Below are 141,198 nucleotides of genomic sequence, written 5' to 3'. Positions count from 1 at the left end.
TTACATGCATTAGTAGAAAAAAGATAGTTCTAAAATCAATAATCTAAACCTCCATAAAACTAGAAAAAGTGTTTTCAACTTAAAGCTAGCAGAATAATTAATAAAAAATAAAGCATAAGTCAATAAAATTGAAAATAATCAATGCAGGAAAACAACACAACAGAAAGCTTGGTTTTTTGAAAAAGTGAATATAATTGACAAGTCACGGGATCCCTGGGTGGCGCAGCGGTTTGGCGCCTGCCTTGAGCCCAGGGCGCGATCCTGGAGACCCCGGATCGAATCCCACGTCGGGCTCCCGGTGCATGGAGCCTGCTTCTCCCTCTGCCTGTGTCTCTGCCTCTCTCTCTCTCTGTGACTATCATGAATAAATAAAAAATTAAAAAAAAAAATAATTGACAAGTCACTATTATCTGGGCTAAGCAAGAAAAAAAAGAGAAAATAAGAATTATCACTATTAGAAAAGAGAGATCATCACTACTGATCCCACAGTCCTCAAAAGGGTAATAAAGGTATAGTATGAACAACTCTATGTTCACAAATCTGATAAATGAGTTGAAATGGACCAATTCCTTGAATGACACAAATTCCTAAAACTTACACAAGGAGGAATAGGTCCTCTGAATAGAGCTAGTATCTATTAAAGATACTGATTTAGTAATTAATAACCTTACAAAAAAAGATACTATCAAACTCAAGTGATTTCCTGATGAATTCTGTCAAGAACCTAAGGAAGAATATACGACACTGTACACTTATCAAGATCCACAGATTTTTATAGCACAATAAATAAACCTTAATGGATGCATATTAAAAATATATATTTAGGAGTGTGAAAGAAATGCATACTGGGATAAGAGCAACCACCTGTATTACAAATGTAGAATGAATCTCACTGAAGTTAAGGGGGATGAAAAACGTCCTTCAGTGAGATTGGGAGTGGGGAGGAAAGGTGCTGACCTAAGTAATATTGGAATGAGTGAACTCTGTAAGGTGAGAGGCAAAAGAACTGTACTTTAGCTTATAAAGTGATCTCCCGGGGGGTTATGGGTTAACAATTCGGATGCTTCCGTTCAAGTGTACTGAAATACAACAATTAAATGACTGAATGGCAGAAGGTAGCAGTCAGATTTCACATTTTTGGAGTAAAGATAAGCATGGGGAAGAAACAAGAATGATCCATGGGAGTAGATTAGATTTAGACACATCACTATGGACTTATGTTAATTTATTACATACAGATTGTTACATATAGGAATATTTAGAGATATGTCCACATGCACATAAAATAGTTGGTTATCTGAGAAATAAATGACACCCTTATAGTAAAGAACATGTCCAGTGTTTAGATATTGGTTTTGATACTATTCTATACCAATAATAGGAACAAGAACTCCTTGGAGAAATGGCTAATTCCAAGACCAGGGAAGGAAGTATGTAAGATGAGCCTGGAGTTTCTTACAGTGCTAACACATAAGGAAGTGTGTTAAAACTTCCACTTTGGAAGTGGAAAAAAACCCACTTTGATGAGTGCATGTCAAAGGTACACAAGAGCCAAGTGAAAGAGCTCCCAATGACCAACACCATAAAAATCTGGCAAATAAAATAGAATCATGTTGAATTATAATCCAGAGTACAAAATAAGTACTGTTGCACTGATACATTTAAAAATAAATTACTGAATAAAAAAATAAGTGAAGAAGAAGAGATAAATTTCCCATGCAGAAAAGTTCCCAATAACCTACATAGATACTCCACCCTCAAGGAGGGGGAACATAATCCCATGCTTTAGGTATGGTCTGCACATAGAGATTCCCTTACAAAGAGTACAATATGGAATGAGGGAAAATAAAGATTAACTTTACATTGGAGAGGTCTCAGCAAAGGTGATCAAGGCCAACATCAACAGTCATAAATCATGCTGATAGTACATATACTTGGTGAAGTTACAGTTTGTTTCTGTGATCTTCCTTCCAATAACCCATAACACCAGTTTTACCATAAGAAAAACATCAAACAAATGCTAATAGTGAGGCAATCTACAAAACACCTGACGCATGTTCTCAAAACTGTCAAGGACATCAAAATCAGGGAAAGCCTGAGAAACTAAGGAGACATGTCTTAAGGAGACATGACAACTAAATGTTGTATGCTATTCTAGATGAGATGCTGTAACAGAAAGGGGACATTGGATTAAAAACAAAAGAAATCGGGGATCCCTGGGTGGCTCAGTGATTCGGTGCCTGCCTTCAGCCCAGGGCGTGATCCTGGAGTCCTGGGATCAAGTCCCACATCAGGTTCCTTGCATGGAGCCTGCTTCTCCCTCTGCCTGTGTCTCTGCCTCTCTCTCTCTCTCTATCATGAATAAATAAAATCTTTAAAAACAAAAAAGGAAATCTAAGTGAACTATGGATATTATTTAATAATAATGTGTCAGTATTTGTTCATTAGTTGTTAATAAATATCCTAATCTAAGATGTTAATACTAGAGAAGGCTGAGGATGGGATAAGAACTCTCCTCCCAAATTTTCTGTAAATCTAAAACTATTCTAAAAGATCAAAACTTACTAAAAAGAAAAAAAAGTTAAAACAAAACTAAAGGAATGAAATACTGACATGTGCTATAACCTGGATGAACCTTGAAAATGTGAAATAAACCAGGCACAGCAAGCTACTTAACATATGATTTCATTTGCATAAAACATCAAGAATAGGCACATCTGTAGAGATAGAAAATAGATCAGTGATTACTAAGATTTGGTATGAGGAGAACATTAGCTACTAATGGGAGTCATTGCGAAAGGTTATGGGGGCTCTTTGTAAAGATTTAAATGTTCCAGAATTACATAATGATGATCGATGCAGAATTTTGTAAACGTATTAAAAACCACTAGATTTTACACTTTAAGAAGATAAACCTTACTATATGTGAATTATGCTTTAAGAAAGCTATTAAAAAAATTCACTGCAAAGATTTGTTTCCAAAATAGGTTTGATTCTGGGTCCAGATTGTACTCTTGGTACTGCCAAAAATCTAATGACCAATAAAACTACCTGAAAACTATGAACCAGGAAAAAAAAAATTGTCACTAATCCTTATCAGATAATTAAATATATGAAAGTGTGTCTATACATAAAATAGTGCAATTATATGCTATATTTTATTATTAAGAAAACTGAGGCCAAGAGAAGTAAAATAACCTGTTTAATAATAATGAGACCATCAATTCTAGACCACGACTTTCTAGTAACCACAATTTCTCCTTGACCATGGTATTCATGTCTCCTAATTTTGCTTCTTGTCCTTTCCTTGAAAGAATACTTTGAAAAAAAAAAAAAAAAAACTTTGGCAAAACTCTTCCCTTGCTTGTATGTGCAGTCTATAATGTGGTGCAAGGTTGTCACTTGCCAGTTTGCCTGCTTTAACTAACTAAGCTGCCTCTATTTGTGTGGCCTGCTCCAATTCTTTAAAGTGCAATGTGTTTCCTTTGGATATTATTAATATTATTTACACACTTGCTTAGCATATTGCTGTCAAATAAAATAGTGCTAATAAAAATAGGAATTTGATTATGTGTGAAACAAGAAAATGAGATCTGACAACGACTTATTGTCACATTTTATTTGGCAAAGATATAGAAAGTTAACAACTAAATTTACCTACTTTACAACTTTGCATGGTAATATATACCCTGATGTGTTTTAATAGAGGTGAAACCCATCACTCTACATTCTGGGTTTTTAAGTTAAAAAAATTCTTGTTCATCTCTTACAAAATTGATGATAATCACCACTACTTTAGTAATATACCCTTAATATTTTTTTAAAAAGATTTTATCCATTCAATCATGAGAGACACACACACAGAGAGAGGCAGAGACACACAGGCAGAAGGAGAAACAGGCTCCACGCAGGGAGCCCAATGTGGGACCCGATCCCAGGACCCAGGATCAGGCCCTGGGCGGAAGGTGGCGCTAAACCCTTGAGCCACTGGGGCGGCCCTACCCTTAATATTTGAATTCATACTGATTGATTAATCTATAGAGATACTATAATACAGCATGTGTGGGGTTGGGGAGTTTATAAAATAAGAAAATTACTTTCCAATAATTCAAAAAATAAATTACTTAAGTGTACAGATATTTTACTAGGAACTGAGTATAATATATTCAGTTAAGTGATTCAGCAATTTAAAGTGAAGAAAATATCCCGCACAAAAACCCAAAATATCTTAATGTAACTGCCTTTAAACTATTAAAACAGATTACATTGTATAAACCCGGTTAAAATTTAAATCCAGTGTAAAACAACAAAAAATGAAGTCTTAAAACGATATATAGTAAAATCAATATTGCTCTTTCAGAGTGGAAGTATTCTCTTGGAAATGCTCAGTAAACCATTAAGGTATCAGGACAAAAAATTTCGAGTAAAACTCCTGTAAATTTCAAGAGTTTAATTACTCAAATGCTACTCTTCATTCCGGAATCTTTCCAACCAATTTGGGAAGTAAGCTAAAGGAGAAAAATATCTCTATATCAATGACTATTCAAAATGTCTATGTTAAATCACACCACCAACACACAATATATATATATATATATATATATATATATATATATATAATAAAGCTATTTCCACCTAAAAACAATTGCATCAGGCCAGATAGCTTACAGTTACTCCAGTGGAGGCTTGGCTACTAGTAGGATCCAACTGCCTTTTTAGACTTGTGTCAGTATAAGCAAAATTATTGCAATTAAAAGAAAGGAAATAAATGAATGATTAAACTTGAGGAGAGTTTTTAAAAACAGTTTTGAGGTTTCTGAATCTGCAGTCAGGGGATATCAGACTTACAAACATGAGAGATTGCAGAAACTATCTTCTATCATGCATTATAGATAAGAACCTAATTTCAAAGTTTTATTTCATTTGTAGTAACTGTTTTTCAATGTGTCCATCTCTAACTAAACTTGTAAATAGCTTTTGTAGATAGATAAAATTATGCGCTCAATTAGAAATCTCTGATCATTATTTATTCTTCATTTATTGAAATAATAAATACAGTAGTGAAAGTTTGAATAGATGACTATGATGAGTTAAACTAGGTATTGTTACAGTTATGGGTAATGGTTATGGGTGTTTAAATACTGTCTCTGCAAAATCAGCAGGTATAAGTTTATGGGCTAGTCAACTTCTATATGCTTCACCAGTCTTACCTGGCAAATGGGGATGATGGTGGTGATGATGCATATAACAGTCATAATAACTTTGTTATTAAGCTTGTTATGAAGATCAAAAAATACTTGCAAGTTGCTTATCACAGTGACAAATTGAATAGGATAAATTTAGCCCCTCTGCCAGACTCATAGCAAGTATTTTAATAATTTAACAAGATATGCATTGTTGCAGGTTGTATTAATTAATAAGAATCAGCCCACAGAATGAAACACACCAGCAATTCATTTACTAAGATGTGTAGCTACTTGAAAATAAGTCTATAAAAATTTTACAAACTTTATTTTTTTTTAAATATTACAAACTTTATATGAAAAAACTGAAACGATTTGTGATGGCACGATAGGAGACTATTCAATTTATTTCTAGGCAGTGATAAATGAAAAACCAGTTGCAAATGATAAGAAGCATAGTGTTACAGGAACATTTGTATGCGTCCCTCTATAGCAATGCAAAATTCAAGAAGGACGTTTGCCTGAGAATTATACCCACACCTTCAAGTCTTTGAGATCAACTCAGTTACTATGGGCCATGAGGGATCTCAGATTCATTTAATTCAGGCTCAAGACCATTTTTTTTTTTTAGATTTTTTGTATTTATTCATGAGAGATACAGAGAGAGAAGTAGGCTCCATGCAGGGAGCCCGATGTGGCACTCAATCCACATAGGCCGAGGCAGAAGTAGGCTCCCCACAGGGATGGAGGACTCAATCCCAGGATTCCAGGATCATGCCCTGAGCCAAAGGCAGATGCTCAACCACTGAGCCACCCAGGTGCCCCTGCTTTGTGTTTTAGAAAAAGAAAAAGGCTGGGATAAGGGAAGAAAGGACACAAAAGATTTTGGTTCTGTTACAGCCTGACCAATATCTTTTGTAGAATATTTACATATGAACAGATGAAAGTGGAGTTATTCCAATTAAGAAATTTAGGGCCTTGGCTACTTTGCTTCAAGACAACACATAGTGGTGACATAAGTCACTGCCACAGAATACTATTTCCCTGATAAAAATATTTGTAAACCACTGGATAGAGTCTAGGATTCTCTTCAGTTCTAATATTTCATGATTTCAAAATTTTTTTATTTGAAAAGAATCTTAGAGATCATCTAGATTTATTGTAAGACACATATTTTAAATAGAAAGATTAGAATTATCAGTGTTTTATAAACTAATGGAAGATTACATTCATTTGGGAACTCTTTAAATAAATTACACAAACAACACTCTCCTAGTTGTGAAGCAGTGAGTACGGTTTGAGGTACCAGAACCTGAATGTTTTTAAACCTATTAAGGGAGTCTAAAAATCACCAAAATGTGAGGACCAAAAAAAGAAAAAGTGAAAAAAAAAAAACCCCTCCCTCCATTTTCAGTACTAAAAGACACTAGAGCATAAAGGACTATCTGCTTGACTCTTTTAGAGATAGTTTTAGAAAAAGCAACTGTGTGGGAAAAAACATTTTTGTTGGCTGAAGGAAAAAGAAAATAATAAAATAAAATGTGCAGAAAACATCAGATAGACTATATACCCCTCTTTATTTTTTTACTCAATTATTGCCATGGTATAATATGGTAATTCAATGATCATCTTTATAAATTATGAGATTTAGAGTCAGAATATCCACAGCAAAATTTGGCTCCACTATTTGTTTGTTTATAATTAAACAAATAATATTGAACAATTAGTCTCTTAACCTTTACTTCTAAGATGGGAATGGTAATAGACTCATGAAAGTGCTTTGTAAAATGTTAAACAAAAAATGAATATTTCTAAATAACAAAAAAAAAAGACCTGAAATAAATTACTTAGGCTAAGTAATATTTTAGATTCAATTTAATTTCATTTTTTGTGCTATACAATGAGCTTCTCACATTGGAAAGCTGAAGTTTAGTGAAGTTCAATGAGTTGCCACAGTCAAAAATCTAATAAATGGTAGTTAGAATTTGAACACAGGTTTCTATATTTCCAGAGTCCAGGCTTTATAATCTATTGTACTTTATTATTTAGTAGTGTTTTAAAGAATATACAAGAAATAGATTTCTCCCCAATTTCATATAACTTGCATTTGCCTCAGTGTATCAACAAACAGAATATAAACAAGTGCTAAACCATTCTGAAAGCCTTCACAGCATATATTTACCTGCATAAAAGACTATCCAGAGAAACCTTAATAAACACTGGGAAAAGGAAAGATTCACACCCTAATATATATTCATGATCTATACCTTGATTTCATGTTGTTTACTGTGACAATAATGACTGAAAACTCTACACATGGTATAGATTTGCAAGCTTTCTAAAACTGACAACTAATAATATTTTTTAAGACTATTTCTATTCATGTAGTTTTAATACTTATTGTTTGGTCACATTAGCCCCTAAAAGATGTCATTAATTATTACACACTTAATTATTCACACTCTTTTTTTCCCCTATTATTGGGCTCTCCTTTCAGTTGTTATGGATCCCTTGAATACCATGCACGTAATGGGCATACAAAATTGATATGTTCTGTTACCTGATGCTCATGTTATATACTATATGAGCTTTCAGGATCTGTCTCTCATTCTTCACTATAAGGTATATGATTAATTTGCTTAAATTGTTTGTGCAAACAACGTGAAACTGCTTTATACTGAAAATCTGCTTGATTTTATGGAAAATATATAATAATATATAACTGATATTAGATGTCAATTGATTTTTATTACTTTGCAATTATATGTATTTATATATAAATATTTATAAATCTATAGTGTAAATATTTGTAAACATATATATTTATATAGGTATGGACCATTTTATTAGATTCTTAAAGGTTTATAATTTTTATATTTGTGTAATGTATATTCCTTTTATTTTCATGCTGTGTCTCTTTTCTTTAGATTTTATTTATTTGAGAGAGTGAGTAGAGAAGAGCACAAGCAGGCAGTGGTAGAGGCACAGGGAAAAGGAGGCTCCCTCAGACATAGGGGACATAGGGCTGATCATCCTCAGACATAGGGGACATGGGGCTGATCATGACCTGAGCCAAAGGCAGACACTTAGCTGAATATGTGCCCCATGATGTGTCTTTTCTGCATTAAATTATATATTGTTATCTTACTATTTTTTATTATAACTTTTTCATTTACTTATTTCAAATTTTCTGTCAATTTTGTTTTTGGTATAGCACTCTTAAAATGACAAAACTACTTAATTTAAATCCAATTTTGGTTTTTTACTGTGGGCTTAGTAAATTTAATTGTTTAAAATATCATTACTAATAATACACTTTTAAGTGATCTTACCTTGTTTTACATTAACCAAGTGCTTTTTTCCTCTATCATTTCATATACTTTGTAAAGTTTAAAAATTTTTCAACATTTTTTTTGGCTTTATTTAGGTAATTGACATATAACTTTGTGTAAGTTTAATATGTACAATGTGATGGGGTATTATTCAACCATAAAAAAATAAGGCAATCCTGCTATTTGCATCTTCATTTCCTTTTTATCCTTTTTTGGTCTGAAAGCTATAAATTACTTACATGTTTCTTATTACATTGAATTGATTTGAAACCATATATAACTACAACTTTCCAATGTCGTGAAAAGTTTTTAGTAAATTTTAATTATCAATCATACAATTCTCTTCAGCCCTTGATCCCTGTAATTGCTCTCTGGAATATTACATCAACTATTTTTAAAACACTACTTACTTGTGATTATGTATGTATGTATGTATGTATGTATTTCAAAAATATTGCGAAGGTACTTATTGTCTAACCACGTGGTTTCCTAGTCCCCGTTTTCACCTCTCATTCATTCTCACTTCTCTTTTTACTGAAATATTTACTGCAGTAGTTCTCTTAGGAAAAAAGATTGGGACAGAAATTCTGCCCCATAATGTTTCTTACTCAGGCTATTTTGCTCATTTATATTGCTTTGTGGGCTTCACTAGTCATAGATTTCATTTATTCTAAGATACACTTCACATCTTAACTTTTCTTATCACATCTTTTCTTAGATTGAGATGAGTTTTACAGTTGATGAAATCTTACCATTGGGTCATAGTTTAATACCACAGTGTCTTAGTGGTAACTTAGAAAAATTGTTTATCTGGTTTAGGTTCCACAAGATATGGTATTGCATTTATTGAGGGCTTTATCCCAGGCATTACTTTTAGCTTTAAGTAATCTTTTTAAATTACTCCCAAATTCAAATAACTGGTAAATAAAGCAACGTTGGGATTCAAAACCTGTCTGATTCTAGAGCCAACTTTTTTAACAACTATAAAACATCTGTTGTTTGTGAGCCTGTTTTCCAACTTGATAGAATCTCTTACTCCTTAGTTTTCCAAACTCCCCTATGATAAACATCCCTTGGCAAAAATAATGCCAATTCAAACTCCTGCCTTTAAGGGTTACTGAAACAAAACCTTCAGAAGAAGGGCAGATATGCTGTGCTTTATCAAATGTTTCCAAGTGATTTGAATCTTCAGGCAAGAAAAAAAAATGTCATGACTCAATTATTCCGGGCTAGTTCCTTTTTTAGGCTTTAACTCCCGACCAATAAGCAAAGTACCAGCTACTGTGGACCATTGCTATTTACCTTGGGAGGAGATGAGTTTTTAATACCAGTTAACTGCCTCCCTGAAATCAAAACCAAAACCTACTTTGATCCTTCACTGTCAGGGAGGGATATTCCCATTTCTGTATCTTTGGAGTCATCAGGCCACCTCATAACTTTTTTAATTTTTATTTATTTTTTATTATATTTTATGATAGTCACAGAGAGAGAGAGAGAGAGAGAGGCAGAGACACAGGCAGAGGGATAAGTAGGCTCCATGCACCGGGAGCCCGACGTGGGACTCGATCCCGGGTCTCCAGGATCGCGCCCTGGGCCAAAGGCAGGTGCCAAACCGCTGCGCCACCCAGGGATCCCCAGAACACCTCATAACTTATGTGTCACTTGGATCCCTAGTGAGAACTACTGATTTACTAACATGGATGATAGAATGCTGACTTTAAGCCACTTTGGGTTTTTGGTCTTTGAACTTGAAGGTCATCTGTTTATAAAATGTCATACAGTTCTAAAAACTATTTGATAAACATTGATCTCCTTCAAATACTTTTTTTTTTCCTTCCTTTTCCCTACCCCTCCTCTCTCTCTTCTTTTTTGTGTGTATCCTGTGGCTCAAAGAGGAAAAGTGGCTTTTATATTTTATAAGTTAGTGTCAGACCTGGCAATAATACTCATGGAAGGACTCTCAAGTAGATTATTGCATTTTTTTCTGTACAATGGAATCTTTGCTATTTTAGTATATTACTTAAATGAATACATAATAGTTTCCACATTCAATTCTAAGCAGTGTATTGGGCTAAATGTATTAATATGAAAGACTGTGTCCGGTGGAACTCAGTTGAACTTTTAGGTTCATATCAAATTAATTTGAATGAAATCAAGTTTAGACTTTGATATGACCTTGATGTCAAGCAAGATTCTTTCAATTTGGCTGGAAAATTGTGCTTTCAAGAATCAAATTCATTTTTAGCTTTATTTCATTTCCCTCTTTCAACTCTATTTCCCTTAAGTCAAAATGAATCAAACCCAGCAGTGTCTTTATTATTTTAATTGGATGATATCAATTGACAGATTGTGTTTCAAAATTCTAGTTCCAATCTATTATATCTGAACACTGGAGAACTCCTTGGACAAAATCATCTAACAGAAAAGATTATTATTTATTTAAAAGAATGAAAAGGAGTACAGGTTTTAGTAGGTTTAGAAAAAATAAATACAATTTGAAAATTAGTAATAAAGGGGCACTTGGCTGGCTCACTCAGTAGAACATATGACTTGATCTCATGGTTGTGAGTTCGATTCCCATATTGGATATAGAGCTTACTAAAAATAAAAAAAATAAAAATAATAATAATAATAATAATAAAAGAATATTCAGGGCAGCCCTGGTGGCTTAGCAGTTTACTGCTGCCTGTCCCTAGGGCATGATCCTGGAGACCCGGGATTGAGTCTTAATGTCGGGCTCCCTGCGTGAAGCCTGCTTCTCCTTCTGCCTGTTTCTCTCTCTCTCTCTCTCTCTCTGTCTCAAATAAATAGATACAGAAAGAAATAAAAATATTCAAAAATTAGTTATTAAGAGTCAAGGGTAAAAATCTGCCCTGGTATCTCAAAAGATCTCAGCTAACCTATATGTAAAATTAAGTAGTCAATATGATCTTCCTTTTAATATTCTTTATAAAGAAAAAAATTAGGAAAATGGGCCTTCAAATATAAAAGTGAATTAAAACATGTACTTTTCCTTCTACATAATGATCAACCAAATAAAATGTTAATTACATTCTAAGTTTGTGAAGAAATTTGAGGTTGTAAGATCCAGTTTTTTTTTATCAGATCTGGGGATCTGAATGATGGTAAGGGTGAAGGATTCAAGACTGTTATATCCTTAGTTTGTATACATTGTTTTGCTCATTTTAAAATCTCAAATTATATTTTCAATGTCAGTCTCTAGTAAAAACTTTAATATTCAATTTTCTTATATTTTTCCTAACTTTTCTTAAATATGCAAAATTTGGCTGAAATTGCCTTGTAAATTTTTTTTTTAAGAATTTATTTACCTCTTTTTTAAAGATTTTACTTATTTATTTATGAGAGACACAGAGAGAGAGGCACAGATACAGGGAGAAACAGGCTCCATGCAGAGCCTGACGTGGGACTCGATCCCAGGTCTCCAGGATCACACCCTAGGCTGAAGGCAGTGCTAAACCGCTGAGCCACACGGGCTGCCCGCCTTGTAAATTTTTAATAAACTTTGCACATACCTCTCTAATTCTTTGTGTTTTCTTTTCCTTTTGATTCAATACTCTTTACCTACACTGCTATTTACCTACATTTTACTTAGAAATCCCAGAAAATGACAACTTTGAAACATGCAGAGATAAATTTGGGTCTTTATATAGTGTACTGACACAACTCCTAGCCAAGACAGTAAAACTGATCATATCTTCAGTTTAACATTCATGCCTGAATTTTTCATTGTTTTAAATATTTTGACTGCTTTGTATTTGAGAACATTACCTTTATTAATTTTAATTTTTATTATCTCTATTTGATTTTTCAGACAGATTCTTGGCTATGGCCCATTACTTTTCCCAAATTTGATACTGTTAACTGTTATTTCACAGCATATCAAACCTTATTGTTTGATAGCCATAATCTTCTATATTTACTGTCAAATCATATCTAGGTATTATTTCCATGGATCTACTGATCTGCACTAATGTCCTTTTTAGTAATAGTGACAATGCTTTTGTGGGCTCTTTAACCATGCTTGGTAGCAGGACTACATTTACACTTTTTTGGAGTCATAGATTCTTCTTCTTCTTCCTCTTTTAGAAATTTCTCAACTAACTCTAAAATATTCTTCAATGGCACATTCAGATGAGGTTAGGAAAACTACAAAGTTAGAGGCCACAGTGACCTAAATAAACTACACTCACTTTGGACGCCAACTGCAAGTTTTGGGTTGGGGAAGAACTGGACCTAACCATCTTCAGGTTTGATAATTTGCTAGAATGACTCACAGAACTCAGTGAAGACTATTATTATTCATGCTTATGATTTAGCACAAGAAAAGGACATATACTAAAATCAGCCAAAAGAAGAAAAACATAAGGAGAGTCTGGGAAACTACCAAATGCAGGGCTTCTATTGTCCTTTTCCACCATTTATGTATGACAGTATGCATGGAGTATCATCAGCCTGGGAAGCTTACCTGACCCTTGGTATTCAGAGTTTTTATGGGGCCCTATTATATAGACATGATTGACTGTTCATACAGTTGATCTCAGGCTCCAACTTGACTTACTCTAGATTGACTCAAAACCCTGACCCTAAATCATAATCTTAATTTTTCTGGAATAGCCAGCTCCCACCCAAAATCACATTGTTTGGCTAGGCCTATTTGGCTAGGCCAAAGATCCAAGACAAATGAAGATTACCTCCCAGGAGATGAGAATAAAGACTAGATCTCTCTGTGCAAAGTTAAATTCTTTACTACACAGGCTTTCCTGTGTAGTTCTATAAAATAGAACAAGTCTATTTTATAGCAAAACAATTATATTTTTCTGGGCATCTACATTTAGTATATAGTGAATATAACAGACACAGCTATAGTAGGATTAATATGCCCATAGTTTGGATGAACCAGTGTTGGGTAGGAATAGATTTAAAGATAATAAACCAAAAAAAAAAAATAATAAAGATAATAAACCTGTACTATAAGCCACTACACACATTTTCATATTTTTGTTTCCTGATCTACCACTGTTCATACTTTATGATTGATTACCTCTTACAGAACTATTTAGCATGATAATTATTAGCTAAATCTTGTTCTTCTTTAGGCCAGACATTTTCCATCAGCGTTGCATCATCATGAGTCTTTACTCAATTTCCCCATACATATGACCATCAATATCAGTACTGTAATTTTACCAACAATGCCAGTATTAGGCCAATATGAATATAGCAGTAGATATAACTTGAAAAATGAGTCAAAAGATATGCACATGCTAAAATCACACTTAGTCATTAACAATTAGTCTAGTCCATCATTATATTCTTTGACTAAAGTATCTTCCAGAGTAATGCCAGTCAAGTTTGCAGGCTTCCATTTTGCCTGGGCAGGTCCCAAAAAGCATAAGTGGCCTCAGTGAATATATGGTTTCATCCTTTCAAAAAACTAGTATAACTGAGGTCACAAATGGCATCTAGCTCTGAACCTCCTTTGAGGCATCAGTGTAACACCGGATTGTTCTCAGTGTATACCCCATTTATTTATTTTTACTCACAGTTACATTTCCTCTTTCTTTCCAGTTACATTCAAAATTTTCCACCTTTGGAAGGTGGATTAGGTTCAGCTACTGTGCTGGTTCAAACTGCCAGGAGCACTATTAGTCTAGCAAGTGCCTTCCCCTCAATCTACTCCTATTCATATAGGGTAGCATTACATAGAAGGCAGTATTGCTTGGATTTCCATAGTGGGCTATACTCATCACAAGACAGTAGAGCTGCATTCACTGCATGCCGTAACTTTGCCAGATGGAATGAGGGTAAAACTCACTTCCTCAGGCCCTTATTGATTCTAACAAAATTTAAAGATCTATTTACAGTTTCTTGCTTAGAAATTATCCAAGCTCTGGCACACACAGAGCTTGGGTCCTGGGACCACTGCATCACATAGGAAAAAAGAGAGCTGAAGTGATCTTTGGCGGCAGTGGTGGGGGATAGTATTGTCATACCAGCATCCTACCCTATCTCCTCATCCCCAGCTCTCCCAAAGTAGAGGAAACTATCTGGCGAGGATCCTCCTTGGCTCCCTCTCATATTGAGTGTAAGCATGTATTTGTCAAAGTATATAAACCACCCTTCATACTTTCGTCTCCCCTAGTTTTAGACAACAAATGTTTTAAATGCTCATTCAACTGCACTCATTAGTGTAAGGATAAAAAGGGGTTCCTTGCTCTGAGAAAATGTGATTCAGCTGTCTAAACTGGTAAGCTATCTTTTATAATATAGTGAGCATCTATCCCTGGGTTAGTAAAGCCCCATCCTGAGTATACCTGTCAGGTCTCATTTATAGTCTCTTTGGTACTACCAGCATGAGTTCAACCAGCCAGATATGTCTGGATCTTCCCCTTCCCTCAGCATTATTTGCCCATAGCTATCTCCAGTTTCTGTCTCGCCTGCTGATTGACAGAACAGATCTTATTGGTATTTTGTTCCCCCCAAAATGCAAGAGGAATATATCTAAATTCAGGTAATCTCTGTATTGTTACATCCTTGTGAACCCAAGTGCCCACCTCATGTGAGCACATCAAGATATCCACTCACCCGTTCTAATCAACTTCCAGTCCTGGATGTGATTCTTCATGTCATGTCCTACTTAAAGTCCTATTTTAATACAAACCTTAAATTTTCATAGTGATTTTCATAAGGCTGTCCCCCATATGAGCACCCCTTCGATAAGCCTGTTTTCTACTGCCCTTCTGCCTGACCATATGGCTAGACCAGTCAGCCACTGTCCATGAGTCAGTTAAAAACCTAAATATAGAGGCAAACCACATGCAATTCAGCTCACTTTACTGATTCTTCTTTACCTTCCCACTGACAAAAGCAACTCACTGGAGAGTTTTTACTGCCATTTATATGCAGGTGTCCACATCAGTCACTAAATCTTATTCCTAGGTGAATTTTACATTTATGCAAATGCCTAATTCTCTAAGAAGTAATATAACTTTATTTCCTGGAAAAGTGGTTAACATATTTAACAAGTCTGATGTACATAAAGGAGTACACTTTTCGCAGTCTTGAAAGCACACTTCCCAGGCATATGCTTTCTTTCTTATCCTCTGGGCAACAGGTACAGAGTCTTATTTGCACTCATGTTTTACTTTTCTTAGTATTTAAATATCATTATGTGTCATTCTCACTTTAAGCCTGTGAGGGTAACAGAGAATGTATCATTACATATACTTTGTAAATAGGAAAATAATACTCAGAGAAGACAGTTGATATGCTCGAATTAGCTAACAAATGGCATGTAAATCATCAAAACTTAAGTTCATTGTCTTGTTTTAATTTATGATATACCCATTTCTTTTATATATATATATTTTTAAATTTATTTATTCATGAGAGATACAGAGAGAGAGGCAGAGACACAGGCAGAGAGAGAGGCAGAGAAAGAGAGAAGCAGGCTCCACACAGGGAACCCAACGCAGGACTCGATACGGAGTCTCCAGGATCACACCCTGGGCCGAAGGCAGGCGCCAAACCGCTGAACCACCCAGGTGTCCCTGATATACCTATTTCTAAACCAAGACCTGCTTTATAAAAGGTTCTAGAGTTTTCCTAAACCTTCATTCTGTCTGTAATTCCACAATGGCATATTTCCTACAGATAATGTGCTAACTGTATAGAAACCAGGAAAGAGAATTAAATACAATATGGACCCTTGTGAAGCTTGGCACAAGTAATTGAGGTAATTCCTCATATAATATAAGATAAGGAGAAACCTATCTCTACTTGTAGAATTGAATTACCAGAATAATATATAAGAATATTTGAGCATTTTCTGATGGGTAATTGGGGGAGGGGTATGCTTATAAGATTGTAAATTGAAGAACACCAAAATAATACCTGTTGTCTCTTCCATATTATAATGGCAGAATGAACTGCAAAGATAGTGTAAGAAAAACTCCAACATTTAAAGAATGTTTTAACCCCAATATATTTTAAGAACTACCAAATCAGAATAGACAATTGAACAAAAAAAAATTTATCATCATTGTTATCAGAAAATATAAAACACTTGCCTTATTGGCATAGTATTTTTTGATGCCTGAGTATCATAAATAAATTCAAGTACCATCTCAAAGGAATTAGTAATAATTTTTTTCATGTTATATAAAAATGATTTTAAAAATCTGTGATGAAGTATCAGTATTGCACTGTACTTTACATTTTCTTGTTTAAATAAGGAATTCCTAGAATCTAGACACTTGGATTTTTAAGTCAATTCTTTTGATAGTTAACTGCTGATAGCCAATTTTTAAGTATTAAACACCACACCCAACAACCCCATGCAGCTAAATAAAATGTGCCTCTTTGCCGTATCTGGTGAGCTCTAATATGTGACCTCTATTCTGAATACAGTTTATTTAACAATGTGTAAAATACTAGATTTGTCCTCTCACCATAAATAATTGTAACAGGCTGTAAAAAAACAGTGTCTGTATGAATTAAAATTTACTAAATAGACAATGAAATTTGAAAATATAACTCATTAGCAGGAAAATAAGCAGTCCATAGAAACTGATTCTGAGATAATAGAATGCTGGAATTACCATAAAATAACTCTAATATAGCTATTTTAAACACTATCAGGGACTCAGAAGAAATATGATATTAACAAATGAGCAGATGAAGAATTTAAGTAGAGCAGTGGAAACTATAAAAGAAATTTAATTAGAAATTCTAGAAGCAAAAAGTAAATTCTCTATAATTAAATATTACTGGATAAGTTTAACAGAAGTATAGAAAGAGCAAGAAGAAAAATAACAGAACAATTTGGGGAAATGAACAAAATCTCAGTGAACCAAGGGAAATACATCTTCCAACATACATATTATTACTCCCAAAAAGAAAAAAAAAGGAAAGAATTGGGCCCCCCAAAACGTTTTTTCAAATGTTTAAAAATTCCTTAAAATTTTTTAGGAAAAAATTGAAAAAAAAAAAGACCTAATGGAAAAAATCAATGGCATACTGATGAACATTTATTTTTTTTTTTCTTTTTCTGATGAACATTTAACTGTCAGTTTGTTGAGAATAAAAACTTATATTGTAGCATTTCCAACATCTCTGGTGTAAATATTCCAACCAATTTCAAGCAACTCATGTGATTTAACAAGATACCAACATTATATAACTAACATTTCTAATAGTAAAGCATTGGATACATTTTCCTCTAAGAGTGTGTATGTTTATTTATTATTGATTGATGATTTTGTTGTCTTATATCATCAGTTAGATCTTTTAATACTATATATATGTATATATAGTATTGGAAGTATATGTGTGTGTTTGTGTGTGTGTGTGTATCATATAGTATGGGAAGACTTAACTAATGATATAAGGCAACAAAATCATCAATAAGTGATAAATCCACTGGCTTGATTAAGTACACACAATATCACTCAGTGATCTTCCTGCCATAAACTATCAAACACAAATTGAGGTTCAGTGTTGAAAACAAAAAGCATACCTTCTTAAAGACAGTCAAGGTCCAGAAAAAGACAGGATATGCTATTGAATGTTCCTAGGTTAAAAAATTAAATTTTGAGATTAATGTAACTAGATGTTACACTTGACAATGAATTGGACCTCAGACCGCAGAAAAAATTAACAAAATAACTATTAAGGACATACTTGTCATGACTGTATGGACTTTGGATTTGATAATAACATTGAATCAATGTTAAATTTCTTCATTTTGATAGCTATTCTGAGTTTGTGTAATATAACAATATTGTTCTTAAGAAATAACAGTGAAAAATTTAGAAGTAAAGGGAATGATTGTTTCAACTTATTTTTAAATGGATCAGAAAAAAAATGATTTGTCATTCTACCAATATAACAATATATCATATACTGAAATACATAGAATGTATATACAAACATATGTAACCATTTATAAAGAAATTCAAACATAAATGATTGATAAATTTGGTTAAAAGTAATGGGACTTCTCTGACCTACTTCTGTACTATTTTTTTAATATTTGAAACTATATCAATACATAATATTATAAATTTCAAAATAAACAAACATATAACCAAAAATGTGGAGACACATGGTAAGCATTTCCTTGAGGTAATAATTATCTGAATTATTATTTGAATTCCATTAGCAGCAAGTCTCTTCCTATGAAAAGAAATTTTAACACTATCATCCATCATGTTTTCTGAACCATAAATGTGGTACTAGTTTTAATTACACCTAACTTATTTCACCCATTTATGTGCTTTACACCTAAAGGCAGAAGAGTCTGCAACACTTTGTTGGAAGTAAAGATTGCTATAGGCCAGAATAAATAATGTTCTAGATATAATATTTAACAATTAGTTCTCTGTGGTGAAAAAAGTTCATATTTGTAATATCTGCCAATATCCATAGTGTAAATGCTCCCACTATGGCCAATTTTAAGCAACCAACATGAAATCATAAAACAATGCTAGGAGGTGTTGCACAAACAGCTTTTATGAGCTTGTGCAAGCCAGTTGCAGCACATCACTGGCTAGAACAGCCAAACTTCCCAGATTTCCATAGTTTAACTTAAAGATCATGCAGACTTGAAGAAAGTATAATAGGGAAAGAGAAATTACATTGCCAGTGATGGACAGAATAATACTTATAATCTTGCGATGGGAATTTGTAAAATGGTATATATATATATATAAATATATATATATATATATATTTATATATATATGGAGGAAGAAAGTTTAGAACAGCAATTTAGAAAGTTTAGAACTACAGACTTTCCAATTTGAAGTATACTTAGCCTTCCTGAATATTTTAATCAGTTGAACTGTTATTTTTTTTCAACTTGCCATTTCAACATACTATTTTCTAAGGTGCATTTTATTTTCCCTTTTGCTTTCTCATTTACAAAACTTATCTAATTGCTTTCAAATACTTAAGTGGAGCTATGCTTTTTTCTGTTTTTGTTTAATTCTCTCCCATCTATTAAAAACAAACAAATTACAGACTAACCCCTATCTATTTGAAAGACAGTTTTTGGTTGAAGGCACTTAAAGCAATCCAGACTTGAGCTAATTTTCTCACTCTATGGGACTATAAGATTTTCCACTACCTTCTGTGATTAATGAGACACTATATAAATAAATAACTAAGCTTGTCAGAAAATAAGGTGGAATGCAGCAAAGGCCCTGAGAAAAACTGATACACTTATGCAAATTTATAATTGTAATTACATTCTTTATTATGTTGAGCTTCTTTGGTTTCAGTTCCTTAACCAGATTCATTGTCTTACTGTTACATAATATGGCATCTTAGTCCTGGTAGTTGGTAAATTAGTCTCCTTTCTTGGCCTAAATTACGTCCTTTTGTTTTCTAATATTTTGTTATATTCTGTCTCAAAATGTCTCACCTTGTATAATTTCAGGGTTAAGCAGGTCAATAATTCTGTCAAGCATTGTAAATGGTTTAAAATTCTCCCTGTTTGCTGCTATTTGGTTAACCTCCCACAATTTCATAGAATCTGGCAGAAGACATGAGACTTGTGAGACAAGGAAAAGGCTTTATTACACCCAGCACACCACCCAACATGGGTTTCTTGTTTACCTTCTGCTCCTAAATCTCCTGAGGGTGACAGGATACAAGTTTCAAGTGCAGTGGCTTTGCCCCACAACTGAAGAATCCGGAGATTAGGGGGCCTTGATCTTTGATATTTGGCTTTAAGCAAACTTTCATAAATGCTCCAGTGCACCGCATGCCCCGTCTGGGCTTGAGGAACACAGGGCTTCTGTAGGCAGGGCATCCAAGGGTAGCTCATCTGAGGACTCTTTGTCCCCTCCCACAAGGGCTGTGAGTTCTTGGGAGGTTGGGCTGATGCGCTGGGAAGTGGTCCAAGCTGAGTACCAGCCTGTTTCCATCCTGCGCTGAGATGCCTCAGGCCCTTGCTGTCAACCCTGTCCCCATCCTTTTTGCTGCCCTCATGCCAGGCTGGGGTCACTCTGGAGTTCTGCCTATCATAGGGATCATTCTATTAGACCATGTAGGATAGTCTCCCTGTTAGAAAAACAAAACAAAACAAAACAAAACAAACACTTTTGCCAAATAAAATAACCTAATCACAGATGGGATGTCCCTTTATATTCACATATCACCCTCCCCTCTGGGGAAGAGTTACACAAGTGAATATGTCCTTGAGTTTCATTTTAGAATTCTGTTACCACACCTGTTGTACAGCGAAGTTGTAACTTTGTACAGTTGTAACTTAGTTAAAGTTTCTCATGAAACATCTGGAGTTTTACTTCTTAAACTAAGAATCAAAAAAGTAGTATTTTCTTTTATGATGAAGCTGTTTCATTTCTTTAGTAGCCAAAAGGACCTGCCAGGACACGTGAAACAATGATTCACAGCAGAAACGTGCAAAACCTCATTATTGTATAAAACTGTCTAGCATTTCAGAGTTTGTTGCCAATGAATAAGTAGAAGATATAATCCTTGTTCTTGAAAATATACATTGTTTTCTAGGAGAAGAGAGATGAATAGACAAGAATTTAAAGCTGGCATAAGAAAGGTTAGTGCATCAGTAAAGGTCATTAAGTATATTATTAACTGAAACTTGGGTTGAAATGACATTTTTTTATGGGGAGTACATTATATATTGCTGGGTAACAACATTACAACAAACTTGCAAGCTTAAAACAATGCACTTTTATCTCAGAGTTTCGGCAAGTCAGGACTATGGGTTCCTCCGCTTAGGTTCTCAGAATGTTGCAAAGTGCTGCATTCTCAACTGGTGGCTCAATTTGGGAAGAATCCACTTCTGAGCTCACTTGACTGTTGACAGGATTCATTTCCTCACAACTGTAGGACGGAAGGCCTCACCTTTTTCGTGGCTGCTGGCTAGAGGCTCTTAGAGGCTGGTGAAATTCCGTATCACATGGACTTCTCCAACATGACTGCTTACTTCAATTAGACAGTTGGGAGTCTGTAACATGAGTCTGAGAGCAAAACAGAATCTTATATAAAGTAATGTAATCACAAAAGTGATACCTCATCCCCTTTGATATATTCTACTAGTTAGAAGTCACAGGTACCACCCACAGTTAAGGACTATAGGTTATATAAAGGAATTAATGCCAAGATGTATGGATCATGGTGGGGAGCATTTTAGAGTCTTTCTGTCACTGTAAAACAAAGGTGGGCAGGTCCTTATAGGATAAAGATGGCTGAGAAGGAAAGAAAATAATGGTTTGGAAAGATAGATTTTGAGGTTTAAGGCATGAGTATTATTTTGAGCCCAGATTTACCAAGGAACACCAATGGTCTTTGCTTTAGAAAATGGTAATGTAGCAGCTCTATCAGATGAGTAATAAAATCAAACAGTGCTGATAGAGAAAACCTGCAAAATGTCAATATCAGAATAGTTATGTTCATGAGCAAGTGCACTAGAAGTCTGTCTCAGAAATGAGCTGAACTTCCTCATGTTCAACGAATCAGTCAGGTCTCAGAGATTGTAGAATTTAAACCCAAACCAACTTAAACACAAAAGTTTATTAACACAACTAATGAAGTCGATAGGTGGCTTAAGGAGTCTGCCAGGTTTCTGTGGCAAAACTAACACTGACTTTTTTTTTTTTTTTTTTGAAAGAGAGAGAGTGAGCAAGTAGGGAGGGAGAGGGAGAAAAAGAATCTTAAGCAGGCTCCATGCCCAGTGTGGAACCATTCTCAGGACTCTGAGATCATGACCTGAGCCAAAATCAAGAGTCAGACTCTTGGGGCACCTGGGTGGCTCAGTGGTTGAGCATCTGTTGTTGGCTCAGAGCGTGATCCCAGGATCCTGGGATCGAGTCCCATATTGGGATCCCCACAGGGAGACTGCTTCTCCCTTTGCCTATGTCTCTGTATCTCTCATGAATAAATAAATAAAATCTTAAAAAAAAAAGAGGGAGAGAGAGATTGTTAAGTGATAAAGCCACCCAGGCACTCCAAAACTGACAGTATTTTATGAGAGAGAGAGAGAGTAGAAGCAGAAGGAGCAGCAGGCAGAGGGAGAGGGAGAGGGAGAAGCAGACTCCCCACTGAGTAGGAAGCCTGATGCAGGGCTCAATCCCAGGATCCTGGGGTCATGACCTGAGCTGAAGGCAGATGCTTAACTGACTGAGCTACCCAAGTTCTCCTCTTGTTTATCATTGGTAATTGGCTTTCTTTTTTAGGTTTCATTCTTAGATAATTTCTTCACATAGGGTAACAATGATGATTTGCATGTTCCTCAACTCTCATCACATCAAAATCAAAAGAAGAATCTCACTCTTCCAGAGACCAAAGTCTTCCCTGAAAAAATAATCACTGTGATTTATCCTTCATAGATAGGATAAATCAGGATTTATCCTTCTACACCAATGATCTTACCTTGTGGGATGGAGAACTATAATTGACCAGATAGCCTGCGTCATGTACTCTTTTTTGTGGCCGGAGGGCCCGATCATGTGATCAGCAACTTCAAAAGCTGAGAGAAAAATAAGTAAACTCCATATTTAAAAAAGAAAAGAAAAGAAAAAAAAATGACAACATTTCCTAAAAGTATAATAGATATTAAATTATGATAAAGTCATTGTAAGATTTACACATATTTGCACTAAATATTCCCACTTATATAACAAGTTAAATTTAAATATTCAGCAGAACAGTAATCATCAGGAACACTCAGCAGCATGTGAAAGTACCTCACAAAGTATAAAGTAGCCTAAATATGTTATTTTTATTAAATTTTTTTAAATTGAGAAATTTAAGGGTTTTTTTTCAACATTAAGGATAGTGATATAGAGTTCTATATGTGACTTTTAGATATAATTCAATGTAGTAAGTTCAATGTGACTTTTAGATACAATTTAATGTAATAACATGGATAACAGCAATGGACTTATTTTCACACAAATATCTTGAACTTGAACTATCTTGAACCTATCTTGAACTTCTTATCATAACTAACCATACTTCTCTCTGAAGAGCTGAACTAGTAACCCCCAGTATAATATCTAGTAGAGAGTATCTCCTGAACAATATTATTTGTTTTATACAGAACTCTCCAGAAGAAATCCTGCAGGACTTCCTATTCCAGGATGATTAAATAACAATATTAAAAATATGAGGAAGCTACCACAGTGAGCCAACATGTTAAATAAACTAAGTGAGATTTCATAGCAATAATGGCTTTTCAAGAGAATGAAACAAGACTTAATTTGGTAGTTATGGAGTACATTTTTATTTCTAAGCAGTACTGAATATATTGGGTGATCAAATAATCAGCATAACATAATATTTCATTTTTTCTCTCCCAATTTTTTGGTTTCTGTATAGCAGTCAGAAGAATCACTTTCTCTTAAATTGTCCCTGTCATAAATATTCTAATTAAATCTAGATAAATCAATATAAATTTATTGACTTATATACAAGGTATTCTATTTAAGGCCATCCACATAGATATATAGTGGGTAGGGCCACCATACCTTCTGTTTTAGCAGAGACATACTATATTTATGCATGTTGTCCCAGAAAAATTCCTAAAAGCTCCTCCTTTCACTTTCACTGTGTTGTATGAAAAGTTATATAGGCTCCCTAGCACTGCAAACCTACCATATGCTCTGAGATTGAAACTAGATTACTATTTTTTAAATCTTAAATGTCATATAATTTTATCTTTAACTCTTCTATAAGGACATTTGAAAATATCAACCATACTAGTAACACAACAAGAAAAATAATAATTCCTTAAAACCAATACATATCCAACCAGTGTTCAAAATATCTCAAATGTTTAATATGTTTATAGCTTGTTTTATTTAGGATCCAAATAGATTCATTACATCGCCATTAACTTTTATGTCCTTTTGCAGTAGCTCTCATCTATATTTATCTCCAGGGATGTCTGGGGCCATACTAATGACCATTGGTCAAGATAAGAAGGAAATGTCCTAGCTAGTTGAAATGCCCTCACTAGCTAAACAGTTGAACTGTTTACTGCCCTAACACTCACCTAGAAGGGCTCTGTGCCAGTTTATCCACATGATAGTTGATCTACATGATAATTGAAAGTGTATATATTGATGATCTGTGACCTGATTTATCTGGTTACACAGCTTGATTTTGGCTTTGTAACCAAGGAAGTATAGAAGATCCCTCAGTAAACATGTGGCTGAGTTTTCCTGAGACCAAATTATCTCACATATACCTTGGTTTGTAATCTAAAGAAATGAATCTGGTATACCTGAGAAAGGACATGGAAGCCCACACCTGAAAGTGTGCCTAGGCTTTCTTTCTCCTGGTATATTGAATTCCTTATCTCTATTAAAGCCTTAATTAAGTTCACCAGGGTAGGCCATTATAAGTCTTTTCAATTATTTGGGGTGATACATAATTACTACAGTAATAGTAGCTGCCATTGATGATTACTGCTTAACTCCATTATGTTGTTAAAAGCTAAAGAGGATTTTATTAAATTTTTTACATACCTTATTCATTTACTGGATAATGTACATCTGTAATTATTTTTCTTGATTTATTATTTAGTTACCATGAAGTACCATTGGTAATAAAAGATAAATGTTTGATATTTTTGCTTTATTAAACAGTTTTCTAACTTATGAATTATTTCTCTTGTGATTGCTTGTTGGCAGGATATAGGTTATTAGACTGAGAGCTTCAGTTCCTCACTGGCCATTGGTCAGAGTTTTCTTTTAATTTCCTTCCCATTGACCCTCTCCAGTAAGGCAGCTTGCTTCATCAAAATGTGGAAGAAAACAGGGACAGTCAGCTAACAAGATGAAATTCAAAATCTTTTGAAACTGCATCATAGAAGTGATGTCCCATCGCCTTTATTGTTTTCTACTGGTTAGATGCAAAGTATTATAATCAGTGCATACTTAATTAGAGAGTATTAAACAAGACTTAAAAAACAGGATTTGGGTACTGTCTTAGAAATCTGCTTATCACATATGCATACACATATAGTCAGAGATTCAGAGAATATCTTGAGAATGAGAATGAGGAGTTAATACTCTAAGAGTTTATGAATAAATATTTTTAGAAGGAATGAATTCTATAAATCCATACAATCAGAAAAACACAACATGAAACAAGATAAATGTACTGAAAACCACAAGCCACGAAGAGACACAATGTAATCAAAACTGTAAAACACCAAAAATGAAGAGATTTTTCTTTAAGATTTTATTTGAGAGAGAGAGAAAAAACATGAGCAGGGGGAGGAGAAAGGGGAAAGAGACAAGCAGACTTCCCACTGAGCAAGTAGCCAGACTTGGACTGAAAAACTCGGGGCTGAATGACAAAGGGCTCCGTGACCTGAGTCAATGTCGTCAGATGCTTAACCAACTGACACACTCAAGTGCCCCAAAAATCAGAGATTTTTAAAAAGTTTAAAGATGGACCGCCAACTGAGGATTAGTATTTATGCTGACAGTAGATATCACATCAGCAACAAAAAAGTTAGAAAAAAGTAAAAAAAATCTTCAAATAGATAAGCAGAATTTCAACTTAAGATTCTTTGTTGAATAAAACTATATTTCATGACAAATGGTGATATATTTCTTTTATTTACTAAAGGAATTTCTAATGTACATATTTCAAGAAAATTATTATTTCCCATTTAAATTTATTATTTCCAGTAAAAAGTTCAATAAAAATGTATAAGATGCAATGAAAAATATTAGCAAATTAGCTAGTAAATGTTGACATAAATCTAACAAATTTTTGTGTGAAATAATGACAGTTAAGTTTATGACACTAAAAAATAAGACTTGCTTGAGAAGAGCAAACAACTCAGGAAGAAGTCAATAAAAATATTCTTCTGAGATCCATGTATCAGTTGTGAGAAGATTTAAATACTGATTAATGTTACTTTGTTGCAAACATGGTAAAAAATTAAAGTAGCCATTAAAATAATGAAAATAAAGATGAAATTAGTATGAGAGGAAACAAAAGAAGATATTACAACAAGAAAAAAAACAATGGAAAAACAAAAATGCATGATATTAAATCATAATTATTTGCAAGGCATTAAAGTGCATTTAATCCCTCATTTAAGAGAAAGATCTCAGATTTCATATAAAAAAATTCAGCTAAGCTTTTATAGGTGGAACATATAAAACCTAATAATGAAGTGATAAAAATAAATAATGGAAAAATATTTTCCAGGAAAATATGATAAGAATGAAACTAGTGTAGATGTAGTACTTTTAGTTAAATTAGACTTTGATATGAGAAGGATTATTAGGATTAAAGGTTGTCATTCTATAATGACAAATCAAGCCGTTCAAATCCTAGTCATCAGTAAGATATTACAATTTTAAACTTGTAGGTTCCTGAAAAAAATTAATAAATCAGAAATAAATACAAATTAATGGATAAAATGACAAAGCTATTATCATCATAAGAGAACAGGTCTTGATTATAAATCAAATATACTAGACATTAGTATCTATATGAAAAATAAAAGTAATAAGCTTGATAATGTAGGCATAAAGAAAATCCTGAACTGAACAACTGAAAAATGTAATCTTTCCAAGCTTGTACCGTTAATTGGTAATCATTGATTTTGTACATTATTATAAAGCAAGTACATTTAATTAAAACTATTTTTATTATAGAACCCATGTCTTTCATGACAAGGCTGTATATTATATCATACAGGAATAACAAAATGATACCTGAATGCCCACCACCATGACAAAGACTGATAATCTCCTACCAGTTTTCATTTTCCCCTTCTATTTTAAATAATGAATTATCACATAAATTTAGAAAAAGAGATAGATGCTCCGTGGAAGAATTGAGTGTGGCAATGTGGTCAGGTTCTTGTCAGAGAATTTTGAATGGAAATGATATGTGTAAACTCTACATCATTTCCATAAAAGAAAATTGCTTATTTTTTTGTTTTACAGTCTCCTACTTTTCATGGGTGCTGGTGAGCCAAGCCAGGACTGATCATTCAATGTAAGAAAACATGCAAGGTAATGAGAGTGCAATAATAACACAAACAAAAGACATGGGCGGGTGAATAATGGATGTAGCAAAACTTTCTACTGGTTCTGAACTGGCTATTTATCCCTAAATGTTAGGTGATAAGAAGTAAGCTATTGATTTGCAAATTATCTTTATATATTCTTGATACTAGTTAATTCTTTTCTCTGTATAATGGATTAACTTCTCTGAGTTTTTGGTTTTATATTTTATTTTGATGCACAGAAATTTGTAATTTAAAACTATATAGACATACCAATATTATCTTAATTTAGTTTTTTTGAGTCTTACTGATAAACTCATCTCTTAAGGTTATGAAAATATTACCTAATGTCTACATGACATTATATTAGGTACTAATATACCTAACTACCTCCTGAAAATTTAAAGTTGAGACTCACACTGTGGTCAATCCACTCCAGTTATTTTTATGTACTAGGAAAAATAAAGATGCAACTTTATTCACTTCAAATGTAGAGTCAGTTACTTACAAATGATATATTGACTGTCCTGACATTTTTGCATCTTTGTTATATGGGAGTCTAAAGGAATCACAACTTCAGGAATTAACACTGCATTATTTTGTAATCCTGATAAAGTACGTACTCTAGGACCCACAAACATTCTTCTAAGGCATATTATGTACAGAATTCTTGTAAAGTGAAGTATGAAATATTTTAGAAAGTTCATAGCAGTGTTGTTTATCATTATCAAAGAATGGAGAATTCAAACGTCAGTTAACAGGAGAAAAGTAAATATGATTTACTCATTTAAGTATGAGGAAGGTGGGAACTCAACATTAACAGGAACAGAATGTTACGTGACAAAATATAATATGAAACCATTTTTATTAAGTTATAGAAGTAATCAAAACTAAATAATTTACCAGCTTTATTGTTTAAGGTACACATATTATAAAACTGCTATAAAGAAAAATAAATGTTAAAAAATTTTGGAGAGTATGCATGTAGAAAGAAGCTTGACTCAGAATTTATTTTTCTTTTAGCAATTTTTATTTTGGTATAATTTTAAACTCAGAGAAAACTGGCAAAAATAACACAGAATAACTTCCACCTAGATTCAAGAATTGTTAATATTTTATGCAATTTTTTTTTGCCATTCTTTCTTTGCTGGTGTGTGTGTGTGTGTGTGTGTACACACAGAAATACACACATACACTATTATGTGTGTAAAATAATAAAAGTTTTGTCTGGATCCTTTACATTTCCATATACATTTATAAAAAGTTTGTCAGAAACTGTGAGCAGTTTATTGAAATTATGATTTGGAAGGCATTAGATCTATAGATCAACTAGTGGAGAACTGAGTTCCTGATGATGTTGAGACATTCATATTTTAAACATATCTCTTGGGATCCCTGGGTGGCGCAGCAGTTTGGCGCCTGCCTTTGGCCCAGGGCATGATCCTGGAGACTCGGGATCGAATCCCACGTCGGGCTCCCGGTGCATGGAGCCTGATTCTCCCTCTGCCTGTGTCTCTGCCTCTCTCTCTCTCTCTCTCTCTCTGTTACTATCATAAATAAATAAAAATAATAATAATTAAAAAATAAATAAACATATCTCTTTTATTAAAATTTTCTCATTTTGTAGTTTTTATTGTAAAAATTTTGCATGTTTTTAATTTTATTCATATACATTGAGTGTTTTTTTTACTTTAAAAGGTAGTTTAGTTTTTATGTTATTTACCAATATTTGTTGCTACGATATAGAAAAAAAATTAGTTTTATTTTTGACCATGTAGTCTGCATTCTTAGTAAATTAATTTCTTTGTAATTGTTTATTTCTTAAGGATTTCTTTATCCTTAATCATACCTTCTGAAAATGGAAATAGTTTTACTTTTTGCTTTTCAAACTTTATGCATTTTATTTATATTTTGGCCTTATTGCTAGTATACTCAATGCAAGGCTATACAGAAATAGAGAGAAAGGACACCACAGCCTTCCTTGTTCCTGAATTTAGGGGAAGCATTTAATATTCCACCTTTAAAAATGGCTGTAGGTATTTTAGCTTTAGGTATTTTGTGGATGTCTTATCATATTCAGAAGTTTCCTTCAATTCATAGTTTACTGAGATGTTTAAATAATAGATAGAAGCAGAGCTTTGCCAAATGATTTTTCTGTATATATTGAAACAATCCTATCTCCTTTGTATTCAATAGGTAAATTATTTTAAGTGATTTAAAAATTTAAGCCAATCTTCCACACTTGGAACAAATGCCACTTAGTGGTAAGTTATTTTACATTATATATACAGCTGGGTATATTTTGATATGTAGGAGTTTTAAATCTATTGTCGTGATATATTATTTTTCTTATAATGTGTCAATTTGGCTTTCATATGAGGGTTTGCTGGCTTTATAAAAAGAATTCAAGTTTCTTTTCTATTTTCTGAAAAATGTGATATTTTATTATCCAGGAATGAGAGAGCTCAACGGTAAACTCTTAAGAACCTGTTTTTTGTGATGCTTCTGATAAAAACTGTAATTTCTTTAACTGATATAAGATGTCTTTATATCAGTTGTTAAATTGTTCTTCAAGGAATTTTCACAGGTGGTATAGAGTGGTAACGATATTCTTTTCTACATTGTTTTTTTTGGCCTATAGGATGATCAATATTGATATATTTCTTTTTATATCAGGAATTGGTAATTTTGTTCTCTGTCTCTGTTGCTCTTTTTCTCTCAATATGTTTTGCTAATATATCTTTTTACAAAAACCTTTTGTTATTTTTTAGGTTACTGTTCTGTTTTCTATGCTCTTATTTTTATTGTTTTGTTTTAATTATGTTACATTTAAATTACTTCTTTTTATTTCTTAAGGTAGAAGATCTTTACTTTTCTAATATAAGAATTTATATCTATAAATTTCCATCTAATCACTGCTTTAGTTGGATTCCACAAATGGATATATGTTGTAATTTTACTACCAATTGATTCAAAATATTTCATAATGACTCATGTGATTGTTTTTAGACACAAACTATTTTCTATTGCATTTTAAACTTTCCAAAAATATGATGCCTTTTAAAAACTTTATTATAAATATTAATTTAAAACTATTTTACTATTTTCAGAAAATACTATTTTCAGAAAATACCCTTTGTAATATTTCTATCTTTGCTGTTATTGAGATATATTTTATCTCCATTTATGTGGTCAACCTTAGTTAATACTCTATGTGTACTTGAACATAATGTATATTCTGGAATTACTGGGTGCAGTGTTTTATAAAAGTCAATTGATTCAGGTGATTGATAGTGTTGTTTAGTTCTTTTATATCCTAGCTGCCTTTTTGTCTGTTTATTAATCCCAGCAAAGGGTTTGTTACAATCTCCAACTATGATTTTGGATTTATCTCTAATTCCCTTTAGTTCTATGAGGTGGTTTTTAGCTTTTGTTTTTTAAGTTGTGTTATTAAGAGAATTTACTAGGAATTTACTAGGAAAATTTACTGATAGTTATCCTTTATAATTTGTCGTAGTATTCCTTATTTTGATACCTAATATTTTCCTCAATTTTTGTAATCATAGTTTTCTAATATTGCAGGATACATTTCATTTTTCATTACTTTGCTTTAATCCTGTCAGTTTGTAAATTCAAAGTATGGCCCTGCAAATAGCATATACTTCTCTAGCTTTTTTATCCATTCTAATTCTGCCTTTTATATTAAGTCTTCATACCCTTAAAAGTTCAAAAAATTAACATAAATTGTTGGATTGAAGTCTATTATTTTACTACTTGATTTCTATTTGTCCAATCCTCCTCCACCTAATCCTTCTTTTTCACCTTTATTAGGGTGAATCCATTGTTTTGTTTTGTTTTTACTATTCAAGTGTATTCCTTCTATTGACTCTGTAGCTATGCATTCTTACATTTTTTAGTTATTTCTCTAGAGGTTAAAAAAACACACCCTTACCCTATTACATAAAATCTAAGAACCTTGCCACAGATAGATATAATCCCCGTATTTTGTGCTCTTGTTTTCATGTATAATACATATACATATTACAAACCACAGAACACAGAGTTGTATATACCATTTTGAGTGCTTCTCATTACTTCCTATGCCAATGTTTCCATCTGGTTTTATTTCTCTTTATCTTAAATAACCTATTCACCATTATTTGCTGTGCAGTTCCACTAGCTGCATATTTATACTATTTTGTTTATCAAAAGAAGCCTTTATTTTGCCTTCATATAAAGGACAGTTCTGCTGGATTTGGAATTTTGAATTAACACGTTTTTGTTTTGTTTTGTTTTGTTTTTTTACAAACTATAAAGATTTGTTTTATTTTCATCTTTTATATTGTTCCTAAAAAAAATGTAGCTGCCTTTCTTATTTTAGTTCCCCTAAATGTAATATATTGCTTCTTTGGGGATGCTTTAATGATATTTTCTTTATTTTTGGATTTTGAAAATTTGACCCTGTCTACCTAGGTGTTATTTTCTTTGTATTTATAATGGTTGGGGTTTATTAAATTTCTTGGATGTAAAATCTATGCCAATCAAAAAATTTGGGGAGTTTGGGGACATTGATTCTTCAAATATATTTTCTACCTTTTTTTCTTCTTTCTCTAATTTCATTTCAACATATACTAGATGGTTTATATAATCACACAGGTCATTGGAAACTTCTAATTGAAAAAAAAATCTCTATTTTTTTGATAATTTCTGTTGGTCTACCTTCATTTAACTGACCTTTCTTCTGATTTTAATCTGTATTTAAATCATCCAGTAAAACTTTAACTTCATATTTTAATAAATTTAACTCTATAACTCCCTTTATTTTAAAATATATTTGCCTTTTTTTTGCAGGAATCTCCTATTTGTTTATTCATTATTACACAAATTTTCTGTAGGTTCTTCAACATATTTGCAAAAGCAATATCATAGTCTTTTTCCACTTATTTTAACATCTGAGTTATTTCTGTGTCAGTTTTTTTTAAAGATTTTTATTTATTCATGAGAGACAGAGAGAGTGTGTGTGTGTGTGAGAGAGAGAGGGACAGAGACACAGGCAGAGGGAGAAGCAGGCATCATGCAGGGAGCCTGACATGGGACTTGATCCCGGGTCTCCAGGATCACGCCCTGGGTTGAAGGCGGCGCTAAACCGCTGAGCCACCCGGGCTGCCCTCTGTGTCAGTTTCAATTGTTGACCTTGTCTATTGAACATAGGTCACTATGTTTTTGTTTCTATTTATGTCTAATAATTTTTATTATGTAGATGACATTGTGAATTGATAAACTTTAGACATTTTGAAAAGTGTTGATTTTGTTCTAACAAATAATGAACTTGGCTGGAATTAACCTAAAAATATTTCTTCTTTTTACCTTATACCAGTCGTTGATTAGTTCTAGCCTTTCAGATTTTGCATCCCTTAGGAAGTTCTGGAAATTTCCCCATATGTTTAAGTTCAGAACTCAAAGTTTTTCAGTAAGGTTATACAAAGGTTTTGGAGTTCACTTTTCTGCATTTTCCTCCTTTCTAATATCCTCTTCTTTACTTTTCATCTCTTCGGGAAGCTCCAACTCTGTTCATGAGCAGTTATGCAGTTACATGACTTCATGCCAACCTCAACCAAACCATGTGGGGAGTTCCTTCTGGATAAAAGCCACAAAACACAGTTCCTGGCCATTACATAGCCCCTCATTCAGTCATCAACTGCCTTCTGGTTTCTGCCTGGTTTTGGAAATTTTCCAATGCCTTCATGTGATCGATTTCAAAATTTTGTTCAGATATATAAATTTTATTTGTAAGAGAATTAGTCTGATATGAGGTAGCCATTATTTGAAGCAGAACTGTGCTAGGTAGTTTTTCTTTAAATATGGATACTGTTTTCATATGTTTTTCATTTACTATTATTATTATTAAGCTTTATTTATGTATTTTAGAGAGAAATAGAGCATGAGTGGGAGGGGTAGAGGGAGAGGAAGAGAGAGAATCTCAAGCAGACCCCACACTGAACATGGAGCCCAACATCCCATCTCATGACCCCGAGATCATGACCTGAGCTAAAACCAAGAGTCAGATGCTTAACTGACAGTACCACCCATGTGTCCCTCCATTTATTATTATAATTACTAAAATAAATATTTTCTATATTTCACCATAAAACATAATTAGATTTTTGACACAATGATATAAAGAGATTTTTGAAATGGCATTGATTTTTTAAATTTATTTTTAAAGATAATTGCTTATTTGTACCTGTACTATTCTGTCCATGGAATTATGTTTCTTTCTCTTGACACTCCCATGAGTGGGAATTTTTTTGAAGTTTCTTGGAATTAATTTGTGTTAGGTTTGAAGCTGGAAACAATTACTTCAAGGTCAAAAGCAGAGACTTTATCTATAGACTGGGTGGAATTCTAGTATGGATATACATTTCTGTAGGAGTCCAAAGTCTACTTTGACAGTCCTAATTATTTTTTAGGATGTTACTTTTTTTTTTTTTTTTTTTTTTTTTTTAAGTACTAGCCAGTATTTGATAATGCTGTGAAAATGTTGTGGTTCTCCTTTCTTCCACTTGGAGAATGGGTAAAGAAATGGCGGTGGTGAGATAAGAACTAAGAACGTAGGGATTAGACTGGCAGAGTAATTCAATATTCAGCATTTCAACAGCTACCATTCTCACTTCTCTTTGTGTTACATTTTTGTAATTCTTTTGGTTATCCAGAGAACCTCCCCAATTCACTGCAGTTGTCTTCTATGAGTACTGGTCTCTAGCTTTCTGGATTGACTTTATCCACATATAGGCAAAAACTTCTCACTGACAGTCTATCTCCCGTCTCATTTGTTTTTATGTGTTTATTTTTACTGTCATTTTATAAGATCATGAGAGCAAAGAGAAACAGACGTGTAGCCACCTTTGATTAATTCACAACCTTCATATGCATCTTTTTGTTGGTTTGAATTGATAACATGGTCAATACCAATGTTGGCCTTTTGAATCAAAACTTTTCAAATGAATCCCTCCTTTTTCAATCCTATGTGCTTGTTTTCTAAAATCCAAATCAAAATATTTTATATATGATCGTGTTAGATTTCATTTTAAGAATTTTAGATACTCTTGTTAACCTTTTAAAGTAATTTCTTACTCTATTTTGTCATTTGAAATAGCACAGCTCCCTCCTGCCAATATGCCATCTGTGATGACATATGGTGCTTTAACTTCTACAGCATGATTTGAAAAGGGTCATTGCATCACTGTCAGCCTGAATCTTACCTTAGATAACTAACCGGAGGCCCCTTTCCTGGTGCAGAGGCAATTTTCTTGCTTTTTTGAATTGTTTCCCTTGATACAATGAGATATTTGTTCAATAGGAAAGAAAGTAAATTTTAATGAATAAATGCCAACCATCTTAAGGTCATTATCTCTATTAAATCTCAAAGCTGTAAAGATATAATATTTTTCTTATATTATGGATGAAGACACTAAAGCAGAAGCAGTTTATGTAATTTTCTTAGGGTTACATAGACAGCAATTGAGAAGAATGAGATTTGAACTCATACTTTATGTCTTCAAAACTCATGATCTTTCCACTGCTGAACTTTAATTTTAGTGTAATCAAATAGCAGAGCTCAGTAATTCCAATTCTTCCTATATCCTGATCCTGGGATAGCCTTTAAGAGAAGTATCTCAATCTGACCTCATTTGTTGTAGTTTCAGAAAGGACTATGTTTACTACAATTAACAAGCTATAAGATTTCTGGAGGTTGACAGTGTTTATTTTAATTCAGTTTCACAAAAATACATAATAGATTCCTATGCTTCCTTTTAAGAAGCTTTTCCACTACCTTTCTCCATTGCCTAGACCTATGTCACACAGTCATATATGAATACAAGGAAGATGGCAACATCTTTTTTAATACTATTTTGTTCATATTCCCAACTTACATACAGCAACTCAACGACAATTTTTATTCTAAGGATTTAGTATATTTTCATTTGTGTATATATCACAATAAATATCTGGTACTTTAGGTTTAAAGGTATTTTAATTTAAATAAGTCATATGCCTTATTCTGTGTCTTCCGTTAACACACCAGCTTATGCTTGTGAGATCCATCTCTTCTTCAATGTTGCATCCTGTCCAGTATTCTGATCACTAAGATTTCATGATGTGTGTCCCACATATGTTCCATTTAAAATCCCTGTCCTTGGAGGAGGGGCAAGATGGCTGAAGAATAGGGTCCCCAAGTCACCTGTCCCCACCAACTTACCTAGATAACCTTCAAATCATCCTGAAAATCTACGAATTTGGCCTGAGATGTAAAGAGAGAACAGCTGGAATGCTACAGTGAGAAGAGTTCGCGCTTCTAACAAGGTAGGAAGACGGGGAAAAAGAAATAAAGAAACAAAAGGCCTCCAAGGGGGAGGGGCCCCGTAAGGAGCTGGGCTAAGGCCTAGGTGAGTGTCCCCAGGACAGGAGAGCCCCGTCCCAGAGAAGCAGGAGCTGCACCAACCTTCCGGGGGTAAAGGGGCTCGGAGCGAGTTGGAGCAGGACCCAGGAGGGCGGGGATGCCCTCGGGATCCCTGGGACACTAACAGACACTTGCGCCCCGGGGAGAGCCCCACACCCCGTGGCTGAGCTCCCTAAGGGCTGCAGCGTGCACGGTGGGACCGGAGCAGCTCGGGGGGCTCAGGCGGTGGCTCCATGGAGGGGGCTGCGGGGCGGGAGCAGCTCGGAGGGGCTCGGGCGGGCTCCGGAGGGGACTGCGCAGCCAGAGCACGAAACCAGCAGTGCAGGCTCCGGAGCACAGGGCGCCGGGACACAGCCCAGGATCCGGCCTACCCCCGGGAAAGGGAGAGGCCGGGAGGGCCCAGGACAGCAAGGACACTCCTGCCCCGAGCTGAGCAGATCAGCGGCCCCGCCCCGGAGCCTCCAGGCCCTGCAGACCGAGAGCTCCGGAGTTACTGCGGGGGCTGACTCCAGGGCTGCAGAGCTGGCCCCGCCACTAAGGCTGTTCCTCCAGGGGCCTCACGGGGTAAACAACCCCCACTGAGCCCTGCACCAGGTAGGGGGCAGAGCAGCTCCCCCAAGTGCTAACACCTGAAAATCAGCACAACAGGCCCCTCCCCCAGAAGACCAACTAGAAGGACAAGTTCCAGAGGAAGTCAAGGGACTTACAGTATACAGAATCAGAAGATACTCCCCCGTGGTTTTTCTTTTTTCTTTTTGATTTCTGATTGCTTCCACCATCCTTTTTTTCCTTTCTTTCTTTTTCTTTTCTTTTTTCCTTTTTTTCTTTTTTCTTTTTCTCTTTTCTTTCCTTCTTTCTCTCCTCTCTTTTTCTCCTTTTCCCAATACAACTTGTTTTTGGCCACTCTGCACTGTGCAAAATGACTAGAAGGAAAACCTCACCTCAGAAGAAAGAATCAGAAACAGTCCTCTCTCCCACAGAGTTACAAAATCTGGATTACAATTCAGTGTCAGAAAGCCAATTCAGAAGCACTATTATACAGGTACTGGTGGCTCTAGAAAAAAGCCTAAAGGACTCAAGAGACTTCATGACTGCAGAATTTAGATCTAATCAGGCAGAAATTAAAAATCAATTGAATGAAAAAAAAAATCAATTGAATGAAATGCAATCCAAAATAGAAGTCCTAACGGGGAGGGTTAAGGAGGTGGAAGAAGGAGGGAGTGAAATAGAAGACAAATTGATGGCAAAGAGGGAAACTGAGGAAAAAGACAAACAATTAAAAGAACATGAAGATAGATGAAGGGAAATAAACGACAGCCTGAGGAAGAAAACCTACATTTAATTGGGGCTCCTGAGGGCGCAGAAAGGGCCAGAGGGCCAGAATATGTATTGAACAAATCATAGTTGAAAACTTTCCTAATCTGGGAAGGGAAACAGGCATTCAGATCCAGGAAATAGAGAGATTCCCCCCCTAAAATCAATAATAAAAATAAAATAAAATAAAAATAAAAGCCGTTCAGCACCTCGACATTTAATAGTGAAGCTTGCAAATTCCAAAGATAAAGAGAAGATCCTACAGCAGCAAGAGACAAGAAATCCCTGACTTTTATGGGGAGGAGTATTAGGGTAACAGCAGACCTCTCCACAGAGACCTGGCAGGCCAGAAAGGGCTAGCAGGATATATTCAGGGCCCTAAATGAGAAGAACATGCAACCAACAATACTTTATCCAGCAAGACTCTCATTCAAAATAGAAGGAGAGAAAAAGAGCTTCCAAGACAGGCAGGAACTGAAGGAATATGTGACCTCCAAACCAGCTCTGCAAGAAATTTTAAGGGGGACTCTTAAAATTCCCCTTTAAGAAGAAGTTCAGTGGAACAATCCACAAAAACAAGGACTTAATAGACATCATGATGACACTAAACTCTTACCTTTCAATAGTAACTCTGAACGTGAACGGGCTTAATGACCCCATCAAAAGGCGCAGGGTTTCAGACTGGATAAAAAAGCAGGACCCATCTATTTGCTGTCTACAAGAGACTCATTTTAGACAGAAGGACACCTACAACCTGAAAATAAAACGTTGGAGAACCATTTACCACTCAAATGGTCCTCAAAAGAAAGCAGTGGTAGCCATCCTTATATCAGATAAACTAAAATTTACCCCGAAGACTGTAGTGAGAGATGAAGAGGGACACTATCTCATACTTAACGGATCTATCCAACAAGAGGACTTAACAATCCTCAATATATATGTCCCGAATGTGGGAGCTGCCAAATATATCAATCAAATAATAACCAAAGTGAAGAAATACTTAAATAATAATACTTATACTTGGTGACTTCAATCTAGCTCTTGCTATACTCGATAGGTCTTCTGAGCACAACATCTCCAAAAAAACAAGAGCTTTAAATGATACACTGGACCAGATGGATTTCACAGATATCTACAGAACTTTACATCCAAACTCAACTGAATACACATTCTTCTCAAGTGCACATGGAACTTACTCCAGAATAGACCACATACTGGGTCACAAATTCCATCTGAACCGATACCAAAGGATTGGGATCGTCCCCTGCATATTCTCAGACCATAATGCCCTGAAATTAGAAACAAATCACAACAAGAAGTTTGGAAGGACCTCAAACACGTGGAGGTTAAGGACCATCCTGCTAAAAGAGGAAAGGGTCAACCAGGAAATTAAGGAAGAATTAAAAAGATTCATGGAAACTAATGAGAATGAAGATACAACCGTTCAAAATCTTTGGGATGCAGCAAAAGCAGTCCTAAGGGGGAAATACATCGCAATACAAACATCCATTCAAACTCTGGAAAGAACTCAAATACAAAAGCTAACCTTACACTTAAAGGAGCTAGAGCAAAAACAGCAAATAGATCCTACACCCAGCAGAAGAAGAGAGTTAATTAATTTTCGAGCAGAACTCAACGAAATCGAGACCAGAAGAACTGTGGAACAGATCAACAGAACCAGGAGTTGGTTCTTTGAAAGAATTAATAAGATAGATAAACCATTAGCCAGCCTTATTAAAAAGAAGAGAGAGAAGACTCAAATTAATAAAATCATGAATGAGAAAGGAGAGATCACTACCAACACCAAGGAAATACAAACGATTTTAAAAACATATTATGAGCAGCTATACGCCAATAAATTAGGCAATCTAGAAGAAATGGACGCATCTTAAAAGCCATCTATGAAAAGCCCACAGCAAATATCATTCTCAATGGGAAAGCACTGGGAGCCTTTCCCCTAAGATCAGGAACAAGACAGGGATGTCCACACTCACCACTGCTATTCAACATAGTACTGGAAGTCCTAGCCTCAGCAATCAGACAACAAAAAGACATTAAGGCATTCAAATTGGCAAAGAAGAAGTCAAACTCTCCCTCTTCACCGATGACATGATACTCTACATAGAAAACCCAAAAGCCTCCACCCCAAGATTATTAGAACTCATACAGCAATTTGGTAGCATGGCATGATACACAATCAATCCCAGAAATCAGTGGCATTTCTATACACTAACGATGAGACTGAAGAAAGAGAAATTAAGGAGTCAATCCCATTTACAGTTGTACCCAAAAGCATAAGATACCTAGGAATAAACCTAATCAAAGAGGTAAAGGATCTATACCCTAAAAACTATAGAACACTTCTGAAAGAAATTGAGGAAGACACAAAGAGATGGAAAAATACTCCATGCTCATGGATTGGCAGAATTAATATTGTGAAAATGTCAATGTTACCCAGGGCAATTTACACGTTTAATGCAATCCCTATCAAAATACCATGGACTTTCTGCAGAGAGTTAGAACAAATTATTTTAAGATTTGTGTGGAATCAGAAAAGACCCGAATAGCCAGGGGAATTTTAAAAAAGAAAACCATAGCTGGGGGCATCACAATGCCAGATTTCAGGTTGTACTACAAAAGCTGTGGTCATCAAGACAGTGTGGTACTGGCACAAAAACAGACACATAGATCAGTGGAACAGAATAGAGAACCCAGAAGTGGACCCTGAACTTTATGGTCAACTAATATTCGATAAAGGAGGAAAGACTATCCATTGGAAGAAAGACAGTCTCTTCAATAAATTGTGCTGGGAAAATTGGACATCCACATGCAGAAGAATGAAACTAGACCACTCTCTTGCACCATACACAAAGATAAACTCAAAATGGATGAAAGATCTAAATGTGAGGTAAGAGTCCATCAAAATCCTAGAGGAGAACACAGGCAACACCCTTTTTTAACTCAGCCACAGCAACTTCTTGCAAGATACATCTATGAAGGCAAAGGAAACAAAACCAAAAATGAACTATTGGGACTTAATCAAGATAAAAAGCTTCTGCACAGCAAAGGATACAGTCAACAAAACTAAAAGACAACCTACAGAATGGGAGAAGATTTGCAAATGACATATCAGATAAAGGGCTAGTTTCCAAGATATAAAGAACTTATTAAACTCAACACCAAAGAAACAAACAATCCAATCTTGAAATGGGCAAAAGACATGAACAGAAATCTCACAGAGGAAGACATAGACATGGCCAACATGCACATGAGAAAATGCTCTGCATCACTTGCCATCAGGGAAATACAAATCAAAACCACAATGAGATACCACCTCACACCAGTGAGAATGGGGAAAATTAACAAGGCAGGAAACCACAAATGTTGGAGAGGATGCGGAGAAAAGGGAACCCTCTTACACTGTTGGTGGGAATGTGAACTGGTGTAGCCACTCTGGAAAACTGTGTGGAGGTTCCTCAAACAGTTAAAAATAGAACTGCCCTATGACCCAGCAATTGCACTGTTGGGGATTTACCCCAAAGATACAGATGCAATGAAACGCCGGGACACCTGCACCCCGATGTTTCTAGCAGCAATGTCCACAATAGCCAAACTGTGGAAGGAGCCTCGGTGTCCATCGAAAGATGAATGGATAAAGAAGATGTGGTTTATGTATACAATGGAATATTACTCAGGCATTAGAAACGACAAATACCCACCATTTGCTTCAAGGTGGATGGAACTGGAGGGTATTATGCTGAGTGAAGTAAGTCAATTGGAGAAGGACAAACATTATTTGGTCTAATTCATTTGGGGAATATAATTAATAGTGAAAGGGAATATAAGGGAGGGAGAAGAAATGTGTGGGAAGTATCAGAAAGGGAGACAGAACATAAAGACTCCTAACTCTGGGAAATGAACTAGGTGTGGTGGAAGGGGAGGAGGGCCGGGCGTGGGGGTGAATGGGTGACCGGCACTGAGGGGGGCACTTGACAGGATGAGCACCGGGTGTTATTCTGTATGTTGGTAAATTGAACACCAATAAAAAATAAATTTATTATAAAAAAATAATAAAAAAATAAAATAATATAAAATCCCTGTCCTCACAGAAGAACCAAACTGTATATATATTGTTGTACATACGTGCTTATTGACCCTTGTGAGAAATTCTTTGGAATACATATGCAGATGTAGAATACTTAATTTGACTAGTATCAGATTACTCTCCAGAATGGTAACATCAATATATAAACCTAAGCTGCAGAAGTTTCCCTATTGTCCGCATCATCTGTTGACTGTACCAAGTTTCTAAATTTTACAAGCTTGCTATTTTGGGCAGCCTGGGTGGCTCAGTAGTTTAGCGCTGCCTTCAGCCTAGGGTGTGATCCTGTAGACCCAGGATTGAGTCCCACACCTGGCTCCCTGCATGGAGCCTGCTTCTCCCTCTGCCTGTGTCTCTGCCTCTCTCTCTCTCTCTCTCTCTCTCTCTCTGTATCTCTCATGAATATAAATAAAATTTAAAAAAATCCTTTTTGCTATTTTAGGTTTAACACCCCCTGCTAATTAATTATGTTCTCCTCTTCATATGCTGTTTGTATTAGTCAGGGTTCTCCAGAAAAGGAGTATCAGTAATTTGTTGGATATATATTTATTATGAAAAATTGGCTCACATGATTATGAAGACTGCTAAGTCCCACATAATCTATAAGCCCTCTGCAAGGGTGGACACCCAGGAAAGCCAGTGGTATAATTCCTTCCAAGTTTGAAGTCCTGAGAACCAAGGGGGGAGCCAATTATGTAAATCCTAATCTAAAGGCCAACAAAGATGAGATGTCCCAATGCAAGCAGGAAGGCAGGAAGCAAAAAGTCATGAATTCCTCCCTCCTCCACCCTTTATACTATTCAGGCCCTCCCTCAATGGATTGTAGGATACACATTGTGAAAGGCTGTCTTCTTTCCTGAGTCCATCAATTCAAATGCTAATCTCACTGAGAAATATCCTCACAGATACACTCAGAAAAAAATCTAATCTAGGAACACCAAGGCCAATGAAGTTGATATATAAAATTAAGAATCACTGTCGGGATCCCTGGGTGGCGCAGCGGTTTGGCGCCTGCCTTTGGCCCGGGGCGCGATCCTGGAGACCCGGAATCAAATCCCACGTCGGGCTCCCGGTGCATGGAGCCTGCTTCTCCCTCTGCCTGTGTCTCTGCCTCATTCTCTCTCTCTCTCTGTGTGACTATCACAAATAAATAAAAAAAATTAAAAAAAAAATTAAAAAAAAAAGAATCACTGTCTTTAACGTTTTGTTTTTTCTCTGAAGTTTTCAACTTCTGTCGATTTTCACTGATAGTCTTGCCTTTTTTAATTTTTAATTTGTTGATCTTTATATTTTCAGATGCTAGATATTTTCTTGTCAGATTTAGAAATGTAAATATATTCTCTAAAATTGTTTTTAATATGTTAATTTAACTGAAAGAAAGTACTTAATTTTAACATGACACTATTGAATAAAAATACTTAATAGTAATACCATCAAAGTCTTCCATCTATTTTGCTTTACAAATGTTATTTTGAGTTTTTTACTTAAAAAAATGTTTTTATACCCTTTCTTTTTTCCAGCTTCCAGAGTCTACTTGCATTTCTTGTTCATTGCTCATTCTTCATATAAAGTACTTTACTCCAATATCTGGTTTCATCTTCAACTCTTTTTTTGAAATGGATGTTCTGTATCTCTCTTATAAAAAGTCTTATGATTACATTGGCTTGACCTGAATAATCCAGGAATAATCTCTGAAATTCAGGATTCTTCATTAATCAAATTTGCACCATTACAATGTAAAGTATCATACTCACCAGTTCCAGATAATAGGCCATGGACATCTTCTCAGGACCATTATTCAGCCTACCATACATTTAGAGTAAAAGATTACAAAAAGTTTTATACTATAAAATGCCTAGCATAAGAAAGCTCAAGTCAATATTTTAATGCTATAAATGAGACTTCAGGAGAATAAATATTACCAGGGAGAAAAAAATGTTAAATCATAGAACAATCAATTTATGAAAAATATATAGCCCAAATGTATATGCACTCAATTATAGACCATTTCCAAACATGTGGAGTATGTGCTAACCAAACAAAAATTGGAAAGAAGCAAATTACCAATTATATTTAGGGATTTCAATATTTACTTCTAAGTAATTGGTATTAAAATTAAACAAATTTAAATTAATAAGGTAACTTAAGATATGGTTAATTTATGTTTACAATTATTTAAAATTTTCTTAACTTTAATTGCAATGAGAATTAATTAGGAAAAGTAGACTTAAAAGAATATCCACCAACTCAACCTAATTGATATTTATAGAACATCCCCATTTCAAAAATCAAGATCAGGTAGGAAATTCATTAAGGAATTTTATGCTTCAAACATTATAAATAAATGTTAAAGTATATGTAACTAAAGCTAATAAAAATATAATATTTTATGTAATAATTTAAAGTGGTTAGAGAGAAATTTATAGCTTTAAAGCTTGTATTAGGAAAAATGTAAAGAATACGGTGATCTATATTTCTAGAAATTGGAAAAATGAAGTGAAATTAAGACCAAAGGAACTATATTTAAGGGGATTATCAAAATAAAAACAAAAATAGGAGAAATAATAAAGAGAATCAATGGCTTCTAAGTCATTTCTTCAAAAATACTAGTGCAATTTATGAACCCTACCCAAACTGACCAAGAAAAAAATGAGAAGACACAAATTACCAACACCAGGAAAGAAAGAGGAGAGGCATCAATATCAGTCTTACAAATACAATGATAATAAAGACATATTAATAACTTTATGTTGAAAAATTTACAAACATATATCAAATGGAGAATTTCTGTAAAAAAATCTAACTTCAAAGCTTTTTCAAGAATCGATCACCTGAATAGCCTTATATGCATTGAAGCAATTGTATTTGATGTTGTGTTTTTTTTTAAAGCGCCCAAAGAAAAATTCAGAATGAGGCAATTTCAGTTGTGATTTCTACCAGTGTTTAAAAAATTAATTTGAAATGGGGATCCCTGGGTGGCTCAACAGTTTGGCACCTGCCTTCAGCTCAGGGCGTGATCCTGGAGTCCTGAGATGGAGTCCCGGGATGGAGTCCCGGGATGGAGTCCCGGGATGGAGTCCCGAGATGGAGTCCCACATCGGGCTCCCTGCATGGAGCCTGCTTCTCCCTCTGCCTGTGTCTCTGCCCCCCTCTTCTCTCTCTCTCTGTATCTCTCATGAGTAAACAAAAGATTTTAAAAATTTTAATTTAAAAATAATTTTATACTAAAATGGAGGACAAAGGAAAATTCCACTCATTTTATGAGACCAGCATTTCTCTGAAACCAAAATTAAAGAAAAATAAAATCAGGCAGACACATGACAACAAAGATAACAAACCAACAAAACTTCATGACACTATCCCTCATGAACATATATTTTATTTTTTTAAATTTTTTATTTATTTATGATAGTCACAGAGAGAGAGAGAGAGAAAGAGAGAGAGAGAGAAAGAGAGGCAGAGACATAGGCAGAGGGAGAAGCAGGCTCCATGCACTGGGAGCCCGATGTGGGATTCGATCCCGGGTCTCCAGGATCGTGCCCTGGGCCAAAGGCAGGTGCCAAACCGCTGCGCCACCCAGGGATCCCTGAACATATATTTTAAAATAATTTTTTAAAGTTAGGAAATATAATCCAGCAACATAAGAAAAATAATACACTATGACCAAATGCAGGTTACTCCAAGATTAGATATTAGCCCATAATGTATTTCTATTACAATTCACCAGAATGGATAAAATGAAAGATACATTTCCAAGTATTGTTATGGAAGGTACAGTCATTTTGGAAAATTATTTTATGGTCTATTTTAAAATGAAACATGACCTGTATGAGATAGTATCTCGCTGCAGTTTTGATTTGCATTTCCTTAATGATGAGTGATATTGAGCATCTTTTCATATGTCTATTGGCTATTTGTATGCCTTCTTTGGAAAAAGGATTTATTGAGGTCCTTTGCTTGTTTGTTAATTAGATTTCTTGTTTTTTTTTTTCTTTTTTATATAAGCTGTGTAAGTACTTTATATATTTTGGATTTTAACCTCTAACCAAATGTATGATTTGTAAATATCTTCTCACATTTGTTTTGGTGAGGATATAGAGAAAAAAGAACTTTCATATACTGTTGGCCGGAATGTAAATTGGTACAATCACTATAGAAAACAGTATAGAGTTTCCTGAAAAAAATAAAAATAGAACTACCAAATGATTCAACAATTCCACTTCTGGGTGGAAAGAACAAAAACATCAATTTGAAGAGTTAAGAGATAAATATACCCTATGTTTGATACAGCATTATTTACAAAACCAAGATATGGAAGGAATTTAAGTGTCCATTGGTAGATGAATGTATAAAGATGTGTATATATATAAAATGGAATATTACTCAACCATAAAAAGAACAAAATCTTGGCATTTGTGACAACATGGATGATGCCAGAAGATATCATTAAGTGAAATAAGTCAGGAAAAGATAGACAAATACTGTATGATTTCATTTATATGTGGAATCTAAAGCAAAACAAAGGAACAAACAAAACACACAAAAAACAGAAACAAACATACTCATAGATACAGGAAAATAAAACCTATTGACTTCTGAGCAAAATAAATGAAGGGGATTAAGAGGTACAAAATTCAGTTACAGAGTAAATAAACCACAGGAATGTAATGTATAGCATACAGAACAGTCAATAATATTGTAACAACTGTATGGTAACAGAAGGAAAATAGACTTAACATGAGGTCATTTTGTAATGTATAAAAATATCTAACCGCTCTGATGTGCACCTGAAACTAATAAGATATTGTACGTCAATTATACTTCAGTTAAAAAGCAAAACAAAACATTATTACTTATATGATCCAGCAATTCCATTCTTATATTTAAACAAGATAAATAAAAGAACAATGTGTTACACAAAGATTTGGAATTTAATTCCATAGAAATTTATTTTAAATTATATAAATTATATAAAAACGTAGGTGAATATATAAACACATTTTAGTATAACTGTACAATAGAATAGTACTCAGCAATAAAAATGAAAGATACCCTGATACTTGAAAGTACATGGATGAATCTCAAAACTATTATTCCAAGGAAACAAAGGTAGAGTAGACAATATATATTTTCACTTATATAAAACTCTAGAAATGAGAAACCTAATACACAGGGGAAGAAAACATATCAAACACTGACTTGGGCCATGAGTAGAATATTGACCAGAAGGGGCACAAGGAGATATTTTGGAGGTGATGGAAATATTCAACACAACCTTGGTAATGTTGTCAGTCACTCAGATTTATACATTTGCTAAAACTCACCAATGTAAAGAGTATTTTACTCACCAATGGAAAGTAAATTTTATCTAAAAAAAAGTTTGTATTTAAAAGATAACATCATTTTTTCCACTTTATAGTGTTCCTTTTCTCATTCAGGTTTTGGATCCATTTAGGCTTTATATGTTTTGTTTAGGTATGTCATTTGTTTAGGTCAGATTCAATTTTATTATCTCCTATATAGATCTTTTATATGCTGCATTGAGATCTTCCCTAGATATCTTACTGATCTGTAATTATTTGAATAATATCTAAATTTTTTCCATATTGTCTAAAATTACTTTTGTACAAAAATGAGTTATCTAAGTAAATCTTGTTCAATAAACTTATGGAATTTGGAAAAATGTGATGCTTATTTGTATTAAAGCATGTTTTAGTTTTCTACTCCTGATATAAAAATCATCAAAATCTTATTGGCCTAAAATAGTATCAGTTTATTAACTTATAGTTCTAGATGTCAAAGCCAAACTCCGTTTCCCTGGAGTAAAATAAAGGGTTTAGTGAAGAATCCATTCCTTAGCATTCCCCGGTTGTGGAAGCTGCCTGCATTCCTTGGTTTAAGGCCCTTTCTTCCATCTTCAAAGACGACAGTACAGCATTTTCTCTCACTCTGACCTATGCTTTCTTTTTTATATAATCTCTCATGCTCTGAATGAGACCATCCTTCCCTTTGATAACGACCCTTATGATTAAATTGAGCATACTCAGATAATCCAGGGTAAACTCTTCATCTTAATATTATTAACTTAATTCTATCTTCTAAGTTCCCTTTATCATGTCTAGTAGCATATTCATAGGTTTCCAGGGATTAGAAGTTGGACATTTTGTGGGGCCATTATTCATCTTAACCACATTTACATTGTAGTTAAATAATAAGAGTTGTAGTAAATCCATGTAGAACATAAATAAAAAGTTCTGTGAGTCATAAAAGTAGTTACTTCTCTTTCTTACTAGTTAAAAAAAATATTTTGAATTCATGAGTGTTATGTAACTACAGGGAAAGCTTCATAGCTATTTAATTATTTTTTAAAGTGAATATTTGGAAAACTCAGTACTTTGTAATCAGTGACTACCTTCTCTAAAACATGACCATAACTTTCATATCTTCTAGTTCCATGACACTGAGGTTGCTAAATGTGTAATCCTTTCTTAGCTCTCCATTTGCATCCTCCCATGCTTGAGGCATCCAGAATTTGTGTGTCATAAGAAATAAAAATATGTCAGAAAAATTTAAACTAAACTTTGGAAGGTTCTGACTACTAAATTACTAACTTATAATTACTTATACAAATCATACAATATCTATGATTTTCAGTTTCTTCACTGTGAAATTAGGATGATTTTTATGCCTAACTCTTACCATATATAAGAGAATCAATACATGATGATAATTTACAAAGTGCTCCTCAAATGCAAATTATTACTGATATAAAAATGAGCTTGTAGGCATATTTATGCTGCTGAAGAAACATATATACTGGTAAGAACTTTCTGAAGGGATGTTTGTTATTTTCCTTTTTGGCCACAGATATTGTAAGTAAAGTGGACAAATTCCTAGAAAAACGGAAATTATCAAAACTGGCTAAAGAAGAAATAGAAGATTTCAACAAATCTATAACAAGGAGATTGATTCCATCATAAAAACTTTCTGAAGGGTAAAATTCCAGAACCATTTAAACATTTAAAGAATTAAAAATTCTTATCAAATCCTTTCAAAAAATAGAAGAGGGAGAAACACTTCCTACCTTTTTTTCTATAAGGCCAGAATTACCCTGATATCAAAGGCAGAGATATCATAATAAAAGAAAATTATAGAATACAGAACCTTTATGAATACAGATTCAGCAATACTCAACAAAATGCTAGCATACCAAACCCAGCAGCATATTAAAAGAATTACATACCACAAACAACCGAGATTTACCACAGAGGTAATCTTCATGATTTTAGACTTTGCAATGTATTTTAAATACGACCAGAAAGCACAAGTGAGAAAAGAAACAATGCAGCTGGTAATTGTAATTGGGTTGACACAAACTTACCCAACACATCAATAGACTATATATATATCTCAAGTGGATTTTCACCTGTCACGTGGCAAACTCAAGGACCAGTATAAAAATGGAAAAACAGCTGAACCACATTCAGTGATTGGAAAGGTTAATTTTGGCTGATGGCTGCCTCAGTGATTTGGAACATCTGTGAAATTTATGCTATTAATGCTTTTGATGTGTCTGATTCCCAGGAGCACTCATAAATTAGGCAAAAGCCTAACATTATTTTTGATCTTGGAGTATAAGTTTTCTAAGAGTAAGGTAATTAAGAGCGCAAGCTGAAATCAACCTGTTTTATAATCCTTTCTGGTTTCACCAGCCATTGTGTGATCAGCTATTGTGTATTAGGCAATTACTGAAACACTGGGCTTCAGTGTCCAAGGAGATAACACCTCTCTTAACAGATTTGCTGTGAAGGATAGGAGTTATAAAAGCCTTGCTTAGTTACTGGCACAGAGTGAGCATGAGATTCAGTTCTGTTCTGAATGTACCTCTATCTACAAAATCAGGATAATAGTTCCTTTAATTGTTGTGATGGTAAAGATGACATAATCTACATGAAGGCACGTTACAAGGTTTTAACAGATTCAGAAATGGTAGCTCACACTTTTCAGCACCTACCATATTCATGTAGTTTAATGTATGAATCAATAATGTAACAATTTGTGAGTAGGAGTCTGAAAAGACAAATATTATCAATAGATTTTAGTGGTTGGAGAAGAACGTAAGACTAGACAAAACCTGAGCACATATGCTGATATTTGTGACTTGAGGTGATTATTACACATTTATTCCATGAACACATGGTTGATTTTCAAGATATATGTTTTGGAATTTGTGCAGGGATCAGTAGAGCAAGAACTGTGTCCTGATTATTTATGCATCCTTTGTTCTTGATGGGCTTCCTCAGAGATGCCTCAATCTTCTGACACAATTTTTTTTTGCTTGTATACTATACTTCAGCTTAGCACTGCTCTTGTTTTCCATTTTTCAGTAGTCATAGCCTAACTGCCATTAATGATAGCTAAATCGCTTTGTCAATCTCTTAGGTAGGTACACATACCATCTATTTAGTTCAATACATAACTTCTCTCCTTCTTGATTCCAACTCCACCTGTTCCAGCCAATCAAGAGCTCCATAGACTCCTTTCATTTATCTGAGTGAATGTTATAAAGTAAAATCAAGTTCTAGTAGGTTTCCTTCACACTCTTTCTCCAAAAAATTAACTTGATGGGATAGGGGAAGCATTTTTTGGTCTTCAATTATTTACTGATTTTGTGTTTCTTAAACCCTTCAGTTTACGTTTTTGTCGTAACAAAAAAGGCAGAAATACTGTACAACTTGAGAAAGTTATTTAACTTGTCTATGTTTCAATTTCCTCATATATAAAATGGGAAAAAATAATAGCTTTTACTTCTTAGTGTTGTTTTAAGTAATAAATGAGTTTATACTTATAATAGTTAAAATAATGATAGAGTCTAGTAAGCACTATGGAAGTGTAACTAATTATTATTATGACTTACCTTAGTATACTTCCTATGATGTCCTCTTCCCCAACTGCAGCCACCTATCTGTATACCATGTATGTGTGTGCATGTGCATGTATGTATGTTAAAACCACTAGATACAAATAGAAAAGATCCTCTCTTAATTACTCATTCATCTGAGAATGGGCTCATCAACCCTGCCCAAGTGAAGAGAGATATTGAAGGCTATTCAAAATCAATGTAAATGTCAACACACTTAGACAAATGGCCAACCTTCCTTGTGATAAGCACAATGAACAAATCAATGAAACCCATTAGAAGGTACTTAAGAATAATAAATTATAAGAGATAAATAACATGTCAGTAATGGTTTGGCCCTGAGACCTGGAACTGAAAGTGTCAGAATTGGAAACAACTCTGATATTCTCTGTATAATCTGAGCTTTGGCAAAATATATGAATCATTTTTAAAAGATCAAAACTTCTCTATAGGACGTGTATTCGTCAATTTGCAGGTAAGTATTCCTAACTGTAAACTTGCTTAAGCATGGGGTGAGAGCACTATCCTGTCTGCAAATGTGATCTCCCATCATTTCACCTCCTGTTTATAGTCCTAAATGAGAAAATACTGAGTCAGAAGACCCAAACTATATTACCAGAAATGTCTAAGCAACACAGAAAGTTGTCAAGACCTAGTGGTTGAGAAAAAGTTAGTATTTCATTTTAGAATACATGTTTACTCCTAGTTATTTTCCTATACCCATCTTTATCAGTGTGCTTATAGTAAAAGATCTATTAGAGTTTGGGGTCAATGGAGGACTGGCTACAACTTTGGCTGATTGGAAAGGACTTAAATAGTTATTCATACTTATCTTGTTAAAACCTCCAGGGGAAGTTGCATTTCAACAAGGGATGAAACTTAAATCACAGAAGTGAATCTGTAGTGTTATAAGTTGAGGCGTCGGAGAGCAAGTCAAGGAGAGGAAGGTCTGGCCACTTTCCCTGAAATCACATATTTTATTCAGGTAGCACTTTTTTTTCAATAAGGCTAGAGTAACTCTGTTTTTTGTATAAAAATGTTGTCAATCTGCACATAGCCTTCTGGAATTTTGTACCCAATTAAACCATCTGTTGATGCCCTGGAGCACACCCATCTACAAATTTCTGAGCTAATGATTTGCTCAGTGGTTTCAGTAAGATTTCTTCCTCAAGGACAGTGCCTTACGCAGTTAAAAAGCCTAAAAGAAACTGTTAGAGTGGAGAGAAGTGTAAAAATATGTATTTTTTATACTGTAGAAGGGTCAGTGTCAAAACAAGTGTAAGAAAAGTAGATTTGTTCAGCTCAGCAAGTGAATGTTCTCTTCATGGCATTTCCAAATTTACCAATTTAAGGAAAAAAATCAACACAGTCCTGAGATGGGATTCTCCATTTCATTGTAGAAGCTGCCTTCTCTGACAGTCATGAAGAAGAGGTCATGTAAAGGCATCTTCAAAAGTGGTCAGGTTCTGCTTATTGATATAAATTTATGATGCTCAGGAAGCAGGTGTATGATGGAGAAATTGTTCTTCAGCTTTTTTTGTGTATGAGTGTCCTGGAAAGACTTATTGAGAAAAATGGTGAGAGAGAGGGACAGGGAAGGTGTGAAAAGAAAAAGAAAAGAGAAAAAAGGTGAAAGAAAGGAGGATAGAAATAAAAATAGAAAGTAGAAGATATAGGGAAAAGACTAGGAAAAAAGAATTGCCCTTTTATCAAATTACTAATTTAAGTTCTTGTTGACCTAGGGATTGTAATATATTTGTTAAGATAACATTCATCTTCAATTTAGACTTAAGTACAATATCTTTTTTTAAAAATTGAGGTATAGTTGACATACAATGGTGGATTACTATCAGGTGTACAATATAGTGCCTTGACAAGTTTATCCATTATGCTATGTTCACCACAAGTGTAGCTACCATCTGTCCCCATACAACACTATTGCGATACCATTGACTATATTTCCTATGTTGCACTTTCCTATGACTTACTTATTCCAAAACTGAAAGCATGTACCACCCATTCCCCCTCACTCATTTTGCCCATCTCCTTTGACAACAATATCTTTTCATAAATGTTTACAAGTATACACCCTTTTAACACACAATTAATTGCAGGAAATTACTTCTTAAAGACAGCTTTTCTATAAACCAACTATTTAGCCTTACTATTCTTTTTGCCAAGATTAATGATATCTGAAAGTCAGTTCATGGATTGATTCACTATTGCCATAGTTAGAAGAAAATTTTATCACCAAAGAAAAATTTTCAGCATCAAGTTAGAAACTTATATAGACATTTACATAGACTTAAGTTTACAAGTAAGTTTCAAAGCATATGCCAACTCTCAATAATAGGTAGTAGTTGCCTCAGTGTTGAGTTGAGAGGGAGCCTGAGGTCAAGGACAGGCACAGCAGAAATTAATGACAATTCTTCGATGAGCGTAAGTGGGGAGTTTTATCACAGGTCCCAGGTAATTGTGATATGTTCTAGCATTGCATTCTCCAAAAGAGTAGTCACTAACAACATGTGGTTATTAGGTGCTTGACATGTGGCTAGTCCAATTTGAGACAAGCTGTATGAGTCAAATACTCACTAGAATTCAGACCTAGTATTCAAATCATGTAAAATATCTCTTAAAATTTTTATAGTGATTACGGGTTTAAATGCTTTTTGAAAATGTGACTACTAGAAAATTTAAAACTACTGGCTCACATTATATTTCAATTGGGCAGGACTGGTCTAAAAAATCAACTCAAACGGTGGTCCTACTGCATGTCAAACACATACAAAACTAATATTCTTTCATTTTTTTATGTGGATACTATACAATAATATACTTTGTTAACTTTTTGTGTGCCAAGATTTGAGTACAGCATATAAAAAAAGATACTTAATATTTTCTAAGCACTTATGATGTCCCACAAAGTATATATCAAAATCCCATTGATAAATGAGGAATCGGGCTTAGTGTGCTTAAGGGAGTACCAAAGTTGACAGTCTAATAAGCAGTGAACATGTGATCTAAATCCTGGTAGTCTGTCATAACTGCTGGGCTAGTCTATGAAATGTGTATATGCATTCAATATTATAACTGACTCTAGTGAATTTTTAATTAAATATTTCAAAGTGGCACAACTCAAGTAAATCATGATTCTCATTATGTGGTATCTGGTTTGTAAAGGACTTTAGGATGTCGTACAAATACTTCACAAAGGACTATAAGAAATAAATTTCTGTTGTTTACAAGCCACTAAGTCTATGTGGTACTTTGTTGTAGTGCCTCAAACTGACTAAGACAATCACTAATGATTCTGGTTGAGTGCAGGCCTCTATAACCCTTGTTTTGGGTTAAATATAACATATAATTTACGCTATAAAGAATTAAAACTTTTTTATTTTAACCTTTTCCCCCTAAAAGTTACCTCTAACTTTTCCTCTTACAGCATATCTCACTGATCATAATCTTCATAAGTAAGTTAAAATTTATAAGCATTAATTATTTAACTGCATTTGCATATAGGTGAGTCTTCAGGATCATCAAAATATATTAATGTTAGCATATTTGAGTGAAGGGACAAGTATCTTTGACAAAAGGCAATGGATGGGGCGTTCAGCTAACAGAACAGGCTAACATTCTATCTTCTCTTAGAGTGACAATCTCTAAATTTCTCTTCTCACCTCTCCCTCTCCCAACCACAAACACACAGAGGTAGTTCAGTTTGTATATCCTTCTTGTTCTTGCCTCAGATTTATTTTGAGTTGGTGCACATGTCCAGTGGGGCTCATGATTCAGTACTTTTTAGATAATAGTATATGTGTCAAAACTACAGTGGTTTAAACCCTAAAATAAACTATGTCACATTCGCTCACTCATTTTGAGGTAACTGCATGGTTAATAACCAGAGGTTTTTTTTTTTTTTTAAATTGCTTATTTACCACAGATTTATTAACTACAAAAGAAAATGTCCAATATAAAATATATCTACCTCATATAAGCTTCTTCTAACACACTAATTTGAGGTAGGGGAGAAAGGCCACAGTATGTATATTAAACTCCTAGGTGGGTCTCCATGATGGTCGTATAGACATAAATGCACATTGTCTCCCACAAAGTGGTCTAGGTCAACACTGCAGAGTAGACTCTTCAGCAAGATCACACCCTTCTTCCAGGACACTTAGAGAACTGGTGGGATATCACTGTAGTAGGAGTAAATGTCACAGAGCTATGAAAGTTCAGAGATTTAAAACTTGGAAAACTTGAATATGTTGATCTTAGATTGGTATGGTTTGGTGTTGATAAAGGTGCTACGGCTGCAGCTGGGAGTCAGACTCAAAATTCATCCACACAAACACTCTAAAATATCTAGACAATATTAACCTCTCTCCAGAAAAAAGTCCCATTCTGGTTGATTTTCTGTTCTTCTTCTTTTTTTTTTTTTTCTTTTTTTTTCTTTTTTTTTTCTTTTTTTACATTTTGCCATCTATCTTTTTCTCCCATTTTTCAATAGATCACACACTCTTTGAACAGTTTGCCCTCTTCAAAATCTCTAATTATTCTTATACCAGGTTCCTTTATTCTATATAATTGTTACTTAGGTTAGACTTGAAATATTATAAAACAAAACAGATAGTAAATCTATAATCCCAATAGGTTGTACAAAACTAAATTACTCAAATCCGTTACATGTCTGAAAATGTAGAGATGTCTCTATTCTTTATTGGTATATATTTTCCTCAATCCTCATTGTTAAAAATATTTTTATTTACCTCTGATGTTATAGGTATTTATATATGACGACTTAAACTTCAGTGTTCTCAGTAACTAGATTTCTGGAGAGTTCTACAAGAGAAAAACTAATCTAACTTTCAAAGGAACTAAACTATATTTGGATACAGTTTGATCTAAAAAAATTATTTATTTATTTATTTGTTTGTTTATTTATTTATTTGTTTATTTATTTATTTATTTATTTGTTTGTTTATTTATTTATTTAGAGAGTGTGGGGAAGGGTAGAGGGAGAAGAGAGAATCTCAAGCAGGCTCCATTGAAAGCACAAAGCCCAGGGCTCAATCTCACAACCCCAAGATCATGACCTGAGCTGAAACCAAGAGTTGGAGGCTCAATTGACTGATCCGCCCCCACTTTGACTTTTAGCACAGTTTGCAAAAGGAGATTATTTATCTGATGTTGGTGATTGTACATATTGTGTGGTTTGAGAAATACAAGGACAGAATTCCTCACCAAAAATAAAAAATGCCACTTTTATGCCATAATCTGAGGAATTATAGTATAAGTGATTTTTTTTTTTTTTTACAATTTATTTATTTTAGAGAAAGAGAGAGAAAGTGTGTGTGAGAGCAGGGGGAGGGGCAGAGGGAGAGGAAGAGAATCCCAAGCACACTCCCTACTGAGCATGGAGCCCAATTGGGTCTGGATCTTAAAACTCTGAGATTATGACCTGAGGCAAAATCAAGAGTCGCTTAACCAAGTGAGACACCCAAGTGCCCCCAAAGTGATTTCTCCACTTTGTGTTAAATATTACATTCTATGGACTCTAATTTTTTTTTAATTTTTTGTTTAATTTTTATTCATTTGTGATAGTCACAGAGAGAGAGAGAGAGAATGAGGCAGAGACACAGTCAGAGGGAGAAGCAGGCTCCATGTACCGGGAGCCCGACATGGGACTCGATCCCGGGTCTCCAGGATCCCGCCCTGGGCCAAAGGCAGGCACCAAACCGCTGCGCCACCCAGGGATCCCTATGGACTCTAATTTTGAAAACAAAATCATTTATCAGGTTAGGGGAGTTTGTTTTCTGTACAATAAGAAGATTCTAAAATGGATGAAAGTACTCTTGCATATCAGGAAAGGGAAGAAATAAATACATTTGGGAACTGAAAGGAGGTTCTAGGTCATTAAACATAATCTTCTCCATTTTGCATAAGGAAAGTAAAGATGAGTGAGGAAATGGTTTGCTCCACCTTATATATTTGCCCTAATACATGCCAAGAATGCATTGCTTTCTTGGGCTACTCTGGTCCTTTGCCACCTTAAATCTTAAAAAACGTGTCGAAAGTGGGGTGTTAGTAAGTATAACCTTTAGCTACCAGGGCCAGTATTTTTAAAGATCTTTCTAAAATATCAAATTGCAACTAATTGAGAAAAACATATAACTTTACATTTTCTTCAGTAATTTGTGTTGATAGGCTGCTTCCACTCCCCTTTAAGCGAACTGATTTATGCCTAAACTGTGACTATCATCATCAGCTATTTTTCCTTTCCTATGACCAGTTTTATCTTCACAGCACCCTTATGTTTAACTCCTCAGTAAACATAAAACAGCCATGGCCAGTTGGCTACAACCCTGCTATCTTATGCCTTAGCACCTAAAGAATTCTGTTTTCTTCAACTTTCATCTCTGCTGTAGATAAGAGAGTAGGAGGAGAGGAAGTAAGACAATAGTTATATCCATACTCCAAAAAAACATGATCACAAAAGAAGATGAAAACTTTGTGAGTTGACTTTCTATTCTTGCATGCAATTAGCTTAAAATTAAGTAATTTACTCTGTAATTACTATAAAACCAGATGGCCTTTAAAACTGAGGACACTCTTTTTTTAAAAAACACTTTATTTATTTGACAGAGAAAGCATAAGCAGGGAGAGGAAGAAGCAGACTCCCTGCTGAGCAGACAGCCAGATCTGGAGCTGGATGCTAGGACCCAGGATCATGACCTGAGTCAAAGGCAAACACTTGACTGACTAAGCCACGCAGGAGCCCCAACTGGGGACACTCTTAACATGAATGAGTTCCATTCAAATTTCTTTCCACTTGCAAAGTCTATATTAAATTTATACCAGAAATCAGATACTGTAATGGGAACCAAGGCTATAAAAAATAAAAAATTGAGTGCCTTCTTTCAAACTTTACACTTAATCTGTAGCCCAAATATGAAAAATGTTGGGCACACTCTCTAACACCTTGGAGAAGGGAAAAATGCATTTTCTGACACTCCCCACAGAGAGACATTTAAATTTTGTGTTCTGTATAGCCCACATAGAAAAGAAACTCACTTGTACGGAAAATCAAAGAAACCAATCACTATTTGACACAATTGGTTCAAATGGAGGTTTGGAGACATATCAGCCCTCAGGGTGTCTTAGTCTTCTCAAGCTGCTAAAACAAAACCATAAACTAGATGACTTAAAAAACAGACATTTATTTCTTACAATGTGGAGGCTTGGAAGTCCAAAATCAAGTTGCTGGCAGGTTCAGGTCTTAATGAGGACCCTCCTCTAGATTTGCAGTTGGTCACCTTCTCACAGTATCCTTACATGGGAGGAGGTATAAGAGGCAGGGAGAAGGACAGGATACTTTGGTCTCTTTCTCTTCTTATAAGGACACAAATCCCATCATGTGGGTTTTACCTTCAGGACCTCATCTAAACCTAGAACTTCTAAAAGGCCCCATATCCAAACACTATCACTTTGAGAATTGGGCTTCAACGTACAATTTTGGAGTGACAAAAATATTCAGTTCATAACAAAAGGGTCTACCTACAATATAAGGCAATCCTTAAGGTGCCACACTACAGTTAGATATAAAAAATATGTTTCTGCTAATTCAAAGGTAATTTAAATGATAATCCAAAGAAAATTTAAGAACTTATCCCTCTAGCCTCCTTATCCATCCTGAGAGTATCAAGTGATTGAAAGTTGAAAATCTGGAGAGGACTTATCCTGCCGCCTTCACATAAAACTTAGGGAGACAGCTTTAACAACTATGATGTGTAGACATGCATTTGACTATTTCAAGGAAACTGCAGTGATATTTTCCTGAAGAACGTGAAAAGCACCAGCTGGGGGTGAATGAGTAGGGAAGAGCTGGTTTAAATGTCTACAAAATCCAAAGAGAGCTCCAAACCTACATTACTAAAATCAATTTATTAAAAGCTTTCTTAAGAATATTCCTGCTCCCTTGAAGAGGTCACAGCCATAGTTAGCAAGACGTGGAAGGAAGAATAGAAGTACTAAGTGAGAAAGGAGCTCATCACCTGACCCTTCACTGAACTGAAGCTTTCCTTTAGCATCAGACTTAATTGGGGCGATAGAAGTTTCAACTTTAAATCAAGGTAAGATTTTGGATTATTCTGAGAAGACATTTTATTTAATGAGTTGAAACTGTGATTTGTACTTAAAGTGACCATAGAACTTTTATTGCTTAAGAATAAGTAGAGAAGGCATTGTTCCCAAGTAGGGAAAATTTATTCTTTTTCCTGTCTGTCTCTTATATTCTCACATGACTACCACACCCACAACATTTCTGATACCAGGTGTGTGAAGGTTTTTCCCCATTAAGCAATCCATAGTTTCCTACAATTTAATCCAATTCTGACACTGTCTGTGGGAGATAGCATCAGATTCCACAGGTTTAGGGCTCATTCCCATAACACTCCCCTACTTCAGATGCCAAATGCAAGTTCAGGTTGTAGCCTGTGCTTTGGAACAATTGGCTACAAATTGAGAATTTCTCATGATACCCTCCTAGGTTTAATTAATTTGGTAGAGCAGCTCACAGAATTTAAGGAAACAGTTTACCTACTCTTTACTGGTTATTGTAAAAAGATATAATAAAGGATACAGATGTACATCCGGATGAAAGAGATGTTTGGGACACGTTATGTGGGAAGGGCATGGAGCCTTCATGTCTTCTTCAAGTATACCACTTTCTTAACACCTCCATGTGGTCACCAACCCAGAAGCTTTTTGAACTCCATACTTCTTAGAGTTTTATCACATAGAGATGGTCAATCATTAGGTCCATTTCTAGCCCCTCTTCCCTCTGGGTAGGAGGGTACAGGGTAGTTGGGTACGAAAAGTTCCAAGCTACTAATCATGATTTGGTCTTTCTGGTGACCAGCACTCATGCAGTAGACCAAGAGTCACCTCATTAGAACAAAAGACATTCCTATCACCCAGGAAGTCCCAAGAGATTCAAGAGTCCCCATGTCAGGAATTAGGGTCAAAAACCAAATGTTAGAATAATAAACACTTCTAGTGGGCTTTTTAAATTTTTTTTAGATATTTTATTTATTTATTCATGAGAGAAACACAGAGAAAGGCAAAGACATAGGCAGAGGGAGAAGCAAGCTCCCTATGGGGTAATTTCCTTGGCAATAACCTGGGTTTTAGGAGTTCTGTGCCAGAAACCAGGGACAAAGAATAATATATTTTTTCTATTATTTCACAGCATTTTAATCAAGTTTTTATCCAGGGAATGATGAAAATCTAGTGCTGCTGACTGTATTCAAATGGAGAGCAGGAAATCACGATATACTCCTTAATAATTATGTCCCATAGATTGAGCTGATTAGATGTAATGGCTACATATTTGTTATTGCATCATTAAGTCTAAAGCAGGCTGACCACAGCATACCATTTGGTACAACTGATTTATTGAAGTCTCACAACTCTTCACAGGTTTAAGTGAGAAACCATTTGAATTTTCCCAATAACTGTTTAGCAATTCTATATAAACCCCTTTCTACTGATCTCTTTATAATTTGTGACTAGATTCCATAATGACAGTCACTTCACTTAATTCAAACCATCTTATTTCAGTTTCAAATCCAGTCCTGTTCATTTTAAAGTTTCATTTAACTTTACCCATATTTTAACCTCTACCTATATTTTAGGCTAGACTCTTCCATGGCTTTAGCAGCTTGGAGTCTTGAGGTGGGGTTGAAGTAGGGTAGGATCATTTCTTCACTATCCTGATCTATTTATCTTTCTACCATACATCCTTTCTGTTACTAGGCAAGGAAAGGGGAGAGTGAAATAGAATAAGTGAATGGGCACATTTCTTCCTTTGTAAAAAGAAGTAGCTGAATATATTGTATGTTTGGCAAAATGCTTGTGAGTTATTTTAAGGACCCTAGAATTCCAGGTTTCTTTGTCTGGCAGAGGCTGGGCTCTAGTCTCGGGGAAGAGATCCCTTAACAGGAATTATGGTTGAGATAAAGGAAGACAGTCACTGTCAAACCAGATATGGGAAGCATGGTTCTAGGGAATAAAGTCTCCTTATTTTCTCTTTCCCTACCTTCTTATAGCCTGTAGGTGCTTCTCATGTGATAACTCACTTGGACCCTAGAAGACAAGAGAGCCTGTGAGATTCACTATGTCATCTCTTAGAGCAGAGAAAAATTAAAAAGATATCTGGAGAAGTAAACAAAATACACATCTCAACCTTTTGCTTGTTTCCTTCATTCAATGAGTAGCTTTCTTGGTAAACTAAAGTAAGATGGCTCAAGTTCAGTTACTTCTAATGCTGTCCAACTGGTTCTAAGGAAAATCCATATATAAGCCAAATCAAAGAGTAATTGTGTGTGTTCTGTCTCTGAACTCCTCCATCTCTCTCTACCTCAGGAATATCAGGCATTCTGAAGACCCAGAAGTACAAATCCTTGGTTTATTACCATACACTGAGAGTGATGCTTCCCTGTTACTGGGGGAAAGAAAAGCCCTGCAAAAGGGGATATGATAAAGGGAATAACCTTTCTCTAGAAATCTGAACACATGCTCAACAAAATATTTGATTTCTGAGTGCTGTCCTTACATGAATTGAAGGATAATGGGGGTGGCATGGATGATGGAACACATTTTTCTAAATTGAGACCATTCAGTAAACACTGAAAAAGATATTCCTCCCTTGCTAATAATTCTCTGCATCCAAAATACAGGGACCATTATCCTTGTTGTTCAGGTAGAATTTGGGGCATCAGGAAAAAGGAACGTTTTGTAAGATGCCACATCTCTAGAGATAAGGAGAAATCTACAGGCTGATAGATTCAAGGGTGGAAGGTAGAGAAAGAGAAAAAGAGGTATACGAACTTAGAGCTTGGGACAGAAGCTAGTTTTTTTTCTACTGTATTCCATACTGCCTGCCATGTCTGAGGAGCCCTGATCTCACTGCTGTTGATACAATCATGTATTGGTAATTTGAGTGCCCTTAGAGATATTCTAGTCTAAACTATTTTTGAGAGAGAATTTTAGATAGAACTAAAAGTTTATAATTGCATAATTTCTCTGAAGCGGGTTCTTACTCTTACAGTAAATATTTTATGCCTTTTTCATATCTATCTATACCTTATATATCCAAGAATATTGTGAAATCCTTGAAGGGAGAACTTTTTTTTGTGTGAGTTCCATCAGCCTTAACCTCACTCTGGGGAGTAAATAAGTATTCAATAAAAGTTGTCCAACTGTAAATAACAGGCAGTGAGTTTATTAATGATTATTCCAGTTTCTAAGACTTTAAAGCTGTTTCTTATCAAAGTATCCTTATTACTAATAGCTCATATTGCCATACTTGATTCTAAGTTTTTCTGCTCTTAACTTGAGGTCAGAAAACATCCTTATATTATATATAAAACTCTGTATATTTGCCTGGTTTTGAGGGAAATAAATTTGCTTTGGTTCATTTTGTAATCAGGTTTCAAGGGGGTAGGTAAAACAAAATACACAACAACACAATTATCTAGTGAATGAAGATTTTAGAGGGGAATATTAAAGTTTGAGAGACTGAAAGCCTATAATTCTATACTGACACTGCAACTAATTACCTGTGATTTTTGCTATCTTTTGTTAAAAAAATAGCATCTCTCTTCCTTACTCTTTAGATGTCCTAACCTGTGTCACATCCTCCCAGGCATCACTAAGAAATTTACTTTAATGATTGTACACTCCTTTACACTGAAGGCATTGCCATTGCTATAATTGTATATGCTAAAATTGCTCACTCATAGACTAGCTCGGAGTTGATGCTTTGAACTTAATTTATACAGAATTTATGACATAGTAAAACTGAAACTTTTCCTGTGAGAATAATAGGTATATCAACATTGGTCTTCCTTGACATAACTCAAAGGAATCAGTACTGCAGAAGTTTCGAGTTCTAGGTCAGTCTATTTTAGTAACATGGATTCTGCTGTCAAAACACCTTCTCCATCTCCCAGCTCTGCCTTAACTAAGTGGAAACATGTCCAGCACTTTTAATATGTCTGCTTCAATTTGCCCTAACATAAAATTGAGATAATATTATCATGTAGTTTAGGTTTTGTAAGTTTTAAAAAAGTCAATACATGGGGATTATTTTGTTTTTGTTGGAGCTGTGATATGCTTGAGTTAATGAATGAATTAATTAATCCAGATGATTTCTTGAGTTATAACTGACAAATAGAAATTGTATACATTTAAGGTATAAAATATTAAGTTATGATGTATGTATACCCTGTGAAGTAATTATCATAATGAAGCTAATTAACATATCCATCAGCTCACATTTATTTTTTTATGTGGTAAGAACACATAAGATGTATTCCTTTAGCAAATTTTAATTATCCAATACAGTATTACTAACTTTAGTCATCATGCTGCTGTACCTTAGATCGTACTCATCCTGCATAGGTGTAACTGTACCCTTGACCAATTTCTCCTCATTTCCTCCACCCCTCAGATCCAGGCAACTACCATTTTACTTCCTGATTCTTGACTTTTTTAGGGAATCCTTATCCACTGTTGGTGGGGATCTAAACTGGTGTAGGCAGTATGGAAAATAGTATGGAAGTTCCGCAAAAAAATTAAAAAATAGAATTACCATATGATATAGCAATCTCACTTCTAGATATATATCCAAAGAAATGAAATCATTATCTTTTTAAAGAGGGTATTTATTTATTTATTTATTTATTCATTTATTTGAGAGAGCAAGCATGAGCAATGTGGGAGAAGCAGACGGAGAGGGAGAAGCAGAAGAGCCTAATTCGGGGCTTGATCCCAAGACCCTGTGATCATTACCTGAGCCAAAGGCAGATACTAAACTGACTGAGCTACCCTGGCTCCCAAAAATCAGTATCTCAAAGAAATGTCTATATTCCCATGTTTGCTGAAGTATTATTTATGGTAGCCAAGATTTAGAAACAAAGTAAGTGCTCACTGATAGATAAATGAATAAAGAAATTGTGGGATATACACATGCAGTGGAGTATTATTCAGCCTTAAAAAGGAGATCCTGTCATTTGAAACAACATAGATCGACCTAAAAGACATTATGGTTGGTGAAATAAGCCGGACAGAGAAAGACAAATACTGCATGATTTCACTTATTTCACTTATATTTGTAATCTTAAAAAAATCAGACATGTGACATATTATAAAAATTGTCATCACAAAGAAAATGCTCAATCAATTTTAGCAATAATCAGTTATAAAGCAAGGAGGTGTCTGGTCCCTAAGATAATTTACCATAGAAATAACCTTATCAAGCATGAGACTAGCTTGAAACATCTTGCAGCACCACAAAGAAGTGCTTATGAGAAGAGTTATACTGTAAGAGTAATAGTATTACTCTTGACTTGTACTCTTGACTTGTAAAGACTTGACTTTATTCCCAGCTTGACCACAAGGCTAGGTAATTTCAACCAACCACTTCCTCTCTTTGAATCAATATCTTGATCTTCAAGACAGTAATAGGAGTAAATAGTATTATTTCCCATTTTAGAGCTTATCCTGAGTTGTTACATCACCTTGGCATTTGTCTCTTTAATGTTTAGCCTCAGGCTTCTCACATAGTGGTGTGCATACTATACTTGTATTCGTCCTTATGGGGGGTTTAATCTGGTGATATCTGAATAGCAACGATTATCCAGACTTATTTCTAAATCTGAACTGCTTCTCCTCAATTCTGTGTCTAAAGTCAGAATGAGTGACTTCAATATTCTAGGCAGTAGGTTAGCTGCATCTCTTGGGTCTCTTAGAGCCTCTTTCCTCAAAATGAATAGGTTGTTCTTTCCCTTTCCCCTTGCCTGTTACTGTGCCACCATTTTCTTTTCTCATATCTTTCATGGGGAAACTGTACAAAAGGAGTATGTGCTTTCTCATCTTACATTTCTTTTCTGACGAACACAAATAGCACTTTAATTCAAGAGGTTCCCCACTCCCAACTAGTGACTATTTTACACATACTATCACTTTTAAATAAAATTCTAAGAGTTCCTGAACTCTATTTATAGGCTTCTTGTTCCCAAATGCATTTCTAAACAAAACTGCTTCAAGCTCTCTCTTTGCAAGCACTTTTTCCTTTATTTATTTTTTCCCTTTAATCTTCCATTATTTGTTTTATTTCTGCCCTTTTTAGCTCTTTCAAGCCTAGTTTTGGGCAAAAAAACATTAGGCAGAGAATCACACATAACCTTAAATGCACCTCCAGAAGCACCATTCAAGGAAATGTACAATACAAAGTCCAGGGACGACTTTATTCCCAGCTTGACCACAAGGCTAGGTACTTTCAACCAACCACTTCCTCTCTTTCAATCAATATCCTGATCTTCAAGACAGAAATAATGGAGAGGAAACATTAGAGAATAAGTAATACTAACACATTTTTTAAATGGACATCAGTCCACATTGCCCTCCATTTCTTATGCCTTGCTTAACCAAGCCATCAAGTTATTCTGTCCAGATGTAAGAAAATGTGGGGATAGTAGAGCATAGGTTCTTGGTCCTGTCTTTACCTCTCCTCTGTATCTGCATATTCTGTAAAATGCTTCCTTGTATTAAGTCAGGTAATAGTAGTATATATATATATATATATATATATATATATATATATATATATATATAATATACATACTATATACACACACACACACACACACACACATACACGCATATCCTCGTTTCCCACAACCTACCCCTAAGATGTAAAACTGAATAATACTACAATTTAGAAATTCAAAAGTGAGTAATTTTGTGTACAAATTATGTACAGTTAGGCATCTCTACTTTTTTTTTCAACTTTACTTTTTATGGTTTAGTTCAATTAGAGTGATAAGACCCTTTATTATTATTTTTTTTATTGGAGTTCAATTTGCCAACATGTAGCATATCACCCAGTGCTCATCCTGTCAAGTGCCTCCCTCAGTGCCTATCACCCAATCACTCCAACCCCCTGCCCACCTCCCTTTCCACTATCCCTTGTTTATTTCTCAGAGTTAGGAGTCTCTCAGTTCTGTCATCCTCCATGATATTTTCACTCATTTTCTCTCCTTTCCCCTTTATTCCCTTTTACTATTTTTTTATATTCTCCAAATGAATGGGACCATATAATGTTTGTCCTTTTCTGATTGACTTATTTCACTCAGCATAATACCCTCCAGTTCCATCCACGTCGAAGCAAATGGTGGGTATTTGTCATTTCTAATGGCTGAGTAATATTCCATTGTGTACATAGACCACATCTTCTTTATCCATTCATCTTTCGATGGACACTGAGGCTCCTTCCACAGTTTGGCTATTGTGGACATTGCTGCTAGAAACATTGGGGTGCAGGTGTCCTGGCATTTCATTGCATCTCTATCTTTGGGGCAAATCCCCAACATTGCAATTGCTGGGTCGTAGGGCAGTTCTATTTTTAACTCTTTGAGGAACCTCCACACAGTTTTCCAGAGTGGCTGCACCAGTTCACATTCCCACCAACAGTGCAAGAGGGTTCCCTTTTCTCCACATCCTCTCCAACATTTGTGGTTTCCTGCCTTGTTAATTTTCCCCATTCTCACTGGTGCGAGGTGGTATCTCATTGTGGTTTTGATTTGTATTTCCCTGATGGCAAGTGATGCAGAGCATTTACTCATGTGCTTATTGGCCGTGTCTATGTCTTCCTCTGTGAGATTTCTGTTCATGTCTTTGCCCATTTCATGATTCGATTGTTTCTTTGCTGTTGAGTTTAATAGATTCTTTATAGATCTTGGATACTAGCCCTTTATCTGTTATGTCATTTGAAAATATCTTCTCCCATTCTGTAGGTTGTCTTTTAGTTTTGTTGACTGTTTCTTTTGCTGTGCAGAAGCTTTTTCTCTTGATGAAGTCCCAATAATTCATTTTTTGTCTTTGTTTCCTTGCCTTCATAGATGTATCTTGCAAGAAGTCACTGTGGCCAAGTTCAAAAAGGATGTTGCCTGTGTTCTCCTCTAGGATTTTGATGGATTCTTGTCTCACATTTAGATCTTTCATCCATTTTGAGTTTATCTTTGTGTAGGGTGCAAGAGAGTGGTCTAGTTTCATTCTTCTGCATGTGGATGTCCAATTTCCCCAGCACCATTTATTGAAGAGACTGTCTTTCTTCCAGTGGATAGTCTTTCCTGCTTTGTTGAATATTAGTTGACCATAGAGTTGAGGGTCCACTTCTGGGTTCTCTATTCTGTTCCATTGATCTATGTGTCTATTTTGTGCCAGTACCACACTGTCCTGATGATCACAGCTTTGTAGTACAACCTGAAATCTGGCATTGTGATGCCCCCAGCTCTGACTTTCTTTTTTAATATTCCCCTGGCTCTTTGGGGTCTTTTCTGATTCCATACAAATCTTAAGATGATTTGTTCCAACTCTCTGAAGAAAGTCCATGGTATTTTGATAGGGATTGCATTAAATGTGTAAATTGCCCTGGGTTGCAAGGGTGATAAGACCCTTGACCAAACATCCCCTGGGTTATCTTCTACAAATCCAAGTTAATAGATATATCCTGACCATCAGCCATGGGTCTATATCTTTCTTGGCCTCTAATAAATTATAGCTCTGGATTCAATTTTTTAAAGGATGATTTTTAGGGTAAAAAGCTAAATATTACATATGGATATTATCTTTTAAAAAGTTCTCAAAAACTAATAAAATCTTAAAAATTAAAATCAATTAAATAAAATTTATTAATTAAATTTACTCTACTCCCAAAATACAAAAATATTATTTCAAAGGAATACATGAATACTTATGTTGACTTCAGCATTATTTACAATAGCCAAATTATGGAAGAAGTCCAAATATCTATGTACAAATGGATGGATAAAGATGTGGTCACACACACATAGACACAGCACACACAGACACACACTAGATTATTATTCAGCCATAAAAAAGAATGAAATCCTGCCATTTGAAACAACATGCATGGAACTAGAGAGCATAATGCTAAGTGAAATAAGTTAGAGAAAGGCAAATGTGATATGATAAAACTAACATGTGGAATTTAAGAAATAAAACAAATCAGCAAAGGGGGGAAAAACAGAGACAGAAACAAACCAAGAAACAGACTCATAACTGCAGAAAACAAACTGATGGTTACCAGAGGGGTGCTGGGTGGGGGTTGGATGAAATAGATGAAGAGGATTAAGAATACACTTATTACGATGAGCAGTGAGTAATATTTAGAATTGTTGAATCAGTATATTGTATACCTAAAACTAACATAACACTGTAGGTTAACTATACTTAAATAAAAATATACAACTTAATAAAAAAGAGAGGAAAATAAATCAATAAAATAAAATGTATATTAATTGCATTAATAGCACCTAAACTCAAAAACTAATAAAAAGTGAAATAAACCTAGTATGACATGAATCAAATTATGCATTTTTTTTCATGATTTTTATCATATATAACATTCCAGTCATGTCTCATTATATATAGATAGGTAGATAGATAGATAAAAGATTGTTAAATATAATGACCCACAAAACCAATTGAAAACATAGCAAACACAGAATGCTTAAAATGTTAAATTAATTTTACTTCAGTTTTGCAGAAGAAATAGAGGAATAAAGAAGTGATCGCTGGACCTCAGATAAATATCTCTTCTCGAGGCATATTGTATTCTAAAGTCTATCCCTAAGTTTAAGAAAAATGTTGCAGAACATAGCTAATATGTGTTTTAATTTTGAATAGAATTGACTGACTCCTTGTATGTTAGGTAGTAGAATGGTCTCTCAAAGATAACCCATGTCCTAAATCCTGTGGCTATGTTATTTTGCATGGCAAGAAGGTATTAAGTAGTAGATGAAATAAAGTTTGCTAAACAGTTGACCTTAAAATGGAAAATTATTTGGGCTTATCCAAATGAGTTCAGTCTAATGATGGGATGGATAAAAGTAGAAAAAGGAGGCAGGAGAGAAAGTCAGAGAGATGGGAGCATGAGAAGAACTTATCTCAATATTGCTGGCTTGGCAGATGGGGATTTGTCCATTTTTCTTATGATTAGAATAGGTAATGTGTTTCTAGAAAGGAAAACTTCAGAGGTAAAGTGCCACTTTCATTACTACATCATACCAAGGATAGATTCTACCAATATGACTTCTTTTTTATTTTGACTTTGATAGCTGAGATAGTATTTGCCTGGTTTCTCCACTATAAAGTTACAGTTTTCCCCCTCTATTTCCATAGTGGTCCCTTTGGAAGGAAGTCACCATATGTAGCCCTCAACTGAGGAGCTGGAAGTTAGTCTATCTCCTTAAAAGTGAAGTATCTACATATATTTGGAATAGTATATGGAAGATTTGTTGCTTGCCATTTTCTTTTTTTTTTTTTCAATCATTTACTTATGTCAGTATATACTCATGAATCGTTGTTCTATACTTTTGAGTTTTAATATGATACTATTTTATTTAGTTGCTCAAATTGTTCTAGCTTAGGAGCTCTTTCAGTTGACTTTTTTGATAAAGCCCTGTCAACATGTGTCTTGTTTTGCTTTTAGGACTCCCTTACCTACTTTTTTTTTTTTTTTTTTCAGCTTTCCTTTCATTTCTGTCACTGCAAGATATTGTATGCTCATCTTGTGTATTCTCTGACTCAGTCTTAGAACTAGCCATTTCTCCAAGAAGCCATGGTCCTTTTATTGGAGAATACTATTAAAAATCAAGATCTAGTGGTGCCTGAGTAGCTCTGTCAGTTCAGCATCCAACTCTTGATTTCAGCTCAGGTCATGATCTCAGGGTTGTGAGATTGAGCCCTGCATCAAGCTCCATACTCAGCATGGAGCCTGCTTAAGATTCTCTCTCTCCCTCTGTCCCTGCACCCCCTCCTCTAGTTTTTTTTAAATCAAGATTTAGAATACTATATGTGCTCATTATTTCTGAGGTGTCATTATTTGACCCTTTCAAGAGATAGAGAAATATTTGTGTAAATCAAACTGTATATATAAACATATCTATAAATATTTCTAGACATCTATAAAACTTTAACTCAAACTGATGTCTCTAACTGTAATCCAGAAATACACAGGTCATTTTAACCTTCCCACATCGGTTGATTGTAACCTCTCCCTCTAAAAATGAGAAACCTGGACCTCACCATCATCCATCATTCCTTGCTTAATGTACAGTTACACCATAAATGTATAGTGATTTCATATTTATTAACCTATACCCTAGTATGCAACACCCTTACCTATTAAAGTACTTATATATACTATCTTTTGCCTTTAGTCTCATGGTCTAAACTCACTTTTAACATTGCTTTTTCCTATCTCCACTCAGTGAGATTATTTCCTATACTTATTATACAGTTTGATTATTGCTATGTAGTGTCTGAAGTCAGTTGAAATCATATTACTTATGTTTTGCTTTCTTTTCAGACAACCCCCTGACACATACTTCTAATTTTTTTTTTGATAAATATCTTAACCACAATATGTCTTCATGGTCATTTATGTATCAATTTACCTTACATCCCTCCAAAATTCAGATCTCTTTCCTTCATTATTTCAAGGAATTCCAATTTTATTATTACTGTGCAACATATGCTTCATGCCCTATTTACAACAAAGTATCTATAAACTCTAGTTACTAATCTCAAGTCAATACTGAAATTTTTACCATATTTCACTTAAAAACATTCTTTGTTTTATTTGTTATTATTTTATTAATTTCAATCTCTATTGTCCTTCTTTTCATGATTATATTCTACTTCTCATGATTGTCCATACATATTTATGTTGGTTTTTAGCTGCTCTCTGTACTAGGTGTTAATCTTTTGGCATAATTACTCTGTATAATTACAGAGTGGAAATGTCTGTCCTTTTCATTCAGCAATGACTTAATGATAATTTGGGCAATATCAGCTCGTGAATCCTTTGCATATCTTTAATAAAATGAGTCATATGTTAGAAAGCTCACAGCTGCATACCTCTGCTAGATAAAACTGAAAGCTTGCAAGCTCGGGGGATGAGATTAATGCTCTCATGTCCCACCTCTCTAGACATCCATTGTCCATCTGGCCTAATCCCATCTGTGACTCATTGTTTTACCACAGAATGTCTACCCTTGTTTAGTCATCTAAACTATTTATGCTATGGTTAATATTATTGTTATATCATTAAATGCAGTTGGGGTAATGTTCTAAGCAGTAAGTTGCTCACCTGAAATGACTTTTGTGGAGATATTACCTCAGCACAGTATCTGAGAATCCTGCATCAAAACGCCAACTATTAGGAGACTGTTTGTTATCTTTCACAACGTTTCAAGGCATATTTTCTTGTTTGCATACTGCCTCCTATGCAGTCATGCTTAATTTATTGGGCTAAGGAACATTTGACAAGTTATCATAAGATTAGCACCATCAATTACTTATACTTAATATTCATATATATATGCACACACAGAATATAGTAAGATATCCAAATATCTTTTAGACAATTAGGCATTAACCTTTACTTAAGAAAACCAGCATAAATCCTTCATTTTATGATCAATTTTGCTTAATGTAAGGTAAAAGATATGGACAGTTTGGGAAAAGAAAAAAATAGGCTGAATAAACTATGTAAGAGGCAAGAAATAAAGCATTTTAAAAAGACAGGAAGACTAGTTTGACTGGAGCAAAGAACTCATATAAGAAAAAATGACTTAGAAAAGCTTTATTTCTAAGAAATATGAACATTTTTATGGGCAAAAAGATCATTATAATTTTGGTTTTTGTGGAACAGAATGAATCCTGATACTGCTATGGATTCTTTCATTTCAATACCACCCTCTTCAAAAATTCTGAAACCTGCATATTATAGCTTTACTTTTCATAAAGTGTTTTCAGTTTCTTAATTTGATCTGATGCTTAAAACTCTGTCAGATAACAGGAATAGAAGAAAACTTAATTCTCCATTTGCAGATGAAGCATTTAAGATGCAGAGACTGGCTTGTGACAACTAAATCCTCAAGAAATGACCCTTTCTACCAGGCTGGCCACCCAACCTTCTCAATGGGATTCTTAAGTAATAGCTCTTCTTCTTTCACTACTTTCCAAACCTGGAAAAAGTTCACCTCTTCTAAAAAAAGTACATCATCATGCAGATCACTAGTCCATAAGCACTGAGCATTTAACATGTGCCAGACATATTTTATAACTACCTATCATACCTTCCTGTGACTTCTGTACACTGCTTGCTAGTATTCCACAATTTCTTTCTCATTACTTCAGTTTAGAGCAATGGCTATAACAAAATGACAATACCACTAGTAGAGTTAACCTATAAAACACTACCAGTCATTTACACATTTCCTTGACCCTATCCTGAAACCAGATGTAGATAAAAGGGTAAAAAAGAGAAGATGAATGTCCTAATCTAGTCTAAGTCATTCATGACCACTCTGCCCTCTTGCCCCTTAGAGGAAAGTCAGGGTGATGTTAATGTGTGCTTGCTTAGAAATGCCAGCTTGCTCCCTCCTCCCCACAGTTTGTTCCAGCTGTACCCAATTAAATTCAACAGTTCACAGGTGTTCAGAGAAATGCTTTCAACATAAAACCTCAGTTGTTTTTAGGGCTCTTCACTCTCCTTTGTACTCTTTAAATTTGAAATATACTTCCAACAAAACAAACCACATTTACAAATGAAGAAAAAAATGCAAGGAATGATGATGAGGATGCTAACAGTTATATTGTCAATAACCAAAAGGAAAGATTCTTTTGGCACCAGCCAGATTTCTAACACATTTAGCCCAAATCTGAAGAAAATACTCTTTTCTTGATTGAAATGGATGAAGGGTGAAAGTGGAATACCATCATTCTAGGTATATGATAAAGGTAAAAAAAGAAAATACATACTATCATATATATTTATTAGCTTTTTAAGTTTTTCTACAAATAACCTGCTTATACAAACATGTTTTATTTATTTAGCCCATAAGAAAGGTCAGCAGTTTTTTAAGTGCTTCAGATACATTAATTCATTTTGATTCTTGAAATAATTCTACAGATAATAAACTAAATATTTTCTAGAAGTCTGTGGTAGGATGAATAATGGTTCTCCACTGATATACAGATCGTGATCTCTGGAACCTGTAAATATGTTAAACTTACATGGGCGAGGGGGGGGGTAGGAAGACTTTGCTTATGTGATTAAGTTGAGGATCTTGATATTGGGATCTGATCCTCAATTTTCTGAGTGAGTTCAATGTAATCAAAAGGGTCCTTACAAGGAGGTAGCAGGGTCAGACGCAGAGAAGACAGTATGAAGCTAGAAGCAGAAGTTAATGAGCTATGGAATGCCAACAGTCCTAAGAATGTGGGAAAGGCAAGGAAATAGACTCTCCCTAGAGCTTCCAGATAGAATACAAGCTTTCCAACCCCTTTTGGACTTCTGACCTCAATAACCATATGATGATAAATCTGGGTTGTCTAAGCTACCAATTTTATGGTAATTTGTTACAGGCACACTAGGAAACTAATGTGGATTTTAGAACCTAGAAATGGGCTGCTTCTGTAACATATGCCTAAAAATATGAAAATGGCACTGGAATTGGGTAATGGGTAAAGGCTGGAAAAATCTCAAGGAGCATGATTGAAACTTCTTTATTTACTTTCCACAGACTGTTAGCAGAAATATGGATGTTAATGACTCTGCTAGTGAGGAGTCAAAAATATGAGGAGCAAAGGAGAGAAAGTCTATTTTGTCATAGAGAATAACTGAGTCATCACAAAGAGAATGTTGGTAGAAATATCATCAAAGGCACTGTCTGGGAAGATTTAGAAGTAAGTGAAGAATAAGTTATGGAAAAATAGAGGGAAGGAGATACTTGCTATTTAAATGCAGAAACTTAGTTAAATTGTGTCCTACAGTTATGTGGAAAGCAATGAACAACTGAAAGCAATAAACTTGGATATTATAGCTGAAGAGACTTCTAAGCAGTGTTGAGAGCATTGCCTTTTTTTTCTATACCCTACTTAATAGCAAAACAGGATAAACTGAAGAAACAACTTAAGCAAAAGGGAATCATGACTTGATGATTTGGGAAATGACTAGCCTAACAAGACTGTGAAAGATGCTAAAATGAAGAAATATACTGTCAGGAAAGCATACTCTGCAAAGAAAACCAAGAGCCAAGTACAAATTTTACCAGTACCTTGGAAAGATGGAAAACTTAGTCATATGGAGGATTCTTTGAAAATATTAGACATATGACTCATGGATCCCCTCAGTCACCTCACTAGAAGACAAAAATGGAGATGGGATACCTAGGAGAGACAGTCTAAAAGTGTCATATTCCTCGGTGACACTATATATGATATCTCTATTCACAATCAACAATCAATCAAAAAGCTATTATGTTTGGGATAGGTACTTTTTATTTATTCCTATTATGCAATTTGAAAAATAGGGAAGAAGAAAGAACTTGATGATTGGTTTCAAAGAAATGAAAAATTATTATAAATTACAAGTAATTTATAAATTATTTGAAGATTTAGACATTTTCAAATATAAAATAAAAATAGAGGAAACAAATAATATTAACTGTTTCACTGTGTGGTCTAACATTATAGGAGAAATTGAGCAAAGAGGGAGAATTTGAGTCTCTCAGCAGGGAGATATAATTTAAACTGGTCAAGGATGGATACTATTTTCATGATAAGCAGAGTGGGAGATGAGCAGTGAGTAAAGAAAGAACTTCACGGTAAAGATATAGATGGCTTAAATTAAAGATCTCATTTGGGATTTAGGGGAATTATGTTTATATGGGTAAAGTGTGGTCAGAATATATTGAAGATAAAGTTTAAGAATCCCTCTTTTATTAGGGAATCATTGAAAGGATGAAGTTACTGGAGGCTTGAATCAATCCTACTTGTGTTTGTTTGAGTTAAAAAGCTTATCTTTCATATTTCACAACCTACCATATTGAAGAAACAAATACATGAATTATTCAACTTATAAAAATATAAACAGAAGAAAGCAATCTTTTTTATAATCACAAACACATTTAATTCTTCTTATGTGATACATAATTATACATGAATGTATTTGTATTTGTGCACATAAAGCATTAACTGTGTAAAAATCCCAAGTCTATTTATCAAGGAGTGCAAATAAGTACGTTGAAGTTATTATACAGTAAATAAGTCAGTCTCTACCTAGAGGTGAAACGTGTCACAATTACAGGTTGTCTTTACTCTTGTTATGCTCCAATTAATTTTTTTTCCTATTCTTTTCTGTTTTTAACAGATTCTTTCTTCAAATTACGTGTTTTTTTCCAGAAGATTTATCTTTGCCCAATTATTTTATAATTACTCTGACTTATAAAAAAACTGTCTTAGATTCATAGACATTTTAAAGTATTTGAAACCCAACTTGCTAAATAGAGGCAGATAATAAGATCATTAAGCTTTGTTTCCCATTTGGGATAGAGGCATTATTATTGCTTTAAAATGTACTAATTAAGGCAGTTTCAGATCCTTAAGGAGTTAGAATCTGAATAATCTGATTTCATGGTCTTTGGTTTTCTGCCTTTTAGCCCACATCTGCATAAAATAGAGCAAATCATGTCAAGCATCATCTACTACTTTTACCTAATGTGTTACCCTACTACAACAACTTTAGTTTTGTTAGTCACACATTTATTACCACTTCTATTCCCATCTCTTTCCTTTGTTGACTTCACCGTGCCTGGATTACTGTCTACATCCTCTCTTCTACTTCATGTTCTCTAATATATCATATTCCCAAAAGTAACTGTAAAACTGCTCTCACTTCTTCCTGTGTGCTCTTTTAATCTATATATTAAAAAATATCAGACATATTGACAAATGTCTAAATAGTGAGTTGTCTTGTTGACTTACATTCTTTATGTAGCCTAAGATTGAAGCCTAAGGTTATTAGTCTTCAAATAAAATGTTATTTAAAAATAACTAACATATATAAAAGGTAATGCAATGAAATAAAATGAAGTGAAAAATTTTAGCTCTATAACAGAGCTAATTTATATTCCTTTTCCCCCACCACTACAATCCCATATAATGTTGGAATCAAATAATCCCATATAATGCTGAGGAGAAGAGCCGGGGTGGCCAGATAAAACATGTAGAGTATTAGTGAATACAAAAATTTCTGAAATTTTTTTAAAACTTTAAATCAATGAATTTTAAGCAATGACAAGAAAATCATCGAGTATTAAAATAAAGAAAGAAATCAGAGCCTTGGGATCCCTGGGTGGCGCAGCGGTTTGGCGCCTGCCTTTGGCCCAGGGCACGATCCTGGAGACCCCGGATCGAATCCCACATCGGGCTCCCGGTGCATGGAGCCTGTTTCTCCCTCTGCCTGTGTCTCTGCCTCTCTCTCTCTCTCACTGTGTGCCTATCATAAATAAATAAAAATTTAAAAAAAAAAAAAAAAAAAAGAAATCAGAGCCTGAAAAGTAAACAGACTGCTTCATGGTGTGCTAACTTACAGGACCAATAGACTTAGAGGATATTTGGGGCTATAGCTATATTGCTCACATGAATAAGGAAATCAGTTCTTGTCCCAGTGATAAGGAAAAGTAGAACTGAGACAACCATTCCATGCTAAAATTGCTCTGCCCACATGGAAAGGAGAAAAGAAAAAAATTGCCCTTCTTGGTGCCCAAGAAAGTATAAAAGATAATCTTATTTGACATAACTCTGAAAAGTGTTTTCTATGAGAAATCAAAACTATAGTTACAAACTTCTGCTTGTGACCAAGATGAAATAACAGAACTCAATTTTCTCTCCTGTCCTTAACAATTATAAAAACAGAAAAACAGACAAATATATGAAAGAATAGATTTTAGACAGTGAACAGCAAGTAGCAAATGATAGAGAACACTGAAAGAGGAAACAAATGAGGTGAGCCATCCGATTGCTCTAGTTCACTGACCAGAAGTTTCTAGACTGCAGCGCAGGAAGCAGAAAACACTTGAAGTCTGGCAGTCTCCCTAAGTTAAAAAGACAGATCTGGGAGTCCCACTAGATCAAAGTAGTCAGAGTACACAGGGCAGAGTACTGAAGAAGAGGGTGTAGTAAAGAGAGAATGAAAGCTTTGGAGATCTGCATAAGGTCCCCCTTGATGTTCAAGCTGAGCATTGATCAGCACATGCACATTTGGAAACGACCCAATGTCTGAAAAGACCTACCCAAAAGGAGCAGATAAAATAATTCCCAAGGATCACACAGTGCTGGAATTTTTCATGTTCCCACCAGGTAAAGGAAATTTTAATTCACTGGACATTGGGTTGGTAATAATGAGAAGGGAACTGCCCTAGTAGCAGAACAAAAGCAGTCCTAGATTAAAGTAGTTCTGTTTCTGTTCTTACCTAATAAAGCTTAAAAAGGAATCTTGAAAACAAATTAACTTGTTTCAAAGTAACTTAACTGTATCTCAAAACAAAGCTCCATAATTTTTATAGGAATGTGAAAATATCTAAGACCCAACAAAACAAATTCACAATATCTGGAACCTAATCAAATATTACTAAGTATGAAAAGAGGAAGGAAAATGTGATCCCTAACAAGATAAATACATCATTACAAAATGACACAGTAATGACACAGATTTTATAATTAACATACAAAGACATTGAAACTGTTGTAATTCTATTCTATGTTTTCAGGAGGATGAAGGGGGAAAAAGTGAGCATATAAAGTAGGACATAAAAGAAATTTAAAATAAGGCTCAAATTAAATTTCTATATATAAAAACCACAATATCTGATAGAAAAATACACTTGATCATATGAATGTCAGATGAGACAACACAGAAGAAAAGTTTAGTGAACATGAAAACACAACAGTAGAACTAACAAACCAAACATGCTGAGAAAAAAAGACATTAAAGAGATGAAGGAGCATCAGTGAAACGTTGAATAATCTCAAAAAGCCTAATAAGTGTATAATAAGAGTCACTAAACAGGAGAAGAGCAAGGGTGGTCAGATAAAACATTTAAAGTAAAAATGAATAAAAAAAATTCTGAAGTCTTATTAAAACTATAAACTCACATATCCAAGAAGTTCAAAGAATCCTAAGCACATTCTTGAAGAAGAAATTACAGAAAAAGCACATGATGCTGAATTCCTTGAAACCAGAGAAAAAGTAAATATTTTAGAATAGCCAGAAAGGAAAAAAAAGATATTTTACACACGGCAAAACAAACATAAGAATGACAATAGAGTTCAATTGGAAAAAATTATATGAGTCAGGAGACAATGAAACAGTTTCTTTAAAGTATTGGAAAAAACTCGATGTAGCAAAAATATCTTCCAAAAGCAAATAAAAACTTCCAGATATAATAAAGCTGAAGAATTTATCACCAGCAGCATTGTACTATGGAAATGCTAAAGCAATTCCTGTGGACAGAATGAAAATAATGTCAGATGGAAATCCACATCTAGCACCAAACAACAAAGAGTTATTTATGTGTAAATAAAAAGCAATGTTTTTATCTTGATTTTGAAATCTCTTTGAGGATACTGTTTCAAACAAAAACAATAATGACACAATGTAAAGTATATTAAAGTGCATTGTAATATTATAGCAATCTCCAGGAGGAAATATGGAATTGCACTGATGTGAGGTGGTTGTATTTTCATGAAGTAGTACATTGTTACTTTAAGGCGGAATGTGATTAAATTATAGATAGACACTGTAAACTGTAAAGCAACCATTAAAGATAAAAAAGTTACTATAGCTAATAAATCAAGTAAGAAGAAAAATGGATTAAAACATATACAACACATGGCAGAAAAGAAGAAATGAGGGAAAATGAACACATGAAACTAATAGAAATAAATAGCAATATAGTATCTTGAAACCCAAGTAAATCATAGCCACCTCAAATGAAAATAGTTTAAGCACTCCAATTAAGTGTCACATATAACACTAAAGAAAGATCTACTTTAAATATAACATATAATTAGATATAAGAGGATTTTTAAAAGAATTTATTTATTTATTAATGAGAGACACAGAGAAAGAGAGGGAGAGACATAGGCAGAGGGAGAAGCAGGCTCCATACAGGGAGCCATATTTGGACTCAATCCCAGGACCCCAGGATCACGTCCTGAGCCGAAGGCAAATGCTCAACCACTGAGCAACCCAGATATCCCAGTAAGAGAATTTGAAAAGGTATACCATTTTAACACTAATAAAAAATATGGATTAGTTATTTACATATTAAATACATTTTCATAGCTAAAAATATTACTAGAATGAAAAGGAATAATTTTTATCAGTAAAGGAATTAATTCATCAAAAAATATAGCAATCTTACATGTGTATGTTTCTAGTAATAGCACTTATAAACATGTAAAGCAAAGTTTAACTGAGCATATAAATGAAAAGAAATACACAAATACAGTTTTATTTGGGCGTTTTATATCTTACTGTCTATAATTAATACATGTAGGAGAAAGGTATAGAAGGCATAAACAACACTCAACTTTAAAACAATCCTTAAAAGGATTAACTTTATATACAATCTTTTCTTATCACAATGGAGTTAAATTAGAAGTAATAACAAAAAGATTCCTGGAAAATCTCCAAATATTAGAAATTAAACACCTAAATAGTGGTTGGACAAAAGAAAAAATCAAAGAGAAATTGAAAACTATTATGAACCAAGTGATAAGTGACACCAAAACATATCAAAATTTATGAATACTTTGTTGGAAATTTGTAGCCATTCATATAAGATATGTATGAATGGACATTAGAACATGTATAAGAAAAGTCTTAAATTAATTACCTAAATTTCCACATGAAACATTAGATTAAAATGTCAAATTAAATACAAAATAAGAATAACTTAAAAATGAAGATAATATTATAAATTAATAAAACAAAAAATAGGAGATAAAGAAAATCAAAACAGCCAAAAGTTGATTTACTTCAAGAGATCAGTATGACTTTAGCAAGACTTACCAGAGAGTGATAGTGGGAAAATACCTAAGTGACAAATGGGAGAGATAACACCAAAGCACTCTCAATAAGAAATTAATAACCTGAATACCTTATATGTATTAAATGATCTGTAGTTGAACAATTTCTCAAAAAGAAAATTCTAGACCCAGATGATTTCATTTTTTTCTATAAAAAAATTAAAGAAGAAAAATGCTAAAAATAACTAAATGCTAAAATACTAATTGTTACTAGCAAACTTGGGGGCTTTCTGGGTGAAATATGAACCCAGCCCCCACCCAGAGAATAGGGGGAAACCAAAGAAAGAAGCAAACCCCACTCTAGATTGGGAGGTGGATGATTTAATAAGCAAATGAACTTACTCTGTGAGGCTTGTTTTAGATGACTGCAAAAGGAATAGATGTGCATATCCTTTGGCCAGAATCTTAAAATTTTATATACAGGCCTTAACAGAGTTCAGGCATGTATTCATCCATATGGTCTCAATAACACACTGCTTTCCCAAGGCTGCAATATTAAAATGGACTCTGGCTGTGGGATTGGTGGGCTGAACATACATTCCAAGGACAGGGCAGTAGTTAAAGAGCCTCTGATTGTCCGGGTCCAGCTCCCAGGTCAAGCAGTGGTCATTGTCCCCTGAATGACCACCTCTAACACTAATCTACCAAAATACAAATATAAAAGTACTAAGTACTTTTACTAAGTACTAAGTACTATTAAAAAATATGTTTTTGATGTTGCACGGCATACTAATAGGCAGAATCAGTATGGAAAACTTTAACATATTAAAAGATTTCAAATATTTATCAAATAGATAAAATTGCAATTAATTGAGATTATTTCATGCATCTAAGATTTAAAAAAAAAAATTATTCATGAGAAACACAGAATGAGAGAGAAAGAGGCAGAGGGACAGGCAGACTCCCTGTAGGGAGCCAGATGTGGGACTCAATCCCAGGACCCCAGGATCATGCCCTGAGCCAAAGGCAGACACTTAACCATTAAGCCACCCAGGTGCCCCTATTTCATACATCTAAATGTGCACTGTCACTGTTGAAATTCATTTATTTAGTTTAATAATTGTACTTTCTTTCCAAATGATCTCTTTAAAACATGCTTACAAATGGAAAGATAAAGTATATTTTTATCAATTTAATCTACATTAATCGAATTATTTGTATGAACAAAGTACATATATTCAAATAACTATGCTCTACTGCCATCTTAGTTGAAAATGTTTTAATAGATCCCTTTCCTCTAAGATAGATGGAAAAAATTCCAGGTATTTTGGAAAGTTTATATAAATTCCTAATAGGTATCCATACTGGAGAGTAAGATTTTATCTTTAAAATCAAGGGGGGGAAACAAGAAAATGATAATTAGGTTGCACATTCATTTCCAGAAGACTAAATGGTTTGTTTACTCCAATCTTCACTTCCTTACTGAATCCTATACATATATTTACTATGGTAAATGTTACTAGACATTTCTTTGTGGCAAATTGGGTGGTGACATCTAGTTCATTCAAAAGATAGCATCAGAAATTAGCCCATTAGGTCTGGAATCCTAATTTTCACTAGTCTTCTATCTTTAGACAAAAACTTTCACCAATAAAATAGGGATAGAAATAGATGTTACCTCAAAGATAGATTGTAAGTATTAAAGGAAATGCGTAAAGAACTTGAAGAGTCCCAGATAAATCTAAGCACTTAATAAATATTAGTTCTGATTGTGTCATCACGGCAGTAAAGTACATCTGTACCCTGATTCAGGCTTTGAGTCTATACTCTTTCTTGCTGATATCCAGTCTGCTAGTCTTATCCAGTAAAAATAGTAATACCAAAGAATTAGGATCAAAGGCCAAAGTTCTTAATGAAATTTCAAAAATGATCTTTTAAAAAAGTAAATATTCCTGAAACTTTTAGAGAAAATTCAAATATAGGCTTCAAATTTATATTGTTATTAAAATCATATTGGTTTTCTCAAGGTATCAGAACTCTTTCAGCTGAATCTCATCAAGATGAGAAGTTTATTATCATTATTATTATTATTGGCAAATGTGAAGCTGACATAGAAATCAAGTGAAACTTGCTCAAGAGGTTTACAAGTTTATTTGCTTCAGAAGCAGCAGACAGTGCAGTCTTTTTTTAATTAAGAAAATCTAGGTCAACAAACATATTTACACATATGATTTAGTGTAACTTTATCTATTTGGGGATTGTGTAGTGTACTTAATATACTTTATTATTATCTAATCCTTTCTAATTACCTACAAATTCCTTTGTGGAGTTTTTGCTGTCTTAGTTTATGTTTTCTATGCAATTGGGGATAGATATATATCTTGCAGTAAATACTTAGTCAATTCTAAAATGTCTGTGTTCTTTGGACTGTATTCTTTTTATTCAATAGGTGTTTGGATGATGTCAAGATATTTACTTTAAAAACAATGAGCAGCCATGATGGAGTAAATGGTATTAAACTTGTCTTCCTACTATAAACAACAACTCAAAATATATGAAATGATTTTTTTCAGAAAAAGCACACCAGGCAGCACAACCTCTGATCCCCACAACATGGCAAACAAATTAAGTGAGCCCTGTTATCCCACTGGTTTCTGGCTTGCCCTTTCTTTCAAGACCATGAAGAAACAAGAATGGAGGTCTTGCTGAATTTGAGGAGACAGATAATAAGTCGAGCAAAGTTACAAGGCACAATATTGTGGAGGCTGAGAAAATTAAGGCCATTCCACCTTAAGTTCAGCGTTAGCACAAATACAGCCGCCCCGGCACCTGTGAATAAGAGCTGAACTTTACCTTACTTCAGTTACAGGAAAAAAACCAGCTTAACGCCCTTGAAAGCCCCATATTAGAATGAGAACAGAGCTCAACGCCTGTGGCAGAAAGCCCCATATCAGAATGTAAACAGAGCTTAAGAAATTCCTCCACCCCTTCTGGAAATCCCCTAGACCAGCCTGTAAAACTCAGCTGGAACCCACCTCGGGGTCCAAGTCCCTGCTCCACTTGGGCCCAAGCTCAAGCTTGTTAATAAACCCTCATGTACTTGCACCGGTGTCGGCTCCTTGGTGGTTTCTCGGATTCGCAATCTTGGGCACAACAAATATCATGGCTTCAGAAGTCTGCTTAGAGTTCCTCATAAGTTTTTGGTTGAATACTGACATGTACATGTTGGAGGTCAACTACACAAGGACCAGGTAAATAATTATTGGAGAAAGAACAACTACTAGGGAGCTGTACACTTACCAATTTTTAGAGCTCAATGATTTACATTTCCACTGAGAGGATATAACATTTGTGTTTCTGTATATTTTTGACAATATTTGTTATTTTGACAATTAAAAAAAATATGTTCATCTGATGAATGTGATACAGAGATATCATGTTGTCAGCCAGAGTGGGAAGATCCCATCAACCATCTTAGTAGCATGCCTTTAGTAGTTTAGTAGTGGCATTTAGTAGTATCTTCAAAAGAGCCATGCCTTAGTAGATGCAATTACAAGAAAAATACCTTTTAAAAATCCAATACAAATATATTCAAGGATTTAAGTAAAAACATAAACATACTATAAAAAGAAATGGAGGGATGCCTGGATGGCTCAGCAGTTGAGCATCTGCCTTCAGCTCAGGGTATGATCCTGGGGTCCTGGGATCAAGTCCCACATCAGTCTCCCTGCAGGGAGCCTGTTTCTCCCTCGGTCTCTCTCTCTCTCTCTCTCTCATGAATAAATAAATGAAATCCTTTAAAAAATGGAAATTATTAAAAGAACCCTAAAGAAATATCTATATCTAAAAACAATGCAAAAATTTTAGAAGCACATTCACAGAATGTCACGTAAGAGTTTGATGGATAGTAAACCAAATTTATAACATTAAAATGTAACAGAACTCCTCAATATCCTTCATTGTTTGTATTTTCCTCTACCCTGCAAATTTGGTATAATTCATGACTTTACTGCTTCTGTGCTTTGGTTTATATTTTGTGACACATATAACTTAAAAAAAAGTCTTTTATGCATGCTTCTACACTGTCTACAAAGTAAACATATTGTATATATTCTTTGGAATTTTCTTCCATTGAAGTATATTTTGTCTTTATATTGTGGTTCTTAATGTTCACATATACTATATAAGTCATACTAATAAAAGTTGGTTAAATGTATTACAATTATGTTTTTAGGGGATATAATTGTATTTTAATTTTTCTAGTTGCCATTAAATAAATTTTCACTCTAAATATAGTCAACTTGTCAACTTTCATTTATAAGTTGATTCTTCTGTGTTAATAGAACCTTTTCAGAAATTATCAGTATGATATTGCCTGTTTTATTCTAAATGTTTCAAGTTTCCTTATCATAGCTAATATTTAATTTACCTGTAACTGAATTATCTGCATGGTATGAGGCAAGAACCCAATCACATTATATTATCATCTCAGTAGTATTTATTGACCGGTTCACCCTACTCACAATGGTTTATGATGTCAGACACATAAACAGAATGTCTATCTCCAAGATCCTTATTCTGTTATTTCAGTGCATTCATTTAGCTGAGCACCACTTTTCTTTTGTGGGCCACATTAAGTTATCATTTTCTAGGGCTATCTGTGATGACACAGAGATTAATGCAAATCACAAATCTATGTGAGGGCAGGTAAATGCTTCTTAATTCTCAAATGATACATTTTTGAACACATAGCCCATTTTAAGATAGTCGAAGAACGTTGTCTCCCTTTGACAATATGATAATTTTTCCATCTTACTTTTTCACTAAGAATTTTATTGGATGAGTTCTAGTTTTAGGTGAGTGTCTCAATTTTCTTCTTTGAAGGAGACACAACCATGTTTCCTGCTGCCTGAACAACCACTAAAATATTCTCTTAGTTATCAGTGCCTGCATAGGCTCCCGAGTAACTTCAAATCTACACTGGCTTACCTCTGGTTTCTAGTTCTATTTTTCGTCAAGGACCTCTGAGATTTCTCTTATTTTCCAGCACAGTAAGGTGTGATTCAAAACAAAACAAAAAAACAAAAATAGAGAAACCAAATCAACCAACCAACCAATTTAAAAAAAAAAAAAAGTATTTGTTACAATATATTCAGTATTCATGAGTGTTATGTACTTGGAGTTTTTTTTTTTTTTCCTCTAGGGCACCTTATACACTGTAATACTAGATGCAAAAGTCCAGACAAATATTTCTAGGACTTTTGATATAAAGGATAGCATAAAAAAGAGCAATTGCTGGGCACCATTTTCCCTAAGCAAGTTATTTAATTTTTTTTATAGTGGAGTAAAAATCTCTGTAGATAAGGATGTGCTCTTCAGTTCTCTACAGTTCCACACTCTCTCCATTTTTTCACATACCACATACCTCTTTATGTTATCTTTCTGATGCCTAATGAAATGAAAACCTGCAATACCCAATTTAAGTATTTATTTATCTTTTCTATATTTATCCCACTCTTAATTTTGAAGAGCTTTGTACTTGTTGATGATAACAAAAGAAAAATTAGAATAGGACAGGTTCCTTTCTCTTTGACTTCTATTAAAATAAGAGCCCCTGCCTCAAGCAGGTTGAGCTCCCTCCCCTGTTTACCCTCTCACTGCAAACACTGCCTGAAGAACCACTTATACTCAACACTCTCAGGAGCCACAGCTTATTTTGAGCTCAGGTCTTCCTGACTCTTCTATGTTTTTGTCACATTCTTATATTCTTTCTTGTTTATATGTATCTCTCTTACCTCTTGTAATGAAGGAAGAAGAGAAGGGAGGAAGGGAGGAAGGAAGGATTAACAACTAGAATTTTGCAAAAGGTCTTTAGGCTTGCATGTTATATGGTTCTTATTTAATTTGCCTTTTTAAGGTTATTTGTGGGAATGTGATGAGGATCTTATTTTTAAGGTGCCAATTAATTTTGTCATATTGCTTTATACAGTTTCTGATCACTGGATCATTTTACAATTTAAATGTAATTTTTTCCCAAAACGTTATAAGTACTATCAAACTGTGCTGAATATTTTTTTCCTTTATCATCATAAGTTCCAAAATGGCCCAGTTACATCTACATCATGAATGTGTCATTCTTGTTGATGTTTTATTTTCTTCTCATAGTTCATGTGATTACATATATCAGAAAGTATTGTATAAGCAAAATGATACTATTAAAAAGTATTGAGATCAACAAGATTCTCCAAGCTACCTTATATTTTCTCTATGACAAAACATTTAGAAACTAGTAGGTGTTTGATAAATACCATTAATACTGAATTGAAACTAATACGAATTGGGGAATTTGGTCAGGGATATTCTAACCCACTAAGAACAATATCTTACAACCCTTCCTGTTACATCTCCAACTGTGTGGTAAGAGTCATCAGTGTTCAGAATAATGAGGATACTGAGAACTGTAAAACCAGAGTCTGATAAGTGATTTTGGTAAAGAGAAGCTGCTCATCTGGCCCCGTGACTTTAGACATTTTAGGAAAAATTCCTGTAAGAAAGCCTGTATTTGTTTTTGTTTCCTGGTTTGTTTTCTTTTTTGTGTGATTTTTGCTCCCTCCCCTCCCCCCCCCAGTGAATTCATTTTCCTGGCTACTTGGACTTCTTTGGCTTTATGTGTGTGTGTGGGGGGGTGGGGGGTATAGGTGCGCCCTACGCATTTTTAAAAAGTGTCAGCTCATCATCATTATTATATACGGTATTATATACATATAACCTTTAGGTTGTGCTTATATATATACACATACACACATAATCTGTTTTGAGGCACGAAAGTTCGGGGAAACTGAATCAACTACAGAGCTGTCTTTATAAATTAAATTACCAGGTAAATTATTTAACCTTTCACATTTTCTATTTATCCCTTAGCAAAAGACATTTTAAAAACACCACTTCATATGCAAATCTTCACATACAATAATTTTAGTGTTGGCTTTTCTTTTTAAATTTAAGGTTGAAAGGCTAGTTCTCACCAGTCTCTTATTTTTTTCCTACCTACTGAGCCCTTATAACATTAGATTTTGTTGCTCTGGATAAAAGTCACCAGATGAGTGGTAACAACTTATTCATGATTTTTAATGTCAAAGAGTGAGGCATTTCAAAGTTGATTAGCTGAGAATAAACTATTTTTCGCTCAATAGGTTAGGAAAGATGTCTAAAAGAAATCTTTTTAATTATACATGTTCAAGAATATTCTAATTTACTTGGAGTGATAGCAAACTCTTACTTGAAATAATAATCCTGAATACCCCTTACAAAGCAACATATATCTTAATTTTTCTTAGCTATGACATTTATTTCATGAAAAAGATAAGAAAAGCATAACTTAAATAGTATGAAGTTGAACTAAATTGACGTCTCACCTCCACTTTCCAGTAAATTCTTGACTGGCAGTTTCAGGCTTACAGGTGAATAGGTGCCCTGACTAATGGATGAAGGGCTATGGAATAGCCACCCTGGGAAATAGCAATTACCTATGTCTGAGATGAGCACTCTGAGGCAGGGAAAAGCAGAACAATAAACCCAGTAGTATGTCTCCCACAGCAGATGCCAGTGCTCCTTACTTGAAGCAGCCAGACTTCAGGGTTAGGATAGAGGGTCAGCCAGTGGGCAGCCCACTTCGAACAATTGTTGCCTGAAACAGTTTTATAACAATAGAGCAATTAGAAAGCCTTTGCTTATTAGATTTTCCACCAACTACAATTTCTTTTTCAGGTCACTGTCTTCAGAGAGTTTTGTTTACTTGGGGCAAGGGTGGGAGGCTGTTTCAGAAGAGGAGGATGGCTTTCTGACAGAAAAGTTTGTAGAACACATTCAAGCAAGGATTAGAGTTATTTGGCTAGGTAGTCTTTAGAGTTACAAGACATCTTAGGTTTTATGACCTGATGAGTCTGGATATCATTAGCTAGTTTTCCAATCAAAGCATTAAAGCCCATATGACTGAAACCCTAAATCTTGGGATACAGACTGTTATCAGTACTCACTGCTCCAGAATCACATCATATTTCTTCCACCAATAGTTGCTCAAATATATACATTCCAATGTCAGTAACACCAACATATGCCATCATTTTTGTCATCTGTCTCCCTCCTTGTCTATAACCAATGCTACCAACTCTACCTCATAAACTGAACTCAGATTTCTTCATCTCATAGTCATTAATTTAGAACAAGACAACATTATTTGAAAAAAATGGAATACAGCAAGCCTAAATAGTCTGTCAGTTACCAGTCTTGTACCAAATCTACTCCTTTCTCCAAAGTGGCCTGTTTCAGAAATACACAATGTATCATGGCACTCTCCAGCTTATAAGGTAGCCAATCACTTTATGGATTCTGAATATATCATGAGGCATACATGCAGGCTCCAGCTCTTGCTGAATTCTCCAGCATCAACTCCTCCTTTACTGTGCCCTCCAGCCCTCCAGTCACACAGCCATTATTTCTACTCCTAGTTTCTAAATAGGCCATAATCTCACATTCCTTCTGCCTTCCCACATGCTTCTCATTGATCAGGAATATTTCCTCACATTTTAGCACCTTAATCTTCCATTTTACTCATATTTTGCTTCCGTAGGCTGATGCCTTCTCACTTTTCAGTTGTTGGTTTAGGAGATATTTTTTTCCTAGTGCTAATTCTGGCTTCTCTTAACCTGGGAACAGAGACATTTTCCTGCAAAGGACCAAGAGCAAATATTTTAGTTGTGCAGACCATATAAGGTCTCTGTCACATATTCTTTGTTGTTGTTTTGTTTGTAACCCTTTAAAAGGTCAAAATATTCTGAGCTCTCAGGCCATCCCAAAATGGACCAGGGCAGTATTTGGGCTATAATTTAAGCCCAAAAATTAAATTATAGACTATAATTTGCCACCCCTTATTCTAGACACTTCTTCACCTGTGTTCTTAAGAGCACCCCTCTCTTTTCTTAAAATAGCACTTTCCAACACAGTAATTATTAAACATGTTTCTTTTTTAAGTGATTTTAAGTTTATAGAAGAGTAGAACCCTATACCCTTTACCTAGCTTCCCGTCATATTACCATATAACCATAGTACGTTTATTAAAACTAGGAAACTTAAAATGGAACAACATTGGTGATTAAATTTAAAACTTCACTTGGAATTCCTCACTAAGCAGTTTTTCCACTAACGTCTTTTTTTCGAGGATCCAATCAAGAAAAAAAAAAACTCCACATTTAGTTATTATCTTCTTTGTACTTTCCATTTTGTGACATTTTCTTTATTTTTCATAACTTTGATAGTTTTCAAGAACACTAGTCATTTTTTTATGTCTCTTAATTTGACTTTTTTCCCTTGATGTTTCTCATGATGAGACTGTGCTTATGGATTCTGAGGAAGAATATCACAGAGGTGAAGTTAACCTCCTCCTTACCACATATCAGGAGGTACACAATATTAATATGATTTATTCCTGATGATGTTAGCCTTGATCATTTGGCTAAGGTAGTGTTTATCAGGTTTATCCTCTATATAGTCCCTATTTTTCCTTTTTCATTCTTTATTCTTTGGAAGCAAGTCACTAGGTTTTGATAACCAGCCAGCCCTCTCTTAATAGAATGGGAAGTGTATATTTTGTTATTTGATTCCACTATTGAATCTAAAGAGCAGAATTTATTAGGCAGGAATCTAGGCATGAGCAACAGGAGGATGGACCTTAGACATTCTGACAGAGAGCCCAGCCAAGGACCCTCCAGGGACTACCTGACTCCACTCCTCTAGCAGTCAGCTTGCAGTTACAACATCCCAGGAGAGGAAGAGCCAAGCTTGTGCTTGTTGTACTTGTGCAGAAAGCAGCGCCTTGTCCTTACTTGATCTGTGTCCTTAGAATAGAAATTATGCTGTGGTTTCCTACCCCATGCGAGCATTTCAAATGCATCTTGGGAAAGGCCATGTGTCGTTGGGTAATCATTATATAATCCAGGCCTGTCACTCAAATGATGACCATAGGACCCTCTGGAAAAAAACAAAAATTGATATAAACAGGGTTGCTATCTCTCTTGACTGGCCTGCTCCACCTTTGCAGTAGACTTTTACTTTGCTCTGGTGATACTTTTCATTTCACTGTCCTGTAATTCTTTACTGTGGCAGTGAGGAGAACTGAGGTTTCTTTCTTTTTCTATTCAATTCTTGGTAATGAAATCATGTTTTGTATTATTTTTATAGACCCAGAATGTTATCAGGCATAGTGTTAATTAATTTATGTGGAGTAAATACCTTGTGACCATCTGCCTCTTCTTTCTAAAGTTTGCCATAGTTTATATGGTGGTAGGGCATAAAATATGAAGAAAGGAAGGAAAAATAATCACCAAGCAAATAAACAAACAAAAGCCTTAGCCTGGAGTTAGAAGTCATGAATTTTTAAAACCCTCTCCATGTATGAACTATATATTTGGGTAAGTAATAACCACTTTAAATTTTTGAAATTTTTTTTGTTGCAAAAGGCAGGTAACAAGACTACAGCATTATCTAGTTTTAAGAGCATCAATGCTGGAACTCGACTGCATTGGTTCAAACTGACCAGCTGTGCAAGTTTCATCAGGTTACCAATCCTTCTCTGACTCTTCTTCCTCATCTCGAAAATAAGGATCAGAATAGTATTTCATAAATCCTATTATCTTCTTCATAAATTATCTACTTCATAAAATTATTTCTTACACTAAACACTCTAACATATATAAAACCCTTAAGAATCACTCTCAGATCTATAAATGCTAGCAGTTATTATTATTTATTAGAATCAGTTATACTCCAAGTACGAATTAGGCAATTTACACAAAAAAACTTTTAAGTTGCAAGGTCTAATAGAAATATACTATTAGTAAGATAGAAAAACACAATGTGGTTTTTTTTGAGAAAATTTCAAAATTCAAAATGATGGTTTCTTTGTAAATATCAGGGTCCAAGTTATAATTGCAGGGAATTCAGACAGAATGAGGGATACAAACATAAAGAAAAATATGAATGTGCCTTTAACTTTGTCTAATTTTTATAGTTAAAATATTGATTATATGTAAAATTAAACCTTTTTTAGAAATTAATCATTAGAACCATTATCCCTAAGAATAATAACTATAACAAATATAAATTATTATCTGTCTACTTTTTGTCAGGCCCCCTAGTTTAGGAGCTTAATATGTACTCTTTCCCATATTTTTTTTCCATAATTTTTATAAAACTTATAAAATTACTATTATTATTCCTATTTCATAGGTGAAATAGAAAGGCGAAAGAGGTTAAAATAATTTACCTGAGGTCTCACAGTTGGCATTTTCTAGAGCCAAAATTTGAATGTAGGCCTAACAGACTATATGGTTTATGCTATACTATATCTCACAGAGTGAAACAGAGGCTAAAGCCTTCTAATCCATAGTTTTTCCATAATTTCACCTTGTTAAGACTTTTGAATGAACATACTTTATTAACATTCCTGTCCCTTTGAAACATCCCCCAATCTAATGGGTCTTCTACATTGTTATCTGAATTGTCTTCAAATAATAAATGTCACATCACTTTCCTGTTTAAAAACTCTCCATTAACTCTGGCATATCCACACTTCTTAGTTTGAGAGAAAGGTAAGATATTTCCCATATGCCTGTGATCCTTTACATGTACGGCTTCCCCTATTGTCAGCATCACCCACTGGAGTGGTACATTTGGTTACAAAGGATGAGCCTACACTGACACTCAAAGGCATAGTTACATGAGGATTCACTCTTGGTATTGTACATTCTATGGTTTGGACAAACTTATAATGATATATATCCATCATTATAGTACTGTAAAAACTCTCTTCACTTCCCTAATATCCACTGTGCTGTGCCTTTTCAACATCCCTCTCCCTACCTCACTGGAAACCATCTCTTTATTGTCTGCATAGTTTGGCCTTTTCTAGACTGTTATATGGTTGGACTCATACTATTAAGTCTTTTCAGACTGGCTTCTTCCACTTAGTTATAAGCATTTAAATTCCCTCCATGTTTTTTCATGACTTGATAGCTCACATTCTTTGTAGCACTGAATAATGTTCCATTGTCTAGTTGTACCACACTTTCATCTATTCATTCCCTTACTGGAGGATGTGCTGGTTCCTTCTAAGTTTTGTCAACTTTGAATAAATTAGCTATTATAAACAACCCTAAGCAGGTTTTTGTATGGACATTAGCTTTTAACTCCTTTGGGTAAATACACATGAGCATGACTGCTGAACCAATTTTAGGGTATATTTAGTTTTTTAAGAACCCATCCAACTGTCTTCTAAAGTGGTTGCACCATTTTGCATTCCTGTCAGCAATAAGTGAGAGTTCCTACTGCTCTACACCCCCACAGCATTTGGTGTTGTTAATGTTCTGGATTTTGGCCATTCTAATAGGTTTGTATCTCATAGGGTTTTTGTTGTTGTTTTCTATTTTCTTTCTTTCTTTCTTTCTTTCTTTCTTTCTTTCTTTCTTTCTTTTTTCTTGAGAGAGAAAGAGCAAGCACAAGCTCAACAGAGGGCAGAGGGAGAGAGAGAATCCTAAGTAGGCTCCACGTTCAGCATGGAGCCTGACACAGAGCTTGATATCAAGTCTCTAAGATCATGACCTGAGTCAAAATCAACCCAACTGACTGAGCCAGCCAGGTGTCCCATGTTCATTGTTTTAATTTGTTTTTCCCCGATGATTTATGATGTGGAACAGCTTTTCATTTGTTTATTTGCTATCTGTGTATCTTCTTTGGTGAAATCTATTAAGGTCCTTAGTCCATTTTTTTAAACTGAGTTTTTTTTTCTTATTGTTGAGTTTTAAGAGTTCTTTGTATAGATTGGATAATAGTCCTTATCAGATGTGTTTCTGGAAAATATATTCTCCCAGGGTATTGTCTTCTCATTTTCTTAACATTGTCTTTCACAAAGCAGAGGCTTTTAATTTGAATGAAGTCCAGCTTATCAATTATTTCTTCCATGGATTTTGCTTTTAGTGTTGTATCTAAAGTAACCTTACCATACCCAAGGTTATCCAGGTTGCTTCCAATGTTATCTTCTAGTTTTATAATTTTGTATTTAATATTTAGGTCTGTGATCCACTTTGACTTAATTCTTGTGAAGTGTGTAAAGGTTTGTGTTTAGTTACATTTTTTTTTTTTTTTTTGCATGTGGACGTTCAATTATTCCAGCACCATGTGTGGAAGAGACTTTGCCTTTGTTCCTTTATCAGAGATCAGTTGACAACTCGGATATTGAGAGGCATTTAGAAAGTAGTATTAATAAGAGTTGGTAATAAATTGTTTATGGAAGTGAGTGTTTGGTGGCTGGAGAGTAGAACACATTTTCATACATTCTATAAATAATATTCAGATTTTCCTGAATCAGCATTCAATGGAAGCAATTGTGGTCATTTCCTGAAGCAATATGTGGAGTTTCTTTGAGATTCTGGACATCTTCTTTATAATCATTTATTTTTGATGGTGAGGTGTCAGACAAAAATCTCCAAGGTGCTTTATTTTTCAGGAGATTTGTGAAAAGAAATAAGTCTTTGTTTTCTACACATTTTTTCACTGAATTCATGACCAGAGTGAGTGATATTTCACAAAAAAAGTTTAATAAGGCTTTGCAGTTTCAGCATTCCGCAGCTATGAAAATATGGGGTTCACTTTAATGCTTCCTTTCTATCCATCTCTAAGGTCACAAGCAATCTATAGTATGCCTCTATTGTCACTTCAGAAATTGCTCAAGTTCTAAGTTCTGTCTTTCATTTGTAAACATTTCTCATATCTGGTTCTTAGCCTTTAATCCGTTAGCCTCATACTCAAATTCTTCCTCTCAGTTTAGTTCCTGTGTTTTGTCAATTCCTCACTTATGATTTAGAATCTCAGCAAACTTATTCTTCTCAATTTTTTTCTTTTCTTTTTTAATTAGTAAACAAGAAATGGGAAGATGCTATGATGAAATTGTAATTCTGGGATACGTTAATTGAATTTGGACCTCAATAATACTGGCTTACATTGTTTTCCCCTAAATTTATAGATTAGAACCACTAAGAGAAGATTAATAGTGAGTATTCATTAGCATAGAATGTAAAGAGTGGAAGGACCCAGTCTTGCTGCAGCTCATGATTAGCCTTGAGCTATAGAGGAAAAGTAAAATTAACAAACATCCAGGTAAGTCATGCTTGAAAAATAGAGTGATAAGAATGATGGGACCTGTGTCCTGCAGATATTTCCTTTTTCTCTTCTTTTTGTTTTGAAAAGATAGTATAACACGGGAAAAGCTTAAGAATTTAGATTTTAGCAGGGCAGGCGGGTAGGTCTAGAGTATGCGCACATTAAAAGCCTAAATGCAGATTCAGATGGAGACAACTACATGTATAAAAAGTATTGCAAATGGCCTTCAAGACTTGTATGATTAACCTAAGGGTTTTCAGTAAGTAAAACCATGTAGAACATGATATACTTCAAAATAAAAAGTACAAGTAATTCATGAAGAAAAAAACAACAGAAGGATTCTACTTTTTTTGTCAAATAAACTAAAATAAGACATTATTCCCTTTAAAATATCATCCGACCTATGCAACCTTCTAAAACACACCAGAATATACAGACAATGAAAGCACTTTACATCAGTGACAACTAAGGTGGATTTCTTTAGTCAGCACATCAGAGCAAGCTCAAACTTGGTCTCACAGTGACAGCATCAGAGACTTTGTAATACTTCCTCTATATATTGTCTTCTCACAGACACAGACTCTCTTGCACTCTGGAAGTTAACTAGCCCTTTGTATACACTGTGGATGGTGAGTTTGGACTTGGTATACTACAATCACCCTCATCTTTTCAGCCTTTTCAGTGATAAAAAAAACACCTCTGAGAAAACTGTTAACCAAGAAAATAGGTGATAGACCAGTAATGGAGATATATTATTATCAAAAAAAAAAAGGAACTCACTGTTCAATTCCTTTATATAAAAACTATGACAAGACAGACTCAAATACCAGACCATACTGTAATGTTTCAGAAACTTCATCCTTTCAAAGTGTCAATGAACCAATTTAGAAGTGGAGCTAGAGGAAGGTATTAATTTTAACTTTTAAGGAAAACTGCAATAAAAAGAACATATAATAATTGGAAGCAGTTCAATATTTACAGAAAATGGACAAAGAGACCACAAGCAAAACAGTAATTTAAAATGGAACAATATTAAAGACCAAATTCTCGGAACTCAACTCACTAATCTGCAATATAGTAAGTAGAGGAACCAAGATACTTTAAAACACAGGAACAGGAGCACCTGGATGGTTCAGTCCGTTAAGCATCTGCCTTCAGCTCAGGAGATGATCCCAGAATCCTGGGACAGAGCCCTGTATAGGGCTCTCTACTCAGTTGGGAGTCTGCTTCTCCCTCTCCCTCTGCAGCTCCCCCTGCTTAATCCTGCTTGTGTGTGCATGCGTGCTCTCCTCTAGTAAATAAAATCTTAAAAAAAAAGAAAAATTAAACACAAACCTATGCAAACTCTCCCATCACACACAAATTTCCTTCTTAACTAAAGGGTAAAAGGAGAAAGTAAAACTCACATCACATAATATTTAGAACAAATTATTTAAAGCCCTAAAAATCCTGACCTAGTAGAGATGTTAAAGCTATAATGAAACCAACATTCATAACTTTGAATAACCATATTATTAGGCAGAAATAAGTAAATAAGCAGTAAGCTAGCAAGAATTAACTTGCCATGGTGACTGACAATATCTTTGGAAAGTTTGCCTTCAAAGTTTGCCTATCCAGGTCTACAGTCAACACTCAGGAAATTGTACTTGCTATCTGTCTTTGCACTGGTTAACTGGCTCTGGTAAGCAGGCAAGCACAAAACCAGAGTGTCCTGAAAAGTTGCACACTAGGGGAGAGGAAGAATAAAATATTCTTTGTGAAGAGGTGATGTCAAGTGTCTCATGTCTATTTTTTTAGAAATAAGAAATCCTGAATGAATGGTGATAGACAAGAACATCAAAAAATGAAATTACTTAGGAGAACATAAAAGTCTTATTGGTGGAAGTGTAAAGGAAATATAAACACTTAACTGAAAATCAACTTTTCTCCACTGTACTGCAAAGATACCACCATTCTTTATTAAAGGACTATGCTTGTGTTTGATTCTGGAGTTTCTATTTTGTTCCATGGCTCTATTTGTATTTTCTTGCAGCAACATCCTGTCTAATGTCATGGAGTTTAAAATAACCCCTGGGGGATGCCTGGGTGGTTCAGTCAATTGAGCATCCAACTCTTGGTTTAGGCTCAGGTCATGATCTCAAGACCCTGGGACAGAGCCCCACTTCGGCCTCTGTGTTCAGTATAGAGTCTTCTTGTCTCTCTCCCTCATCCTCTGCTCCTCCCCACTCGTGTGTGCTCTCTCTCAAATAAATAAATGAAATCTTAAGAAAAAAATGACCCCTGTTATTCAGTAGATGCCTCCATCCTTATTGTCCATCAGTTTTTTTGTCTTGGCAATTTGTATGCTTCTATACAAATTTCAAATAATATCAATTCATACCCCAAAAGAAATCTCTCAAGATCCTGAGTAATTTCTATTGCTATTACATTGAATTTATTGACATAAGAATTACATCTTTATAACTTTCAATAACTTTCTATATCTTTCAATAATCAGTAATGACAGGACATTTTAGTTATTTAGATTTTCTTTAATTTCAGTATTGCCAACTAATGTTCTTTGTAAAGAGGTGGCACATCTTTTATAAAATTTATTTCTCTGTATTGGATATGTTTTAATGTTGTTATAAATGATATCATTAGAAGTTTCACATTCTATTTTTGTCACTAATATATAGAAATATGTGGTTTTTATATATAGGCCTGAATCCATAAACTTTGAAATACCAAATTATAACAATTTTCAGTAGATTATTTTGGAATTTCCATGTACAATCACATCACTTGTTTAAAAACACATATTCTTCCCTTTTTTCCATTGTCTTTCATGTTTTTTCCTTGTTGGAAACTTGTAGCATTATCTAGAATTCTTATGTGTTTCATTCCAATTCACAAGTGGAAAGGTTTTAATATTAACTACTTAAGATGATCTTTGTAGATTTTTGGATATGCCCGTACTTAGATTAAGGAAGTTTTCTTTTAATCTAGTTTTCAAAGTATTTTATCATGAATAGGCATGGAATTCAATTCCATCTCCTGGAGGGGGCAGTATTTACTTATATTATTTATAATTCTTCTGTAAGGAGGATGTGTCTTTTTTCCCCATTTATTTATTTGTTCAATAATTTATTTATATCAATATGGACTCGTGTATATTTGTTTTATACATTGTTTTTGTATCTAATATCATATTATGCATTTTATTGCTAAAATTGTTCCAGCTTTGACTATTAGTAGCTCTTTCAATTTGGCTTTCCTGTTCTTTTGACCTGCCCTTCCTTAGCTTTTTGAGCACTTATTTGCTTTCTGATACCAAAAGATTTTCTGGGCTCATTTGGTACAATAGCTTACTCAGCTATAGAACACCCATTTCTACAGAGCCCTGTCCTTTTCATTGAATCATGGCATTTAGAAACCAAAAACTACGTGCTGGGTGTGCTCTTAGCTATTGGATTGTTATTGCTTCTAGAATCTCTTAGAAAATTATCTAGGATATATATGCCTGCATACAACTAACCTGTATATACACATACCTATCATTAATTCTGTATCTATCCATAGGTACCTATGTTAAACTAAATATAACTTCATACTGATGTCTCATACTCTCATCCAGGCTAGTCATTTATTTTCTTTTTCTTTTCTATGTTTTCCCTGCCTAACAGTGACAAACCTGACCCCCAACCCACCATCCACTGACTTGTTAAACCTGAACAGACATATAATACAGGTTCAGAACAGTTATACCATACTATAAAATATCTCAGCATGGGAAACAATCACCAGCTGAAGTAAAGTGTTTATGCACAGTTCCACTTCCCTTCAGCTTTACAATTTTTAGTCTAAATGTAATTTTTTAGCATTGATTCAATCAATTTCTTTTTATCTCCACTGTGTGCAGTATGGTTATGTCACAATTTTTTTGTACAATTAGAGTCATTTGTCACAGTTTATATTACATTCTGGGATGCCAGGCAGCTGATAGATTTTTTTTTTAATTTGCATACATTGAAGCTCACCCTTTGAGATAGGTTTTGCTAAATTCATAAAGCCCTGTATCTACCATTCCAGTACTATAAAGATCGGTTCCATTACCTGCTAAATTCGTCCATGTGTCCATTCATCATCAGCCATCCTTTCCTTCATGACTGGCAAACATTCTTCTGTTTTCCATTCCTTATTTTTGCCTCTTTAGAATGTTAGATGACTGAAATAATATAATCTGTGATCTTTTGAATCTAGCTTCTTCCACTCCACAAAATGCATTTATCCATGAATTCCAATATTGGCTCAGAGAATTTCCAAATGAGGCTGAGATACTTTGTTTGTATGTATGTATGTATGTATTTATATATTTTATTTATTTATTCATGAGAGACACAGAGAAAGAGAGAGAGGCCGAGACACAAGGCAGAGGGAGAAGCAGGCTCCCTGCAGGGAGCCTGACGTGGGACTCAATCCTGGGTTTCCAGGATCACATCCTGGGCTGAAGGTGGTGCTAAACCGTTGAGCCACCTGGGCTTCCTGATACTTTGTTTTTATAAAGAAAAGATGTTTTTAAATATGTTTGGGACAGCATTTTAAAAAGTATTAAGAAGTTACCCTGAAGGAAAGGCCAAGCAGTAAAAATTTAAATATTAAATTTAAAGTATTTTCATTAATCTTAACCGGTGAAGTTTTTAAGGAACTATTAGGTCATGATGGTACTTAAAATGAACAAATAATATCAAATATACTAAGGAAAAATCATACTAACAAATGGAAGTGAAATTATTCATGCTACTCCTTACCAATAAGTGAGTTATTAAAATTTGTTTAATTCATATACCCTATATTCCCCAATAAGTTGTTCAAGTACTTGCTATAATAATAGTAATTAATACTAGTTTCTGTAACTAACTAGTAATTAATACTAGTTTCTGTCATTTTTCCTGAAATATGTAGACCTAGTATGTTTATACTCCAATTAAAATGAATCATAGTTAAGGAAACTAACCACAGAATGCAAACCAACCAACCTGGGCCTGCTGGACAATGCTCTATAGGGAATATTGATTTTAGATTCATCTAGTTTAAAAATATTCGTTGGGAATTTTTCATAGAGTCCATTTTTCCTATTGAGCTGAGAACCAAATTGTAATAGCCTCTAGGCTTATTGTATTGAGAGGTGACTTAATTTAGGAAATAAAAAATAAAAAGAGGAGGCGGGGCAAGATGGCAGAAGAGTAGGGTCCCCAAGTCACCTGTCCCCACCAACTTACCTAGATAACCTTCAAATCATCCTGAAAATCTACGAATTCGGCCTGAGATTTAAAGAGAGAACAGCTGGAATGCTACAGTGAGAAGAGTTCATGCTTCTATCAAGGTAGGAAGACGGGGAAAAAGAAATAAAGAAACAAAAGGCCTCCAAGGGGGAGGGGCCCCGCGAGGAGCCGGGCTGAGGCCGGGGCGAGTGTCCCCAGGACAGGAGAGCCCCGTCCCAGAGGAGCAGGAGCTGCACCAACCTTCCCGGGTGGAAAGAGGCTCGCAGGGAGGTGGAGCAGGACCCAGGAGGGCGGGGATGCCCTCGGGCTCCTGGGGACACTAACAGACACCTGCGCCCCGGGACAGTGCGCCGAGCTCCCTAAGGGCTGCAGCGCGCACGGCGGGACCTGGAGCAGCTCGGGGGGGGCTCGGGCGGCGGCTCCGCGGAGGGGGCTGCGGGGCGGGAGCAGCTCGGAGGGGCTCGGGCGGCAGCTCCGCGGAGGGGGCTGCAGGGTGGGAGCATGAATCCAACAGCGCAGACCGGGAGCACTGGGCGCCGGGACACAGCCCAGGATCCGGCCTCCCCCGGGACAGGCAGAGGCCGGGAGGGCCCAGGACAGCGAGGACGCTCCTGCCCCAGCTAAGCAGATCAGCGGCCCCGCCCGGAGCCTCCAGGCCCTGCAGACGGAGAGCTCTGGAGCTACTGCGGGGGCTGACTCCAGGGCTGCAGAGCTGGCCCTGCCACTGCGGTTGTTCCTCCTGGGGCCTCACGGGGTAAACAACCCTCACTGAGCCCTGCACCAGGCAGGGGCACAGCAGCTCCCCCAAGTGCTAACACCTGAAAATCAGCACAACAGGCCCCTCCCCCAGAAGACCAGCTGGACGGACAGGGGAAAAACAAATTATTGACCAAGCAGCACTGGAAAGCTCCAGGGGAAGTCGAAGGATTTAGAGTATACAGAATCAGAGGATACTCCCCCTTGTTTTTTGTTTTTGATTTCTGTTTGCCCCCCACTTTTTTTTTTCTTTTCTTCTCTCTTTTTTTCTTTTTTCCTTTATTTTCTTTTTTCTTTTTTTTCTTTTTCTTTTCTTTTTTCTCTTCTTTCTTTTTCTCCTTTTCCCAATACAACTTGTTTTTGGCCACTCTGCACTGAGCAAAATGACTAGAAGGAAAACCTCACCTCAAAAGAAAGAATCAGAAACAGTCCTCTCTCCCACAGTTACAAAATTCGGATTATAATTCAGTGTCAGAAAGCCAATTCAGAAGCACTATTATAAAGCTACTGGTGGCTCTAGAGAAAAGCATAAAGGACTCAAGAGACTTCATGACTGCAGAATTTAGAGCTAATCAGGCAGAAATTAAAAATCAATTGAATGAGATGCAATCCAAACTGGAAGTCCTAACAACGAGGGTTAACGAGGTGGAAGAACGAGTGAGTGACATAGAAGACAAGTTGATAGCAAAGAGGGAAACTGAGGAAAAAAGAGACAAACAATTAAAAGACCATGAAGATAGATTAAGGGAAATAAACGACAGCCTGAGGAAGAAAAACCTACGTTTAATTGGTGTTCCCGAGGGCGCCGAAAGGGCCAGAGGGCCAGAATATGTATTTGAACAAATTCTAGCTGAAAACTTTCCTAATCTGGGAAGGGAAACAGGCATTCAGATCCAGGAAATAGAGAGATCCCCGCCCCCCTAAAAATCAATAAGAACCGCTCAACACCTCGACATTTAATAGTGAAGCTTACAAATTCCAAAGATAAAGAGAAGATCCTTAAAGCAGCAAGAGACAAGAAGTCTCTAACTTTTATGGGGAGAAATATTAGATTAACAGCAGACCTCTCCACAGAGACCTGGCAGGCCAGAAAGGGCTGGCAGGATATATCCAGGATCCTAAATGAGAAGAACATGCAGCCAAGAATACTTTATCCAGCAAGGCTCTCATTCAGAACAGAAGGAGAGATAAAGAGCTTCCAAGAAAGGCAGGAACTGAAAGAATATGTGACCACCAAACCAGCTCTGGAAGAAATTTTAAGGGGGGCTCTTAAAATTTCTCTTTAAGAAGTCCAATGGAACAATCCACAAATACAGGGACTGAATAGGTATCATGATGACACTAAACTCATATCTTTCAATAGTAACTCTGAATGTGAACGGGCTTAATGACCCCATCAAAAGGCGCAGGGTTTCAGACTGGATAAAAAAGCAGGACCCATCTATTTGCTGTCTACAAGAGACTCATTTTAGACAGAAGGACACCTACAGCCTGAAAATAAAAGGTTGGAGAACCATTTACCATTCAAATGGTCCTCAAAAGAAAGCAGGGGTAGCCATCCTTATATCAGATAAACTAAAATTTACCCCGAAGACTGTAGTGAGAGATGAAGGGGGACACTATCTCATACTTAAAAGATCTATCCAACAAGAGGACTTAACAATCCTCAATATATATGTCCTGAATGTGGGAGCTGCCAAATATATCAATCAATAAATAACCAAAGTTAAGACATACTTAGATAATATTAAACTTATACTTGGTGACGTCAATCTAGCATTTTCTACACTCAATAGGTCTTCTAAGCACAACATCTCCAAAGAAACGAGAGCTTTAAATGATACACTGGACCAGATGGATTTCACAGATATCTACAGAACTGTACATCCAAGCTCAACTGAATACACATTCTTCTCAAGTGCACATGGAACTTTCTCCAATAGACCACATACTGGGTCACAAATCAGGTCTTAACTGACACCAAAAGATTGGGATCGTCCCCTGCATATTCTCAGACCATAATGCCTTGAAATTAGAACTAAATCACAACAAGATGTTTGGAAGGACCTCAAACATGTGGAGGTTAAGGACCATCCTGCTAAAAGAGGAAAGGGTCAACCAGGAAATTAAGGAAGAATTAAAAAGATTCATGGAAACTAATGAGAATGAAAATACAACCATTCAAAATCTTTGGGATAGTGCAAAAGCAGTCCTGAGGGGGAAATACATCGCAGTACAAGCATCCATCCAAAAACTGGAATGAACTCAAATACAAAAGGTAACCTTACACATAAAGGAGCTGGAGAAAAAACAGCAAATAGATCCTACACCCAGCAGAAGAAGAGAGTTAATAAAGATTTGAGCAGAACTCAATGAAATCGAGACCAGAAGAAATGTGGAACAGATCAACAAAGCCAGGAGTTGATTCTTTGAAAGAATTAATAAGATAGATAAACCATTAGCCAGCCTTATTAAAAAGAAGAGAGAGAAGACTCAAATTAATAAAATCATGAATGAGAAAGGAGAGATCACCACCAACACCAAGGAAATACAAACGATTTTAAAAACATATTATGAACAGCTATACGCCAATAAATTAGGCAATCTAGAAGAAATGGATGCATTTCTGGAAAGCCACAAACTACCCAAACTGGAACTGGAAGAAATAGAAAACCTTAACAGGCCAATAACCAGGGAGGATATTGAAGCAGTCATCAAGAACCTCCCAAGACACAAAAATCCAGGGCCAGATGGCTTCCCTCGGGAATTCTATCAAACGTTTAAAGAAGAAACCTTACCTATTCTACTAAAGCTGTTTGGAAAGATAGAAAGAGATGGAGTATTTCTATGAGGCCAGCATCACCTTAATTCCAAAACCAGACAAAGACCCCCACCAAAAAGGAGAATTATAGACCAATATCCCTGATAAACATGGATGCAAAAATTCTCAACAAGATACTAGCCAATAGAATACAACCATACATTAAGATGATTATTCACCATGACCAAGTAGGATTTATCCCCAGGATGCAAGGCTAGTTCAACATGCGTAAAACAATCAATGTGATTCATCATATCAGCAAGAGAAGAAACAAGAACCATATGATCCTCTGAATAGATGTAGAGAAAGCATTTGACAAAATACAGCATTGATTCCTGATCAAAACTCTTCAGAGTGTAGGGATAGAGGGAACGTTCCTTGACATCTTAAAAGCCATCTACGAAAAGCCCACAGCAAAATATCATTCTCATTGGGGAAACACTGGGAGCCTTTCCCCTAAGATCAGGAACAAGACAGGGATGTCCACTCTCACCACTGCTATTCAACATAGTACTAGAAGTCCTAGCCTCAGCAATCAGACAACAAAATTAAATAAAAGGCATTCAAATTGGCAGAGAAGAAGTCAAACTCTCCCTCTTCACCAATGACGTGATACTGTACATAGAAAATCCAAAAGACTCCACCCCAAGATTGCTAGAACTCATACAGCAATTTGGCAGTTTGGCAGGATACAAAATCAATGCCCAGAAGTCAGTGGCATTTCTATACACTAACAATGAGACTGAAGAAAGAGAAATTAAGGAGTCAATCCCATTTACAATTGCCCCCAAAAGCATAAGATGCCTAGGAATAAACCTAACCAGAGAGGTAAAGGATCTATACCCTAAAAACTATAGAACACTTCTGAATGAAATTGAGGAAGACACAAAGAGATGGAAAAATATTCCATGCTCATTGATTGGAAGAATTAACATTGTGAAAATGTCAATGTTACCCAGGGCAATTGACACGTTTAATGCAATCCCTATCAAAATACCATGGACTTTCTTCAGAGAGTTGGAATAAATCATCTTAAGATTTGTATGGAATCAGAAAAGACCCCGAATAGCCAGGGGAATTTGCAAAAAGAAAACCATAGCTGGGGGCATCACAATGCCAGATTTCAGGTTGTACTACAAAGCTGTGGTCATCAAGACAGTGTGGTCCTGGCACAAAAACAGACACATAGATCAATGGAACAGAATAGAGAATCCAGAAGTGGACTCTCAACTTTATGGGCAACTAATGTTCAACAAAGGAGGAAAGACTATCTACTGGAAGAAAGACAGTCTCTTCAATAAATGGTGCTGGAAAAATTGAACATCCACATGCAGAAGAATGAAACTAGACCACTCTCTTGCACCATACACAAAGATAAACTCAAAATGGATGAAAGATCTAAATGTAAGACAAGAATCCATCAAAATCCTAGAGGAGAACACAGGCAACACCCTTTTTGAACTTGGCCACAGCGACTTCTTGCAAGATACATCTATGAAGGCGAGAGAAACAAAAGCAAAAAATGAATTATTGGGACTTCATCAAGAGAAAAAGCTTCTGCACAGCAAAAGAAACAGTCAACAAAACTAAAAGACAACCTACAGAATGGGAGAAGATATTTGCAAATGACATATCAGATGAAGGACTAGTATCCAATATCTATAAAGAACTTATTAAACTCAACACCAAAGAAACAAACAATCCAATCATGAAATGGGCAAAAGACATGAACAGAAATCTCACAGAGGAAGACATAGACATGGCCAACACGCACATGAGAAAATGCTCTGCATCACTTGCCATCAGGGAAATACAAATCAAAACCACAATGAGATACCACCTCACACCAGTGAGAATGGGGAAAATTAACAAGGCAGGAAACCACAAGTATTGGAGAGGATGTGGAGAAAGGGGAACCCTCTTGCACTGCTGGTGGGATTGTGAACTGGAGTAGCCACTCTGGAAAACTGTGTGGAGGTTCCTCAAAGAGTTAAAAATAGACCTGCCCTACGACCCAGCAATTGCTCTGCTGGGAATTTACCCCAAAGATACAGATGCAATGAAATGCCTGAACACCTGCACCCCGATGTTTCTAGCAGCAATGTCCACAATAGCCAAACTGTGGAAGGAGCCTTGGTCTATCGAAAGATGAATGGATAAAGAAGATGTGGTTTATGTATACAATGGAAGATTACTCAGCCATTAGAAACGACAAATACCCACTATTTACTTCGATGTGGATGGAACTGTAGGGTATTATGCTGAGTGAAATAAGTCAATCGGAGAAGGACAAACATTATATGGTCTCATTCATTTGGGCAATATAAAAAATAGTGAAAGGGAATAAAGGGGAAAGGAGAAAAAATGAGTGGGAAATATCAGAAAGGGAGATAGAATATGAAAGACTCCTAACTCTGGGAAAGGAACTAGGGGTGGTGGAAGGGAGGTGGGCAGGGGGTGGGGGTGACTGGGTGATGGGCACCGAGGTGGGCACTTGATGGGATGAGCACTGGGTGTTATTCGATATGTTGGCAAATTGAACACCAATAAAAAATAAATTTATCAATTGGAAAAAAATAAAAATAAAATATAATGAAAATAAAAAATTAAAAATAAAGAAAAAGAAAATAGTTTTGAGCAAATATCAGAAAGGCTGGCACTGGGTATAATTCTCACTGTTGCTGGCAGTGTCAGCTCTCAAGCATTTCTGTATTAATTTTGGAGTTCATAGGGACTTCTATCTGTGTGTTTGTGCTACGTCATTTCTGCCTTTGGAAAATCATCTCTATAAGTCTTCATACATTTTACCATGAAAGTAATTTGTGTCTTCAAATTTTATCCTTCTTTCCTTCTTTTTTTTTTTTTTTAAATCTTTGTAGTAATCATACTGGAGGTAATTTTTGTTTGCCACAGAAACATTGTTTCAAGAAACAAAGACAATGAAAAATAAAACAAATATGAAGACAAGCAATGGCTAATATTTTAAAATTCTCAAAAATGACTGGCCAATCATAGCCTCACTACAAGGTAGAAAACCCAAACCTATTAAATATTCTTGAGGAATTTGAGGCAATTTTCTAAACACAAGACTTCTTCATATGTGACAGGTCCATATTGATTCACAGATGAATGTCTTTCAGCTAGTAAGAAACTAATAACTTTGATTTTATTTATCCCTAAGAAAGAGGGAAATTTTCTATTTTTTTTCAACTACCATCTTCTTTCATGAGGGAATTTTCTATTTTTTAAACCAGAAAGCCCATATATAAAAATACATGACAATGACTACAAAAGGTTTATACATATCATTTATTGAATATTAATATAAAATCTGATAGAAAATATTAGAAAGTGAAATTAAATGCATATTAGGAGAATAATCTACTGTTATTTTGCCAAAACAAGAATAGAACTTGATAAAGTCTATTAATATAATTCAAAGTTGAAAATAGTTTCCTTCATATACACTAAACTTTTAATATATAAGAACTATTCCTGATTTTTTAAATATTAGTTTATCTCAGTATACATAGATATTTTCTTAAAAGTAATCTTAAAGTAATACCAAAATTGGACTTAGTTGTGAACATGCAGAGTATTCTCATTAATGTCAGGGAGAAAAAAACTTTCCTGACTTCAATATATCTTTTTAGCATTCTTCTGTTGAGAATGTTAAGTTTTTCTGTGACGGACATATAGTAAATGCTCAATATATATGAATAAATAAATGAACTGCTCCATCAATGTTTTTTCGAACACTTGTCCATCCATTTAGAGAAAGCAAATCCAGTTTCTGATTTCATTCCATATTCAAAGAGAATCTATACAAATAAATGTAATATAAAATAATCAATTTGTATGTTATTAAAAAATATGTGGGGTGTTAGGAAAATGAAATTTTATAGAAAAGGACTGTGAATGACAAATGAGCAAAAGAAAATATGTTAAAGCTTTTTAATTAGGAAATGTAACTCAAAATTACAGATGTGTCATCTTTTACAGATAAGATTAAAATGTGATTAACATTTCTTAATACTCTGTTTAGAAAAAGGTGGGGAGAAGTAGGCACTCCCACACAGTGGTGACAAGAAGATAAATTAGCTAAACCTTATTGATGCAATTTGTTAATGTTTATCAATATTTTAAATGCATATACATATGACATACATATGTATAAGGGAAAAGATTTAAGATTTATATTAAGAGTTGAATGGAGGACGCCTGGTTGGCTCAGTGGTTGAGCACCTGCCCCTGGCTGGGGCGAGATCCGCAGTCTCAGGATTGAGTCCAACATCAGGCTCCCTGCATGGAGCCTGCTTCTCCCTCTGCCTGTTTCTCTGCCTCTCTCTCTCTGTGTCTTTCATGAATAAATAAATAAAATCTTTAAAACAAACAAAAAAAGTTGAATAGAAACAACTGAAAAGTACAATTAGAAAATGACTATTTAAATATGGTGCCTCTTGGGACACCTGGGTGGCTCCCCAGTTGAGCGTCTGCCTTTGGCTCAGCGCATGATCCTGGAGTTCCCAGATGGAGTCCGCATCAGGCTCCTGCGGGGAGCCTGCTTCTCCCTCTGCCTGTGTCTCTGCCTCTCACTCTGTTTCTCATGAATCAATCAATCAATCAATCAATCAATCTTTAAAAATAAATAAAGGTACCTCTTTACAATGAAATTAAAAGCATTATTATCTTTTATTTTGAGAATGTACCAAAATTAATAGTCCCTTTTTATTTAATAGTCCCTTTTAATCAAGAAAATTTGACTGGGGTGGGGGGCCCCTGGGTGACTCAGTCGGTTAAACTTTGGACTCTTGGTTTCTGCTCAGGTCCTCAGGGTCCTGGGGGATTCCCTGCTGAGATGGGAGCCTGCTTCCCTACCCCTGCACCCTCCCCATGTGCACTGCAGTGTGAACTCTCTAAAATAATAAATTAAAAATCTTAGAATAAAAAGTTGACTGGGAATATGTGGTTTCAATTTATTACTAACATAAATATTGAAGTATACAGAAAATTTGGGGAAAAATATAGAACTTTAACTACTATAGAGGGTAAAATTGGAAAAGTTGCAGATTAGAATTTTATATTTCCTTTTAGGAATAATCAGCTATGTATTTAAGGAAAATTAGTTTGGCAATATATATAGGATATACTGGAGAATGGGAAACTTTAGCGGGTAAAGATTGTAGATGTCACTTTCGGCAATAAGCTTAAGCAACGGAAACTTGGGCAAGTTAAAAGGGCCGACAGCCACCACTGAGCTGATGCAAAATAGGCTCATTAAGCAACCCACCTCGAAATAGCCAGAGGTCCTAACTGACGGGTTATAACCAGGCACAGTTCCTAAGATTAGCAAAAATGGGACAATTCCATACGGCCTATACTCCATCATTCCACGTTGTGGGCTCTCACCACTGCCTCCTCCAGTCTCTCCTTTGCTTTCTGCCCACTGCTCCCTTGCAGTGTATTCAATCAACTTTTATCTCTTTGGTTCTGTCTTGGTGAGTTCTTTCACCACCCAACCCACTTGCATCAACCTGATCTGCTCATGTGGTCACCCCACAAAGATGCTTGTGGAAAGATGCTCTATAGGGAAAGGAGGAGACATGAAACTCACACACAGTTTTAGTTCATTCTTGGAATGAACTCGGTAGTCTACTTTAAAAGTTTTACTTTTTATGATTTTATTTCAGTGCTCCCATTTAACTTATTTTGACAAGCTATTTAAAGTTCCCCCCAAATAATGAGTTTCTAAAATGCCTGGATCTGGGCAGCCCGGGTGGCTCAGCGATTTAGCGGCCCTCGGCCCAGGGTGTGATCCTGGAGTCCCGGGATCGAGTCCCACATCCAGCTCCCTGCATGGAGCCGCTTCTCCCTTTGCCTGTGTCTTTCTCTCTCTCTCTCCCCGTGTCTCGAATGAATGAATGAATGAATGAATGAATGAATAAATAAATAAATAAATAAATAAATAAAATGCCTAGATCTGCAGTTTTTTTGGGGTTTGTATGCATTTATATCAAGTAAAAAGAAAATATTAATGTGGCTGTTAATTTCTCTCATTAGCCATAGTGCTTAGCAAAAGAATGTCAAGTAAATTCACATTAGCCACTATATATTTTTTCATCCATTTGGCATTCTGACCCCATTTTGACTTGTCCTTTTTACTTTCCCATCCTCCAGCTATAGTTTCATTTTGATCATTCTCAGCATTTTTTTAAAGTACAACTCCCATTGTTTTCTGCAAAACTCTGTTAGCCATAGAACCCTTGGATATGGTTTACAATCAAACATGTATTTGTTCGTGTATAAATATCAGGAATAGTCCTATCCACCACTGGTACCATGAAAATCATAAAAATTAAAAAAATGAAAAACCCAAAACACTGAAAACTTTCTCACCAGGTAGAACCTAGCAACTAGTTCAGCCACATGTGTTCAAAGTCATTTGGCTGTTTTTCAAGGTCCTAAGCAAAATGGTCCCTCTTTTCTTCTGTATGTTCACTTACCTAAAGCAAACAGAAAAATGTGATACTCCTTCCAAAGAATATTTATTGCTAAATTGGTTTTGGATGACCACAAATAAGATGTTTGTATGTTTTATTAAGCCATTAAAAGAAGGGAAGTGGAGGAGGGAGGTGAAAAACACCTGGCTCTCATTCAAATGTCGACTCCACTTGTTCAACTTTGGCCTCAGGTATTGAGGCAAAAGGACTAAGGAGCCCAGGGGAGATTTTAATGGAGATGTGCAGAGGAAGACATCAGATGCAAATTTTAGAAAAACAGTGGGAAGGCTAAAGATGCAATGCTTTAGGAAATATTAAGGGAGTAGAATTTACTGAACTTAGTAAATGACTGAATAAGATAAGTAACAGTGAACAACTGAGAGTCTGTGTTAGCTGCTGTCGTAAACTGGTTCTCTATCTACTACTACCAGTATCTACTGGCACCTTTCACTGTACTGGGGAATAGAAAAGAGGCATGTCTGGGGTCTAGACAATGAGTTGAACATGTTGTACTGAAGGCACCTGCAGGTGAGTTATGCAAAGATGTTTAAACTGCAGCTAAATACTGAGAGAGAATTCTACCATCATTTAAAGATTTAGAAATAATTAGTATTTGTGTTTCATCAAAATGGTGCTGTATATGAGGAGATCAAGTTTAAAAACAAAACCCTTGAAGAACAATCAGTAAGAAAAATAGGAATGGTTAGAAAGTTTAGAGGAGGACTAAAACAGTGCAAACCATGAAAGTGGTGGGTGTGGTAAATGTCAAATGTGGTTGATGTGGAGAGCAAACCAGAAGAAATGTAGGTGAAATTAAATTGCCTTATAAACTGCAGCCAACTGACAGATTCTTGGGATAGGCAGATTCCTCCAGCAACTCCCAGTTGTGTATGTACATATATATGTATGAATGTATTAAAGACACAGCATGTGGGGGAAGGGGCAAAGAGAAACTTCAGCAGACTCTGCTAACACTAAGATCAAGACCCTAAGATCAGGACCTGAGATCAGGACCCTAAGATCAGGACCTGAGCGGAAACCAAGGGTCAGACTCTTTTTTTTTTTAATTTATTTTTTATTGGTGTTCAATTTACTAACATACAGAATAACCCCCAGTGCCCGTCACCCATTCACTCCCACCCCCCGCCCTCCTCCCCTTCTACCACCCCTAGTTCGTTTCCCAGAGTTAGCAGTCTTTACGTTCTGTCTCCCTTTCTGATATTTCCCACACTCTTAAAAGCTTAATCCACTGCACCACCCAGGCACACCTAGGAACTCCCAACTGTCTTTATGCTTTGCTAAAGGTTAAAACAACCTTAGTTTGACAATAGCTAGGCCTCCAGGGTCCAGTGAGTCTTCTTTAGCATATGAAAGTCTTTTGGGAAAGCTCCCTTTGTATTTACTTCCCCCCCAACTCCTATGAAATAATCAGCCACTCCTCACAACCCTATTGTAGCTCCTTCTGCCCCTGGGTCCTGTCCCTGTGCTTAAAAAAAAAAAATCACAGTTTTTGCACTGAAGATATCTCAAGAATTCTTTCTTGGCTGTTGGTTCTGAACCCCAAGCTTCAAACCATATCAGTGGTTATCAGAAATGTGTGTTGAATATGCCCAAGGGATTGGGCAATTTAAAAAGTAAAGGCAAAGTTAACACAAGCAATCTATGTAGAAGAGTGAGAATCAGTTGAATTTGAAGAGGAAAAAGAAGGGTACCTTGTGCTATCATTTTGAGACTGCATGATAAAATCATGCTGAGTCATGATAAAGGAGATAAGCTAGATAAGATCATAGGTGCAACAGAATAATTAGTAAATATTCATTGGCAGCAAGAGAGGGTGACCACGGTATTGGACAGCAGGGTAAGCTGGACTTGCCCGGGTAAAGGGTGCCCAGAGGGCTATCCTGAGAGAAAGACAAGGAAGGAGAGATGAGACTTGGGTTTGGAAAACAGAAACAAATCTGCCTTATAGACTGCTTTCAGAGAGTAGGAGATGATATGTATTTAGATGTCAGAGGAAGCAAGACTGTAGAAAACTTTAAAAACTGTATAATAGAAATTAGATGAAATGCTGTAAAAAAAATTAGAGTTCTGGGGGAAAAATTAGAGTTCTGATGATTAAAAAGTCTTTCATTCAATTTTCTGAAAATATTGGTTTAAGAGGTAAAATTACTCAAAAATATCACATTATACTAAAATGTTTACCAGTCCTTCCTTTACTACAACCATATGTTAAAAGTATTTTCTTTATTCGCTTAACTGAGCTTTTAATGGATTAAATTGTTCAAAACATCACTATTATGCTTTTGGGCCTTTTAGTCATCACATAAATGCTATGTACTCTCTTCCAGCTGTATATTAACATAAAAATGCAAGCATTATTTTCACAAATATTGGATGCCAAGGCTGAAAATCTGGTTTGATAATAGGAAAAAAAAATGACAAAAATGCTTTAGAGCTAGGTACTGTTCATGTGATTTGATAGTTATTTGCATTTTTTAAATTTGAAGACCCAGATTTAATCCTGAATATCTAGCTATGGCTTAAAATATTTGCTAACTAAAAGGATGAAACCTAAGACTTAGATTAGATAAATTGGCATAAAAAACTGAGCTACAGCTTGACCAGCTTACTTCAGTTATCATTGCATGCACCAGTTTTAATATTTTTTAAGCATTTAGTATTCCCTATAGCACTGTATCCCTATGACTAGAAACAGGTACCGCATGGACCTTACGATGCCACAGGTCTCTCTCAGTTTCATGTAGCTCCTAATATCTTGTTCTGTTTCATCTCAGTACACATTTTGCTCACCTTGTTTTCTTCTCTTACGGTAGATACCATCGCATCTTCAGCCCCCTTTCTGCTTCTGAAAAAGACAAAATCTAGTAGCAGAGTTAAAGGTAATCTTAGTTACCACTTTTCTTAATCCCTGAAGACAACTACATGGACAATCTCCATTTTAAAGACTTTAAATCTAAGCCCTTTAGGGAAAGCCAAGGGAGTGGGCAATAAAAATCTAATTATAGGTAATGAGAAATGATTATTGCACACATTTTGTATGTCTCATATTCTTCATGTTCATGCAATCTTCACCACAGTCCTGTGGGGCAGGTCCTTTTTAAATTCTAATTTTGCAGGATGCCTGGGTGGCTCAGTGGTTGGGCCGCTGCCTTCCGCTCAGGGTGTGATTCTGGGATCTGGGATCCGTCAGCATCGGGCTCCTTGCAGGGAGCCTGCTTCTCCCTCTGCCTGTGTCTCTGCCTCTCTCTGTATCTCTCATGAATGAATAAATAAAATCTTTAAAAATAAATAAATAAATAAATAAATAAATAAATAAATAAATAAATTCTAATTCTGCAACTGAGAAAATTGAGTGGCAAGTAACTTGCTCCAAGCTACACAGCAGTAGTGGAATAGACATTTAATCCTAGGATATCTGATATCAGAGCCCCAAATCTTTCCTTCCATATTATAATGCATCAATACATAATTAAACATTTAAAATATCTTACTTAGCTCTCATAGATATGATTTATAACTCCCTCAGAAATGGTAACAGTAAATCTATTGCATAAACCATACCATCCCTTTGATTATTCTCTCAAAATACATGAAATCCTAGAGAGGAAGTGAAGTAAAAATAGTTTTCCCTGTGCTTTGAAGATTTCAAAGTATAATAACTTCTTCCTTAGTTTCTCTAACATTTCTAATCTCATAGTAGAGTTGTCCATACATTTGCCTCAAAAACTATGGAAGCAATTTCATCCTCATTTCACGATGCCAATAATGATCAGTAAAACTGAGAAGATACCATTGAATATTGACACTTAAGATTTCTCAGTCCCCAAATAGCAGATGAAAGGTATTATTCACATTATTATTTGTGGATCACAAATTTGCTTTGGCCCCTTGATAGGAAGCTGTCTTACCAGCAGATAATTGGCAGGAACTATTTTCCCAATAATTGAGAAAGATCTGCCTAAGCCAATCCTACATCATCTACAGGCCAGTGCCTTTTTTAACGAAATAGAGTTTGTTTACTCTATTGATTGATTCTTTTTATTCCAATAAGTTATTAGAGATACCCTTCATGCTCTCTGTAATAGATGTCAACTCCTATAGTCTTTGTTGCTGAATGAAATGTTTATAACTGCTGTGTCAGTCAGGAAAGCAGGGATAAGATATTGTAAATAGCATTCCAAAAGCATGTGTAATGTTTATATTCAGGAATGTATTCATTGAGGAAACAAGAGGAAAAAGAATCTTAAATGGTTACCAGTGGATGAAAGGAAGCAGTAAAATAAACAATCCAAACAGGCAGAAATGAAAAAGAGACTCAGAAAAAAAAATCACTAGGTCAATAATGAGAACACTTTTTTTGGCATTTAAAATTCCATTTTTCATGGTATTTTAGCTATGGAAGGTTGAGAAAGGGAATGTAGATAAGCAAAAGTAGTAGTCAGAGAATTCAACCACTTTTCTAAGAAGTTTAGCAGTCAAAAGAAATGAAAGGAATAAACAGAAAATTCAAGATAAATGGAAAAGTGCCATATATTCAGGAACACAGGGAAGTGAGCGGCATAAAAAAGAAACTGACAACAGTGAAGGCTAAAGAGGTTAACAGTAACGCAGCACATGAGGCCTGACTTCAAAGAACTCTCCTTAGGAGTGGAAATACATGTAGCTGGATGTCACATTTAGAGAACATAAAATTGCTTAATTTTGCTAAAAAGAACTCTGAGAAATAAGTAATCAGGGACTGCCATGGAATGCCAGTGAATGACTTCCCAGAAAGAGGGAAGTGTTCGTGTGAAATTTAAATAAGGTAAAAATTTCAAATAGTTAATTGAAAAGAGAAAGGTACTACAGGCAGGTTGTGTAGCATGAATGAAGGCTGGGAGCCATGGCAGAACAAGAGACAGACACTTGAGGATGAAAGGGAACCAGATGGAGAAAATGGTTGCTCGTGTCCAGCCTTTCCTGGCTAGGAGTACACTCTCAATTAGTCGTTATTTAATTTCTCTGAAAAGCGAAGTGTTAAATTTTTACTTTTTTTTTTTTCTCTCCACATATTATTTTTGTATTTTATATCTAGAGAACTTCACATTTCTTCTTAGAAAGTTGCTTCTCCTATCTAGACTGCCAAGGTCTAATGGCATCCAAAAAAAATCTAAATGTACAGATGCAAAATTGGTCATCTAGCTGATTCCAAACACAGATAATTATTTGACTATTTTTTCCACATTTATTTTCCTTTTTTTTTTTGAAAATTGTGTTTTTTATTTAGATATCTGTCCAAACCTAGAAAAGACAACAAATATGGGTACTTTTAGGTAGAATTTCAGTCTCTCTGATGAGAACCAACTCCCAAGTCTTATCCTGTTTAGCCACTGATAAATAGAGTAGAAAAAGAAGCAAATTTTAGTCTATTTCAAAAAAGAGCAGAAGATTTGAATAGGCAGACTCTAACTTTAATGTGATAAATATTAGACTAAAAGTTGGGTTAAAATAAATATGCATTTCCACAGCAGACTTTGAAAAAAATCTAGAAGATTGTTAAAAATAAGCAATTCTTCTCTATAAGTGTCCCCGGCTAATATATGGACAGCAGTGGCAGATAACTTAGGGAGAATATTATCGAGTATCACTTTTTTCCTACACTAGTTATTCCAAAGTGGACCAAAACCAAGGCAGATCAAAAAGCATAATCTGCTTGCTTCTACATTAATCCTAAACTGAAATCCTGGATCTTGCTTTTTATTAGGATAGATATATGAACCAATGAAAAGACCTGATGAAAATATCCAAGACCGGCCTTGACAATGAGATGGAACAGTCCTACTTAGGCTTCCATGGACCTTTTCTTTTTTCTTTTCTTTTAATTTAGTTTGGGACAAAGAGGAGTGAAGTTCACAAGCAGGTGTCTGCTAATTCTAGCTCCTGTGTATCCATTTTAAGTCAATATCAATTGACTGGTTTTCTGCTGCTGATGGGTGGCATGTTTTCCTGCTTCTATGCAGTCTAGTAATGTCTGATTTGACGTAAATTTTACTTTTTTGGGTCCTGGGTGTTTTTATATTCCTACAAATATTCTTTTTTTAAACAGTGATTTTATTTATTTTATTTGAGAAAGGGGGCGGGGGAGAGCATGAGCATGAGCAGGGGGCAGGGCAGAGGAAGAGGCAAAAGCAAACTCCTTGCTGAGCAGGGAGCCTGACATGGGGCTTGATCCCAGGACAGGGGATCATGACCTGAGCTGAAGGCAGATGCTTAAACGACTGAGCTACCCAGGCATCCACCTACAAATATTCTCGAGGTTTGTTTTGTGATGCCCTCATTTGGAAAATGGTAGTCTTAAGTCTCACTCCTAAGATCTGTCAGGTGGAACCAGAGCTGGGTCATTATTGCAGCAAAAGCAGCCTTCTGATTAGTCTACTCAGTGTCCCATGGATGATGAGGTTTATCATTCTGAGTGGTAGAAATAAGACCTCTTTTCCACTCTGAGTATTGGATACTATTTCCTCCTTCAAATGGCTCTTTCCTTGGTCTCAGGTAGTTTTCAAATATGCATGTGGTGATTACTACTCTGAGTTCTCTGCCCATCTCTGGAGTTCTACCTCCCACATTTCCAGAATTATCTCTCTATGCTGCTCTTTCTTTTCTGCTGCACTATCCTTCAAATCTATCTTCCTTGGTCTCCCTGGATTCTCAATTCTATATCCTCAATTCTGTCGGTCTATGAGACTTTTCTTGAGTTCTATTTTCTTATGTTGTGCCCAAAAAACTCTCAAAGTAGTGAATTTGGACAATCTTAGGGCTCTCCTTCTTTGTTTGCTGTATCTCAGAAAACACGGTCCTTTGCTTCTACATATCTTTTGCTTTGAAGATTGTTGTTTCATAATAATATTCTCATTTTTTCCTTTTGTTTTAGGCAATAGTCCCTAGTACAGCATTTTGGGTTGGAAACCTCCTTTATCCTTTAAAGGTGAAAATAATTTCTACCATTCTCTCTGGGATAGGATATTGTTTCTGATTTACAATTTGATTGGCAATGGAAGGTGGTAGTTACAGAGGCTTCCACTTTTATAATAGCTCTTGTGCAGGCCAAGTAGCCAATCTCTGAGTTCTGCCAACACTTATATCAGCTCATCTCAAATATACCTTTGGGCACTTGGAAGATAATTACTGGGTGGGCCTGTGGAGACAACAGACACAGTGAGACCCCAAATGTGCCAAAAATTCATGTATTATCTTTCCCCTCATAAGCTTCTACCAGAGGTCCTAATGACTCTTTTGATCTATACGCAATAATATTATCTTGATTTCTGTGTCCAGTAGTCTTCAAAATATTTGTGCATTCCCTTTCTCCGGTATGCAGTTACCTGAGTAAATAGCTGTAGGTCTATATGGTGAAGGACTATGGAAATCATTATATCATACATTGCCAGTGGCATTGCAATATCTTTCCCCCAGGATATTCAATGCTCCCTCAATCATTGGGTTCTGGATCTGGAAAACTGACCTCTATCTAGAAATTAATCCAGGAATTAAGACTTGTTTGGAAACGGCTGCCCTCAATCTCTTGATCCATCCTTGATTTACTTTGTTTTGGTCTGCCTTATTCCTATAAGAGGGTTTTTCACTCTCAGAACTATGGACATTGCATGTGGCTGGGTAATTCTTTCTTGTGGGGTGTTGTCCTGTATATTGTAGAATGTTTAGCAGCATGCCTGGTCTCTGCCACCTTGATGCCAGTAGCATCACTCTTCCATTTGTGACAGCCAAAAATATCCCTGAACATTGCCAAATGTTTCCTGAGGGACAAAATTCCTCCTGGTTGAAAACCACTTCCCTATGAATTTCAAGTATGTTTAAACATCTTGATAGGTTCTTCTGATATTCCTTAGATTGTATCACATATTCCCCAGCTACTTCTCAGATAATCCTACCTAATATTATGAAAATGATTGCACATTCTGTCCAATATCCTGTTTCCTATTTTTTCATAATCTTAATTAACCGTATAGCCATTTAGAAGCACATGCTGTATGAGCATCTCTTACTGCCAGTACCATTTGGCAGAAGACAACCTCTGAGCTGCTCAAAAATGCTTGTGCCTTTATGACCAGTTCATCTCATCATTCGTGTAAACCAAGTATCATCTAGTCCCTCTACTGGTGAGTCTTTCAATCCCATGTTGTTTGCATTTCTCTATCATTTAGCATGGACCACCACCTTCTCTAAGCTTCCAAAAACAATCTTTGCATGTCAGCAGTATTTCCAAATACTTTGCCAGGATGTCTAATCCTGTGTTATGGTAGGGTGCTCCCATAGCCATAAACTCTTCTTTCAACTTTATGTTCTCTCCTTAATCCAGCATCCTCCAAAGCTAATCCTATGAAGATTCCTCTGATCCCTAATGGTGAATATTGACTGAGCCCAGCAGGCAATTCAGGATATAGTTCCCTGAGGATGTAGTCCTGCACTTCCTCAGCTTGGTTATGTCGTAACCTAATCCTAGTTACTGATCTTGTAGACTGCAGAGGTGGTGTGGATAGATCCCGACTAGGGTACTTGCTTTCTTGCAAGATACTCACACCTACAATGATTTCAAGCAAGGGAGGAGTGCTAGCATTTAACAGAGACCCATGGACCTCTGAAATGGGCCCTAAATCTTCAGAAGTGTTTGAGCAATTCGTATTTTAGACTGCATTTATCCAGATAACCCTGTAACATACTTCTAGGTCCTATTCCTTCCTTATTAGAATCCTGATCTTAGCAAGGTAGATGTTCCAAATCTGAACATTTAAACTACTCTATAGCTTTGCTACTATTTTACTTAAGTCTTATGCTTTATCCTAAGCTTTTTCCTGTCCTCTAGCTATAGCAAAAGTGAATTTTTGTATATGCTACTAAGACAATGCTACTAAGGAGGCCCTCTAGCCTTCATTCTTAGCTTTTTGTTAGTGATTAATCATCCTCTGCCTTTTGATTTCTTTATCCAAAGTGTTGATAGCCTCTAATAATGAGACAGAGAAACTGAAGAGACTCCATGGGAAAAAAAAATGTTTTTATTTTATTTTCTTCTTTTTCTGCTTCTGTTCTTGCTAGGAACTATACTCCCTCCTAACACATGCCTTAATGTATGTCCTCCTTGTAAAGGTCAAGAGTTAATGTTGTCTTTGCAGTCTTCCAGAAGAATACATAACATCTAAGGAATGATCAGGTGAGCTTGTCATGTATGTTTTCCAAGACCCCTGACACCAGATGCCTTGGTGCTAAGATCCCTGGCTCTGGGGCATAACTGACTTATGGAGGACACCTGAGCACTGGTCCTTGTTTGACCAATTTCTGGATGCCTGAGAGGACATGTACACTAGACTATCATCCTCAATAAAAACTCCAGACCCTAAGCAAAGATAAAATTTATTCTCCTTTTTCTTTCCAAGTCTCCCACACTCTGTCTAATTCTATGTTCTCTGTACACCTTCAATTAACTCTGCTTTCACTTCTTGCTGACTTGGGTTTGATTTCTATCCTGTGTGTAGCCAAGGACCCTCTTTGTTGGTCCTGTGGGACCCCTCTGGGTCCCTGGACCCAGCCTGCATGCACCAGTAAGAATCATTCCACTCTACTTTCCTAATTTTATTACTTACACAGAATTTCTTAAATACCTGAGATATGCCCCTACTAGGGCATATGGCCCTTCAGGGTTTGCCAGAGCCAAGTTCTCAACAATTAACACTGCAAAGCAAATACAAGGCACTAACAATGTTCAACATTCTACCAGTCAGTTCTCATTGCCAGCTGAATACTGGCTGATTCAGCTCCAAATTTCCAAAGTCATCTTCCTTGGGCATTCTTGACACCAACTATCTTAGGTCAGGTTCCCCAGGGAAGATTCTGAGGCCAAGATTTTGGGCAAAAGGTTAATCGAGGAGTGCCCTGGGGGATCAAAAATGCTAGAACAGTGAAGGAAACAGGGTAGGGGAAAGGAGTCAGTGAACTGGGATGTAGTTACTACAGAGCCTACAGCTAGTTCCATGGGGGAATTCTGGCGTTGGAATAATCTTATAGAGTTATTTACTTAAAGCAAAGAGGCAAAGCTCTTAATTCCCTCAACTGACCCATCACTGGATATAGGCTGCTCCTCATAAGGGAGCCTAACTTTGGGCAAGTCAGTACTCTTCTAAAGAGTGCAATTTCCAGAGAGGTTCTCAGTTAAAACTTTGATGCTATTTCCAAAAACTAAGAGAATGAGATCTCAGTCCTAAAGAGTGAAATGGCATCTCTCTGGTATCTCACAGACTCCATTAGGCTGCTTAAAGCAAAAAATAAAGATGTGATTGGAGATCCTGGCTTGCAGCTTAAGTGAACTAGAAGGAGGAAATATTCTAGCAGAGGAAGGGTGGTTTTTTTGGCCTCAAGGCACATACTTTTTTTTCCTTATGGCTTAGGCACAGCCCTGTTTAAAGATAATTTCCAGATCTGAACAACTAACTCAGTAGTGCTAGCAAGAAAGATCATTGGCTGCCCCTGCCATAACCACATTACTTTTGTTCTTTATCCCATTCTAGAGATTGCAATCAGTCATGTTTCTTTCACTGGCTGGTGTAAATCATCACTTCCCTAAGCAATAGCTCAAGAACTTTTCACTTTAAAGTGACCTGAAAGGCAATAATGGGAGCTTGAGTAATATATTCTATATTGTTATGTCCCTGAGAATTTGCTATCAAATATAATATATGCTACAGTCTTCTACATTGACTGTAAATTATTAAGTGGTATGTGATACTTCTGAATTTAAATAGTACTAACTAGCCCCAATAAAATGAATATGTGCACGTCATGTGTGTGCACACAACATACATGCACACACTTTTCTAATAACACGTTATTTCTGCAATAGAAAACAATGCAGTAGTGGTAGATGGATTTAGATTTTAAAAGCATTCTATTTAATAATAACTTATAAGAAAGGCTTATTTTAATTTTTTGAGAAAAAAATTTTAAGATTTTTTTTTTTATTAGAGAGAGAGAGCACGCACATGAGCAGGAGGGAGAGGCAACGGAAGAGGGAGAGGGAGAAGCAAACTCCCTGCTGAGCAGGGAGCCTGATATGGGCCTCTGGATCCCAGGACCCTAGGGTCATGACATGAGCCAAAGGCAGATGCTTAACCAATTGAGCCACACGGGAGCCACGAGAAACACTTTTTTTTAAGCAAAAGTTCCTTTAAATGTCACATGTTACCATTTGCAATTTTATTGACACTCCTTTTCTGTCCAATGCAGATTAATGTTTATTTTCATTTTCTTTTAGGCACTAATAATTTAAAGCAGACCTGGAATACATTATTTTACATGCCAGTATTTTGTATTAGTTCTGCTCCAGTGGGCCAGGTCATGACTAATTACTGATTTTGTTGTTGTTTCTAATTTGATTCTTTCTCTTCCATTAAACCCACATTTTTCTCTCACGCATGCCTCTTTTCACAAAATTCCATTTGTCCATTTGCCTTAATGGACTGAATAACAGGACAAAGTATTTAACACATCTGCATCACTGTAGTGAAATTATGTATAAGATATTCTTGGCAATACAAATAATTTTATCTATTTCTAGGGTTATGCTCACAAAGCACATACTGTCCACAAATTCCCTGAAATTATAAAAAGTAAACAAACCCATATGCAATAGTTACCTTTTTATATTTTCCTCTTCTATAAAATTGCTGACTTTAGATGAAAATTTATCATACTATAATTATGGAATATTTTCTCACCTGAGAGATGCCTGCATATTCCATAGCTTCCATCCACTGAAGCAACAAGAAACAGATCATTCACGTTGTCTGATAAAATGCCATCATCATACAGTCATATCTCAGTCTCACATTTTTCACTCGATATCCCCAAATCCCTATATGTTTTCCTGGCAAATTGTTCCAGTTATTGTTTTATCCATATACCATGCCCATGAGAGTTTTACACCTTAGTCATTTGGTCTTCACTCAAATTTCCTGCCTCCTTTTTTCTTCCTAAAGAAAATTTACTTTGTCTATTCGATAATCTCAGGTGTCACCTGTTGCAAGCTGAAGAACGATTATTCCTTGTCTGTACTTCTTCCACAATGTTTTTTATGTTCTCCCACTATAGCAGTTCATTTTTTTCTTTTATTATACTCGTTATTTTATGGTCTAATTTTTGCACAAGAAATGTGTCCTTTCATCACATGTGTCATAATATTTTGTGGAAATTATTGGCAAATGGAATTTTGGCTTTAAATTAGGGACAAAAGGTGACTGGGAATGGGAAACTCCGCTGAAATGATGCTTTGATTTTGAGAGATGCATGGTATAGAAGAAGAGATTGGAGTGGTCAGTTGAATGAGATCTGGATCTGGGATTAGTATAAGTTGATTATGGAGGTTTTTCTAATACCCTCATGCTACATAATGCTGAATTTGCTGCATTAGTCCTTTGTGCCTCATTTTCTTTATTGCTCAACATAAATAGTAATGCCCTTCTCTTCCTGCTTCCTTTTGATTTCCTGTTTGACTTACTACTCAGAAGTAGTAATTATAAGATTGTAGCCACTAGTAAAGTGGATGAGAAAAAAACAGCACAGTGGTTCAGAGCACAGGCTTCATACATATGTGAGTTTGTATCCATTCTCTGTTACCTATCCTGGGCAATGACCTTGGATACTTTTACTAACTTTGCTGAATTCTAGTTTCCTTAAAATAGCAATAATATACTCTCTACAGATTGTTCTAAGAAATGAATGAGATGATGAATACAAAACACTCGTGGAAGTGCTACCATATAGTAACTGCTCAATAAATTATGGTGGTTACAAAAACATGTGGTACTAGGGGGCAAGTTATGTCACATGACATCTGGCATCAAGGTCATAATATGGACACTGGCTAGTGACAGCAGCACCCTATGTCTATAATGTCATGTATAAAGCACCCACATTTCCATTATAGTCATATTTATATAAAGATTAACCTGCTTTTGACTTTGCTTTTAATTAGAAATAGGATTTTATTAGGACACCTGGGTGGCTCAGTGGTTGAATGTCTTTGGCTCGGGTCATGATCCCAGGGTCTTGGGATCAAGTCTCACATCAGGCTCCCTGCATGGAGGCTGCTTCTCCCTCTGTCTGTGTCTCTGCCTCTCTCTCTGTGTGTGTCTCTCATGAATAAATAAATAAAATCTTAAAAAAAATAGAATTTTATTGAATTGCATATTAAATCAGTGCATATATACTAAAATAATCTTCACAAAAATATTTTTAAAACAAATTTAAGAACAATAATCGGTACATTTTCACAAATCTTAAAACATCAAACTTTCTCAAATTACCTGTTTTGATACAAAGAGTGAAACTATTGGCTCTTTTCACTCATTATTTCATTTCACATAAACACTCTGAGGTTTTATCTCTGAAGTGTTTTCCACAAATGAGGCCTTTCCATTATCAGAGATTGATCTCAAAACAGAAAGATAGGAAAGTGGTAGAAAATTATCCTATTTTATGGAGCCACCTGTTAGCTACTCTTAATTGTCTCATGTTTTGCTCTAACATCAAAAATTGAATGGTGTGTGTGTGTGTGTGTGTGTGTGTTTTAATTTGTTTCTGCATCAGTATCATAAACTCTGCCCTTCTCTTTGCCCAATAAGGAAAAAAAAAAGATTATGTTTTAGGGAAATCTCAGGTTGGTGAAAGTCTTAGTAGAAAGGAGGTCAGTTTAAATTTTTGAGCCATGTATCTATAAAAACCTAGCCCTTAAGGTCATGTTTTATTTAATGAGATGAACTAGCAACAGATGTTGATACCCACAGTATTTTATGACTTGCCACCAATGTTCATAACCAGGTAGAGAGGTAAAACTGAAAATAAAGTCACTGTATCTCACACAACTAAGGAACATCTACTTATGGATTCATATTCAGATTATAAAATAACTTAAAGGGATGCCTTGGTGGATCAGTGGTTGAGGGTCTGCCTTTGGCTCAGGTTGTGATCCTGGGGTCCTGGGGTCATGCTCCCCTCAGGGAGCTTGCTTCTCCCTCTGCCTATGTCTCTGCCTCTCTCTGTGTGTCTCATGAATAAATAAATAAAATCTTAACAATAAAATAAAATAAAAAGTAAAAGCTGGAAAGGCCAGAGGACTGATACAAGGAAATTTAAGGCATGATATCAATCCAGTGGCAGACATTATTTGGGACAAAATTTGTTTTTCAAAATCCTTAATTAGATGCTATGTAAGAAGTTAGTATTTCTTCATAAAATGTCATGAGCAAGAATGTGACAAACATATCCTCTTTTTTCTAGTCTGAATAATCTTAATACAAATGGATGTGAATTGAGGATAAATACAGTCTGGTTGGGACGCCTGGGTGGCTCAGCAGTTGAGCATCTATCTGCCTTTGGCTCAGGGCGTGATGATCCCGGGTCCTGGGATCGAGTTCTATATCTGGCTCCCTGCATGGAGCCTGCTTCTCCCTCTGCCTATGTCTCTGCCTCTCTCTTTGTGTCTCTCATGAAGAAATAAAATCTTTAACAAACAAACAAAAAAATACAGTATGGTCCATGTGGAGTATCAACAGTATTTAGCTAAGCCTGTATATTTTAAGACATGTCATCCAAAGGAGAAGTTGGAGTACTGATTGTAGGGATAAACACTGAATTTTTTAGGTGATGAATACTATTTATATTTCATGATATGCTAGATGACATTGTGGACATCATGTTTATATTTTATTAGCCAAATTGTTTTTAATTTCAATACTTTTCCTTAAGGAAAAGTCATGCCAGTTTACTCAAAATTTCATAATTTAAGGGTCCTTTTCAGGTAATCACTAAGCAGAATTTTATATGCATCTATAATTCCATAATCACATATTTTTTAGAAAAATGAAGTTGAATGTTTTCTACTGGGCCATGGATTTTTATATTAGCTGAAATAACAGAAGGAAATCTTGAGCTGGCATTAAAATGCATGGGGGTAAGCATTAGTGGGTTGGATTGACAAGAAAATGTTTAAAGATAATGGTTTATATGCCAGCGTCTCTCAATGTATCTTCTGCCATTGGCCTAGGATGTCATAAATATAGCATCTGTAGCAGCTGAAATAATACCTTAAAACTCTGATAATTTTCTCATGACTTAAGGATGGACACATAAAAGAGAAGTCATACCAGATATTCATCAAGTGTTTCCACTATCATTTTATAATGTATCAATTGAATTTTATTAAATTATCTCCCCTTGAATTTGTAAAGCAAAGGCAGTTACATGGAATTATTTACATTTTGGTTTTTGGTATTGAGTTTTTATTCATTATTGCTCACCTGGCTTCTAAAATAGAGCTTAGGGGTAGATTGACCTTTTCTGTCTTCTCTTTACAACTTCCTCTGTCTCTTGCACAGGAAATGATACACAATCAACACGTTGGCAGTTGTTAAAATGGGAGTGCACAGAAAAGGGTTAACTCTGTAGCCTGAGTTGCTCAAAGCCTCCAAATTCCCAGGAAAGGCCCCTTTTCAGGTCTGGCCCTTGGCTGGCTCCTGGGAGCTGAGCTCCTAGAGTTTTCCATTTGATGAGAATGTTTCTGCATGCCTTTTGCCTTGGGCCACACTACACTAGTTTTCAAGATAGTTTATATTAACAATGTGATTTATGGTGAACACTTACTTTGTCTCAGGGTCTGGAGCTTGTGAAACTGAGGTCAGTCACACAGTGCTGAATGCCCATATAACTGATCCCAACAAAAACTCTGGGCACCTCGACTAGCAGGAGATTTCCTGGTTGGCAATATTTTGTGTTGTCATACAACATTCTTGGGAGAATGAAATGCATTCTACATGATTCTACTAGATGTGGACACTCAAAAGCTTGCATTTAGAATTCCGAAGACTTTGTCTCCTGTACCTTTTTCCTCTGCCGATTATAATCTGTATTATTTTGCTCCAATAAAGAGTAAAGATAAATATAACAACTTCAGAGTCCTCCTAGGAAACCATCTGACCTGAGGTGGTACTGAGGACCCTTAACACAGCTGGCTACTCCCCAGGTTAAGCTATAGCAGTGTGGATCCAATGTGGATCTCAGTGACTGCTAGTTTCTGATTTCTATGGTGCTTCTCCTCCTTTTCCTCCTTTTTTCTTGAATCAGGTAAGCCTCTTCTCAGTTCCTTATTTTTCTATTATTCTATTGTGCTCTAGAGAAAGAGAAATTAAGGCTACAAAAAGAATTTTGAGAAAAGACTGGATTCAATGGAGTACTCCAAATCGGTCATTGTTAATGATGTCCACTTTTGTCCCCATTTATCTTTGCCAGTCTTTCTACTAGCTCTCTATTTCCACTAAATCAGATTGAAATTCCTTTACCTGGCTCTCAAGATCACAAAAAATCTAGTTTTCCGTCACCCAACCTTTCTTTTTAAAAACAATTCTCCAAATTAGGACTCTTTCCTGTGAGTAACCTAGATTTTCCCAAACTACCTTCATGCATTACCTCAATTATATATTCAAACACTCTCCTAATGAAAATCCATTTGTTGCATAACTTTATCGTGCCATAAACACTGTTAGACATTATAGATACACAGATGTAAAGACAGATCTCTTTCATGGTGTTCACAGACAGATATTGAATGAACACACAAATGACTGCTTGCATTTATGGGAATTCTTTAACAAAGAAGCACAGCTTCATTTAAACCTCCTTATATAAGTATTGAATATGTATGTACATATATATTCAATATCCTCCCACCTACACTCATGGAATTATCAGCTATTGATAGATGTGATATTTGAAATTATTCCAAAAAAATGCCATAAAACATAGACAGTTCTGGGCAGTATAATTAGTTCTCACATATTTAGCAAAGTGGGGAATAAAGTGAAGGTCTTTTAAAGAGGCACAGGTATTTTTTAAGACACCTTCTTCACTGTGGGATATCTCCTCCCAATTTTCTTCCACATCACATTTAGCACAGGCTAGAAAATGCTCCTATCCACTGATCTTCTTAGAAATAAGATAAAATATGAACCACAATGTTTTGCTCCATCTATGTTAACTAAAGCAACTAAAATGTATTTTTTATTTTTTACTGCACTTTTGAAACAAAGTACCATTGTTATTGTTTCACTGAGATTTATTGCTTTGTGCTTATACTTAATGACACCTTATTTTTGATATGACATCAAAATTATTAAATATGTATTATTCTGCAACTCATAATCTGCTGCACACACTGATAATAAATATAGTATGACTAAATTGAAAATTCAGGTTAGAATCCACAATCCTAATTTGTGAATAGGTTCCCTTTGAATCTAAAGGATTTCTATATTTTCTCTCTTTAAATACAAAGCCAACAACAGTAGCAAAATAACAATAATAAAGACACATTATAGTTCATACCCCTATTTTTAAAGTTTACTTTGCAATAATAGGGCAACATTATCAGATGAGGAAATTTTATTCCTTTAACAGATGAGAAAACTGGCACTCTATTCAGTGGCTCTGACTGTCATGCCCAACGTCATATTGAGAGGAATTAGATCACTCAATCTTTCTATTTCTTACAGTTCTCAGAATATTTGTACTGACCTGCATTATCTCTTTAACTCTGTTCTAGGAATAGTGACCAAATGAACTGTTGTCAATTTCTAATGGGATTTTTCTCAGTTCACCGAACCATTCTATTAATAATTATTGATGGGTTGACTATTTAAAATTCTTAGTTATATTATTTCTTCTTTCATAAATAATTTGAGATGGCTTAAAGATACACAGACAATAACATGAGATGACAGGAAGGGAAAACTAAATTATGAACTACTAACAGATAAAAGAAAATCTGCTTGCAATCTTTCTAGCCATTAAAGTAAGGAAGATGTAATAAATTGAATGTTTTTTAAAGAGGTATAATATTCATTCATATACTTACACTGCAGTAGTTAAGGACTTGGGTTTTGAAGGCAGAGAATTCATGTTCAAAGTAGATTATCAATCACTACCTAGTTCAGGGACTTGAGCAAGTCAATAAACATCTATAACCTTCAGTGAAGTATCTGAAAAGAAGAAACAGTATATTGTGAGGATAAAATGAGATAATGAATGTAAGTTGTTTAACTTAGCCGACTACCTACTCTATAGTAAGAACTCAATAAAGATTAGTGCTTCTTTTGAAAAAGTCATATACAGATTCAAACTTAATAAGAGTATTTATTATGTGCACTGTACAATTCAGACCTCAAAGAATATTCTTAACTCTTCTGCTCAGTTTATCATTCATACAAGGGCAATAAAGTAATTTATACATAAATTCCTAGTTTTTATTAGTGCCCATTTGGAGACATATAACTTTGTATTTACTATGATAAATTTACATTAGTAATCTTTTCTGGCTAAATTAAATGTCATGAACAAACGTTGACATTAGTCAAGTAACATTTTACTTTATTACACATTTTATGGTAGTTCCTAATCACTTTGTGAAGAGCAGGAGTGGGAGAAGACATAACTGCAAATGACTGAGGCTGGTGAGAAATCCTGCCCAATTCTGTAAATCAGAGAACTGATGGTATCTCAGCAGGACCTGGGATATGTTGCTTTGGTATGCTGAATCACAATGATCAATGGGGTGACCCACTATTGACCAAGGTCAGGTTTCAGAACCTACTGGCTAGCAGTTGCTAGCAATTGACTGGAGCCTCTCCTATAGTGTTACCCAGAGACAGAAACTAAATATACTATCACATTATAAACTCATTCTAAAAAAATAAGTCTCAAAAATCAAAGATGTAATGTAGTACTACCTCCCCTTGTAATGAGCAAAATCACTCAATTAATGTAATGACATCCAACATAAAGTTATTTTAAAACTTCTGGTATTACATAAAATCAAGAAAACTAATTGTTCTTAACATATATTGTTCCATTTACTGGTAGTATACAAAGGCCCTGTGCTAAAATCTGTGGATCTACAGATGAATTAGATAAGATCCAAAATTCAAGGGGCTCGTAATCTTGTAAGATTGTAAGCTCTCTGTGGAGCTCTCTGCCCACATCTGGAAGGACTAAAGTCTGGGTAGAGGGCTTGGATTCATTTTCCTACCCCTGGGGGTGCCTGAGGTAGCCCTAGTCCTTGTCTGCCTGTCTGTGCCTACTGCCTCTGCCCACAGGATGAGATGGCCCAGCCTCTGGTGGCACCGTCTGCCCTATTCTGTCCCAATCAGGAAGCCAGTCCTGCAGGAGGACCAAAGGGCTGAGCTATCCGGTGTGTTGTGTCCTGGGATGCTGCGGTGGTGGAACCTGGTATCTAGTGGATGCCAGTAAAATCCTCAAGTGACGTCTGGCCACAAGCTACGTCACATCTTCCTTTGGCTCTCTTTCCATCCACCACTTTTTAAACAAATCTACACAAGCTGTGTTTTCTATGATACCTATCTGTGACTTTCTGGAGCTTGGGGTCCCCCTACCTCCTTTACCTGATGTTAAACTTTTCTTTTTTTACCAATGGATCTGGGCCCAAGACACTAACCCACACTGGAAGGGGATTTCTATAATAAATGTGTAAACTGAAAAAAAAAAAAAAACCAATAAACAATACCAGTTTAATAAGTTCAATGATACAGCACTCATCACATATTTAGAAAGAAAGTCATTCTGCTTAAGGAGTGGTGGAAAGATGCCTTGCAATCATGTAAATATAGGGAAAGACGAAGATTTAAATTTTAGTGGGAGGTAGCACAGGTATAATCACAAAGAAGTACATTTAGCACAAAGGAAAAGATTTAAGGAAGGAAGAGTACTCCAAAAAATGTCAAGGGACTCTTTAGCTAAGAGAGAAATATTCAAATTGGCGATAGTCACAGCAAATATTAATAGTGTTGTTCCAATGTATTTCACCTTCAATATCTTATTCCAAGTTGGGTCCAATTCCTGATGAGTTAAAATTTCATATTTGATTTTCTCATTCAGATTAGGGTATTTTAATGCAAGCATATAATGTAAATCTACCCTGCTTCATTTAAAAATAAGTAATGTATTCACAAGCAATGTATGGTTGAACAATCATTGGTAATAAATAATTTAAACCCCACCCACAGTTTAACATATCAACCTATTAACATAACCGATGACACCATTGTGCAGAGTACAGATTGTACATCAAGTGACACGGTCAGGGATAGAGGTCAATGTGAGGAGTGGCTTTTTGGGTTGTCTTTCTAACTTAAAGACTGCATACTCTCTAAATGGCTCTACTCTTAAAGGTCTAATGTGTATTTTTCAAGTTTTCCTATATATCTATGTATAAATTGTTTTTCACTGCCATGCTCACTAATAAAATGCTTTCACATGAAAAATTATGCAATTTTAAGGTGCTTTGATATCCCTCTACATTGGGTCTTAGAAAGGAGAAACATACAATGACTCCTATTCTAGTATAAATTTTCAAAATCATACACAGTAAGTGAATTGATCTGGCAAATTCCCCTATGAAATCCACTCCTCAGAGTACTCATTAGCTCTTCAAATTTCTGTAGTGATTCAGCTTCTTCTCTTTTTAAAGAGCAGCTCCCTTAGGGTTCAACTAATATATATATTTTTCAATTTTTTTTTCTTTAGGGGTTTGGTGGCTGCCTTAGGCCCAGGGCATAATCCTGGAGTCCCGGGGTCCAGTCCCATGTCAGGCACCCTGCATGGAGCCTGCTTCTCCCTCTGCCTGTGTCTCTGCCTCTCTCGTGAATAAATAAATTCAGACAGAGGGAGGAGAAGCAGATGCCATTCAGGAGAATTATGCGGGACTCGATGCAGGAGTCGATTCTGGAACTCCAGGATCACGACCTGAGCCAAAGGCAGACACTCAACCACTTGAGCCAGCCAGGTGTCCCTATATTCTTCAATTCTTAAACTGCTTTAACAAGATTTGAGGATGATAACTACTGAAAGTCTAGCCCATCTTGGTAACAGAGGCTGACAATATTAACTTACCTCTTTTTGAAGACAGGGACATAACATTTGCTATTGTAATTAAGGTTCTGCACATTTCCTCCCTTTGACTTATTCTCATCCCTTATAGAAACCTTGTAGTTCTTGTCTATCACACTCATTCATAGTTTTTATTTATTATCTTTCAACAGTAAATCTCTGCTACATGCTATTTTGCTATTTTGGTAGTGTTGTCATATCAATAAATAGACTGTTTTCAGTTATCTTCTACCCTGAATTTTGATTTCATATTTATTAGAATTTATGCCAATACTTCTAGGGATCTAAGAATTGTATAATACAGAGAATATACTCATGTTTAATCTGAAATTGATGATGATAATGATAGTGAAAATAGAACATGGCTTTGTGACAAATCTAATGAATAAGACTAAATGTTAGCTACAAACCATGTGTTCTTTAGTATAAACAAGAAATATTTTGAAAATCCTTCACATTTCAGGGGAGTACAAAGCATCTAATATACAAATCTTGACCTTGGATATTTATTTATTTATTTATTTATTTATTTATTTATTTAGATTTTATTTATTTATTTGAAAGAGAGAGAAAGTGAGCAAGGGTAGAGCATAAGGGGAGGGAGGGGACAAGTAGACTCTATGCAGAGCACAGAGTCCTATACGGGGCTCAATTTCTCAACCCTGAGATCATGACCTGAGCTGCCAAAACCGAGTGGGATCCTCAACTGACTGAGCCACCCAGGTACCCCTTGACCCTGGACTTTTAATGGTAGCAAACTGCACTTTCTGGAGATCCCAAGAACAAAACAAAATACAAATACAACAGAAACAAAAAACACTGAAATAAGAGGAGGTCATGATTTGGAAGTCATGTCTCCATCTGCTACAAACTCATGAGTAGTCCATATATGTCTTTGCCTCCCTCAGAGCTCACCATGGGAATACAAGGTTTTGTAGCTGAGGGGGGAATTTAAGGTGTGTTACTAAATATGTCTTAACTGGCCATGTGAAAATTTGAGTATACTGCCACAAAGTGCATCCAGAATACTCAGAAGATTTTTTAATAGCTTGAGTGACCATAATGCAGAAGTCAAAATGACAACAAAAAATGATACATGGATTGATGTGAAATATAACATTGGTACAGGATGTTTCCTAGAAAGACTGCCCAAAAAGTGAACAATCACTTAAAATAGTGCAGATGTTACTATAATTTACATCATTTAATAATTATATATGTATAATTATAAATCCATAAAAATATATAATAATTATATATGTATGACACATATACATCACACATATAGCTACTTTCAATGCAAGATCTTACACTGGTGGTGTGTTAGCTTACATATGCATTATCATACAGACTCATAAGAGCCGAACTTCAGTAGTTCTGCAAGACAGAACAAATATTACTATTATTCCAAATTTATAGAAGAAGAAATTGAAAATGAGAAAAAATTATTTTCTATAGTGAATGCAGTTCTCCAGAATGAGTTGTAGCCTTTCACTTGTATATAAAAGTGCCTTTAATAACGTAGTGCAGTCATTTATTTCTACCAATTGCTAATGGCTCTTCAAATGTCACTGCACCTATAGGAATCAGCATGTGTATGGGTAAATTAGATGTACTTCCTCAGAGAGACTATGATCAGAAAACCTTGTCGTCTTATTTTTTCATTTTGTGTATATTCAGTTTTCCAAATTATTACTGTTTTGAAATGTTCGATTAATACTATTCTAGTATTCTTTTTATATTTTTATGATTTTATTCATTTCTGTGCTTAGCCAAATAAGGGAATTTATCTCCTAGCTAATCTCTGAATGGACATTAAGTTTAACATCCAAAACCTTTGGAAAACAGCTTTACTTATTCCTCTTAATATAAATTTCCTTCAAATTATATGAACCAGGGTTGAAGTTCATAGGATTAGACAAATCTATAACATGGAATACTGCAGCTTGGTTAAAAAGAATCAGTTGAAATTTTATATACTGGTAGTAAAGATACTCATTATCTGAATTATTTGGAAAATATATATTTATAAATGATAAATTATGCACATTATTTTTATAAGGATACATTTGTGTATACACATACACAAACACACAGATGAACAGACTTCATGTAAGTAGAATAAAGGACACAGGACTGGGAAAGTACGCACAAAACATTTAACAACAGTCATGGGGCTAGGCTGTAAAAGTTGAAGGATGGCAATTCTTTCATATTTTACTTTACATATTTCTGTTTTGAAGATTTTTTAAAAGTATAACTTCAAAAAAAAAAAAAGTATAACTTCAGGGGTACCTCGGTGGCTCAGTTGGTTAAGCATCCAACTTGATTCCAGCTCAGGTCATGATCTCAGAGTCGTGAGATCAAGCACCGCACTGGGCTCCACATTGAGCACAGAGCCTGGTTAACATTCTCTTTTTCTCTCTCTCCTTTTGCCTCTCACTCTCACCCCTGGCTAACACGTGCTCTCCCTCTATCTCTCAAAAAAATTATATATATTTATATTATATTATACATATATAATATAATGTGTATATAACTTCAATGCGCATTGTGTATCACATTTGTATTTAAAAATTACACAATGGGAAAATTATTAAAATGCACTAAAATATTTTCATAAGTATCCTCTGACCCAACAACTAGATTTCACAAATTGGAAAAAAATAGTTCAACAATAAGGATTATATAGGAAGTATATTATATAAAACATGCTCTTTAAAATAATAAGGATGGAGAGATTTGTTCAAAATATATTGTTATAAAAAACACATTGAAAAATGGGGAAGCATAATCCATTTTTATTTGTTTACGAATATATCTACATAGAACACTACATGGAAAGATACACATGTGTCTACAATAGTTGTCTCAGACTGTTGTAACTTTGGATAATTATATGTACTTTTAATGTGTGTGTTTACCTTCTTTTCTTACATATAATTTCTACCTTTGATAGACTATGTAATGTTGTAATTTTATTTTTTTAAGATTTTATTTATTTATTTGAGAGAGAGAAAGAGAGAACATGAGCAGGGTTAGGGGCAGAGGAAGAAGCAGACTCACTGAGCAGAGAGCCAGATGTGGGGCCCGATTCCAGTACCCTGAGAGAATGACCTGAGCCAAAGGCAGATGATTAACTGAGCACACAGGAGCCCCTGTAATTTTCTTTTTTAATCCAAGTAAATACTAAATATGTAAAAGTTCTAATTGGACTTCGCAATTGGAGATTCTCCTGAAATCTAAATGGACTTTGCATTTAGCCATTTTCTTTTGCAGATCATATTCTCCCTCCCTTAAGGCTTAAGCTTCCTGACTTTATAATTGCTAGCCTAGTCATCCTCCATGTTATTGTTCATGCATTTCCTTTTGTCTTTTTTCAGGTAATGAACTCCATCTCCTTGAAGACCTTCTGAAATCTGCTGATGAATGAGGTTTGCCACCCTTTCTTTGTGTCCCATGCATGTTGTTCATATGCTGATACATCATTAATCATAATATGGGAAATCTGTTGGATTTCAGCCACTTGATAATACAGTGAGCTCCTGAGTGCTGGAATTATGGCTTATGTGTGGAATAGAATAGTTCTAGGGCAGTATCTAAGAAAGCATCTAATATGTAATACATGTTCACTGAAATTAGTCTTTGTATTCTTCTCAGCGGCTTGCACATCAATGACATTTGTTGAATGTTTTTCTTGATTGACTGACAACAAACAACCTTACTAAGACAGCTAGGGGAAGAAAAGAGCTGTGCAATTCTATGCATTAGGTTCCTTGATATAGATCCACTTTGTAAGGAAAGAGCAAATAGTCACCTTTGTTTTTCTTGATGTGTCAAATATTCTGGAAGTAAGCATAAAAATAAATGCCCCTAATTTGTCTTCTAAGAAGAACATAAAGAAATTCAAGACTTATTCAATCACATTAAGAAAACAAAACAAAACAACAAAAAACAGAACAGCCACCACTGCTGCCATTACCACCCCTGCCAATACCACCACTGCCACTGCTACTGCTACCATTACTGCCACCACCACTGCTACCACCACAAACTAATAATTTACTGGGCTCTTTCCCCTATTGTCAAAGCAAGGAAATTTGTCATTCCAAAAGTCAGGCACAGTGATGGGAATAAACAGTTGTGTAAATTCACAGGTTACAGGAAACACTTCAAGAATATTCAACCTACTGTTTTTTTGAAGGAAAGTTCAGTTTTGTTGGCTCACAGTTGAATGCAAATCTCTTCAGTTTATCATCGTGATAGTTGCCATGGGCAGTAAAGGGGGGGGGGGCGCGGAGAACAAATTCATGAAAAGAAGATCAACTCTGCAAAAGAGTAAATGAAAGTTGCAGGGAAGTAGGCTGCATGACTGAAAGGTCAATGGGAGAAAACGGTGAAGGAAAGGATTGTTATAAGGGAACAAATTGGAAACAGTCTCGAAGGCCAAGTTACCACTAATTTCTCTTTTTCTTCATTGTGCATCCCACTGCCAAGCCTGGAAGGCCAAATAGATAAGACTCCTGCTGTGAATTTTTTTTTTTTTTTAATCTCAACTTTCCCTTGGTTATTGCCATCAGGATAACCAGGATTAGCAGGAATGGCCAGGGTCATTAGAGGGAGACTGAAAGAGGGCATTAGGAATATATAACCAGCACCTCTACCCAAGACTGAATACAGCTTTGATTCCCTCTGTGGATACTGTGCACGTGGAAAGCTATAATCAATGCAAGAATCATTTTGAGTATGGCTCTGAGATAAGTGAAATTTTAACATTTGACTTTATGGAAGGAATGGATATAAAAGAAATCCTGGTATCAGGAAACTCAGAGAAATGCAGGGCTGCTCAAACAACATTGGGATTGATGATAAATTAATATTCATATGGATGACTTACATAACGGGCTCTGGTCCTCATTTTGTAATTTTTGTTCAGCTATCCTTTGCTTCAGCCACCCACACTACGGCCTAAGTAATATGGGTCAACTCTGTCCCCTTGTCTCCAATTGCCAGAACACAGTCTCCTGATGGACATGGTAGAGGTGCAGGAGAGCAGCACAGTCAAACAGGCACATGCTTAAGCCTGTCAAGGTCTATTAAGAGCCCATGAAACAAGTCAACAGATCAAACTCAAATTTATGAAGTAGGAAATACATTCCATTTTCAATAGGAGAGACTGCAAAGTCAAATGTAAATTGCTGTAGATAGAGGAAGCAGTACAGAAATGGAGCCAATATGCAATTTGCTGTATATATTAGGGTTCTTTAGAGAAAGAGAAGCAAAACCAATGTATGTACAAAGATAAGAGGAGAGAGCGGGAGGGAGAGAAGGGGAAAGAGAGATTGACTGAGATTTATTTTAAGGAATTGGCTCATGAGATTGTGGAGGCTGGCAAGTCCATAATCTACGGGGCAGGCTGACAGGCTGGAGACCGAGAGTTTATTTTGCAGCTCAATTCTTCAGGCAATCTGGAGCAGAATTCCCTTTTCTTTGGGAGATCTCAGTCTTTTTTCTCTTTAGGTCTTTAATTGGATGAGACCCACCCATGTTATGGAGGTTAATCTGCTTTATTCACAGTCTACTGATTTAAGGGTTAATCCTATCTAAAAAACACCCCCATGGAGACCTCCAGATGGGTGTTTGACCAAATATCCGGGTACAGGGTCTATCTAAGTTGATACAGAAAATCACCCACCACACCACAGTTATCAAAGACAGAGAAAAAGATTTGGAAATTAGTAAAAAATAAATCATCCACCTAAAATATTTTATTTACACAGCATCCCCTATTTATCCAAAAGTTCAACTATTCTCTCCTTTTGGCTATTTTCTTCCTGTATGTGAATATATTCAGCCTCTATTAAAAATCAGTTTGTTTAAAAATCAGTGTTGCAGTCTGCATTGAGAAAGGAGATTTACAGGTGTTAGGACATTTATAAATTAGGTTACAGAGGTAAATGCTAACAGATTCAGTGGCTTCATTGCTTCCTTCTGTGGATGACAATGAATGGCTGTATATTCTAGGTTTTCCTCTTAAATATTACTGAGTATCTGTTGAATAAGTATTAACAAAATTTTCCTAGCAACAATGCAATGAAAAGTCATGTTCCATCTGTTACCTACAATTAAGGCTCAGTTGGTTAAATGGCTGCGTTTGGCTCAGGTCATGATCCTGGGGTCCTGGGATTGAGTCCCCAGTCAGGCTCCCTGCTCAGTGGGGAGCCTGCTTCTCCCTCTACCCCTCCCCTTACTTGTTCTCTCTCTCTCTCTCTCTCCACCTCCAAATAAATAAATAAATAAATAAATAAATAAATAAATAAATAAAAATAAATAAATATCTAAAATTAAAAAAAAAAATCCAACTAAGTTCCCTCATACATACATTCTCCTTTAGGTTTTATTTTCACTTTTCAGGCTGCCAGTAATACCAAAGCCACAGAATGTGGCTGGCATGACCTGGCACAAAATAGACCTTCAATAATGATTGTCTATTTTTATAGTTCTCCTTTTTATCTTTTCTTCTTATTTTTGAGAAATCATTATAAAAGATTACATATTTTTTTCCAGATTGTCATTCAACTGTGTCGAAATCTTGGACTTTAATTTTGCCCTTTATTGCTGACTGTTACTCCTTGTGGAAATTTTTATTCGTTTTTTTTGGGGGGGATTTTGGTTTTTGTTTTAGTTCAACTTTGGAAAAGTCCCTTTTGCATCCCTACTTGTGGAGATATTCCTACAATGCTTTTGCCAGGAGCCCCAGGAGTATCAACAATTTAGGGCAGATATTCTTGCTAGTATTTCTGATTATAATTTTCTGCTCAAGGCTTTAGAATAAATTTAAATCCCAATTTTGTGTGATACGTAGAGTCTAAATTCTCTGAGAAGATCACCTCCAACAGCAATTCTTAAATTTGGCTGCACTTTGAAATTGCCTGTGGAGCTTTAAATAAAGATGGGTGCCCACAGAGATTCTGATTTAATTAGTCTGCCAGACATGTCCTTGGCATCCTTGCTTTTTGTTCCTTTGATGTGCATTTGTTTGTTTGTCAGCTCCCCAGGTGATGCTAATACACAGCCACATTTGAGAATCACTACCTTAGAGATACTGCTTGGTTGACTATCTTCTCTGGTGACTAGTCCAACCTTTCACCAAGGGTGCAGCCTTTTCCTACAGGATGCTGGCTTTATGGAGGTCTGTGTTCACACTCCTGAGACCTTGTCTAGTATCCTGGGGAGATTTCAAATCCCAAGCCTCCAGAATACAAGGAGCAATAACCTCTAGGGTCAATATAGTCCAGTGGCAGCTGCAGTGTTAGTTTGTGCATTTATCAATTCAGTTGTCAGTTTCCTTTCCTTTTTTTAAAAAGTTGGGAAATTCCTTTCTTCTTTCTTTCTTTCTTTCTTTCTTTCTTTCTTTCTTTCTTTCTTTCTTTCTTTCTTCTTTCTCTTTTTCTCTTTCTTCTTTCATTCTTTTTTTCTTTCTTTCTTTCTTGTAAGCATATTAAAACTATCTTGTTTATTTTATACAAAAATTGTGCTTATTGCTAGAAATTTTTCTACTAATTGTATCCCATTATTTTTTTTTATTTTTCAAATTTGATTCAGATGTCATCTCTTTGAGAAAGCATTTCCTTTTAGTCAGATGTAAATGACTTTCTCTAGATTTTAGCAGCTTCCTGTGCTTACCTGCATCAAGCTATGTATGACTGTCATATGATATTTGATGTGCATACCTGTCATTTTGGTAGACAGTGCGCTCCTTGAGGTCCATGGAGAACATCCTAAATAACACAGACGTTAAGTCATCACAGTTCCATTATCACAGTCTGTGACACAGAGACACTACACAATAGTAAGAAGAAAAACTGGATGAACTGAGATCCTTGTTTCTTATTTTTGTTTTTTAAACTGTGATGTAAAAAAGGAAGATACTACACAAGCAGTTGTTTCAGAAATGCACATGGTATCAAGATTTCTTAAGAGATAGAGGCTAGAATGTATGTTGACCCAGTAGCCACTGGCCATATGTAGCTATTTTAATTTACATTTAATTACTTAACATAAAAAAATATTAGTTCCTCATTCACACTATAGCCACATGTGGTGGGTATCAACTGTATTGGACCACACAGATACAGCAAATCTACTTATCCTTTTAAGAAGTTCTACAAGACTGAAATAAGTTCCCTCTTTTTGAGGCAGTTAGTTCCATTACTTGTGAAAATCATCCCAAAGGACCTTACTGCTAATTCTCAAAAGTAGGTTTTGAACTAAATTATAAACAAATCATTTGAAACACAAATGTTAGCTAGTTTCCCATATTATATACAGGATTTTACATGTTTTTAGACTTTAAATAGCACCATGTTGAAGTTTTTCACTTTACAGTTAAGTAACCTAAGATTCAGAGGGTTAGCAGCTTTGTCAAACCCACAGAGAATTCATATAAGAGGAAGTAAATTGCAATGAAGAGAAATTAACCCAAAGCTAGGCACTCTGTTCCACAGAGGAATTAGGCACATATGGGTTTACTAAAATGAGCCTACACATTTACAAAGCACTTACCATCACCTGCTACCACAGGCAGTATGGAAAGGCCACATGTGTGCCTCTATAAATCCAACATGATATTCAATTATGTATGGATGAAGAAGAAATATGGAAAATAAGGTGGCATCAAAAATTCTGTAAATACTTGCAGCTTGGGTCCAATCCTTAGGAGTCTGTGCATTAGATTAGCTCTGTGTTTCAGAGTTGAATCACAGGCATCCCTGGTATAATACTTAGTTAGCATTGCAATAAATCAGTGCTCCCTCTCTGTTCTATCAGACCTCCACAGCCTCTAAGGACTGAAGCAACCCAAGATGTTTATATTCCATTCCAAGTGTACATGCTTTTACACAGCTCATGGTAATGAGAATGTCTTTGTATATTCATAAGGCTATCCATCAAGAACAGGAAGACCAGCTCTGTTTGGTAATTATTATCATAGAAATTCAAGCAAATGCTAGAATGGAGTTTTTAAAATACACTCCTTGGGAACTTTCTCTTCAATTATATGAATCTTAGGCAAAACCATTTTTTTTGAAACTCACAGTTTTTATTAACTTAGACTCTTGAGTGATTTTTTTTGAAAAAGCTCACCTAAGAGACTTACTTAATAGGTATATCACACACACAATCTGTACCCTCCTCCCAACATTTCTCCCTTATAGTAGAAAATAGATTAGTAATCTTTATCCATAGGAAAATATTCAGAACTCAAAAAAAGAAAAACAACAAACAAACAAAACAAAAACCTGCAATTCTGATGATTAATTTTCTAAACTTAATGTAAAGAGTAGGTGGCTATAAACCCATTGATAAATTCTCTCTATTTTAATTTTACTTTTTCATTTTTTTATTTTTGATTGTGAAAGAGCTTGTATTATCTAGTGAAAATTTTCTTTGGTTTCTGTAAACTTCAATTCACCTTTAGAAACATACTTACTGTCAGGTATGCTACCAGGGTGGGGGTGAACCAACCGCAATAGCTTTGTCCATTGTTTTTCAAAAGAGAAGATGGGGATTTTGATTGTAGATTAGACTGAAAACTATTCTTCAAACAGTGGGCACAAAGTGATTGGTTGAGCATAATATGCCATAATTCTCACAAAAAGTCATCTTCCTTAATAACATTTTCAGAAACAGAATAAATAATTATTTGAAATTGGAGTTTGAACTACCCTGTATGAGTGAGTAATGACAAGGGCCTAGAGCTGAGGTAGAAGTAGGGAGTGGCATGGGGAAGCAGATGATTTCCAAAATGAAAAGGAGGGAAGAAAACAAGAAAGGAAGGAAAGGAAAGGAAGGAAAGGAAAGGAAGGAAAGGAAAGGAAAGGAAAGGAAAGGAAAGGAAAGGAAAGGAAAGGCGGAAGGAAGGAGGAAAGTTATAGTCAAAAATGACAGAAGAAACTAGGTGTAAATTAACCATATATTGGTAGGTAAAGAGGGCTGAATCTGACTGCTCACATCTTTTTAACAAATTTACTGACCATTTTAGGATATGTAGACCCTTGCTCTCCTACTGTGCTTGATGGAATCAAATGCTTGCACTAAACAAATGTGATTCTAACGCAAGCAAACATAGTACAGAGGTTATTCCACTATAGGAAGAAGATTGGGATAACACTGAGTTTGTTCAGCCAACAGCCAGAGCAGAATAGGGGTCTATGCGTGAATCAGGGCATTACTTGGAAGGTGTTCTTGATTGCATCACCAACATTGGCAGTATTAATTGATCTTTAGGCTTCTAGAATTCATTACTACTCAATCGAGGAACTAAGAAGCGAGTTTTCCTGATTTTAGTTACTTATTTATCAAATTCTTCGTGCATAAAAGCCACAGTAAGTAGGCCATGGTAAGCTAGAAAATACATGGAGAAAAGTGAAATGTTAACATGTAAAAAAATTATTTTAATCTATGCTCCTTTCTTTTCTCACAGAAATTCTAACCTTTCCTTTGAAAGCAGGTATCAAGGGGGTGCCTGGGTTGTTGGTCAGTTTAGAGTCTGCCTTTGGCTCAGGTCATGATTCCAGGGTCCTGAGGTCCAGCCCCACATTGGGCTCCACTCAGTGCAGAGCCTGCTTCTCCCTCTCCTATCTGCTCATGCTCTGTCACTATCTCTGTCAATCCCTCAAATAAATATTATTTATTTAGAAAAGAAAAGAAGAAAAGAAAGAAAAGAAAGAAAAGAAAAGAAAAAAAGAAAAGAAAAGAAAAGAAAGAAAAAAAAAAAAAAGAAAAAAGAAAGAAATGAAAGAAAGAAAGCAGTTATCAGTTCTCACATGAATTGTAAGAACACTTTCAACCATTTTGGCTTATTGTGTCTTCCTATTCTATGACTCTATGATCTCATTATATGCTAGTAACAGATTTTGGTACTTAGTCATATGCTATCTTACATAATATTTTTCTATTCATTTGAATATCATTGTTTCCCCAAAAGACAGGTACGAAGTTTTAATTTCTTTCAACTTTCACTTAGTACCTCACATGTGTTATGTATAATAAAAGTATTCACCTCACATTTCATGATTGCAAAATTTACTATAAATCTACAATAACCCAAACAAAGTGGCACTAACATAAAGGCAAACATATGTGAATCAATATAAACAGAATTGAGAGTCAAGAAATAAACCTATACATCTCTGGGGTCAACTTAATTTTGACAAGCATGCCAAGTCCATTCAATTAGGGAAATAATAGACTCTTCAGCTACTGAAAACTATGTATCCGTATGCAAAAGGATGAAA

The 141,198-nt window shown here is 35.3% G+C and overlaps 1 long non-coding RNA gene across 7 annotated transcripts; it reads right to left on the bottom strand.

Annotated features, from left to right (window-relative positions):
• Positions 1-21,113: 21,113 nt before the first annotated feature.
• Positions 21,114-83,840, bottom strand: LOC102152965. Of its 7 annotated transcripts, none has more exons than XR_005372492.1 (7): positions 83,761-83,812; positions 79,375-79,398; positions 70,600-70,760; positions 43,195-43,243; positions 34,826-34,894; positions 22,955-23,051; positions 21,114-21,543 (listed from the first exon to the last, which is right to left on the bottom strand). It is a non-coding gene; the product is annotated as an uncharacterized LOC102152965 (long non-coding RNA). The 7 variants fall into 7 exon arrangements; XR_005372491.1 differs by having other exon boundaries at positions 21,123-21,543; positions 70,600-70,648; positions 83,761-83,823; XR_005372494.1 differs by lacking the exon at positions 79,375-79,398 and having other exon boundaries at positions 21,124-21,543; positions 70,600-70,648; positions 83,761-83,794.
• Between the last annotated feature and the right edge of the window lie 57,358 nt (positions 83,841-141,198).

This window comes from Canis lupus, chromosome 17 (assembly GCF_011100685.1).
Source record: "Canis lupus familiaris isolate Mischka breed German Shepherd chromosome 17, alternate assembly UU_Cfam_GSD_1.0, whole genome shotgun sequence".
Classification (NCBI taxonomy): domain Eukaryota; kingdom Metazoa; phylum Chordata; class Mammalia; order Carnivora; family Canidae; genus Canis; species Canis lupus.
Note: the sequence above shows the minus strand (reverse complement) of the source record. Positions and strands in the feature narration are given on the sequence as shown.